Raw genomic sequence first — 144,179 nt, forward strand, 5'->3', positions numbered from 1 at the left:
TTGATAGATCTGCTATGCTAGGGAGGAATAATGAAGGAAAGAAGCCAACAGATCAGGATGTTCCTTTGTTGATCACAAATGCTGATACTTCAAATACTGATGATCAAGTTCTGACAATTACTTCTGATGTAATATTCCAAGCTGGAAGCCAAGAGTCACAGAAGTTTTTGCAGACTTTGAAATTCAAAGGAAAGAAAGCAACATTCTTCTACAAAGATCCCAAAATTCAATATGTTGATGAAGAATTGGCCAAGAGACTATTCCTTAAGGATAATCCAGGGCTGGATTTAGAGGAATTAAGAGAAGAAGCAGCTAAATTTACTGCTGAGAAGAGCAAACCCAAGTCAAAAGCTTCTGATGCTAAAAAGCCACCAAGGACAAAAGAAAAGGGGATTGTGATAAGAGAAAGATCTGTCACAGAGATTCCTAGATCAAGGACTAGATCTCAAACTACTACTGATCCCAAAGACAAGGGAAAAGGAAAAGTTGGGGAGACAGTCAAGAAACAGAAGATGAAGATTCCTCAAATTTTGATGGATCTTGTGTGCAAGATGATTCAAGTCTTTGATGATGCTGCTGCTGAAGATGAAACAATTGAAACTCTGAAGAGAAAGAGGATGATAGAAGAATCTAAGACAACCTCTGATATAGCTCAAGTTGTTCAGAGTGAAGAAGTTCAGAACTTAATAAATCCTGAAGATATTTCAGAACAGCAAGCTACAGATGAAACTGCAAATCCTGACCAATTCATCAAGACATCAACCTCTGACACTGCTCAAGTTGACATAGACGGCTTAACATTAGAAGACAAGAAGAAGCTGCTATGGAATAAGTCTATTCCAGTTCGGCCTAAGACAAATCAGATGTTGAATCAACTTGCAGCATTTGGGGTAAAAGCCAAGCAAGCTAGAGACACTTCTGGATTATGTTCTGACAGAGAGAAATTCTAGACTGGGATATAAGTTGATATTAGAGATCCATTCACATTGACTGACAAGCCATTTGAAGAGATCACACAGAAGCACCTTGACAAAGTGTTTTCTGCTCAAGTAGTGATGGATACTCATGATGATTATGAAGTAAAAGAGATATTGATCTTATTTCTGATTGATGACAAAACTTATAGATTATCTGAATCTGATGTGCTGAAGAAATCTGTTAAAGAGCTCCAATATATTCATTATCTACTGGAGGTAAATTCTGATGTTACCAGGAAATGGTCAGAATATATTCTGAAGACAATAAGAGATTTACTCAGAATTTCTAGTGCAAGAATGATAGAGTATACTCCAATGATGACTGAGGATGATGGACGAGAAATTCCTATGTGGAAGAATTCTGCTAAGGTAGAAGTAATTCTGAAAGGAATATGCTTATGCTATAATGAAGATTCTACACATCCAAGGGTAATCAGACTGGGAGATGGACTTGAAAGAACTCCAATTTCTGCACTCAGAGCTGCTATATATCAGATTGGTGATACTGAAGATGAAGAATTGCAGCAAGTCAAAGCTCAGTTACTTGAAGTTAAAAGAAATGCAGAGACCAAGCTGGTATCAGACTTTGTAAGGAATCATTATGGATTCAGGCTGATTCAGTGAATTTGGTAAAAGCTGCATGGACTGTAAGTTGTATTAGTTGTGCATATAAACTCTCATTGCATTTGTACTTAAATGTTTTTGACATCATCAAATCTATAAAATTGTATATTTTTATAATTTACAAGTTGGGGGAGATTGTTAGATATATTTGTGATATCATGTGTAATCTGATTTGTTTAGTTTCAGAACTTAATATCACAACTTAACTGGAAATCAGAACTTACTGAAGACAGGAAGTTATCAGAACTTAAGCCATCAGGACTTACATCAGTACTTAAGTGCGGATACACTTTAGGGATGAAAAGCGGCTGATTTACAGGAGAGGATCTGGATTAAACAAAAGAAGATATGCTTGGAGAGTTATACAGCTAAAGGACTACAGTAGATAATCACTGATTGATATATTTTAGGAAACAGAACATATCATATCAATTAGGAGATATCTTGTAACTGTTTAGTATATAAAAACAGATTAGGGTTTACACTATATGTGTTATCATTCACGAGAATATTTTTCATTGTAACCCTAGCAGTTCTTAGTGATATCATACATCACTGAGAAAGTAGATTAAACCTACTGTAACAGAGTTTGATATATTGAATAAACTTGTATTCTGTTACATACTTGTGTTTATAATCGAATTGATTGTAGATACTATATATAGTATCATTGAGGCCTAACATGGTAATATTTTTCGTTAAAGCTTATATCTGGGAAATACTATAATAGTTCACTAATTAAGGTGTTATATTGGGCATTTTAAGGGCTACAGTTCGTGGTTCCTTTATTCAATGTAGCAAACGAGAAAGTGAGGGCGACCTAAGATTTTTCTGACAAGGTAAAGGATGGAGGAGCGGAGACTGTTGAAGCATTCTTTGTAAAAATTCTTTACGGAACTTGCAAGGTATATCTTGTGGGAAATGTAGATTTGATTGTGTGCATAATATTCTTATCTAATACTTAGCGCGTTTCCCAGTGTTAGATATTCTACATTATAGGCGTGTCGATGGAGAGGGCGCGTCGAGGGATGAGCACGATAGAGATATTTAATACGGATATTAGTTTGCCTTGGGCTGACCAGTATCGGATTTAAAGTTAAACTATGATGGCCTAGCACTTACCCTCCAACTCCCTACTCTCTGCTTAGCAACGAATAAACACTACTCGCTTCTAATACTATTTTGGGTTGTAAAAGAAGAGTTTCCCCATGAGCCGAATGATGCCTCTGCTCCGGATGAAAATAACATGAATAGTTCATCCGATGAGAATCGTAGGACTTCTGATGTTGGGGAACAAATCCTACAGGTATATTTCAGCTTTCCCGACTATTTTAAACATCATTATTACTCTCTGTAGTTTGTAATGACTCAGGATCAATTAAACACAGTGGAAAAGGAATGAGCTTTGTATTTTGTAGTGACTCAATATCAATTAAACACAGTGGAAGAGGAATGAGCGGCAGATAATTTTTTTCACGTTCTTGGAGGAGATCTAATGTTTCAGATTCTAAAATAATTCACCTTTGAAATATTAAAAAAAGTTCACTCTATTCACTTCCAGTGCTATGCAGTTCTGCTTAGATTCTTGAATGACAACATCAAAACATTTATATTATGAAAATAAGATCATTGTATGTTATTGTATATTGCGGACTACATGTTTTTAAATGCAACTTGGTGAGGTTTTCATAGAGAATATACTTCTGTTTTTCCTCATAGTTATCTCCAACTTCGAGAAATGGCAGGATATAGAAAACAATTTAGTGTCCAATATATCATACTCAAACTTACAATTAATCAAGTTTTAGAGATATATATTAATATGTATATATCTATTATTATATGATGAAGATTTAAAAAATAGGGTCTCATTTAATATTTACTTATAATACAACTTCGGGTTGAAGCAGGAGGTTCGCCCCATGAGGAGACAGATCTGGTGCTTTGGATGAAAATAGTGGAAATAGTGCTTCGGATGACAATCTTGGAACTTCTTATGCTGTGCGATCAAATCCCAGAGGTGTGTACTTTTATATACCTTGCTCTTTTATAATTTCATCAGTTTAAAAACATGCAAGGAAGCTCTACAGTTTGTATTGGCCGGGGTATCAGGAAAACCATAAATCAGAGGGAAGGAAATAGGAGATATATAAAATTACCCTTTATATTTTTAAATAAATGGGCTTTGAGATGTAAAGAATTGATAGAGATTTTTAAAAGTAAGTTGAAGGAAAAACTTACTTTAATCACTTCCACCTCCATGTGGTGAAGCTTCATTCTTGGATAATAGCATGTGAATGTTTATGTGATTGAAATAAGATCACTCTGTAATTGTATCTTTTTGGCAAGGTATATATAATCGTAACTTAATATAATATTTTCATAAGGGATTTATCTTAGTTTTATCTCGTGCTAACTGATTTCTGGATTTGAGTAATGGAACGCCAAAAGATACAAATTAGTCAAACACAAGAACAATTAATCAATTTTTTAAAACATGTTAATATATAAGATAAAATTTGTAATAGTAGTGGTCTCACTGGAGTTGGTGCTTCTCCGTTCGAAAGTTCGGTCTATGTGGCATTAGTGGACCTATATATTTAACTTATACTAAACGGATTAGGGAGAGAATTTATGGTAGGGAGATACCATATCCCCCTTCCAGAAAATGAGAGCCCAAGTCCTTGGGGGTAAAACCAATTTTTCTAAGTCATGGGACTAAAAACCTCTAGATTCGGAAGTGCGTGGTTTGAATTTATAAGTTGAAATGGTTTTATATTGCGTCTTACTCTGTTTGTTGCTAATGGAGCTAGGACCTTGGCCATTTAGGTCATAAGAGAGTGGAACTGTCCATTACATCGTGTATGCGCATTCTAAATCCTAGAGATATATGTACATGTAGACTGTAAAACTCGCCAAACTCTTCGCCTCTAGATTTGAGGAAAGTAGTCGAAGATATCCTTGAATGTATGTTCAATTGCTGAATAGACATAATCACATATTAAATTAGTAATTCGGATTACAATATTGCTCTATGCATTTGATCTAAAATGTTGAATATTACTTGTCACTGACTTGACTATATCTAACAGGTATCCATTTAATAGACCAAATTCACTTATAACTACTTACGACATGCTATTGGATTAAGAGCATCTTCAACACACTTTATTCAAGCTCTTAACTCAAAAATTAAGGAGGGAAAATCAAAATATTGCTCCATTAGACTCTTTAAACTCACTCTTAACTTTAAGAGTTGAATCTCCCTCCTCAATTTTAAGAACCCCATTTCACTCTTAACTATTATTTTATTAAATATTTTTAACAACACTATCTTTCTCTTTCCACTTTTGTTTTTTGTGGATTCAAGATATTTTTACTAATAAAAAAATAGATTAAGGAGTCAATTTAAAAAGCATTCTTAGAGATGAGGACATATTAAATCACTAAGAGCCAATAATTTATATTATTTATAAGAGTTAGCTAGGAGCCTGTTGAAGATGCTCTAAGGACTACTTAGTAACGAAACAACTGCTTCACGAGCAACCTAAAACAGGAGAAAAATGAAACTAATTCGTCAATAATTATAATTACTCTGAATTATTAATCAAAAAGTCAAAAATAAAGGATTGAATAGCCTATATTGCTTCTTGTCTCGGGAAAAAGAACAGGCCATGGCATATGACTTGGCCACTCCCATGCAAGTCTTTTTTGGACTCGGTGCTTTGTACTTATTGAGGTTGCTGAGAAAATTCTTGTGTTGTGGATGATGCACGAGCTAGATACTTACGAGCTTACTCTTCGAATTACATTCACAGATGATAATTATGAAAAAACAGCAAGCCTATGCACCGTGATCAGATGTAAAATAGGACTCCATGATGTGTATTGTACTTGAAACTTAATACAGAATTAAGCTTATAGAAGATATTTTCCTTGAATCCCTGATCTAATAACTAAATTGTTGTTAATATTTCAAGTCATGATATGCAAACACACTTCTTTTGGATTCTTATGTGATATGAGGCATTTATTGTATTTGCGTATGGTTTTGTACATGTCACACCCCCTTCTTAAAATAGAAGGGAAATATTACTTAAAATCCATAAACCTGCAAACAGACACTAATATATTTCTAACAATAATTAAACAGTCTAAAATCTCCAAAATGTCTAAACCAAATATATAAATGCTGAAATCTCTAATAAGTAATTATGTCTAAATAATGATAGAAGTCTGAAATCCTAAGAACGAAATAAAGGGAGCTCTCCATTCACACAGTCCCAGATCCCCCTAAGCACCTGCCAGAAAAAGAATACGGCATGAGCCAAACGCCCAGTACGGATTTGGAATACAATTTATAAAACAAAAGATCAGAAATAAATAATCAGCAATTTATAATAAAACAATAATTTTTAAAATAAGTAAGGCTGAAGCAACGAAGGGTTAGGATATTTCATACCGAGATCAGAACATATACAAATACACACATCATAGGGTACCTAATGCGTGCAACAGAATGGATAACGTGTACGGCATATACAACGTCACCATAAATCAAATCACAAATCAAACTCTGGGTGCACCCACGTATCCTGAACAAATATCAAATGCGCAAAAGCTCCTCCCAAGAGCTAACAGAAGGATACGCCGTGACCAATCACACTATCACGGAAGTGTCATGTCACTGGTGCCGCAATGACATGGCTGTAGTACCCCTACAGCTGGTTAACTCGGTATACCCTAAATCACACTAAGGGTTCAAAATAAATATTCTCGCAAAATTTAAAACTCACCTGAGACAAATGATACAAATTTCCAAAGCAGGTGGGTGTCATAAATAATTTTTAAAACCCGCGTAAACAGATATCTAAATTTTTCAAAATCAAATTTTAAAACAATTTTCGGAAGTTAAAACGGTCAAAGCAAATATTAACGGAATGAACAGAAAGTAAAACGGAATGAATCAAATAAATATAATGGACAAGAGAAGGAGCGCTGAATAAAAGGGGACAGAATCCGTACCTTAAATATAGAAAACTCTAATACTAACGAAATTCGTAAATAATCCGCTATACTCCCGGCCCGCGATCTGATTACAAAAATATAATTTTTATTAATAGAGTTCCTTCTTAAATTAATTAACCGTTAATCAAAAGTAAAATTTGCATCAATATTTTTATTTCACGGTTCTTAAATTCACATCATGTTATTGACACTAAAAACCAGAAACTATATTGTTATTATATTTATAACATAAGCATTATACAAAGCTAACCTGATAAGTACCACCAAGCTATCCAATTTAATAATATATACACCGGTTGACAAATTAGTTATTATTGTTCATCTTTTAAAATCATTAAATAAGTAAAGAATAATTATGAAACTAATAGTACAGTTGAGCAGGTACATGTACACCAATGGCAATTAACATATATAAGATCAACTTAAATTATAACTAATATTTAATAGTACAGAAGTAGTGAACATAACTCACAGAAATCATAATTCTATAAAAATAATTTGATTAACTCTAATCGCCAACAACTTAAACTAATATACTTTAATCATTCTAATTGTAATTAAATAATAGCTCACATATAATTTAAATTATTAAATTAACATGAAAAGCATCAACTCAGTTGGCAAAACATATGTATAAATTATTAGTATAAATGGTGGTTAACGCCAATTAACACTATAATAAAATAATAAATAATTAAATAAATTACATAATCAAGTACATCCAAATTGATTATAATAAAAAAATTACCGGAGTATGTCTTTACCAGTTAGACACCAACAAGACTTGATCTAATAACAAGGTCATAGTGATCACAGGCCTAGCAATCATTGGATCAATAAAATAATTATTGTCTTAACTAATAAAGTATACATGAATTTGAATACCTGTTTTGCTTTCTCTGTTTTGCTTCACCTCCCTCTGTTTCGCCTCACCTCTCTCTCTCTTTCTATGCAGCCGTACCTTTGTTTAGGGTTTTTTTTTATTAGCCTCCGTGTATGTAAACAATAACCGAGTATGCCAATATATATATAGTGCACTAAATATCCCAGCCTTATATAATTAGAATTTTAATAACCAACTAAACAACTTCTTTTTCTTTTCTAATTAGTAAATATTAAAATCACTTATTCTAATTCTAATCTCATTATTATTATTATTATTATTATTATTATTATTATTACTATAAAATTCACGTATATCACATACATACCCGCTTAAAAAGGATTCCGTCCCCGGAAATAAACGAAACTAAATAGTCGTACCTGAATCAAATAAATGCGGATATTTTTCACGAATAGATTCTTCTAATTCCCAAGTAGCCTCTCTCTCCGAATGATTTTTCCACAAAACTTTCACAAACGGAATAGTGTTCTTTCTCAAAACTCGTTCCTCTCGAGCTAAGATAGCCTCAGCTTCTTCCTCGCACGAAAGGTCCTCTCTAATCTTATGCAATGGATAATGAACTACGTGTAGTGGATGATATTTGTAGCCCCTCAAAACTGACACATGAAACACATTATGTACATGAGATAGTTGTGGTGGCAACGCAACTCTATAAGATACTTCCCCTACTTTCTCTATAACGTCAAAAGGGCCAACATATCTCGGACTAAGCTTTCCCTTCATACCAAAACGCTTCACACCCTTACAAGGAGACACCTTCAAGAACACATGATCACCTGGCTCAAATCCACCAAACTTCCGATGTTGATCCGCATAACTCTTTTGACGAGATCGAGCTTCCTTTAAACTTTCTTTAACTTTCTCCACCTTCTCATTAGTGATTCTAACTAGCTCTGGTCCTTCAATGACTCTCTCTCCAACCTCATCCCAACAAGATGGTGCTCTACACCTCCTACCATATAAAGCCTCAAATGGTGGCATACCAATACTCGCGTGCCAGCTATTATTGTACGCAAACTCAACAAGATACAAATATTTATCCCAATCACCTGTCCACTCTAACGCGCAAGCCCTCAACATATCCTCCAATGTCTGAATCGTCCTCTCTGACTGTCCATCGGTCTGCGGATAATAAGCTGTACTGAAATTAAGCCTCGTACCCCAAGCTTGCTGGAATCCCTTCCAAAAACGCGATGTAAACCTCGTATCTCTGTCAGAAACTATCGACACAGGCACACCATGAAGCCTAACAATATCTCGCTGAAAAATCTCTGCCAACTCATGAATAGGAGTAGTCTCTCTAATAGGCAAGAAGTGAGCGGACTTAGTAAGTCTATCAACCACCACCCATATGACATCGTTCTTCTTGAAAGTCCTCGGCAAATGAGTCACAAAATCCATAGTAATGTTTTCCCACTTCCAAACTGGAATATCTAGCTGCTGCAACAATCCACTAGGCCTCTGATGGTCTATCTTCACTTGTTGACATGTAAGACATTTTCCCACAAATTCTGCTATATCTCCCTTCATTCCACTCCACCAAAAGTGCTTCTTCAAATCCCTATACATCTTGGTGGAACCTGGATGAATAGAAAATGAAGAACTATGAGCCTCCTTCAAAATTTCCTCACGAATCGTCGGGTCTGCGGGCACGCACAATTTTCCACCCAACCATATCACGCCCTCATCATCAACACGAAAGTGTTTTTGCTTTCCACCTGCCACCTCGGATCTAATAGCTTCCAAACCTGTATCACTCTTCTGAGCTTCTTTAACCCTTGAAACAAGATTCGGTTCCACTTTCAAATTTGCAATGCTACCACTTGATCCTCTAACATACAACTCAACACCCAAGCGCTCCAAATCTGAAATAAGGTGCGGCTGAGTAATGAGAGATGCAACACTCCCCAAGTTCTTCCTACTAAGAGCATCTGCCACTACATTCGCCTTCCCCGGATGGTACTGAATATTTGCATCATAATCCTTAAGAAGTTCAAGCCACCTCCGCTGCCTCATGTTAAGCTCCTTCTGAGTAAAGATGTCACAAGTCTCTCCATAAAGATAGTGTCTCCAGATTTTCAAAGCAAAGACCACTGCTGCTAACTCCAAGTCATGGGTGGGATAATTCACCTCATTTGGTTTAAGCTGCCTAGAAGCGTAAGAAATCACTTTCCCATGTTACATAAGAACACACCCCAATCCTCTCTTAGAAGCATCACTATACACCTGAAAATCTCCACTCCCTGATGGCAACACAAGTATTGGAGCTGACACCAACCTCTTCTTTAACTCTTGAAAGCTCTTCTCACGATCATCATTCCACTCGAACTTAATTCCCTTCCTCATTAGCTGAGTCAATGGTAAAGCTATGGAAGAGAAACCTTCCACAAAACGCCTGTAGTAGCCTGCCAAACCCAAGAAACTCCTTACCTCCGTCACATTGCTAGGTCTGGGCCAATTAGTAATAGCCTCGACTTTCGCAGGATCCAACTCAATGCCCCTACCAGATACAACATGCCCCAAGAATGCCACTTCCTCCAACCAGAATTCACACTTGGAAAATTTCGCAAACAACTTCCTCTCCCTCAAAATTTCAAGTACAGTACGTAAATGCTCCTCATGCTCCTCTCTGCTCCTAGAGTATATCAAGATATCATCGATGAAGACCACCACGAATTTATCCAGATAATCATAAAAGACCTGATTCATCAAATCCATAAATACCGCTGGTGCATTCGTCAACCCAAAGGACATCACGAGAAACTCATAATGACCATAACGAGTGCGAAATGCAGTCTTCGGAATGTCTTCCTCCCTAACTCGTAACTGATGGTAAGCAGATCTCAAATCTATCTTCGAAAAGTACTTCGCCCCTTGTAACTGATCAAACAAGTCATCAATGTGTGGCAAAGGATACCTGTTTCTGACAGTCACCTTATTCAACTCCCTGTAGTCAATGCACAACCTCATGGAACCATCCTTCTTCTTTACAAACAGCACAGGAGCGCCCCAAGGAGACACACTTGGCCTAATAAATCCTCTATCCAACAACTCTTGCAACTGCTCCTTCAATTCTTGCAACCCAAGTGGTGCCATTCGATAAGGCGCCTTAGAAATAGGCTCGGCACCTGGAACAAGTTCAATAGTAAACTCCACCTCTCTATGTGGTGGCAAACCTGGTAGCTCGTCGGGGAACACATCTTCATACTCCTTCACAACTGGATAATTCTCGATGCGAGGTTCATCCTTCGATGTATCCTTCACGAAAGCAAGGTAGCCATCACAGCCCTTAGACAACAATTTACTCGCCTTTAGAGCAGAAATTAACTTAACATCCCCCTTCGGCTGAGACCCTTGGTATACAAATTCTGGTTTATCTGCATCCCCAAAGATCACCCTTTTTCCTTGACAATCAATTGTGGCACGATGTTCACTCAACCAATCCATACCCAAGATAACATCAAAGTCATGCATCTCCATCGGAAGCAAGTTAACCTTATACAGCTAAACCTCTTTAAAGTAATAGGGTCGGGACCAAGAAAAAATATTACTTTAGCGAATTTATTACTTTACCGGGAGTAAAAATACATTGTGTCCATTATATTGGAACCGGAGAAAAATATTATTTTAGCGAGGTTATTACTTTATCGATTATTACTTCATTGAGGTTTAAGTGTAATTTCTATCTCCAACAGCTATCGGACACTCTCGATACACATCAGAAATAACAACAGAATTCCCCATCGGGGTAGAAATAGACATATGAGGATATAATAATGAAGGTGCAACGTCAAGATGACGAACAAACGATAAAGACACAACATAATGGGTTGAACCAGTATCAAATAACACATAAGCATCACGTCTACCAACAAGAAGTGTTCCTGAAACGGTACCTGAATTAGCTGCTGCCTGATTTGCCGTCAATGCAAACACTCTGGCTGTAGGATTCTGCTGACTGCCATTGCCACTACCACCGCCAGTTCCTCCTCCACCAGGGTTGCGTGACACTGTACAATCCTTTGCCCTATGGGACATGCTACCACACAAGAAACAAGCCCCAGTCTGTCTATAACAAGCTCTACCCGGATGATGTCTACCACATGTAGCACAAGGAGCCACTGGAATCATATTGGGGTTTCCCCCATACACTGAGTAACGGCTCTGTCCCTGCTGACGATTCTGCCACTGTCTAGGCTGCTTCTGTCGCTGAAACTGCTGATTCTGATTCTGACCAACATACTGATTCCGGCCATGGAATGACTGACCACCCCTATTCTGATTCTGTCCGCGCCACTGTCCCTGCGGACCATTCTGACCTCCATACCACTGTCTACCCTGTGCAAAACCCTGATCATCCCTAGTCCTCTTACTACCACTGTTAGACCTGGAAGTCCTGAAATCTATGCGCTCCTTCTCAACATCCTTTGTTGCATCAGCCGCCTCTGCCACATTATCAAATTTAAAAGAAATTATGGAACCCCTCAGATGAGACTTCAACCCCCATTTAAATTTATCAGCCTGCTGCGCAGCAGTCCCTGCAATTGTCCCAGCAAATCCAGCCAGCCTTATAAACCTCGCCATATAATCAGTAATGCTCTCATCCTGGTGCTGCATAATAGAATGAAACTCCCTCAAATAAGCCTCCCTATCAGCATTAGAGAAGTACTGCTCATAGAATACTTCCTTGAATCCCTGCCATTCCAAAGCCTCTGCATACTGCTCCCCTCTAGTAGCTTTCACTCCTCTCCACCATCTTTGAGCATCACCCTCCAACTTATACACAGCTAACCTGACCTTCTGAATCTCATCACAACCTAGTGCATCAAAAATCTTTTCGAGATGAACAATCCAATTTTCAGCATCAATAGGAGTCGGTGCTGCACTAAAAGAGTCTGGTTTCTGCTTCACAAACCTCTCCAACCATACAAACGGCTCCAGCTGATGGCCCTGACCATTCTGATTCTGATTCCCATTGCCATTCTGATTTCTGTGTCCATTTTGATTTCCCTCTCCATTCTGATTTCCTTCTCCATTATGATTTCCCTCTCCATTCTGATTTCCTTGGTTTGCCAAAGCCTGCTGTACAGCCTGAGCCACTGCTTGCCCTATCATCTCAGTAAGCTGAGCGGGGTCAATATGAAAAGGATCACGTCTAGGAGGCATCTACAATATAAGATAGCGAACGAATGAAGATTACGAGAATAAATATGATGAAGTAGTTATAAACAGATTTTAGAATGATGAAGCAGAATTAAATGATAAGGAGCAGAATGAACTAAAATTAAATTAAGCAACCAATCCTATCGTCTATCCAAACTCACAGGTTAACCTAAGTAGGCTTTCTACAAGAAAGAACCTAAGCTCTGATGCCATCTCTGTCACACCCCCTTCTTAAAATAGAAGGGAAATATTACTTAAAATCCATAAACCTGCAAACAGAGCACTAATATATTTCTAACAATAATTAAACAGTCTAAAATCTCCAAAATGTCTAAACCAAATATATAAATGCTGAAATCTCTAATAAGTAATTATGTCTAAATAATGATAGAAGTCTGAAATCCTAAGAACGAAAGAAAGGGAGCTCCCATTCACACAGTCCCAGATCCCCCTAAGCACCTGCCAGAAAAAGAATACGGCATGAGCCAAACGCCCAGTACGGATTTGGAATACAATTTATAAAACAAAAGATCAGAAATAAATAATCAGCAATTTATAATAAAACAATAATTTTTAAAATAAGTAAGGCTGAAGCAACGAAGGGTTAGGATATTTCATACCGAGATCAGAACATATACAAATACACACATCATAGGGTACCTAATGCGTGCAACAGAATGGATAACGTGTACGGCATATACAACGTCACCATAAATCAAATCACAAATCAAACTCTGGGTGCACCCACGTATCCTGAACAAATATCAAATGCGCAAAAGCTCCTCCCAAGAGCTAACAGAAGGATACGCCGTGACCAATCACACTATCACGGAAGTGTCATGTCACTGGTGCCGCAATGACATGGCTGTAGTACCCCTACAGCTGGTTAACTCGGTATACCCTAAATCACACTAAGGGTTCAAAATAAATATTCTCGCAAAATTTAAAACTCACCTGAGACAAATGATACAAATTTCCAAAGCAGGTGGGTGTCATAAATAATTTTTAAAACCCGCGTAAACAGATATCTAAATTTTTCAAAATCAAATTTTAAAACAATTTTCGGAAGTTAAAACGGTCAAAGCAAATATTAACGGAATGAACAGAAAGTAAAACGGAATGAATCAAATAAATATAATGGACAAGAGAAGGAGCGTTGAATAAAAGGGGACAGAATCCGTACCTTAAATATAGAAAACTCTAATACTAACGAAATTCGTAAATAATCCGCTATACTCCCGGCCCGCGATCTGATTACAAAAATATAATTTTTATTAATAGAGTTCCTTCTTAAATTAATTAACCGTTAATCAAAAGTAAAATTTGCATCAATATTTTTATTTCACGGTTCTTAAATTCACATCATGTTATTGACACTAAAAACCAGAAACTATATTGTTATTATATTTATAACATAAGCATTATACAAAGCTAACCTGATAAGTACCACCAAGCTATCCAATTTAATAATATATACACCGGTTGACACATCAGACAACAAATTAGTTATTATTGTTCATCTTTTAAAATCATTAAATAAGTAAAGAATAATTATGAAACTAATAGTACAGTTGAGCAGGTACATGTACACCAATGGCAATTAACATATATAAGATCAACTTAAATTATAACTAATATTTAATAGTACAGAAGTAGTGAACATAACTCACAGAAATCATAATTCTATAAAAATAATTTGATTAACTCTAATCGCCAACAACTTAAACTAATATACTTTAATCATTCTAATTGTAATTAAATAATAGCTCACATATAATTTAAATTATTAAATTAACATGAAAAGCATCAACTCAGTTGGCAAAACATATGTATAAATTATTAGTATAAATGGTGGTTAACGCCAATTAACACTATAATAAAATAATAAATAATTAAATAAATTACATAATCAAGTACATCCAAATTGATTATAATAAAAAAATTACCGGAGTATGTCTTTACCAGTTAGACACCAACAAGACTTGATCTAATAACAAGGTCATAGTGATCACAGGCCTAGCAATCATTGGATCAATAAAATAATTATTGTCTTAACTAATAAAGTATACATGAATTTGAATACCTGTTTTGCTTTCTCTGTTTTGCTTCACCTCCCTCTGTTTCGCCTCACCTCTCTCTCTCTTTCTATGCAGCCGTACCTTTGTTTAGGGTTTTTTTTTATTAGCCTCCGTGTATGTAAACAATAACCGAGTATGCCAATATATATATAGTGCACTAAATATCCCAGCCTTATATAATTAGAATTTTAATAACCAACTAAACAACTTCTTTTTCTTTTCTAATTAGTAAATATTAAAATCACTTATTCTAATTCTAATCTCATTATTATTATTATTATTATTATTATTATTACTATAAAATTCACGTATATCACATACATACCCGCTTAAAAAGGATTCCGTCCCCGGAAATAAACGAAACTAAATAGTCGTACCTGAATCAAATAAATGCGGATATTTTTCACGAATAGATTCTTCTAATTCCCAAGTAGCCTCTCTCTCCGAATGATTTTTCCACAAAACTTTCACAAACGGAATAGTGTTCTTTCTCAAAACTCGTTCCTCTCGAGCTAAGATAGCCTCAGCTTCTTCCTCGCACGAAAGGTCCTCTCTAATCTTATGCAATGGATAATGAACTACGTGTAGTGGATGATATTTGTAGCCCCTCAAAACTGACACATGAAACACATTATGTACATGAGATAGTTGTGGTGGCAACGCAACTCTATAAGATACTTCCCCTACTTTCTCTATAACGTCAAAAGGGCCAACATATCTCGGACTAAGCTTTCCCTTCATACCAAAACGCTTCACACCCTTACAAGGAGACACCTTCAAGAACACATGATCACCTGGCTCAAATCCACCAAACTTCCGATGTTGATCCGCATAACTCTTTTGACGAGATCGAGCTTCCTTTAAACTTTCTTTAACTTTCTCCACCTTCTCATTAGTGATTCTAACTAGCTCTGGTCCTTCAATGACTCTCTCTCCAACCTCATCCCAACAAGATGGTGCTCTACACCTCCTACCATATAAAGCCTCAAATGGTGGCATACCAATACTCGCGTGCCAGCTATTATTGTACGCAAACTCAACAAGATACAAATATTTATCCCAATCACCTGTCCACTCTAACGCGCAAGCCCTCAACATATCCTCCAATGTCTGAATCGTCCTCTCTGACTGTCCATCGGTCTGCGGATGATAAGCTGTACTGAAATTAAGCCTCGTACCCCAAGCTTGCTGGAATCCCTTCCAAAAACGCGATGTAAACCTCGTATCTCTGTCAGAAACTATCGACACAGGCACACCATGAAGCCTAACAATATCTCGCTGAAAAATCTCTGCCAACTCATGAATAGGAGTAGTCTCTCTAATAGGCAAGAAGTGAGCGGACTTAGTAAGTCTATCAACCACCACCCATATGACATCGTTCTTCTTGAAAGTCCTCGGCAAATGAGTCACAAAATTCATAGTAATGTTTTCCCACTTTCAAACTGGAATATCTAGCTGCTGCAACAATCCACTAGGCCTCTGATGGTCTATCTTCACTTGTTGACATGTAAGACATTTTCCCACAAATTCTGCTATATCTCCCTTCATTCCACTCCACCAAAAGTGCTTCTTCAAATCCCTATACATCTTGGTGGAACCTGGATGAATAGAAAATGAAGAACTATGAGCCTCCTTCAAAATTTCCTCACGAATCGTCGGGTCTGCGGGCACGCACAATTTTCCACCCAACCATATCACGCCCTCATCATCAACACGAAAGTGTTTTTGCTTTCCACCTGCCACCTCGGATCTAATAGCTTCCAAACCTGTATCACTCTTCTGAGCTTCTTTAACCCTTGAAACAAGATTCGGTTCCACTTTCAAATTTGCAATGCTACCACTTGATCCTCTAACATACAACTCAACACCCAAGCGCTCCAAATCTGAAATAAGGTGCGGCTGAGTAATGATAGATGCAACACTCCCCAAGTTCTTCCTACTAAGAGCATCTGCCACTACATTCGCCTTCCCCGGATGGTACTGAATATTTGCATCATAATCCTTAAGAAGTTCAAGCCACCTCCGCTGCCTCATGTTAAGCTCCTTCTGAGTAAAGATGTCACAAGTCTCTCCATAAAGATAGTGTCTCCAGATTTTCAAAGCAAAGACCACTGCTGCTAACTCCAAGTCATGGGTAGGATAATTCACCTCATTTGGTTTAAGCTGCCTAGAAGCGTAAGAAATCACTTTCCCATGTTGCATAAGAACACACCCCAATCCTCTCTTAGAAGCATCACTATACACCTGAAAACCTCCACTCCCTGATGGCAACACAAGTATTGGAGCTGACACCAACCTCTTCTTTAACTCTTGAAAGCTCTTCTCACGATCATCATTCCACTCGAACTTAATTCCCTTCCTCATTAGCTGAGTCAATGGTAAAGCTATGGAAGAGAAACCTTCCACAAAACGCCTGTAGTAGCCTGCCAAACCCAAGAAACTCCTTACCTCCGTCACATTGCTAGGTCTGGGCCAATTAGTAATAGCCTCGACTTTCGCAGGATCCAACTCAATGCCCCTACCAGATACAACATGCCCTAAGAATGCCACTTCCTCCAACCAGAATTCACACTTGGAAAATTTCGCAAACAACTTCCTCTCCCTCAAAATTTCAAGTACAGTACGTAAATGCTCCTCATGCTCCTCTCTGCTCCTAGAGTATATCAAGATATCATCGATGAAGACCACCACGAATTTATCCAGATAATCATGAAAGACCCGATTCATCAAATCCATAAATACCGCTGGTGCATTCGTCAACCCAAAGGACATCACGAGAAACTCATAATGACCATAACGAGTGCGAAATGCAGTCTTCGGAATGTCTTCCTCCCTAACTCGTAACTGATGGTAACCAGATCTCAAATCTATCTTCGAAAAGTACTTCGCCCCTTGTAACTGATCAAACAAGTCATCAATGCGTGGCAAAGGATACCTGTTTCTGACAGTCACCTTATTCAACTCCCTGTAGTCAATGCACAACCTCATGGAACCATCCTTCTTCTTTACAAACAGCACATGAGCGCCCCAAGGAGACACACTTGGCCTAATAAATCCTCTATCCAACAACTCTTGCAACTGCTCCTTCAATTCTTGCAACTCAAGTGGTGCCATTCGATAAGGCGCCTTAGAAATAGGCTCGGCACCTGGAACAAGTTCAATAGTAAACTCCACCTCTCTATGTGGTGGCAAACCTGGTAGCTCGTCGGGGAACACATCTTCATACTCCTTCACAACTGGATAATTCTCGATGCGAGGTTCATCCTTCGATGTATCCTTCACGAAAGCAAGGTAGCCATCACAGCCCTTAGACAACAATTTACTCGCCTTTAGAGCAGAAATTAACTTAACATCCCCCTTCGGCTGAGACCCTTGGTATACAAATTCTGGTTTATCTGCATCCCCAAAGATCACCCTTTTTCCTTGACAATCAATTGTGGCACGATGTTCACTCAACCAATCCATACCCAAGATAACATCAAAGTCATGCATCTCCATCGGAAGCAAGTTAACCTTATAATTTCTATCTCCAACAGCTATCGGACACTCTCGATACACATCAGAAATAACAACAGAATTCCCCATCGGGGTAGAAATAGACATGTGAGGATATAATAATGAAGGTGCAACGTCAAGATGACGAACAAACGATAAAGACACAACATAATGGGTTGAACCAGTATCAAATAACACATAAGCATCACGTCTACCAACAAGAAGTGTTCCTGAAACGGTACCTGAATTAGCTGCTGCCTGATTTGCCGTCAATGCAAACACTCTGGCTGTAGGATTCTGCTGACTGCCATTGCCACTACCACCGCCAGTTCCTCCTCCACCAGGGTTGCGTGACACTGTACAATCCTTTGCCCTATGGGACATGCTACCACACAAGAAACAAGCCCCAGTCTGTCTATAACAAGCTCTACCCGGATGATGTCTACCACATGTAGCACAAGGAGCCACTGGAATCATATTGGGGTTTCCCCCATACACTGAGTAACGGCTCTGTCCCTGCTGACGATTCTGCCACTGTCTAGGCTGCTTCTGTCGCTGAAACTGCTGATTCTGATTCTGACCAACATACTGATTCCGGCCATGGAATGACTGACCACCCCTATTCTGATTCTGTCCGCGCCACTGTCCCTGCGGACCATTCTGACCTCCATACCACTGTCTACCCTGTGCAAAACCCTGATCATCCCTAGTCCTCTTACTACCACTGTTAGACCTGGAAGTCCTGAAATCTATGCGCTCCTTCTCAACATCCTTTGTTGCATCAGCCGCCTCTGCCACATTATCAAATTTAAAAGAAATTATGGAACCCCTCAGATGAGACTTCAACCCCCATTTAAATTTATCAGCCTGCTGCGCAGCAGTCCCTGCAACTGTCCCAGCAAATCCAGCCAGCCTTATAAACCTCGCCATATAATCAGTAATGCTCTCATCCTGGTGCTGCATAATAGAATGAAACTCCCTCAAATAAGCCTCCCTATCAGCATTAGAGAAGTACTGCTCATAGAATACTTCCTTGAATCCCTGCCATTCCAAAGCCTCTGCATACTGCTCCCCTCTAGTAGCTTTCACTCCTCTCCACCATCTTTGAGCATCACCCTCCAACTTATACACAGCTAACCTGACCTTCTGAATCTCATCACAACCTAGTGCATCAAAAATCTTTTCGAGATGAACAATCCAATTTTCAGCATCAATAGGAGTCGGTGCTGCACTAAAAGAGTTTGGTTTCTGCTTCACAAACCTCTCCAACCATACAAACGGCTCCAGCTGATGGCCCTGACCATTCTGATTCTGATTCCCATTGCCATTCTGATTTCTGTGTCCATTTTGATTTCCCTCTCCATTCTGATTTCCTTCTCCATTATGATTTCCCTCTCCATTCTGATTTCCTTGGTTTGCCAAAGCCTGCTGTACAGCCTGAGCCACTGCTTGCCCTATCATCTCAGTAAGCTGAGCGGGGTCAATATGAAAAGGATCACGTCTAGGAGGCATCTACAATATAAGATAGCGAACGAATGAAGATTACGAGAATAAATATGATGAAGTAGTTATAAACAGATTTTAGAATGATGAAGCAGAATTAAATGATAAGGAGCAGAATGAACTAAAATTAAATAGAACACCCATCCTATCGTCTATCCAAACTCACAGGTTAACCTAAGTAGGCTTTCTACAAGAAAGAACCTAAGCTCTGATGCCATCTCTGTCACACCCCCTTCTTAAAATAGAAGGGAAATATTACTTAAAATCCATAAACCTGCAAACAGAGCACTAATATATTTCTAACAATAATTAAACAGTCTAAAATCTCCAAAATGTCTAAACCAAATATATAAATGCTGAAATCTCTAATAAGTAATTATGTCTAAATAATGATAAAAGTCTGAAATCCTAAGAACGAAATAAAGGGAGCTCCCATTCACACAGTCCCAGATCCCCCTAAGCACCTGCCAGAAAAAGAATACGGCATGAGCCAAACGCCCAGTACGGATTTGGAATACAATTTATAAAACAAAAGATCAGAAATAAATAATCAGCAATTTATAATAAAACAATAATTTTTAAAATAAGTAAGGTTGAAGCAACGAAGGGTTAGGATATTTCATACCGAGATCAGAACATATACAAATACACACATCATAGGGTACCTAATGCGTGCAACAGAATTGATAACGTGTACGGCATATACAACGTCACCATAAATCAAATCACAAATCAAACTCTGGGTGCACCCACGTATCCTGAACAAATATCAAATGCGCAAAAGCTCCTCCCAAGAGCTAACAGAAGGATACGCCGTGACCAATCACACTATCACGGAAGTGTCATGTCACTGGTGCCGCAATGACATGGCTGTAGTACCCCTACAGCTGGTTAACTCGGTATACCCTAAATCACACTAAGGGTTCAAAATAAATATTCTCGCAAAATTTAAAACTCACCTGAGACAAATGATACAAATTTCCAAAGCAGGTGGGTGTCATAAATAATTTTTGAAAACCGCGTAAACAGATATCTAAATTTTTCAAAATCAAATTTTAAAACAATTTTCGGAAGTTAAAACGGTCAAAGCAAATATTAACGGAATGAACAGAAAGTAAAACGGAATGAATCAAATAAATATAATGGACAAGAGAAGGAGCGCTGAATAAAAGGGGACAGAATCCGTACCTTAAATATAGAAAACTCTAATACTAACGAAATTCGTAAATAATCCGCTATACTCCCGGCCCGCGATCTGATTACAAAAATATAATTTTTATTAATAGAGTTCCTTCTTAAATTAATTAACCGTTAATCAAAAGTAAAATTTGCATCAATATTTTTATTTCACGGTTCTTAAATTCACATCATGTTATTGACACTAAAAACCAGAAACTATATTGTTATTATATTTATAACATAAGCATTATACAAAGCTAACCTGATAAGTACCACCAAGCTATCCAATTTAATAATATATACACCGGTTGACACATCAGACAACAAATTAGTTATTATTGTTCATCTTTTAAAATCATTAAATAAGTAAAGAATAATTATGAAACTAATAGTACAGTTGAGCAGGTACATGTACACCAATAGCAATTAACATATATAAGATCAACTTAAATTATAACTAATATTTAATAGTACAGAAGTAGTGAACATAACTCACAGAAATCATAATTCTATAAAAATAATTTGATTAACTCTAATCGCCAACAACTTAAACTAATATACTTTAATCATTCTAATTGTAATTAAATAATAGCTCACATATAATTTAAATTATTAAATTAACATGAAAAGCATCAACTCAGTTGGCAAAACATATGTATAAATTATTAGTATAAATGGTGGTTAACGCCAATTAACACTATAATAAAATAATAAATAATTAAATAAATTACATAATCAAGTACATCCAAATTGATTATAATAAAAAAATTACCGGAGTATGTCTTTACCAGTTAGACACCAACAAGACTTGATCTAATAACAAGGTCATAGTGATCACAGGCCTAGCAATCATTGGATCAATAAAATAATTATTGTCTTAACTAATAAAGTATACATGAATTTGAATACCTGTTTTGCTTTCTCTGTTTTGCTTCACCTCCCTCTGTTTCGCCTCACCTCTCTCTCTCTTTCTATGCAGCCGTACCTTTGTTTAGGGTTTTTTTTTATTAGCCTCCGTGTATGTAAACAATAACCGAGTATGCCAATATATATATAGTGCACTAAATATCCCAGCCTTATATAATTAGAATTTTAATAACCAACTAAACAACTTCTTTTTCTTTTCTAATTAGTAAATATTAAAATCACTTATTCTAATTCTAATCTCATTATTATTATTATTATTATTATTATTATTATTATTACTATAAAATTCACGTATATCACATACATACCCGCTTAAAAAGGATTCCGTCCCCGTAAATAAACGAAACTAAATAGTCGTACCTGAATCAAATAAATGCGGATATTTTTCACGAATAGATTCTTCTAATTCCCAAGTAGCCTCTCTCTCCGAATGATTTTTCCACAAAACTTTCACAAACGGAATAGTGTTCTTTCTCAAAACTCGTTCCTCTAGAGCTAAGATAGCCTCAGCTTCTTCCTCGCACGAAAGGTCCTCTCTAATCTTATGCAATGGATAATGAACTACGTGTAGTGGATGATATTTGTAGCCCCTCAAAACTGACACATGAAACACATTATGTACATGAGATAGTTGTGGTGGCAACGCAACTCTATAAGATACTTCCCCTACTTTCTCTATAACGTCAAAAGGGCCAACATATCTCGGACTAAGCTTTCCCTTCATACCAAAACGCTTCACACCCTTACAAGGAGACACCTTCAAGAACACATGATCACCTGGCTCAAATCCACCAAACTTCCGATGTTGATCCGCATAACTCTTTTGACGAGATCGAGCTTCCTTTAAACTTTCTTTAACTTTCTCCACCTTCTCATTAGTGATTCTAACTAGCTCTGGTCCTTCAATGACTCTCTCTCCAACCTCATCCCAACAAGATGGTGCTCTACACCTCCTACCATATAAAGCCTCAAATGGTGGCATACCAATACTCGCGTGCCAGCTATTATTGTACGCAAACTCAACAAGATACAAATATTTATCCCAATCACCTGTCCACTCTAACGCGCAAGCCCTCAACATATCCTCCAATGTCTGAATCGTCCTCTCTGACTGTCCATCGGTCTGCGGATGATAAGCTGTACTGAAATTAAGCCTCGTACCCCAAGCTTGCTGGAATCCCTTCCAAAAACGCGATGTAAACCTCGTATCTCTGTCAGAAACTATCGACACAGGCACACCATGAAGCCTAACAATATCTCGCTGAAAAATCTCTGCCAACTCATGAATAGGAGTAGTCTCTCTAATAGGCAAGAAGTGAGCGGACTTAGTAAGTCTATCAACCACCACCCATATGACATCGTTCTTCTTGAAAGTCCTCGGCAAATGAGTCACAAAATCCATAGTAATGTTTTCCCACTTCCAAACTGGAATATCTAGCTGCTGCAACAATCCACTAGGCCTCTGATGGTCTATCTTCACTTGTTGACATGTAAGACATTTTCCCACAAATTCTGCTATATCTCCCTTCATTCCACTCCACCAAAAGTGCTTCTTCAAATCCCTATACATCTTGGTGGAACCTGGATGAATAGAAAATGAAGAACTATGAGCCTCCTTCAAAATTTCCTCACGAATCGTCGGGTCTGCGGGCACGCACAATTTTCCACCCAACCATATCACGCCCTCATCATCAACACGAAAGTGTTTTTGCTTTCCACCTGCCACCTCGGATCTAATAGCTTCCAAACCTGTATCACTCTTCTGAGCTTCTTTAACCCTTGAAACAAGATTCGGTTCCACTTTCAAATTTGCAATGCTACCACTTGATCCTCTAACATACAACTCAACACCCAAGCGCTCCAAATCTGAAATAAGGTGCGGCTGAGTAATGAGAGATGCAACACTCCCCAAGTTCTTCCTACTAAGAGCATCTGCCACTACATTCGCCTTCCCCGGATGGTACTGAATATTTGCATCATAATCCTTAAGAAGTTCAAGCCACCTCCGCTGCCTCATGTTAAGCTCCTTCTGAGTAAAGATGTCACAAGTCTCTCCATAAAGATAGTGTCTCCAGATTTTCAAAGCAAAGACCACTGCTGCTAACTCCAAGTCATGGGTAGGATAATTCACCTCATTTGGTTTAAGCTGCCTAGAAGCGTAAGAAATCACTTTCCCATGTTGCATAAGAACACACCCCAATCCTCTCTTAGAAGCATCACTATACACCTGAAAACCTCCACTCCCTGATGGCAACACAAGTATTGGAGCTGACACCAACCTCTTCTTTAACTCTTGAAAGCTCTTCTCACGATCATCATTCCACTCGAACTTAATTCCCTTCCTCATTAGCTGAGTCAATGGTAAAGCTATGGAAGAGAAACCTTCCACAAAACGCCTGTAGTAGCCTGCCAAACCCAAGAAACTCCTTACCTCCGTCACATTGCTAGGTCTGGGCCAATTAGTAATAGCCTCGACTTTCGCAGGATCCAACTCAATGCCCCTACCAGATACAACATGCCCCAAGAATGCCACTTCCTCCAACCAGAATTCACACTTGGAAAATTTCGCAAACAACTTCCTCTCCCTCAAAATTTCAAGTACAGTACGTAAATGCTCCTCATGCTCCTCTCTGCTCCTAGAGTATATCAAGATATCATCGATGAAGACCACCACGAATTTATCCAGATAATCATGAAAGACCCGATTCATCAAATCCATAAATACCGCTGGTGCATTCGTCAACCCAAAGGACATCACGAGAAACTCATAATGACCATAACGAGTGCGAAATGCAGTCTTCGGAATGTCTTCCTCCCTAACTCGTAACTGATGGTAACCAGATCTCAAATCTATCTTCGAAAAGTACTTCGCCCCTTGTAACTGATCAAACAAGTCATCAATGCGTGGCAAAGGATACCTGTTTCTGACAGTCACCTTATTCAACTCCCTGTAGTCAATGCACAACCTCATGGAACCATCCTTCTTCTTTACAAACAGCACAGGAGCGCCCCAAGGAGACACACTTGGCCTAATAAATCCTCTATCCAACAACTCTTGCAACTGCTCCTTCAATTCTTGCAACTCAAGTGGTGCCATTCGATAAGGCGCCTTAGAAATAGGCTCGGCACCTGGAACAAGTTCAATAGTAAACTCCACCTCTCTATGTGGTGGCAAACCTGGTAGCTCGTCGGGGAACACATCTTCATACTCCTTCACAACTGGATAATTCTCGATGCGAGGTTCATCCTTCGATGTATCCTTCACGAAAGCAAGGTAGCCATCACAGCCCTTAGACAACAATTTACTCGCCTTTAGAGCAGAAATTAACTTAACATCCCCCTTCGGCTGAGACCCTTGGTATACAAATTCTGGTTTATCTGCATCCCCAAAGATCACCCTTTTTCCTTGACAATCAATTGTGGCACGATGTTCACTCAACCAATCCATACCCAAGATAACATCAAAGTCATGCATCTCCATCGGAAGCAAGTTAACCTTATAATTTCTATCTCCAACAGCTATCGGACACTCTCGATACACATCAGAAATAACAACAGAATTCCCCATCGGGGTAGAAATAGACATATGAGGATATAATAATGAAGGTGCAACGTCAAGATGACGAACAAACGATAAAGACACAACACAATGGGTTGAACCAGTATCAAATAACACATAAGCATCACGTCTACCAACAAGAAGTGTTCCTGAAACGGTACCTGAATTAGCTGCTGCCTGATTTGCCGTCAATGCAAACACTCTGGCTGTAGGATTCTGCTGACTGCCATTGCCACTACCACCGCCAGTTCCTCCTCCACCAGGGTTGCGTGACACTGTACAATCCTTTGCCCTATGGGACATGCTACCACACAAGAAACAAGCCCCAGTCTGTCTATAACAAGCTCTACCCGGATGATGTCTACCACATGTAGCACAAGGAGCCACTGGAATCATATTGGGGTTTCCCCCATACACTGAGTAACGGCTCTGTCCCTGCTGACGATTCTGCCACTGTCTAGGCTGCTTCTGTCGCTGAAACTGCTGATTCTGATTCTGACCAACATACTGATTCCGGCCATGGAATGACTGACCACCCCTATTCTGATTCTGTCCGCGCCACTGTCCCTGCGGACCATTCTGACCTCCATACCACTGTCTACCCTGTGCAAAACCCTGATCATCCCTAGTCCTCTTACTACCACTGTTAGACCTGGAAGTCCTGAAATCTATGCGCTCCTTCTCAACATCCTTTGTTGCATCAGCCGCCTCTGCCACATTATCAAATTTAAAAGAAATTATGGAACCCCTCAGATGAGACTTCAACCCCCATTTAAATTTATCAGCCTGCTGCGCAGCAGTCCCTGCAACTGTCCCAGCAAATCCAGCCAGCCTTATAAACCTCGCCATATAATCAGTAATGCTCTCATCCTGGTGCTGCATAATAGAATGAAACTCCCTCAAATAAGCCTCCCTATCAGCATTAGAGAAGTACTGCTCATAGAATACTTCCTTGAATCCCTACCATTCCAAAGCCTCTACATACTGCTCCCCTCTAGTAGCTTTCACTCCTCTCCACCATCTTTGAGCATCACCCTCCAACTTATACACAGCTAACCTGACCTTCTGAATCTCATCACAACCTAGTGCATCAAAAATCTTTTCGAGATGAACAATCCAATTTTCAGCATCAATAGGAGTCGGTGCTGCACTAAAAGAGTCTGGTTTCTGCTTCACAAACCTCTCCAACCATACAAACGGCTCCAGCTGATGGCCCTGACCATTCTGATTCTGATTCCCATTGCCATTCTGATTTCTGTGTCCATTTTGATTTCCCTCTCCATTCTGATTTCCTTCTCCATTATGATTTCCCTCTCCATTCTGATTTCCTTGGTTTGCCAAAGCCTGCTGTACAGCCTGAGCCACTGCTTGCCCTATCATCTCAGTAAGCTGAGCAGGGTCAATATGAAAAGGATCACGTCTAGGAGGCATCTACAATATAAGATAGCGAACGAATGAAGATTACGAGAATAAATATGATGAAGTAGTTATAAACAGATTTTAGAATGATGAAGCAGAATTAAATGATAAGGAGCAGAATGAACTAAAATTAAATAGAACACCCATCCTATCGTCTATCCAAACTCACAGGTTAACCTAAGTAGGCTTTCTACAAGAAAGAACCTAAGCTCTGATGCCATCTCTGTCACACCCCCTTCTTAAAATAGAAGGGAAATATTACTTAAAATCCATAAACCTGCAAACAGAGCACTAATATATTTCTAACAATAATTAAACAGTCTAAAATCTCCAAAATGTCTAAACCAAATATATAAATGCTGAAATCTCTAATAAGTAATTATGTCTAAATAATGACAGAAGTCTGAAATCCTAAGAACGAAATAAAGGGAGCTCTCCATTCACACAGTCCCAGATCCCCCTAAGCAGCTGCCAGAAAAAGAATACGGCATGAGCCAAACGCCCAGTACGGATTTGGAATACAATTTATAAAACAAAAGATCAGAAATAAATAATCAGCAATTTATAATAAAACAATAATTTTTAAAATAAGTAAGGCTGAAGCAACGAAGGGTTAGGATATTTCATACCGAGATCAGAACATATACAAATACACACATCATAGGGTACCTAATGCGTGCAACAGAATGGATAACGTGTACGGCATATACAACGTCACCATAAATCAAATCACAAATCAAACTCTGGGTGCACCCACGTATCCTGAACAAATATCAAATGCGCAAAAGCTCCTCCCAAGAGCTAACAGAAGGATACGCCGTGACCAATCACACTATCACGGAAGTGTCATGTCACTGGTGCCGCAATGACATGGCTGTAGTACCCCTACAGCTGGTTATCTCGGTATACCCTAAATCACACTAAGGGTTCAAAATAAATATTCTCGCAAAATTTAAAACTCACCTGAGACAAATGACACAAATTTCCAAAGCAGGTGGGTGTCATAAATAATTTTTGAAAACCGCGTAAACAGATATCTAAATTTTTCAAAATCAAATTTTAAAACAATTTTCGGAAGTTAAAACGGTCAAAGCAAATATTAACGGAATGAACAGAAAGTAAAACGGAATGAATCAAATAAATATAATGGACAAGAGAAGGAGCGCTGAATAAAAGGGGACAGAATCCGTACCTTAAATATAGAAAACTCTAATACTAACGAAATTCGTAAATAATCCGCTATACTCCCGGCCCGCGATCTGATTACAAAAATATAATTTTTATTAATAGAGTTCCTTCTTAAATTAATTAACCGTTAATCAAAAGTAAAATTTGCATCAATATTTTTATTTCACGGTTCTTAAATTCACATCATGTTATTGACACTAAAAACCAGAAACTATATTGTTATTATATTTATAACATAAGCATTATACAAAGCTAACCTGATAAGTACCACCAAGCTATCCAATTTAATAATATATACACCGGTTGACAAATTAGTTATTATTGTTCATCTTTTAAAATCATTAAATAAGTAAAGAATAATTATGAAACTAATAGTACAGTTGAGCAGGTACATGTACACCAATGGCAATTAACATATATAAGATCAACTTAAATTATAATTAATATTTAATAGTACAGAAGTAGTGAACATAACTCACAGAAATCATAATTCTATAAAAATAATTTGATTAACTCTAATCGCCAACAACTTAAACTAATATACTTTAATCATTCTAATTGTAATTAAATAATAGCTCACATATAATTTAAATTATTAAATTAACATGAAAAGCATCAACTCAGTTGGCAAAACATATGTATAAATTATTAGTATAAATGGTGGTTAACGCCAATTAACACTATAATAAAATAATAAATAATTAAATAAATTACATAATCAAGTACATCCAAATTGATTATAATAAAAAAATTACCTGAGTATGTCTTTACCAGTTAGACACCAACAAGACTTGATCTAATAACAAGGTCATAGTGATCACAGGCCTAGCAATCATTGGATCAATAAAATAATTATTGTCTTAACTAATAAAGTATACATGAATTTGAATATCTGTTTTGCTTTCTCTGTTTTGCTTCACCTCCCTCTGTTTCGCCTCACCTCTCTCTCTCTTTCTATGCAGCAGTACCTTTGTTTAGGGTTTTTTTTTTATTAACCTCCGTGTATGTAAACAATAACCGAGTACGCCAATATATATATAGTGCACTAAATATCCCAGCCTTATATAATTAGAATTTTAATAACCAACTAAACAACTTCTTTTTCTTTTCTAATTAGTAAATATTAAAATTACTTATTCTAATTCTAATCTCATTATTATTATTATTATTATTATTATTATTATTATTATTATTATTATTATTATTACTATAAAATTCACGTATATCACAGTACAATAATATCATAATTACTAATTTGGATTTCTCTATATAAACACATACAATTAATTATAGTGTAATTCCAATACTTTTCTGCATTTTCTTCTGCTGCTTGAATGTGAGTTTTAATATGATTGTACCCATACATGCTTCATGTAACTTGTTTTTTGGTGACATGTACAACTACTGGACTACCCAGGATCGCGTTGTCTACGTCAAAGCATTGACATAAAGAAGAGGGGTTACGTGAGTTGCTTAATTTATTTGTATTTCAGATTTAGATATGTGCCCTTGCGCATAGATTTTCAGTACTCTTGTATCATAACAATCATTGATGCAGAATAAATTTTACTTGATAAACGTTTTTCCTTTTGTGGAAATAGTTTAGCTTGATAAACACAACTCAAGAGTGTTTGATTCACCAAACATTATATATGAGTTCGTCTTTCTTATAATTTACTGCTGCCTTCACATTATTATCAAGCTTGGTCCCTTTAAAAGTGCATGATAGATCTCCTATACCTTAACACATAAAATGCAAACCTTTGAATGAGTTTCCTGAAAAAATGATATCGCTACCATGATTACCCATTTACAGCATAAATTAACAATAACTGACATTTATTAATTACAGCACTAAAGTTCCAGTATTTGTGAGGGACTGTACTTGTACTACTACAACGACCATTTAGGGAAGAGAACGCTGGAAAATAGACCGGCTTCCAAGTTACTGACTTCTTGCAGTATTAGAAAAAAGTTAGAAAACTTGTGATATTTATCACACAAAACAAATCTCATCTGAAAGGACCAATTGATGCACCTTTAACCAATACTTGTACTGCTTCCAGGAAGGAAGGAATAACTCTGGGACGTTTGAAAAGGCTTAAAGGGAGCCGCTGCACGTTTGAAATGCAGTTGAAAGCATCTACTAACTCTAATGTAAAAAACAACATTCACATTACAAAGATTAACCAATACACAAATCTAAGAGGCGCTCGACCCAATGTGTACACACAAAAATGGACAAGTTTGATATGGAGGTTGCCACACTGGAGTGCATGTTCACCTTTTACATATTGAATTCTTCAAACTGACCACACATCAACCTCATTGACACCACTTTTACAAACAAAACAAAAACTCTTTTCATATTTGCGGGCCCGTGCTTTGCACGGGTTGTTACGCTAGTATAATATTGAAATTTTGAAAAATCAACCTTTAATAAATATAATACATATATCGGAACTAGCCGAAAATTGGGAAATTGTACTCGTGAATTTGACATCATCAATTGGGAAAACCCCAAACACGAGCTTACTTTATGGTCAAATTCACCATTGACAACTAAAAAGTTGGAGATATAAGGATATATCTCAAAGAATACAAGAAAAAAAAAACTTTTCAAGAAATATTGGATATTCTATTTTGATGAAACATCAAAAGTAAAAATTAGTAAAGTTGTCATAGTTTTAGAAAGTTATGAAGGATTTAATATCGAGTATGATCATAAGTCAGAGTTTCTAACAAAAAAATGAAGCTAAGTATAAGGCCTTAATGGCTGGACTTGGATTAACAAGAGCCCTAAGGGTAAAAAACTTCAAAATTTTCGAAGATTCAGGGCTATTAATTTCACAAGCAAACAGAGAATTTGAAGTAAAAGATGAAACTATGACAAAGTACTTTAAGTTGGCGAAAAAAATAATGACTCAATTCAAGGAATGTTATGTTGAACGCATTCAAAGATAAAAATATCGATTTGGGGTGTTTACGGTATGGTTTGCTTTGTTTCATTTTTCTTTAATCAAACCAGTTTAAACATTTTTTTACAAGTAAAAATCAAATCAGACAATCTGTATGCCAAAAACATGCCAAACTGGATCATAGAAAAACGAATTAGTTCGGTTCAAAATCACAGTTTAAACTTTACATTTATTGTTAAACTTACAACGAACTATGATATAAATAATGTAAAGTGAAATATAATACATGCCAATATTATATATTACATATTGATTTATATATTTTTAAACATATCATTTACATATTACGTTCATATACTTTAATTTAAATAAATATGAAGTAAATTAACTTAACATAAAATTAAAACATACGATAAATTAACTCAATATTTATTTATAAATTAATTTAATATTTTTATATTATAATAGAATAAATATTAAAAATCCGGTCAGGTGGTCTGATACTTGTTGATTTTACTTTTTACCATTACTTAATAATACATGTTGTCTTCACTTAATTACTCTTACTTAATTATTTACCCTTTTTTAACTAAAACAAGTTACCTATTAATAATTTTCAACTAAAACATCTCCCTTTCGGCCAATTCTATTCATTAAATAATTTAATAACATTATAATTAATAAAAATTAATCAACTAACTTTTTCGGTTAACACATTACCTTTTTCTTTTCTTTTTTTTTAAAAAAACTTCACCCCTTTCAAAAAATAACACAGTCAATTCTACTTAATAAAATAAAATAGTAATATATTATGGGAAATGTTAACGACAGCCTTTAAGGCTGTGTTTAAGCATTAAAACACTTTTAACTTTTAATATGTTAGAGGATTATAGCTGGACGAATGAACTTATCAATTAAATAAATGGCTACTAAATACATTTACTGCCCTATTAAAATGCATGTACTACTTATTTGAATCATCAATATCAATTGTTTTTATTAATTAAGTTTATATATCAAAATTTGGAAAATGTTAGATGTAAAAAATTGGTTTCCAATTTATTTACTAAATGCCATTGTCAAACTCTAATTTGATATATACATATATAATGAACTATTTTATACTGTCAACATTATAAAATATTATTTTATAATTAACTATTTTATATTGTCACGTTAACCATGACATGTCATTTACAAATAATTTTTTATACTCATTTTTGTAACTCTAGCACTACTCATCAAATTTTATGATTTTTTATATCGAAATTATGTTCAAAAATTAAGAAAATTTTAAATCATATTTTGGCTATGTATAAATATTGCTCAAAGTTAAGATTTAAGATATTCAGTTTGATTAAATATATAAAATTATTTTTTTGATAAAATATGTTAAAAACATTTAACTACCTAAGGCGGGTCATTAGGGATGAACTCGTTACGTGTGTGTATACAAGAGAGAATGCATACATTTATTTTGCAAATACAGTTGAAAAGGTTCAGATAACAAGGAAATTATTAATTGCTTAAACACAGCCCTTAGGGCTATAGTTAACATTACCCATATATTATTACTAACAACCAACCACTTATTTTTTGCAATTAAAAGACATTATCTTTTTTACATTTTTTGACAAATTATCTCATTTTCGGAAAACGTCATGAACATACACATGTATCTATTATATGTATATAATTATTATCTAATTATATTATTTATAAATTATAAACCAACGAATTTTATTTCTTAAATTTTTTAATTTAATTTAAATTAATATATATAAGAAAATCCGTGCATGCACGGATTATAAGCTTGTGTGTGTGTATATACAAGAACTTATTATGTATAAACCATTTACTTGTATCGAATTTCTTGAACATCCTTAAGGCCGATGCCTCTTCAAAATTTGCATCAACAAGTAGATAGCTATGCATGGAGTTTTACTTCGAAATCTTGAAGGCCTCGAGCATTAACTCAAAATTGATAGCATCGATAAATGTAGGGAGCTATTCGATAGTCATAAAACTTATCTTGAAATAGATAGACAATGTCACAGAGGTACGAAATTTATTTATTCAATTATTAAGGTACACTCTAATTGAAAGGATTTTATATAGAAAGGTACTTGTGATTCCATATTTAAAGTATTAAGGTCCTATGGGCACGATTTTCTTTGAAAAAAGTTCATGGATGAATTTATAGCCTACACCTCTATCTCGCTTAGAATTTTAGTGGTCATACTTGTTAACTGATACATTATTAGAGGTGTTAAATATCCGTAAAATATGTTATTATTTCTTGTTAGAATATCAATATAATATCATAGAAAAGGTCTTTCTCCAACAACTTTATGTTTTAGAGCTCATGCTAGCGGGAGAGTCAGATTCGACTCCCTACCACCTCCAACAATCTCAAAATTTATTATGATCATGAAGAAGAAATAATGCCCCAAAAATGAGCATTGTGATCCACTCGTCGACCTATAAATGGGTTTTGAAGTTAGGGGGAGTGTTAGAATACTGATATAAGAAAAATGCCTTACTCTAACACATTTAGATTTTAGAGTGAATGGTTTTTTGATATGATATCATAGCTCAGACTGGCGGGAGGACTCAGATTGACTCATTGCCACTCGCAATATTCTCATAATTTATCATGGAAACGAAAGGTAATTTAGTGTCCCAAAAATAGGTACATGTGATCCACTCTTCAACTTATAAATGAACTTTTGAGTGAGGGGGATTGCTAATATAAATTCCAATTCTTTATTATTTTTTATTTGTTGGCTATATAAAGGCGAATTCTTTTGTAATCGATTATAACTTATATTATAATAAATCCCCTACTTTTCCCTGTTTTCTCTATATTTTATCATGGTATGAAGAGTTCTGATTTGATATGGGATATGTTGATTTAGAGTCGATTGTTACGGCTTCCACATATTGGGTTTAAAATATGTGTTTCACTAATTGTTTATTCTCGTTTTCTTCTCCAAATTGGTTCTACTTTTTCTTTAATGATTTTGAATTTTAATCATGATTACTATTTTTTTCTTCAAATTGGTTGGATTTATCTGGGGTAAACAAAATTGATTTTGGTTGAAGGATTTTTTGTTAATTTTGATCGGAACTCTCATGCATATTCTTTGTCTCTCTTTGATGATATTGCCTCATTGTCTCATTGATAATATTGTTGTTTTTCCTTTTTTTCCTATCATCTTCCTTTCCTTTCCTCGTGTTGACGATAAGAGTAGGCCTAGGCACATATGTATACCCTCTTCGTCGTTTTTTAATTATTCGGTATTCTAGGCATATTAGACCTACGAGAGATTGTGTTAGTTTATTTGGTGTTCTAGGCACATTGGTCCATCGAGTGATTGATTTAGTTTATTTGGTACTCTAGGCGCATTCACCCTTTGTGGGATTAGTTAAGTTTATTTGGCGTTATAAGTACGTTGGCTCATTTAGGGATTGCTTTAGTTTATTTGGTGCTCTAGGCACATTGTTCATTCGAGGGATTGGTTTAGTTTATCTGGTGCTCTAGGAACATTGGCCCTTTACGTGATTTGTTTAATTTATTTGGCGTTGTAGGCATATTGGCCCTTCATGGGATTTATTTAGTTTATTTGGTACTCTAGGAATATTGGCCCGTCACGGGATTGATTTAGTTTATTTGGTGCTCTAGGCACATTGATTTAGTTTATCTGGTGCTCTAGGCACACTGACTCTTTGCAAAATTTGATCAGATTTGGATACAGTTTGAATTTGGTTGAAGTTTGGATACAGTATGTCAATTTGAATTCGATTTTGTGGAGTTTGTTTAGATTAGTTATTGGGTTTAATTTTTGATTTGAACTCGGTTTTGGTGGTTGCAAATTTGTTCTGGTTGATTATTGGGTGACATGAAATTACTCAGTTTTCTCTTGTATTGTCGCGTCTTTGGACGTTTTCTCCTGCATTTTGCTGCTTTTTCGGATACACGACTAGGATTTTTCTTGTGTTACTGCAACTTTAGACGATTCCTCTTATGGACTGAGTTTTAGATTTTCTTGGAAGTTTTTGGTTCTTTGTATATATGACTCTGTTTCTAAATTTGTTTGGATGTTCTTGTTTCCGGTGTTGCAACTTTGGATTTATTTGACTGTGTGACTTGTTTTTCTATTTAGTAAACTCAAAATTTACCATAGTGAGTTTGGGGTGAATATTAACATATATATAATTTCATTATTATAACCTTGTTTCCTCGTGTGTGTATTAAACATTTATAACCAACCCTTTCTGTATAAGTAGAAACAATAATATCGTGATTAGTTTTATGACTGTGATTATAAGAAATCAAAAAATACAATAAAGATGAAATATGGTTCTTGATATGGGTTAAAATAACCTTAAATATATTATTAATGTTTCATGACTAAACCTAGTATATGGTCTAATAAATAACCCCGAAACCAAAATTATTTATTATTAATTTGGTTATTAACAAATGGGCTTACTAAATAGTCTAATAAATATAGAGTTTACTTTTATGATAAATAGCCTAAGACATATAAATCATACAATTTATAAAAAACTGATTTAGAATTTCTCAAACGAGATAATTTATCCATCAGGTTTCCTAAACTTATTCTAATTCTTAGACCACTAGGGACTATGTGCTAAAGTCGTCACAAAATTACATTTTGTGATTCATCCTCGACCGACTTACAAGTCATAACGAACCGATCTGGTGGTCATAAAAACCCTATTTCTTGTAGTGTTTTTACTGTAACTTACTTTTTTCCCCTTAATTCTCAGTAATAATTGAAATACGTCTTAATATGACATATTTTAGTTCCAACCAATCAAAATTGCCATTAAATTTTTCGAAAAGTATAAATCGTAACTTTAGATACACCCTGGTATTTTATTCATAACAGTTTTGTTTTGAGATCTTTTTAGTAGCAATCCAACGAAAACATTGGTTCGAGGCCTCTAGGATATAATTGAAAAAAATTATTTTATTATATAATATATAATTTCAGGTTATATCTGAATTTTAATTTAATTAAACTTGTTTGATCTCACCTCGGTTTGATCTCTGTACTTACATAAATAAATAATATAAATTTATTATATAATAATAATATCATCCTAATTTGAGGTTACAATTACATTGATGTTATATACTCGGATGGTAACAAGTCATATTAAAATAATACTACTATTAGAGTTATTCTTAGTTATTTAATAAAATGAATTTTTTTAATATTACTATTTTATTTTTTGAGCCATACAACTAGTAAGTTATAATAATATTAATTTGTATGAAGTATAAAAAAAATTAGACCATGCATTGAGAAAACATTACGTGAGTTGCAAATGAAAGACAACATGCAAATGGAAGTAAGCTATGTTTTGAAAATATCATATAGCAAAAATAAATAAATCAAGAACTAATAATACGAGTGCAATGCTGCTCACATTCGAATACGGAGGTCAGAAAAAAGCAGTTTGATCTTTGTTAGTCGCTAAACACCCGCTAATAATTCACGCAAGTATACAGAATCGCAAGTAGTATAGAATTATTTCTAATTCGTTCCCACAGAGACTAATTTAGATTAACTTTGTGATTTATGCACTTATGCAACAATAATATGGCTATTATTCAATGCTAAGACGAATAACAATTTGGGTTTTGATTATACTACGATAAACTATTGAGAATTATACTAAAGAACATTAACTAAAAGATTAAAGAGAGTTGAATAATATATAACACAAACATGGGATTCCCACTTCATTAAATACTTCATTCAATAGTCTTTTCGTTCTTAACCTTAGCATGTAATGGTGATGACACTAACCAGATAACACGAAACTGATAAACGCCAACTTTCGTTGCACGAATACCATACTACCAGACATCCACAAAAGAGATGGAAGCTGAATAAACATCAATTATATTGAGACCCTATATGTCTATAGAATTTGACAATATAACGGTTTAATGCACAAGTTATCTATCAAGATTACATAGGATAAGTAAGATGATTAAAATTACCTACGCATCATGCATATCAAATACATGAACCTATGCTAGTATGGCAAGTTCTAAACCCTTAAATTCACTTTTGCTTCATTAAAGATTAACACGTTATCTTATAAGTTCGCGACGCTCACAAGACGAATAAGCACAACCAACACTAGGTTATCATACAATCACCACACACTAAGGCATCAAAACAAGTTAACTAAAGAAATCCATAAATAAATCCGTTAGAACCCCACGATAACGATTAGCCATAATCGGACTCATCATCAACGTGGGTTCCAATGAAAGCATTGTATAATAAACGTAGTCTTTATAAAACAAATAATAAACAAAGTACGCAATCCAGAGTATTAGGTTCAACAAAACAAGAAACGAGCATCCAAGATTACAACTTAGAATAAAGATTCACAAGAATAAACTAGATCTTCTTCGCCTTCGTTGAATTGTCCGTCTTCTCCTTAAACTCCGTTATGAAAAACGTCTTTTTGTTGTCTTTAAATAGCAACCCAATTAATCCCAAAGTCCAGAAAAACAGTCTTCTAATTGAAACAGGAATCTGGAATCTCGACCTGACGCGGCCGCGCGCTTCATCAGCGCGAGCGCGCTGACATTCTGCTTCTCTGGCGCAGGCGCGCGCTAGCACAGCGCGGGCGCGCCGTTCTTCTGGAAAAACTGAAATTGCCTTCTTTTTTTGCTGCAATGAGTTGGTCTTCACGAACCTTTATTCCTTGGACACCATCCTAACACCATATTAATATCAAATCAATGTTAATTCACCTGAACTCCGTATTAACGCCTGAAATGCAAAAACACTAGAAAACACATTAAAATACCAACAACTTGAGTACAAAAATACCAATTCAGAATTTTATGGAGCGTTATAAAGTATCATAAATGCCACTCAACAATCTTATAATGAAATAGAAGCAGAGAAAACAAAATAACAGTACAGATGGAATGAAATTTGGAGATATTCCCACGAGATGATTTACGTGGGTATAGCCATAGGTGGTGATTTGGTGAAAGGAAACAATTACAAATTTAGTACTATAAATCAAAACTTTCATTTACACAAATACTGGTTATGTTTGTGTTGGTTCTCATTTGAAGTTGGTTCTCATTGGAGCTAGACTTGTTTATACAATTCAAACGTTGGTATACGTTTGTACGTTAAACCATTTCCCTTCTGAGCCATTTTGAGAGGCAGTCCGGCTAAATTTATTACATTTTGTAATCTTTCAATCAGTACACGGTGAATGTCTTTCTAGAGATTCTTCAAAAGAACTTCAAGCACGTAATATCTGAGAATATACAAGTCATGCGTTTTTACATAGATCATATCAAAGGCAACCTATCAATTTATTATGCAATATATTAAGTAACCAGTTCATCCAAAGTAAGACCCTTTTCAATTCCACGATCTTGTATTAGTATTTTAACACAATCTTTACATACATTTTACCCTTTTGTTCAGAGGCTTGTTTGGGAGAAGGATTCACCTAGCAGTTCCATAATCATAGCGATTAACTTTTCCAATGTACACAACAAAAATTGTCATCATTTGTTCTCAACAACATTTGGTAGCCATTCAGTTATTCTTGAACTGCTTTCAGCTTCATTTTCCTCATATATAAGTCGCACTCCACATTCCTTCACCTTACAGTATATCCCATATATTTCAAATTCAACTACAATGTAATCCTTTGCCTTCTCCCATCTGAATTCCCACCCTGGTCTGGGTACCATATAACTTAACCATACTTGATCTGACTCGTAACATCTTGTTTCATTAGGAAAGATTCGAGTTTCAATGGCTGTTCCACATAGGAAAGCCTCGTTTAAGCTATGCACCATGTAAGAAACTTCAATCATTCTTCCTTTGCTACCCTTCGGATTTTGAGGAGAAAATACAGCACAAGTAGCAAAACCTTTGAACTTGCTGTAAGACCAAGGTTGAGGCAACTCTATGCGTAAAGAATCTCCATCATTTCGATTGGTGAACCACTCTGGAACTCTTGTTCCTGGAAGAAATAAATTCACTGCCCTGAATGGATCAACACGTCGCTGCAAATCAAATCATTGAGTACAGGTTAGACATATAATATCAAATCATCTTCAATTACATGAAAAGAGAATTAATGTATATTTTATAAGATATCATTTAGTTTATTCTGGATGGCACAGTTTTTTTACAAGCCTGTCGGGAGAGAAATAAAGCAAGTAATTTGATAGTAAATCTTTATCAGTCCAGAACAGACCTGGAATAATACGTGATAGTATGGGCAAAAGATGACATCTAGAAATTTATGAGAAGTCACTGTATTTTGATGAATCTTTTAGAGTGAAGTAGAGAGAAGCAAACCTGTGGCAACAACATGCTAGCCAAGCTTTCGATGGTTTGATTTTCAGCCAGTTTCGAGCAATTGCTAAAATCAAATCTTAAAGACTTGCTCTCATACATGATTGAGGGCAATTTTTTCAAGGCCGTACAATCTTGTGCATCGATGATATCTAGCATAGATGGAAGAACTGGTAATATTTCAAGATTCTTGCAGCCCACCAAACCTAGTCTTTTAAGTCCGGAAAGTTGGGAAAAGTTTGAAGGTAAGCTTACAAAATCATTACCACTTAGATTTAACTTCTCCAATGACAGTAGAGAGCTTATGTCATTCAGGTTTGCTTCTGAAAGCTTGCAGTGACTAACATCTAGATTTTTTATTAGACGCAAACCTGACAAAGGAGGCAAAACCAAAGCGGAGCTAATTGATCTTGGCGGGATCTTTATACGTCCTCCTATTAATAGTTCTCGTATGTTATTAAGATACTTGGTGGATGAAGGGAACTGTCTGATGTTAGTTCCGTCAGCACGTAGCTCCAGCAGAGCTTCGCTTTTCTCAAGGTCCTGGGGCAAGCTATCCAACATGGAGCAGCCTGAGAGAATGAGAGTCTGAAGGGATTCTAGTTCCAGATCACGAGGAAAAAACTTGAGCTTCTTACAGTTATTGCAGTTCAATATAATAAGTTTCTTAAGAAGTCCAACAGATGGGTGAAGCTCAATCAAGTTTGTACAATATTCAAGATACAGCTCTTCAAGATTCGGAATCAGAGTGAAGTCTGGAGTACTAATCAGATGATGACAAAATCTAAGCTCCATGATTGTCAACTTTTCAAAACTCTGTTAGTAGAAGTAAAGAGTGTCGGTAATCTTAACAACTGAAAGAGTTGATTTGAAATTTTAGTTTTGACACATACCTTGGTTCCTGTCCACAGCTGTTTTATGTTTCCGTAAGACAAATTAAGAGCTACAAGATACTTTGGCAAAAAAGTTGTTGGTAGGAACTCAAAGGGGTAACCATGCCAGCAGAGCCACCTTAGCTCATTGGACAAATACTCAAGATTTTTCGAGTGGTTGACCTTGGTGCCTTCATATATAATGTTCCTGTGGTAAATTCCGTTGGGCAAAGTTGATTCCAGAGGTTTATAATGAATCTTTAGGAAACGAAGTTCTTTCATTCTTGAAAAGCTTTCGCTATCAATATAAACTTTTTGGCAGCTTGTAAGGCGTAATCTAAATCCTTTAACTGATTCGGAGCCCTGAAATAAAAACAAGAAGCATTAAAAACCATTAGGAAGTTACTGACAGATGAGCAACAACTTTAAGTGAATTTTATGAATTATAAACGACTACCATGCTTTGATTCAGTACACTGTAACTATCCTTTTGACTCCACAATCTGCTCCGCTTGCCTCTGTTCTCAGATTCTTCGCGAACAACTTGTTTACCCATTTTCTTAATCAACTCATGCAGTATCAGTTGACCTCTTGAGATTGTTAAAAATGACTTATCGACTAGAACTCTGAGATCTGAATCTGGAAACATATCACAAGTTTCTAGTATTTTCCTGACCAAATCACGTTTTTTGTTATGAAAAAAACATGCAATATCGAGAAATATGTCTTTCTGATTTGAGTCCAGTCCCTCATAACTCAATTTGAGAACTTGTTGTATCTCAAAGGTATTATAGCTTTTGAGTTTGTTCACTTCACTTGTCCATATATGTACATTTTTTCCAAATAAAAAACAACCTAAAACTTTAAGAGCTAAAGGGTGTCCATCGACATAATTTACTACACCATAGGAGAGATCGATAAACTCTTCCTTGGGTTGTCTTTCTTTAAAGGCATACAAACAAAAGAGCTCAAGAGATTCAGCTTGATTTAAAAGCTCAATCTCGAATATCTCTTTCACGCCGTGAGCACTTAATAACTGTTTATCTTTACCTGTCACAATGATTAAACTTCCCAGGCCAAACCAACTAGGACTTCCAGCTAAAGCCTTCAGTTGCTCGATGCAGCTTACATCATCAAGAACTATGAGGACACTTTTAGAATTCAATAGTTGTTTAGTCACACTGATTCCTTGACCAATACTAGTTATGTACTCATCTCCAGCTTTTGTAATGTCATCAATGAGTTGGTTCTGCAAATATGGCAGTCCATGCAGTTTTGCAGTTCCTTTAACATCTTCACAAAAGCTGCTGCCTTCAAAGTGGATATGCAATAGATTATAAATGGCTCTAGCTGTGGTTGTCTTTCCTACACCGCTGATGCCACAAATTCCTACCATATGAACTTTACTTGGGTCGACAAACTGCAACAAATTCATTTTTGCTGCACGAGAATCCAATCCGACTAAGTTCTCGCCAAGATCTAAGGAGCCATCGTTGCTCAACAACTGAAAGATGTCTTTTCATACACCATCAATAAAGGCTGACTCGTTGGAACTGCAATAAGTAAAAAGATTGTTAATGACCGCAAATATCAGTACAGGATACGTGTCCAAATGTTGAAGTCTGCAATTTTTTTTTGAAATTTAACATGTTTTTTGGCCTGAAGTGAGTGTCCGACTATCCATATCCATATCCAGGTGTTGAACGTTCACCAATGGTACTCAAAGCAAAATTAAGAGTTTGGGGTATCAGAACGTGTAAAGCCGCACAAGGCAAGAGTCTGTATTCAAATAAATTTAAGCTTGTTCTATATAAGATATTTCATGTTCTGACTAAAAATTGAACTTAGTGGAATTGTAAAATATGGCCCAAATAATCTACTCCTGATAATCTCAGGTTATCTAAGGCTCTAATAGTACAGTATATATAGAAAAAACATGGTGCATACAACAAGAAAAAGAGAGTTTGAGTAGCGGGATGCATGGTTGCGGATTTTGGAAATTAAACTAAAACATGAACTGCAATTATACAGTGTAGTGATGAAATCAAGCTCTATTTTTCCATTTAGTACAAATAGAGAATGAAATATTCAGAAATGTAAGGAAAAATATTATGCAACAAAAAACACTCAGAAGTCGGTACTGGTACTTACTCATGGGCAATATTGTTCCAATCCCATCCAGGCAAGTGTGCGCCCTTGGCTAAAGCTTTCTTCCAGTTGCTGACCTCTTGACTTCCTCTTTTTTCATGCTTGTCCAGATCTTCTTGGTAGTTACCACCACAATTTTCGACCACTGATGGTTCCACATCATAGAAAAGGCCGCGAACATGGTATAGTTCTTTCGCAGTCTCATTGTACCTAATGATCTGCACAAGTTCATCCAAGCACCAGGTGGATGAAGCATAGTTTTTTGTGAAGACAACTACTAGAATTCTCGACTTTGTAATTGCATTATCGAGTCCGCCATCTATCTTGTCTCCAAACTTCAACTCCCTGTCATCTCGAAAAGGAAAAATTCCTTTGCGCTTCAGATTACTAAACAGATGATCCATGAAACTTTTACGGACATCTCCACCTCTGAAGCTCAAGAACACATCAAAGGTATATCGGTGATCAACAGAAGAAGAAGAAGAAGCCATCAGAATTCAGAAAGTAAGAAAAGCTTAGCTACTTTATTCTAAGAGAAAGAAGGGGTTGCACTTGCACAACTTTGTAGTAAAAAAACACAAGTTGAGGTTGCCTTGATAAAAAAACATTGATTTTGGACAGTCTTATCAATTTTTTGTTCGAGTAATTTGCATATTTCGTACCTCAAGTTTAACATATACTCAACTTATTTATATATAATTTTAACATGATATCATTATTTTAAAATTTATGGCTAAAAATACCTGTTTAATATCCACTTGTAAAATACCTATTAATATACTCAACTTAGAAATGTAGATTGATATTTTTAACCAAAATTATCAAATGTTATTTTTGTCACAAACTCTAAAAATGAAATATTTTTATCATTTTTTTTACTTGAACATATACTTTATTAATTAAATTAGTAAGATAAAATGAGTACGTAATTGTTTTATAACAAAATGAGAGTGTAACGTGTATAGACATGTTCAAGTAAATAGATTTTGGCTTAATAACCTTTTCCACCTTAAAATTTGTATCAGTGTATTGTATCCTCAAGTTTAAAAGCATACATTTTTAGCTTTCGGTTATCTAAAATATATTTTTTTATCGACTGATCTAAGGATAAAAGATTACGTTTTTGATATTTTGAGAGATAAAAAGGTACGGTAATGAATTATAGGGCTTGATTGGTATATTGATACAAAGTTTAAGGTTTCAAAGATCATTAAGTCATAGATTTTAAATAAATAATTTTGTAGACCAACCGAAGCATACATAGCTTTTGTTAAAATAAAAAATTTGTATACAATTTCAAATATAAAGATGTTTAAAAATTCAACTTTTAGATAATTAATTTACTTAGTAATATCTATATTTAATGTTTACATATTTTATGAGAAAAAGTTAATTTAAATATTAAATTAACTAAACAATATTTATATATAAATTTAAATAAGCTTGCCTATGATTTAGTTTGATTTAATTTTTTTATTATATCTTTTAAGTACGTACTTGTAATTTCTTTTATTTTTCTAATGTATTATAATTTTGTTAATAAATATATTATATCGTTATATTTTGTTCCAATATTTTTATTTCTAGTGAGTCATGAAGTGCAAACTGCAAAAATACAAACACTTACACTGGAAAAACACGGGCACCAGGGGAAAAAAAACAATAATGCCCTGCATTTCTTCCTGCAAAAACAACTTAAATCAACGGAGTTTACAATAGTTTAACGGAAGTATGCATATTACAGGTTATAAAAATATAGCATGCTTTTTAATAGGTAGTAAACTTCAGGTGTACTATCGTGAAACTTTATATATACAAATTGTATATATAAAGTTTCTTAACCTGAGAAATATTGTCTGTAATTGGTTTCTTGGTAAAAAAAATTTGAGATATCACAAGTACGCTACCTTTTTATTCCGTTAACAATAAAGCAAGCCCAACTAGGAATTAATAACGCAACAAAAACTGATAGTACTATATCCAACAAATATTCACAAAAATTGATAGTACTATATCCAACAAATATTCACTGTGACATTTTATCGAACACCTTGCAGTCTCTATTTTTTCTTTTTCAAATTGCAATATCTAAAAAATTTGAAACTATGAGTATAATAGAAGAGAATTTTGGAGATGAATCATATCAAGAAGTTGAAAATTTAGGGTGAAAAAAATCAATCGATGGAAAAGTCCGATAGTAGAGAAGAAAAATATATTATGTAATAAATATTAATCCACAAGTAGTTTAGTACACATGTGACATATGGAAAAAAAAATAAAAATAAAAATGATAGGTCAGTTTACCTGCCTTTAGCAATGATCTATCCGCGACTGTATACAAATTAGGGTAGAGCATGGGCCGGTTCGGTCCGGTTTTAGGGTAAAACCGGAACCGGAACCATAAATCCCCGGTTTCTAAAATCAAAAACCATAACCACCGGTTCGGGTTCGGTTTCGGTTTCGGTTTCAAAACCCCGGTTCGGTTTGTAACGGTTCGGTTTCGGTTTTAAAACCGGATGAAAATAAAAAATAAACCTCATCACGGGAAAGGGAAGCGGAAAGAACCTTCCAATAACATGAATGAAGCTGGTAAATATGTTGTAGTGCTCTTAGTCACTGGAATATGCAGTTTTGTCTATTAATAATTCTCATTATCATTCTCGCTTTACTGGGACATTGCATTGATTTGATAAATAGTTTAACTTAAACGTCAATATAAATCATGGTCATATGTGGTTTATTTTAATTTTATCTCTTATGCGTATATAGTCTTTCTGCCTCTTCTCTTGTAAATTGTAATTTTCGTATATAGTATTATAATATTATGTTACAGTATAATCACTTTTTAAATACCTCTAGGTACCGACACTGCATCACTCACTAGCTTGCAACTTACAACAACAATAATAATAATAATAATAATAATAATAATAAAAACAACAACAAGTATTAATTTTAAGAATACATATAAATTATATAAATTATATATTTATTTATTTATTTATTTTAATAATCGGTTCGGTTCGATTTTAGTCGGTTCGGTTTTAACCTATAACCGGAACCGAAAGTCTTGGTTTTTAAAAATTAAAAACCGCAACCGCCGGTTTGGTTTCGGTTTCGGTTTTTTCAGTTCAATTTTGGCCGGTTTCGGTTCGGTTTCGGTTTCAATTCGGTTTTTTCTCACCCCTAATACAAATTACTCATTTTTGTTTCCCCGAGTGTGAACGGGGGACCTGTTGAGTATTCTAGTCTTACTAATGCAATCTCGTTTGAAAGATATCCCTGATATTAAATATGTGCTGGTACATCTAAACAAAGACTTGTGTTTGAAGACTGATACATTGGGCCTGTTTGGCACGCTACTTATAAGCGGCTTATAAGCTCTTAACAGCTTATCGACGAGTGTTTGTCGACCCAACTTATAAGCTGAATTTACAACTTATAAGCTGATAAGTTGAAAGTTGGCAGTGACGTACTTTTTTCCAACTTATTTTCATTTTTTCACTTTTTTCTAAAGTTTTGATTTTAAAATATAAATTTTTAAATATTTTCTAATTTAAGATTCATGAACTAAGATAATTATATTTAATAATTATTTGTTTTAATTCATTTAAGTAAAAAAAATTCTGACTTATAAGTAAATTTATCCAAACACTTATAGAACTTATAAGTATTTATCAACTTATCACTTATTTCGCACTTAATCATTTTAAGTCATAAGTTACTTATTTTAAGATTTCCCAAACGGGCACATTAATTTGAAGACCGATACATTAACAGGGAGTTTTAAGAGTTGTAAATTAACGACATCAACATGTTTAGGAAAGAAAAAACATCAACCATCTTTGTATATTTACTGCAAAGCAAATTCCCATATTTGAAGGGTAGTTTTTACTTATTCCAAACTCTTATATGATATTTGATTAAAATTTCTTTATCCCTTAATCACCTTAAATCCACAACCAATGAAATTTTAATATCCAAACCCCATATCTTAAATCAAGGGGAGGTAGGCATGAAACACGATGAGTAATTGATTATATTTTTCTTCTTCTATACGGTCTAAATGTTTAATATAAAATTAATTTAATGACTAAAAAATATATAAATAAATTAAATAAATAATCATCTAAATTACTTAAAATTAATGCTATCAAATATTTTTAATTATCCATATCCCTTAACACGCAATCAAAATATATAATGTATGATAACAAAAATCATGTGCGCCCGTTTAACCCCATTCCAATCTCTTACCACTTCGTCAATCAAATGATTCTACAATTCCCTAATCATGATTGGTTGGAGATTATTTCATAGTTATCCAACCCCTCCGCAAATAAATCATTGTGTAAGTACCTTCTGCAATGAATTATTGCGGAAAACAAAAACTGATATATTTTATTTTCCAGTAGTTAACTATTTTTATTCGATTAAAACTCAAAAATAGGTATAACCGAGATAATTTCAAACAATTAAGACGATAGCAGAGTAATTTCTTGTTCTTTTCATTTCACAAGTAAATTTATATTATTTTCAATTTTTTATGATTTTTTAAGTAATTAAATTTGAAAATTCGAATTAAGTGATAAAAAAGAAAAAATAATTTTTTTTTTAAAAATTCCGTAAAAAAATGTAGGAAAATAAAAACTTTTAAAAAAATATTGTAATTTTTTTTACTAAATTTATGTTAAATTTAATTTTTTTATAATTTTTGAAGTAATTTAAATATGAAAAATAGAATTAAGTAATAAAAAAGGAAAAATAAAAAATATTTTCAATTTTTTGACCAAATTTATATTATTTTTAATTTTTTATAATTTTTTAAAGTAATTTATATTTAAAAATTCGACAAAAAAGGTTATTGAAAATGCATTTAATGATCATTGCGGAAGGAGGTTGATGAAGGTGCATTTAATGCTTCCAAAATGAATTATTGTGGAAGGAGTATTCAATTCTCTAATCAACCAACGCCGCGGGCGAATTATAAAAAGTTTCTTCTCCTTCCGAATGATTCGCGGAAGTATATGCTTTATTGCGGAAGCAGTGATTTTTTTTAAAATAATTTTTTTCTGTCACAAAAAGAACAATAAAATTTTTTAAAATTCATAATAAATTTGATACCCCTTGTTGATTTTATAAAATAATTTGATATCATTGTTTTAAAATTTTTGAACATAAATATTATTTATTTTACCTTCTATATTGGTAAAATAAGTACAATAAAAAATAAAAGTAATAATAATTTAACAAATATAATATTAATTTAGAATAATTTATTTATGATATAAAATCCGGTTTGAAAAGATTAATATATAATTTTATATCAAACTATTTTAACGCATCATAACCACTAATGAAGTACTTTGAGTATAAATTCTATCATTTTTTTTCGAAATGAAGAATTTTGTACATTTAAATTTGATATATATATATATATTCAAGTATAATAAATAAACTATTTTAAAAGTGGGTTTCTTATGTTCACATTTATATCTTTCAAAAAGTATTTTATAAATTTAGTAAAAATATATTTTATTAACACTACAAGAATTATTAATAATGCCAACAAAATTTAATAACAGATAACATTCCGTTTGTAAGTTAGCAACGAATTGCCCACCGAACTCATATTTTTGAAAAGTCAAAACAAAAATAACATAAACCCAATGGAACAGCGACGGATATTTACCAACCAAATTCTTTGTTGGCAAAATAGGCGCCAAAAATTCCCGCCCTAATCTACCAACGAAAATGCTAATAAAATGGTAATGAATTGGAATCAAATTTTTGTTAACGGAATAGCAAAATAATAGCAACTAATTAGTGACGAATATGCCAACGCTTTACCAATGGAATTGATAAATTATTTTCGTTAGTACCCCGTTACTAATTCGTTATAAACATAGATCGGTTAGAACTTATCCGTTGTTGTTCCCTTAGTAAATACAGTAAATAAATTTAATACTGCCACCTACCTTCTAATCAACTTCCGTCTCAACCTACACTGTACTTCCAAATTTTGTATGCATTGTTACTTCTCCCTTCTTTTTCTTCTTCCTTTCTTGTCTTAGAATACAAACTGCAATTTCCCTTACTTATCAACATTTCTAACAAATTAAAGGATCGCAGCCGATTTAATTACTATATTTTAAGGTTAGTTTTTATTAATTTTCATTAATTAACTCGTGGTACATTAATTTTAGTTACCTTTTTACATGATGTATTTAGCTTGCAATTTTTTATTGATAATATTGTTACATTATATATCTTTTTTAATTTTAGTGAAATGATGAGACTCAATATATAATCCAGTATGAGTTTGAATAAAATGGTGACAGGTGATAAATTTCAAAAAACGAAAAGTTTGCTAGATGCATTGTTACCTAAATTGCAAATTTCATGGCATTCTGTTAGTATTCTTGTTTTACTAACCAATTTCCAGACTTGCCAACAGAACAGTCGTTGACAACAATAAAATTTCTTTCTGTATGTGTCATGAGTAAAGTTGACACCTCTTTCTTGATATAATTGTTGAATATGTAGCGAAAAATCATCATAAAATTAAACCTTAATGTAGACATCTGTTGTTGTCATTCTGTTAGTAATCTTTCTTGCTAACCGATTTGTTTCTATTCTGCAAGTTAAAATATTATGTACGATATTAGCTCATCACGAGGTATTTTAGTTACAATATTTTATTTTCTTTGCAGGTTACTAAAAAACTCAAAATGAACAATGATCGAACTTGGATGTATCAAAGGGTGCATACTAGAGGATTCTTAACTTCACAGTATATAAATGGATTGAAATTTTTTATGCAATATGTTATATATCGAGAAGAATCCATGAGTGGGAGAAATATTCAATGTCCATGTCTCAAGTGTGCGAATCATAAATTCTGGAATGCGGAAATTATGAAATTGCATTTATTGAAAAAAAGGTTTGTAAGAGATTATTATGTGTGTGATCGGCATGGAGAGCCATATGTTGCTAGACAACGTGGTGAAGAATTATCCACACATTACTCCAATACCCAAGGTGAAAAAAATGATGACAACTTAATGTACAACATGGTTTGTTGTGTATCAAAATGTATCAACTGATTAAGGCTCTCTTTTTTAGTTACAAATTACAGTAGTCTAAATTTTTTCATGAAGCTATCTGATAATATAAAAGCATGACTTTTGTATTAAAATATTATACTTAATTAAAAGAACAGAGAACGTACTTAGAATCTAAATATTGCAAGTACTTGAAATAAAGAAACCTGAAGATAGGTACATAACTATAACTTTATAGTATCTGAGGCATATGTAATACATAGTTTGATACTAAAATATTAACCATTTCAGATTGTGAGGATTCACACGTCTAGAACCTTTAGGTGAATTGTAATACTAAAATATTAGTATATGGATAGCTTTTTTATGAATTAAGGGTTTGTCTATGAAATTGCACAATTGGAGTACCTGGCTAGGGAGAGTTTATTAGCCCTATCTATTTAAGAAGATTAATTAGTTTGTGATTTGGATAAGTTGGTTGCTGTCTTTGTGATATCAGCTGATGACTTGTGATGCTCAAGTGTGTCCATATTATTAAATATTATTGATTTAGGCTAATATTACTGATTTTGGCTGGAATATTATTGTTGGGTGTAAGGAAACATTTCTCAAACTTTGTGAGCTGCATGAGAAAGCCGGGGAGCCTGTTGATAAAAATGCTATATTTCTTGAGGCCGCAGGAGGGATTGACAAGAAAAAGAGAGTGTGTGGAGTTGGTTCATAGCAAAGTCTATTTTATAAGTCGAAGAATCATATTCCTTGTAGCTCAACCTTTGCTGATGCTGAAAACTAAAAGCTGCAGGAGGAAATAAAAGTGATGAAGGATAAGATGAAAGAAATGGAGAATCAAATAGCCAAAAATCTCGAGGGTACTTCTGCACAAGCTCAGTCCCCTACCACCTTTAACTTGGATTCAGATAGCGAGAATGTTAACGAGTAATTAGTTCAGTATGTTTGGTGTTTTTAGTATGTTCAGGTTGCACTTGACTATATTTTGTTGTAGGACACTAATATAATATTTTAAGAACACTAACCTATGATCATATAATGACTAGTTCAAGCCTCAGTACTAATTGAAGACTGTATTTGGATATTTTATCTGGGCTTACAACTTGATAATTTAGCTCTTACCCTATTTTTGATTGGTTTGTAAGGAAATGTTATTTATATGAAAAAATGAATTTGTTACGTTTTATTGTATTTGCATTTGAATAGATATAGAAAATATGTCATCTCAAAAAATGAAAATATTGCACAATATTTGAGCAAGCGGACACCAGTTCTTTGTTAGTAAATTTAACAACCGAATAGTCTGTTAGTATCAAAAATTGAAAGTTCCGATAGTTTTCTGTTACTAAATTTAGCAATAGATTTTTCGTTAGGAATTCGTTGATAGAATTACTAACTACATTTTTGGTTAGGAATTTGTTGTTAGAATTACTAACCAGAATTTTCGTAAGGAATTTGTTGATAGAATTACTAACCAAATATTATGTTAGCATGTGGTGTTTTTTTGGTTAATGTGGTGTGTTATTAATTTGTTACTATTTTGTTGTTAACTTAGTAACAGAACACTCAATTCGGTTAGCAAGGTACTTCCCAACAACGTTTTCTCTAACCGTTGGGTTCAGTTGGCATTCGGTTGGAAACCTATTTTACCAACGGATTTCCTTAACTTGCCAACGAAATATGCCGTTGGCAATAACAAAATTTCTTGTAGTGTAAATAATACAATATTAATATTTTTTTAAAAATATTACTCGTTTAATTATACTACTGTTACATTATTTTGAGAATTATGTACCTGGGATGGTTTTTGATTCATAAACTCATGGTGTCATGAGTTTACGAATCAAAAACCTTCTCCGATAAACGTTTCTCGAAATAATCTAATAGTTATAAATATAAAATGAGTATTATTATATTTGAATTATAATTTTATTATTTAGTGATACAATTTTTTAGAAAAACTTAATTTATAATAGTTGAATTATTTAATATTAACAACATAATTTAAAAAAATGCAACGATGCTATATTTATTTTATTTTAAAATAATTAAAGAAAGAAATAGCCTTCTCCAATGATTGATTGGCTGATTGCGGATATATATGACTTTTGTAATAAATCATTGCAAAAGTAGAAGTGACTTTCAGGATAAATCATTTGACTCCAGCTATAAATCATTGCAGATTTCTTTTTGGAAGTTTTGATACAGAAGTGCACTATTGAAAATGCCACCCTACTGTGAAATGTGAAAACAAGACTAGTGCACAGAACTATGTTTGTTGTGATTAGCACTGAGTAGATGCATTCAGATTAAACTAAAAAGCATTGTTATATACTTAATTACATGTGAATGCGCGTATACGGCCGAAAGTGATGCCACTGATTGAGGGTTTACAATAAAATACAAGTGATTGCATGTTCGTGAGTCCAAGTGACAGATAAATTAAGTTAATTAGCTGAATGAAATGAGCCCAAGGTTGAAAACTGAGCCATTAAACAAGTCCAAGTAGAAATTATTATTACGTTAATTAAATATTAACAATTTGATAGGTAGGAAGGATTGTCCGTTAGTGGATCATGTTCAATGTTTCTCCCCTGGTAAAGAGAATCTCATTGCTATGGACGGTGAACTAGCAGACGGGCGCCAGAGTATTTAAGTACGTTGCTGTTAAATTATTTCGAAAAAGATATATAACTTCAAATTAGTTAAGAAGATTATCGGACATGATTAAAAATTCAGAGATATTTGAGTTACTTAAAAAGAACTTCAACACATTCGTATGTTATTTTTTTGTAACTATTTTTTTTTGCATTTTATATCAAATTGCCCACCGAACTTGTTAAAATGTATTAAGTAGCTACTCAATCTCCATGACTACTCATTTAAACCACTAAAATACTAGTATATATCACTCCGTTAGATTTTTTAAAATTTTTTAAAAAATTTGTAGTCGTATATTTTTGTTAAACTGCCAACACATAAAATTGAGATAAATAACGAGAGTACTAATTGAAAGGAAATATTCTTTTCATCTCTACGTTGTATTTTCAAATTAATGCTGCAATTGCAAAATACCCAGCTTTTATTTTACTTGTGAAGATAACGATTATTTTAGGACCAATTAAACAGATATACAGATATACAGATGAGAGAGAAACACCCAAGTTTGCTGATAAACCATAATAATAAAAAAATACACGGAAAATACAGCACTTCTGTTAAAGAATTTTAAAAAATCTAACGGAGTGATATATACTAATATTTTAATGATTTAAATGAGTCATCGTAAAGATTGAGCAGGTACTTGATACATTTTAACGAGTTCGGTGAACAATTTAATATAAATCCCATTTTTTTGTTACTATGATGACTTATAATTTTAAAAATAAGTATCTGTTATAAAACATCTTCTGGATAAGTCGGTATCAAAACGGGACAACACAGAATAAGATTTTAACCACTCTGGGATATCAGTTCGTGCTTTTCTACGTGGCTTTTGATAGATGGGCTTCTTGCATAAGCTCTTTTAAAGGAATGAATCAGATTTATAAATGTTTAGTTTGGTTTACATGCAACATGTGTTCTAAACTGAATAGCCGGAGGAACTTAAGAGTAACACAAAGCTGCACCTGACGAAGCACAAAAAAAAAAAAAAAGTTGAAGGCTATTTCAGAACTACTTTCTTATGTATCTTCATCGCACAAAAAAAATTACCCCGCACTGCAATACCTCATAATCTATGCAACACGACTCAAAGGACAACTCAATAAATTCTTTTGTATCTGCAAAAACTCCACTTGATTTACAAATACTGAACCATATCTGATCTGACCGACCATGTCTGACCTCGTTGGGAAAGATATTGGTCTTAATGTCAAAGACAGCGGGTGAAATGCAATCAAAGCTTCGCATATGGCAACGAATCCCAATTTCTTTTCCTACGTAAGAATTCTTAGATTTGGGACTAAACACCGAAGCAATAGCGAATCCATTCAACTTGAAGGAAGACCAGAGTGGAGCACTTGGCTTCCTTCAAGCAAATACTCCGATTTCCATATAAATCAAAATTTGCCTGCCCAAGGAGTTGTGATATTTTGCTAGCGCCTATAATAAAAAAAATAACTAACTTCTGATAAAAAAAAAAGAAACGAATAATTTGAGAGAGAGAGCTTGTGGTAGCAGCATGTTGAACAAGCCTTCCAACTTTTAAAACTCTAGTAGTTTTGTGCAATTTGCAAATGCAAAGAACAAATCAGTGTTTTTGTTCCTAATTAGTGGTTTCACGCAATTCATGGCATCAATCAACTCAATGGTAGATGGAAGTTGTGGCAACGCTTGAAGGTACTTGCAGCCCACCAGTCCTAGCCTTCTAAGATGAGAAAGTTGACCCACGTTTGTAGGTAAAATAGCAATATCTGTCCCACTTCAATTCAAATCCTCCAGTAATGGTAACTGCACAATGTCGTTTAAGGATGGACCAGATATATTGCAGTGGCTAACACCTATAGTTTTTAACATATGTAAACATGACAGTGAAGGTACTACTAAAGCCATGGGACACTGCTTGATTCTCAAGAATGATAAAGGCCAGATATTACAACTCCATGAACTAAATGGGACGCCGGCACATCATCCCAAGGACAGCTCTCTGAGGTTGGTGAGGGACATTCCGGAGGATGGTAATTTGTATAAAGCAGTTCCATCAACGTGAAGCTCCAGTGTAGTTTGGACTCTGTACAGCTCCTCAGGCAGATTATCTAGTTTTGAGCAGCCTGAGAGATTTAGAATCTGAAGAGAGTCCAATTCAATGAAACTTGGAAAATGCAAGAGGTTTCTGCAGTTCTTCAAATTGAGGAGAGTGAGCCTTTTCAGAATCCCAACCGACATGTGAACCTCAACCAAACTGGTGCATCCTTCAAGATCCAGTTCTTTCAGATTCGGAATATTTGTAAAGTCTACAGTAGTGGTAAGGTTATGACAATGCCTGAGCTTCATATGTATCAAGCTCTCTAAACACTGCTTCCAAGAATGAAGAAATTGCATTTACCAAAATTATGCATGAAGAAAAGTTATGTATAAAAATGATTAAATAACATACATACCTTAGTTCCTGACCAGAGTTCTTTAACATGGCTATATGACATGTCAAGTGTAACAAGGCATTCCGGGAAAAATGTTGATGGCAAGTACTCAAAAGGATAACCATGCCAACAAAGCAATCTTAATTCACTTGACAAATATTCAGGACTTCCAGAATAAATCGTCTTAGAATCTTCCCTCACCATGAGATTTTGTTCAACATCATATACATCCTGGCACCCATAATATAGTTTTAGTATTCGAAGAATCTTCATTTTTGTAAAGGTCGAACTACCAATGCAAAGTCTTGAACTTGACAAGTTGAGGACGATGCCTTCAATTGCATCAGTTCCCTGCAAAATGACAACAATGGATATATATAAAAAAATTCAACATAAATCAAACTGGTGTGTAATCTCATGAGAAGAAATATTTTTAGTGTGTATTTTTATGTCATTCATATGCAGGTAATTGACTGAGATTAGAATATTATACCAGAGGAATAGAGTACCTCATTATTGTTCAATACTTTGCAAACATCATCAGGAATCCACAATCTGCTATGCAATGCAGGCTCTCTAAATTTTTCACGAACAATCTCCATGCCCATTCTTTGAATCAATCCTAGCATCTGTAGCTTCTCATCTGCCGATATAGTTATTAACAGTTTATCAACTAGAGCGCTCATGTTGGTATCTGAAAATAAATCACAACCATCTACTATTCGTGTTACAAAATCTCTGTCTTCCCCTCTGAAGAAACAAGCAATATCGAGAAAGATTTTTTGTTGAATCGCGTCTAGGCAATCATAACTTGTTTTGAGCTTTTCATGTATCTCAGCGTGAGGAAATTTTTGGAGTTTTCTCAGTTTATCTTCCCACTCACAAACGTCCTTACCAAATAGAAACCGGCCCAATTCTTCAAGTGCAAAAGGGTGTCCTTCAGTATACTGAACTACAGCGTGGGAAAGAATTTTGAATTTGTCTTTTGGATATTTTTGTTTGAAAGCGTGCAAGCTAAAAAGCTCTACAGCTTCATCATACTTTAAACAATCAACCTCATAAATTTCTTTCACTTGGTGAGCTAGCAACTGTTTATCTTTACTAGTCACGATAATCAGACTACCTGGACAAAACCAGTCATCATTCCCAGCTAAGGCTTCTAATTGCCTCCGATGATCCACATTATCGAGGAAAATTAGTACCTTTTTAGATCGCAGTTGCTTCTTGATTTCACTAATTCCTTGACCAACACTACGAATCTTAAGATCCCTTGTCATAGTAACGTCATTAATAAGCTGTTTCTGCAAATGAGGTAGACCATATCGTTTTTCAAACCAACTAACATCTTCGCAAAAGCTGCAGCCATGAAAGTGGATATACAATTTGTTATATATGGCTCTAGCAACAGTTGTCTTTCCTACACCACCGATGCCACATATCCCTATCATGTGAACCTTACTCGACTGAATAAATTGATGCAACTTCAGTTTTTCTGCCCAAAAATATAGGCCAACTAGATTTTCAGCAACATCCAAGGGACCGTGACACAAAGCCTTGAAAATGTTCTTTGAGATGATATCAATAAGAGCTGACTCATACCTGTCAATACCAAGATATCAGCTTCTAATGATAATCAGATATGCATATGAAGAAATATGAACAAGTACAAATCTTGTACCTCCTACTTGGGATATTTGAGTAGACTTAGCAAGTGGGCAATCTATTATTAATTAGTAACACATCACTTGGACAACATCAAACATGTAAAAACACTCTTAACATGTCATTGTAATAAGCTAGAACAAATAAAATTGTAATGCCTTTGTCCATTTGTAAATTCTAACATGCCATTAAGCTGAAATGCTTACCCATTAGGCTCAGATTGAAGACTCTTTCCAGAAAAATCAGCAGAATCAGCTAAAGCTTTCCTCCAATCAGGAACTTCTTTCCTTAAAGAATCTTCATGAACCTTGAATGCCTCTCTATAGCTATCAAGTTGATACCTCACCACAGCTGGCTTCACATCATAAAACACAGTCCTGATTTCATACTTCTCCTTCTCCATAGTCTTCAACTGTATTATTTTAAGAACTTCATTTAAACACTTGGTTGATGAAGCAAAGTTTTTCGAGAAAACTATAACTAAAAATCTTGAAACTTCCATTGCTTCACTCGAAGACATCTCTTCTTTCCCATCATGAAAACAATGTATGCCTTTGCGCTTGAAATCACTAAAAAGATGACTCATGAAGCCCTTGAGAATATCTTCATGGAAACTTACAAAAACATCATATTTCCATCTTTGAGTAGAAGGTGAAGTATCTGAAGATGCCATTTAGTATGAGTTCTTGATGTGACAAAACAGGTTTTAGATCTAGCATATGAATGACTATACTGTATTATACTCCTACGTGATAATGTATATGTACACAAAGTTACAAACTACAAAGTTAACATCATATATAGGATTTGATTTTAGGCTTTTTAGCAAACCTTTGTTGACTTAACTGTAATGGAACTCTACAGGTCACTTTCAAATTTATCCTTAACTTTTTACTGCGTTCACTAGAATCTATAATTGTCCATAAGTACATATAAATTATCCCCACTTTCCAAACCTAATTTAACTATTAAGAAGTTACGCAGAAAATACTTGAAATAGAAAGTATAGTCATCTTACACAATTTTTGAATTGATAACAAATTTTAAATTGCTACAATAGCTATGAATTAGATTTAGTGATACCGAAGCTATCTGAATGATTTATGAATTGGGACTGATTTTTTAACATGAAATCAGAACACAGGACAGAAGATTCATGTTCAACTCCCCGCCCAAAGATAGGCGATAGTCTTATGATCTTCGGGTTATAATCTTATGATATTTTTGTTTGTCAAAGTAAGAAACTCCTCGACTGTCATTAAATATTTTAAAATAAAGATGAAGATAAATTAATTCAGTTCAATATTCTTCCTCTCCTCAAGCAACAATCAATTTAGAATATTGATCTTCAACCGTCTAATCTTCACTATCTATCCTCTAACCGTTTTTTCACTACTTTTTTTTATAATATTAATATGCAAACATAGGATTTTCAATGATACCACTGGTACCTTACCGTGTTGAGAAGCCGACACTATTGAGAAATGGTGACAATTAGAGAAGTCAAAACAACAATGATCGATAGAACCATCAGGGATATCCCTTTTAACTACAATAAGATACTGATAACTAGTTTGGGCGAAAAAATACTGATAACATATGACAGCATGTCACCAAAACGACTTCGTTGGCTGACCATTCCATACGGTCCAGGTATTCAAAATGCAGCAATATTTCAAAATTTGCAAAACAGAACAGTCAGCATATGTAAAGCTGCTAGCCCTCGCATATGTACACTGTATGGTGAAATATATTGGAGCAATGGAGCGAGACACACGAATCTGGATGATCTTCTAATCCCCTATATCCATCACATAAGCATTATGCTTCAGGTGATCCACAAATAACAGTTCAGGTGGAGTTGTGGTGATCTACTATCAACAGTTCTGCAGGATAACAAGTTAAAGTGTTAGGAGTGAGCATAATGATGCATCATTCATTTTGTATACAATCTTTACAACTATACCCTTTCTGTTGATTGTGCACAAGGAATCCTGGCTATACTGCCTCGGTATCTTTATCTTTGCGAACAATATGGACAACACTACTACTTTTATCATTATTTTCATCAGAATGAGGTAGCCATTCAGTTATTCTCGAACTGCTTTCAACTTCATCCTCATCATATACAAGTCTTACCACACACTCCTTCCGGTCACAGCAAATTCCCCATATTTCGAATTCAACTTCAATACTATCCTTTGCCATTTCCCATCTCTTTTCCCAGTCTAGTGTAGGTACTATATAACTTAACCAGACTTGATCTGACTCCATCAGCAAAAAAAAAAAGACTTGATCCGACTCATAGCATCTTGTTTCATTGGGAAAAAACTCAGTTTCAACACCCGTCCCACATAGGCAAACATCATTTAAGCTCTGCAAACTGTAAGAAATTTCAATCAATGTACCTTTGCTGCCGTTAGGATTTAGAGGAGTAAATACAGCACAAGTAGCAAATCTTTTGAACTTGCGGAAAGACCATGGTTGAGGTAGATCTAAACTTAAACGAGCTCCTGCATTTTTACGGGTAAACCACTCTGGAACTCTTTCTTCTGGAAGAAACAAATCCATGGATCTGTGTGGATCAACACGAAGCTGCATAGTGAAAAAAGAGTACACATTACAGGAATGTAATATTTACAGATCACTCTAGAGTGAATTCTGCCTGAAAGCTTAAACAGTTAAGGTACCAGGTGGATGAAGGTTTGCAACTTGAAAGTGTAGCAATTATGGTACTCCTTTTAACCTCGGTAAAGAGAAAAGAGCATAGTTTTGGAATATTTTTTTTTTGATTTTTGCAGTGTACAGTTTCTTTAAAGTGAGTGGCTTAATTGTTTTCTTTAGCTGTCCTGGAATGCATCTTGTCCTGCGATAGTTCTGGTTCAGTTTTCGACATATTTGTTTGAAGAAAGAAAAATTATCAATGATCACCTTGTGTGGAAATTAATTATTCAGATTGAAATAGATAGAAGCAAACCTGTGGCAACAACATACTGGCCAGGCGTTCCATGGTTTGATTTTCAGCCAGTTTTAAGCAATTACTGAGATCATATAAAAAAGACTTGCTCTCATACATAAATGATGGAAATTTAAGGCTGTGCAATCCTGTGCATCGAGGATATCTAATGTAGATGGAAGTAGTGGTAATACATCAAGATTCTTGCAGCCTACCAGACCTAGTCTTTTAAGTCCAGAAAGTTGGGAAAGCTCGAAGGTAAAGTTGCAAAATCATTACCACTTAGATTCAAGTTCTCCAACGATACTTAACAGCTAATGTCTATAAGGTCTGCTTCTGAGAGCTTGCAGTGGCCAACATCTAGATCTTTAATCAGACGCAGACCTGAGAAAGGAGGCAATATCAAAGCTGATGAATTGTGTTTCCATGGTAAGAAGGAAAGCGAGAATATTAATTTCACTGATTTAGAAGGGATAGTGTTACGTCCTCCTATTGATAGTGCTTGAAGGTTAATAAGATACTTGATGGAAGAAGGGAACTCTTTGATGATAGTTCCTCAACCATGTAGCTCCACTAGACATTTGCTTTTTCCCGGGCCCTCAGCCAAGCTGTCCAAATTGGAGCAGCCTGTGAGAATGAGAGTCGGAAGGGATTCTAATTCTAGATGAGCAGGAAAACTCTCAAGTTTCTTGCAGTTTAGTGTAATAAGATTTTTGAGGTATGCAATAGACGGGTGAAGCTCAATCAAATTTATACAATATTCGAGATGTAGCTCTTCAAGTTTGGAACTAGAGTGAAGTCATTGGTAACAATGATAAGGCTTCCCAGGCCAAACCAACTAGGACTTCCAGCTAAAGCCTTCAGTTGCTCGATGCAGCTTACATCATCAAGAACTATGAGGACACTTTTAGAACTTAATAGTTGTTTAGTCACACTGATTCCTTGACCAATACTAGTTATGTACTCATCTCCAGCTTTTGTAATGTCATCAATGAGTTGGTTCTGCAAATATGGCAGTCAATGCAGTTTTGCAGTTCCTTTAACATCTTCACAAAAGCTGCTGCCTTCAAAGTGGATATGCAATAGATTATAAATGGCTCTAGCTGTGGTTGTCTTTCCTACACCGCTGATGCCACAAATTCCTACCATATGAACTTTAATTGGGTCGACAAACTGCAACAAATTCATTTTTGCTGCGCGAGAATCCATCCAACTAAGTTCTCGCCAAGATCCAAGGGGCCATCGTTGGTCAACAACTGAAAGATGTGTTTTGATACACCATCAATAAATGCTGACTCGTTGGAACTGCAATAAATAAATAAATTATTATTAATAACTGCAAAGGTTAGTATTGATTGCAATCAGTATAAAATCCTTGGTTCTACCATGGATATGTGTTTAGTGCTGCAACATCTCGGCTTCATACATACATGTATTTATACGGTGATACATTTGTAGTGAACAAATGAATTACTGCTACTCCAATTTATAATTCGAGGGTGAAATTGTAAATGTTTTTCTAGAAAAGAGCAAAATCAGTTATGTACAGAAAATATCTGCTTAAGGTGTTGTTCTTTCTCTTCTTCCTCAAATTTGGGTATCTAATATTCAGATTTAATGTGAATCTACCCAGCAGTAAAAATTAGATTTTCTAAAATCAACCATCATCAAATGCAAGAAAAAGAAATCCGACAAGAAAGCATTAGGATTGTTTATCTCTGTATTTAGAAGCCAAAAAGAGCGTTAATTAGCATAGAGCCGGAGAAAAGATAATTTGCAAAGGCATCTTCACTTAAGGAACTTTGCATTGTCAGGAAAAAATATTCAGTAGTCAGTACTGGTACTTACTCATCAGCAATATTGTTCCAATCCCATCCAGGCAAGTGTGCACCCTTGTTTAAAGCTCTTCCGGTTGTTAACCTCTCTAATGCCTCTCTTTTCATGCTTGTCCAGATCTTTCTGGTAGTTACCACCACAACGTTTGTCGAACATCTGCACCTCTAAAACTCAAGAACACATCATATCTGTATCGATGATCAACAGAAGAAGAAGAAGAAGAAGCCATTAGAAAGTAAGGAAAAGCTAATGTATCCGTTTAGCTACAGTGTCCAAAGAGAAACAAGGAGTTGCACAACTTGGTAGTTAAAAACAAAAGTTGTGGTTACGCCTGTAAAACAATTTGAAAAATCTGATATTTCTCCGAAAAATCCGCATCCTTATTCGAGAAAAAACGGATTTTATTCGTATTCGAGAAAAAACGGATATTATTCGTATTCGAGAAAAAACGGATATCCGTATCCAAATTCGGGATATTCGAATCTGAAACTAAATACATATATGATATTTAAAATATATAAATATATAATTGTACATAATTTAAAATTAATTTTTTAGTTTATAGTGGGTAAATGTATTAAATAATACGTTTATACAAATTTTATATAATTGTACACATACTTTATATATATAAATATATTATTTGTATTTAATCATAGAAAATGTTCTATAATCATCATCAAAACGGTAGGGCTAACAAAAAAATTCAAAAAATCTGATATTCGTCCCAAATATCCGCATTCGTATCCGAAATAAAGTGGATATTATCTGTATCCGAAATAAAGCGGATATTATATGTATCCGAAATAAAATGGATATTATCCGTATTTGAAAATTGCGGATATCCATATCCGCATTATTCGTTTGACAGTTCTGGTTGTAGTTGCCCAGCTAAACAAATAAATTTGGACAATCGATCAACAAAATTATATTTATCATTTCATTGAAGTGTGAAAGTAGGACTTGAGGAGGACTTATATATGTTTGTCTAATTGAACAGAGTAGGTAATTGCATGTACTGTATATCTGTGGATAAGATTAATTAGTATTTGATGCACTTTCCATGTACTCGATTAGGCCCTCGATCCTCGATGTAGCGAAAATCCGATCCAACCCGATCCGATCCGAGGTCATTTTAGCGGATATGGATTGACCTATTAAAAATCCGATTCGAGATCCGATCCGATTAGAAAAATCCGATTATAAATGGGGCGGATATGGATTTAGGCTGATCCGATCCGATTTATATATAAATATATAATGTACTAAAAATAATTTTTATAATTTTAATTTTAAATGTATAATTCTCGAGTCAAGTCTCATTATTTATATTTCGTTTGGTTTGATCTCTCTAGTTCAGTCCACTTCTATAACCCTAGTTATTTTATCTTTTATAGTCGCATAACCAAGTCTCAATTCATATAACACTTTCATTTCGCAACATCAATTTTTTTCATTGTTAAAATTAAAATAGTGTACAACCCAATAGTATGTTTGTTTCATCAAAAGCGAATTGTAGTTCATAATTTATCTTGGGACTTTATTGTATTTTACTTGTTTATTAATATTTTTCGGAATTGTCAATTTTATAAAGATATTGTAATAATTTAGTTAAAAAATAAATATACATAAATGGAGCAGATATTCGATCCGAAATCCGTGATCCGATTGGATCCGGATATAGGTCGGCCTATAAAAAATCCGGAACTGATCCGATCCGAATTCAAAAAAATAAATAAATATGGATATAATTTAGGCCGATCCGATCCAAACCCGATCCATTAATAGCCCATACTCGATGGAAGAAAACAACACAACAGCAGCAGGGGTAACTAAATATTAAAAAAACTGGCTAATTCTCCAGACGATAGATCAAAAAGCAAAAGTTTTGGACCTTTTGGTTCTTTAAATACATGTACACACGATTACAGGCTCCGTCCCTTTTATGGTACAACTGAACAAGAAATTCATTTTTTTGGTATAGATATTCAAAAAATTCCAAAAATGGTACAGAACGCCTGTACTAGGGGGGATTTTCATTTGACACCCAGAACAAGTGGCGTTCTAGGGTCCTTTATATTTTTTTTTGCGAGAAATAATGACTTTGTTTGTTTTGTTTTGAAGGGAATAAAATTAGATAAAGGGCTATTTTTGGACTCTCATATTAAAAAATGGAAAATGTTTTTAGTAAACTTTTTTTTTGTTGGCTTGTAATGTAAACCTATTTTATGTGTGTATTTTTTATTTTAAATAAAATCCCGTACAAATAAGATTTTTCTAGAACCGAAAAGGGTGTCGTGCAATGTGAGATTAAAATTTTTAGGTGAGGGCATGTTTTGACATGGGCGTATGTAAATAACCGTAGATTTATTGGTTTCCAAATTTTTTTGTTGTGTTGTAATGTAAACCTATATTTTGGGAAAATTTTAATTTGGAATTAAAAAGTAATATCACTAACATTTATATAGCTTCGAAAATGGTGTATTGAGCGGCGAGTGCGTAATTGTCAATCGAGGGCATGTTTGTGCGTAATTGGCAGAAAATTTGTTGGGTCCATTTTTCTATTATTTGGTAGGTATGTAAAATATATTTGTACTGTATATGTTACACTTTAGTTTTTAATTTGAAACTCGAGAAAGGGTGTCATGAGGGATAAAGAATTTAAAAGTACGTTGTAACGGAAAGTGGGATAATGAAAATGATAAAGTAGGAAGTGCATTGCAACTGAAAAAGGGATAATGAAAGAACTCTCAAATTCTTTAGTCATCGGCAAGATTAACAACATAATGATCAAATTCTTGATCTTCAATCTCGTTAGCTTTCTCTTCATTTTCTTCCTCATCCCCTTGAATGTGAGGGGATGTATGCTTATGACCTCCCTCCCCATTTTTGTGGGTTGATGCGTGCCTACTCGACCGAGTTTGACGCGGTGGCCACGGGTCGGGGCCGTGAGTGCTATAATAGATGTTTGTAGCCATACCAGCATCATCGTGGCCTTGAGAAAAATCCCCAAGTTTGACAATATACTTAGCATATTTCTTATCCCACTACTGTTCCTCTTCACATATCTTTTCACTCCTACACCTTGCGACTACATCCTCGGCCTCCCTTTTCCTCATCTCAAGCTCGTCCTCCATGAAGTGGTAGTATCGACACATTTCTTTTAATTCATAATCATGTTCTTCCTTTGAAATGTTACCATCGTTGAAATTCTTATTAATGTTATCTTCGTACCGGATCGATGATTTCATAAACTCGAAGTGAATTTCCCCGTACCCAATAAACTGTTCATTGTCACGGATGGCGAATCCTTATGCAGCCCGTATAGCTTGCATTCTTCGGATAAATTGTTTGACCTCACTGATTTTTGCTCTGTGAGATTCAGTAGGTGCCTGAGATTCGGTCCATTTATACCAATTAACTTTCCCGTTGTTACGCATTTCCGAGCTTGCGTGTCCCTTGCCCTTGTCCATGACCTCAGTGTATGAATCTAAAAATGTGGAGAATGTTAAACTAGAGAGGGGTGAAATTGAGATGATGACTTATAGGTCCGCAGATATTTATAGGGCAAAAAATGAACTGGTAAAACTTTAAACTTTGAACTGGGGCAATAATGATGAAGGTGAATTTAATAGTTTAAGTTTTCAAATCATTTAAAACATTTGCACGTGACTAAAGTTCTGAATTATTACATGTGCATTACCTTTGAAAACACACAATACTTGTTTCAACTTATCTTATTTTCGAGGAGATTCACACATGAGGTGTTTAATGCAGTGATGGAAAAGAAGAATATATTTAAGGGAAAAAACTATTACAATGAGGCAAAGAAATTACATTATTAGCTAAAAATCAGCAAGGTTAACAACATATTCATCAGAATCTTCACCAGACTCTTCATCCTCAGCCTCTATCTGTAGGTGTTGCTGATGATTCACAACGTACCTTGCTATTAAGTTATCGTCTTGTTCGATAAGGTTGATTTCCATTATGTCATATTTTTTGTAAACCTCATCCACCTGACGTATACGTTCCTCCTCCGTTTGGGACATATCGTTATAGGCCCTTTCAATCTTCATTTTATCAGCTTTTATTTCATCCAATATTTTCTGATTAACCTTACCATATGATTTCTTCGCGGTTTTGGATTCTTTCTTTTTCCTTCCACGTTCAACGGATTCAGCTAAACTTAGTTGACGCATACCTCTCTTAACATTTGTAGGCGTTGCATGCCCTTTGCCCTTATCCATTTTATGTGTAATAAGATGCCTACAGTTTGAACATATTGTTTAAAGTTATGAAGTATGATGTATTTATAGGGAAAAATGAGCCTTATAGTGGTACAGCGTAACGGTTATTTTGCATTCTTACCGTATACTCAATGACAAATATAATATTAATATGTCATCCAACAACCACTGAAATCTTATCAGCAACAGCAACAATTAATTTGCAAATATGTGATTTGAGTTGTCATTGATGTTTTCCGTACTGCCTTTAATAAAGACTTTGAGTTGTCATATTTTCACATGCTATTATCTTCAATTATTTTGAAATGACTACTCGTTGTAGTGAAAGTAAGAAAAATGAAATGTCATTATGTAACAACTGTAGAGCGTGAATAAAGATTGAAAGCAAAATAAGATTGTCCTTAATAGTCCATTGCGTGTTTGAATTACTTTTATCAGTGGGTTGTATAGTTTATTACTGTCATTCGAAGTAGCTTTACAGTTGTTAGAACAAATGAAAATGCGAGTAGATGAGTATGGAGTTTATTGTCTCATGTTGGCAATGTGTTGCAATATCATATTTCCCGTTATCATTGATGTATCATTTTATTTTTCCAATGGTTCCCTTGTAACATTATTTTCATTTGGATCAAGTTTTAAATTGTTTAAGTATGCACCATTTGGAGCTAGTTTAGAAAGCATTTTGAATACTAATATCGGGAACGAAAATGAGTTGATCGTGACATAATAAAATACAACAAGTCCGAAAGTGACCATAACTAATAAAGTAAAGTCTAAACTGCATATAAACTGAAAACATGGCATAAATAAAGATGAGAAGGCTGGGAACATGAGCAACAGTACTGATCAAGTACTGATCAGCCACAGAACCTACCGCCGGTGAGGCATAGCCTCCCTTTCCCTTTTACTGCTCTAGGGGGCTGCTGCTGACATGCACAGGAGTATCGGCTTCCTCATTAGCGTCATCCTGCTCATCACTGTCATCCCCCATATCTTCCTCCTGCATCTGATGGGGTGTATGCATCTGACGCCCCTGCTCGAAGCTCTGTGCGGAGGTGTCATTTACCAACCAAGGGTCGAACCCCCTAGCCGGGGTCTGAAAAGAAAATCCCGAACCACTAGTCTCGGGTGGAAAACTGTAGGTAGGCTGTGGAAAAGCCTGAACCACATGACCATAATCACTCTGAGTAGAATGGCCCCAAGTGGATCCAGCAGCCCAAGCACTAGGAACAGCATAAGGGCTCTCAGAACTGTGGCCCATAGTAGATGTGCCGAAATAAGGGCTCTGAGTACTGTGGCCAAAAGTAGATATAGCAGCAGCATGGCTCTGAGATATCTGCCCCTACGAGGAGCCCGCAACATCATAGACTTGGGAACTACGACCCCAAGTAGACATATGAGAGGATCCCTCTCCCTGAACGTAGTGGTCCCAGGTAGGCTCAGTATGTCCATGCCCCGGGGAACTTTGCTCCCAACCTGATGCAGACGAGGTGTATAGAGAAGAACCCTCACCAACTGATGAGCGAGGCCAATGCTCCCAACCATCCAAAGGAGCTACCGGAACATGAAGAGAAGCGGTACGTGGCCTACGTGCATGAGCACCGCTAGTACGTGGGGTAGCAGGAGGTGGATACGGGGGCCTCTGTGAAAGAGAAGTGAATCCTATGACATCTAATGTGCCATGTAAACCTTGAAGTGCCTCATCCACAGAAGTATCATCCTCAGCCACGCCCGAACCCCGATTCTGGTGGTAGGCAGCAAACAAGCCCTCAGCCTGCATTGACAACATGTAAAAGTGTGAACATAAAGTCATATAAGGAAAAAAACGGAGGTAGTTTACTTAAGAATATAAATCTTACAGCCACGGGTAGGTATCCCTGCGACCCCTGGAAGCCTTGTTGGCCCCTTCACATCCTAGGGTTGATCATGAAACGCCTTGTGACTCTATCGAACCACTGAGGATACTGAACTGCGCACATAGGTCTCCGAGTGCGCCTGTAAGCTGGTAGCTGAAGCACTGCACTGTGGCGTGAGTCCCACAGCTCACGCACCCTATCTAACTGCAAAGGCCATCCTCTCTGACCCCTATAAAAAGAATCATGGCCTCCGAGCGGAGAGTCGGTAGGGACCTGCTGCAAGTAGCCAAATTGTCTAGTGACCCTATCATTGTAGCACCACTCCATCCATGTCAAGTAAAAAAGGGGCGAAGGTGCACTCATAAGTGATAGCTCAAACGCAGGGATGTCTCGTGCCTCATCTACGCAATCCTCGTAGGGCCTCCACATGAAGGAATCCTCGGACATGGTATCTAGGTCATAGCGAATCTCGCGCAATGAATGTGTCTGCACAGTCGTAGCATTCAATGGGACCATCCACCTAGAGAAAAATGTAGTGTGTTAACGACATGCTTGCAACATTTGTCAAAGTATGAGTCTCCGGGCGCTAGCGATCAAGAAAAGCGGATATGAGCCCAGCATCATGTCTCATACTCCCGGTTAGCAGAACACCCATGAAACCAGCTTCTCTTACGGCATCGTGGATACATTGTGGTAGGGGGTTCGCCTCAATACAATCCCAGTATGTTTTGAAATTCGAACGTAGCCGTAAATGATCATCATTACCCTGCAAGTAAATATGTAATTATGTATTTAAAATACGCATCAAGACTTTTGTAAATTATAACGGATATTGGGAAAAGAATGTGTACCGTGCCATCCCACACAAATTGTGAACGATGTCTGTTCTGTTGATTAAGTAAATCACCTTCAATTGGTCCCGGGTTGATAAGTTGTCATCCAGCCATTTAATCCTGTAAAAGAAAGGAACTTGCTATAAGACATTGTAAAATCTAAAAAAAAACGGGTAGCATTTCCTCTATATTATCACATTCCCAATCCAAAAAGCCAACCAACAAACTCAGTATAACAAGCCTGTCATCCAATGAATGTACGAACTAATTTTTTTGGTGATAGCAATTAATATAAGCAAATAATTATTAATTATATTTAAGTATTTTATATATAACTGATTAACTATATTTTTGCAATTTATATAATTTAACGGTAGGCATAAACATAAGCAAATAATTATTAATTATTTGTAAACAGGTAATTAAATTTTAATCTTAAATTACAACAATTTCTAAAAATTAACATAATTGTACAGACTATAAGACATAAAATTTCTAAAAATCGATCTAACCAATCATGCGTTTTTAATTAACAAACCATATGTAGGCATAATTATAACATAATTATAACATAATTAATAAACCATATGTAGGCAGAAATTCGAAATTGACGAACTAACTATAAGGCAGAATTTTGATGCAATTATTGAAATAAACACAAAAAATCGATTTACTTATTGAAATAAACAGGATAAATTCGCACTGTAATGAGAGAGAGAGAGAGATAGAGGAAGAACGCCTATAGGCGCTGCGGGATCCGGGAGAACGCCTGTTGCCGCGGGGAGCTCGTGATTTCTGCCTTTGACCCCCTCCACCTGAACGCGCTTCCCCGGGGATTCTTCCGGCGGCTTATTTTTCTCTCTCCTGTTCTCTTTCTTTTTCCCTTCTTCTTTCTTATCTGAATATCCTCTTCTTCCTAATATTTTTTTAAATTGCCTAATACAAAACATTCTTCTCCTAATACTTAGTATTTATATTTTTAGTAAGTTAAAAAAATTAAGTAAACTTAGTAAAATATTTTACCTAGTAAAATTTATTTGGTGTCCCAATTTTTCTCAAATTACGTTTCTATTACTTTTTTCCAAAAATAGTAATTAAATTAGTTGGAACTAATATTATATTACTTTGTATTTATATTATTACTAAGTTAAAAAATTTATTTAATATTACTTAGTAAAATATTTTACCTAGTAAAATATATTTCAATTTTTTTTATTAATAATATAGCTATTAAAATCTATATTTTATTTTAAAAATATATTAAGTTAGTTGGAACTAATAAGGTAATATTCGAAGTGTCAAAATGTGGTAGAGGGCTATTTTGAGCCTTAATATGAAATTGCTAAAAATATAATTTGGTGTCAATTTTTCTCAAATTACGTTTCTATTACTTTGTTCCAAAAATAGTAATTAAATTAGTTGGAACTAATATTATATTACTTTGTATTTATATTATTACTAAGTTAAAAAATTTATGTAATATTACTTAGTAAAATATTTTACCTAGTAAAATATATTTTTTTTATTAATAATATAGTTATTAAAATCTATATTTTATTTTAAAAATATATTAAGTTAGTTGGAACTAATAAGGTAATATTCGAAGTGTCAAAATGTGGTAGAGGGCTATTTTGAGCCTTAATATGAAATTGCTAAAAATATAATTTGGTGTCAATTTTTCTCAAATTACGTTTCTATTACTTTGTTCCAAAAATAGTAATTAAATTAGTTGGAACTAATATTATATTACTTTGTATTTATTTTATTACTAAGTTAAAAAATTTATGTAATATTACTTAGTAAAATATTTTACCTAGTAAAATATATTTTAATTTTTTTATTAATAATATAGTTATTAAAATATATATTTTATTTTAAAAATATATTAAGTTAGTTGGAACTAATAAGGTAATATTCGAAGTGTCAAAATGTGGTAGAGGGCTATTTTGAGCCTTAATATGAAATTGTTAAAAATATAATTTGGTGTCAATTTTTCTCAAATTACGTTTCTATTACTTTGTTCCAAAAATAGTAATTAAATTAGTTGGAACTAATATTATATTACTTTGTATTTATATTATTACTAAGTTAAAATTTTTATGTAATATTACTTAGTAAAATATTTTACCTAGTAAAATATTTTTTTTTTAATAATAATATAGTTATTAAAATCTATATTTCATTTTAAAAATATATTAAGTTAGTTGGAACTAATAAGGTAATATTCGAAGTGTCAAAATGTGGTAGAGGACTATTTTGAGCCTTAATATGAAATTGCTAAAAATATAATTTGGTGTCAATTTTTCTCAAATTACGTTTCTATTAATTTGTTCCAAAAATAGTAATTAAATTAGTTGGAACTAATATTATATTACTTTGTATTTATATTATTACTAAGTTAAAAAATTTATGTAATATTACTTAGTAAAATATTTTACCTAGTAAAATATATTTTATTTTTTTTAATAATAATATAGTTATTAAAATCTCTATTTCATTTTAAAAATATATTATGTTAGTTGGAACTAATAAGGTAATATTCGAAGTGTCAAAATGTGGTAGAGGGCTATTTTGAGCCTTAATATGAAATTGCTAAAAATATAATTTAATAATAACACGATATAGGAATAGAAAGGATACGATGCAGAAATACAAATATTAGGAGCAGAAAATATATGAACTGGATCATTCATCTGTATCATCGGAGTCATCATCATCCTCATTGAAGTTCCAAGTATGGGACTCGATGAACGCCTTCATTCTCTGCAATTCCATTTTTGACTCCTCAATTTCGCGCTGCAGCTGACAAATTTTTGCAGAGTGGGCTACATTCTCTATCGTAATTTCTTCCCTAAGGACTTCAATGAGAACTACTGCACGGGGATCAAGTGGCTCTTCGATCCAACGTTCGTAAATACAAGCACGGTCGGGACATTTGATAAACCGCCTCCCGAGTCAATACCCTTCCAGTAGTGCCCTACAACAACTATTTTTCTGCAAAAACATAAATCCAAGTTTGGGATTGAAGACATAATTACTTTATAGGAGTGTGACTTCATGAGTTTGTGACCTTGTATTTATAAGTGAATTGGTTAGGAAGACATAAGCTACTGTGAATGACGTTTTAGGTCAAGTAATTATGCCTTCATAAGTGTATGTATAATTGCAGGATTCATAAAATACATTTTTTAATTCTCATAAGTAAACAAAATTTAATATATAAGAAGGGAGAAAATAAGATAGCACATAATTCAAAGTCAATCATCGGACATATAATCATCGGAAAGGTAGTTCTCATTTTGTAATAGTCTGTGTTGCTCATCTTCTGTAAGCTCTCTCCCAATGCCACGGACAGAATCTCGCGCCAGTTCATACATGTACTGACGACTCCTACGCAACAACATTCGGTTATTTTTCATTCTAATACTTGTCACGGCCCTAATAACTTTTTTCTTAAATCCTGCCCAAGTTGGACTATCCCCCGCTTGAGAATATATGCCAATAGAATGTCGAGTTGGGACTCTTAGACCCATAAAAAGCAGGGCATCTCTCAACCGGTCAGATTCTTCACGCCGATAAGCCCATTCGCGACGTACACCAGCAAAGTACTCTTTAGCATCAATAACTCTAAGACTACGGTAATCATCATCTCTTTCTATGAGCAACCAGTTGCGATTTGTGTTAGAAGACATGCTATTGATAGTAATAATTTATTTCACATCTTGATTAATAGGTTATATAGAAAAATCCTAATTTTGTAGTCATCCTTTTTCATTCCGTATTCCTATCAGAAGTAACATGCATTCAGCATCAATTATTTAGAATTGACTTATCACTGTACAAAATACACTGCAGCATGTGAATGATACATTATTAGCAATTTGAAAGTGTCATGAATAGTCTAATACTTGGCTGCATTACTTTCATCAATTACAGTTACTGTACCAAGAAGATAAGGTATGGTGGATAGCTTGCAAAAAAAAGCAGTGAAACAGTATTTGACATGACATAAAATTATGCAACACTGCATCTCATTACTGAGAAGCGTAAATATAGCTATATCGTTGCACCTACTTTTATGTTATAAATAGAGTGTGTTATACCCCTTGTGATATTTAAATTCCACGATATAGTAACAACAACATAATGAGTTATACCCCTGGTGATATTAACCGAGCAATTGGTAGGAAATGGTTTTGTGATGACAATTTTAGGTACTCAATGGATCCGAATGAACGTTACGCAGGAAGTTCAATAATCACGATGCAGAGGGAATGAGAATGGCGTGTTGGGTGTCTCAATAGTTGTATGGGCCAATGTGTCCAGGAAGGAGTGCGAATACCAAAACAACGCGCCATACACATGCAGCGAGACACGCCTCATGAGCTGGAATTAGCATTATTTCGTGCTAGAGAGGAAGAGAATCGAATGAGGATGCGCTTAAACCGTAAAGAACTACAAAGAAGAAGTCAGGAGTATGCTGAAGACGGCGACCTCCACACTGCAATGATGTATCATCATTTCGCTATAGGTCCTAATTATGTTTCTGATTATTTTTTGTCTGACGATGAGTAAGACAATTACTTATGCCAAGTAATTTTGTAAGACATAATTACTAATCACGGACTCAAATAAGATTAAACACAAAAAACATAGACAACATAATACATTATTTGCTTCTGTTGTAAATTTCAAGAATCTTATCTTCTCTTTCATATCTTCCAAATGGGACAAAAATAGTAGATTTCTCTTTAACAAAAATCCTATTGGAAATCTCCATTGGATTCTATCAATAATGCATTCATATCCGAATTCTCAAAATGTTTAGCTATCTCTAGCCTACAGCTTATATTCTTATATATATGTGTCCTCCAACATTGAATGTATTCAAAATATACTGCAATTCTAAGTTCCTAAATCTTTAGGAAAATAATATCGTTCATACTTGTTGAACACTCCTCTGTCCAAAAAGGTATGTCAGCATTACATGTATGTTTGTTTACATGTATAATCTTGACTTTGCTTTCCTAACTGTTAATGTTGTCTTCAACGCAGGAAGATGGAAGGCCACGTGAACGTCAATTTTTTTTGGGGTGGAGTAGTTATTCGAGATGGTAGTAATATCAATTACTCTATCGATCCAAAAAATGATGTTTATTAGGTTTGGTACCACTTACAATGACCTTAAAAGTGTCGTGTATAATTTAATGAATATTAGTTCATATCAGTGGAATTTAAAATTGAGTTAAAGTATCCATATCTTGGTCAGTACAACCTAGTTGAAGGTTTTTATCAAATGGATATTTTATGTGATGATGATGTTACACGCATGTTAAATGTTCCTTCCATGTTGCTAAACATTCAAGGAGATGTTTCTTTGTTCATCAAAACAGAAGAAATTATTGTTGATGACCCGTACTCATTCCAGCATAATTTCGGGTCACAACCAACAACAACAACATACGGTGGTGATGTACAGCCACTGTGGTCAAATGTACTTTTTGATCAAGGTGTAGGGTATGGAGGGAGGACTATTCAACATGGTGGAGGGTCTGGTAGGGGGGCTAGTGAACATGGTGGACGGTATGAAGGGGGTATTAGTCAATATGTTGGAGGGTATGGAGGGGAGAGTATACAATATGATGGAGGCTATGGAGGGGGAGTAGTCAATATGGTACAGGGTATGGAGGGGGGAGTAGTCAACATGGTAAGGGGTATAGAAGGGGGACTATTGAACATGGTGGGGGTAATGGAGGGTGGAGTAGTCAATATGGTGGAGGCTATGGAGAGAGGACTACTGAACATGGTAGAGGGTATGGAGGGGAAAGCAGTCAATACAGTGGCGGGTTTCAAGGGGGGCTAGTTATGAAAGTGATGTGGTGGGAAGAGGTTCAGGTCAGCGGTTAGCCCTGCTGGCAGATGGAGTTGTAGCCAATTCATCAAGTGAGGAGAATTTTCACCTTCACGATGATGACGACGAGGAATCTTCTGCCACCGAAGATGGTGAAGGAAATTCAGAGAGAAATGAAGAAATTTCCAATACATTTCCGGTAGTTCGAGAACAACATCATGTTCCAAGGGTTCCATGGTTTCGCACAGAGCAACACACTCCACCAATCATAGATAGCCCTAATGATATATATCCTGATGAAGACCTCGACAAGGGGGAACTGAGTGAGGGAATGTGTTACCGTGACAAAGCAACGCTCTTGGGAGCAGTGAGGCATGCACATATTAACACTGATCGTACATATAAAACTACAAGGAGTAAAAAAGAACAACTGATTATACAGTGCCGGGCTGAGGGGTGTAACTGGAGGATGAGGGCTGCTTTCATGCATAATTCCGGGTACTGGCGGATTAATGTTAATAGAGAGGAACACAAATACATGGTCGATCAGCCGTTACAAGATCACAAGAAGTTATCTGCAAGGATGATTGCGCAGATTGTAAAACCACTTGTAAGTAAATCTTTAACAAACGCCACTTATTAAGGCCGAATTTTTTTTGACATTTACTATTTTATGTGAAACAGGTAATAGATACACCAGAAATTCCCATTAAAACCATTATCCCGCTGATCAACAACGAGCACAACCACATAGTGGGGTACAAGAAAGCGTGGAGAGGGAAGCAAATAGCAATTGAGGAAGGGTATGGAAGTTGGGCTACAACATACCAAGCTCTACCCATGTTCCTGGCAGCCATTATGAAGACAAATCCTGGAACCATTGCTGAGATCGATGCTGTCCCTCATGCTAAGGAGCGGGGCACGTCCGTCTGCAAGCGGATTTTTTGGTCTTTAAAGGCAATGATGGACGGGTGGCAACATGCACGTCCTGTGATTTCAATAGATGGGACGTTCTTGAAAGGAAGATATAGGGGCAAGCTGCTTATTGCTATGGGTATTGATTCGAACAACCACCCGTTCCCTCTCTGTGATGGCTTGGTTGATGAGGAGACGTACGGGAACTGGTCTTGGTTTTTACAGCGTCTTCGAAGACATGTCTGTCGGCAACGGACCGACGTCTACATCATTTCTGACCGTGCTTCCAGCATTATCTCCGCCCTACGAGACCCTCAAAACGGTTTTACTGAGCCACTCGGCATCCATAGGTTCTGTCTCCTCCATGTAAAAAGTAACTTTTGTAGTCATCACCCAGGTGGTGAACTAAAAAAATTAATGTGGAAAGCTAGAAGAACCACACAAGTCTCAAAGCACGACACATATATGTCATGGATTGGTGAAATTTTCCCCACCGCCCTACAATATCTTGCTACAATACCCGTGGAGAGGTGGACACTTTCCCACTATAGTGGTGCTCGCTACGGTCAAACAACCACAAACATGCTTGAGGGATTCAACGACAACATAAGGAGGGCTCGTTTTCTTCCAGTAACAGTAATGATGGAGTACCTCTTCTACAAAGTGGTCACAATTGTAGATAAACATCGAAACATAGTGGATGACGGTCTACAAGAGGGGCAACAGTTATTTGCACGTTCCGCCGCTATGTTAGCAAAAATTCGGAGAAAGGCAACTGGACATAAGGTTATTACTTTCCATCGTCTCCGCATGATTATGAAAATACTAACACATCAGTACACAACTGCTAAGGGGACGGTAAAGGGAGGTAAAACAACTAAACAACTATTTGTTAAAATTTATTAATTTTACATGAATAGTATACACATATACATATTCATATATATACATATATACATAGATACACACACCCACACATGTATATGTACTTATTCGAACCAGACTAGCATTTTAAAAGCGAATACTCGAATTGAATACTTGATCGGGCTACTAATTTTTACTCATCAATCACATTTTTGACACAAAAAATAATCTAACCGCAATTATAATATAAACACATTAAATAATCTAAAAAAATCAACGAATTATACATATTTTCATGTTCGTTCATAATTTAATGATATTTATTTCACACTTATTCTTTTAATTAATGCACCATTAATATTTATATTTTTAAATATCAATGAAATATATATCAAAAACTACTTATTTTGATTTAGATTTATGTTTGAGTAATAAGTCCATATATACATATATTTTGTCAATAATATTATTCATAATAATATATCATCCAATACTTATACGTGAGAAACATATCAAACATAAACCTAATTTAAATTAAGTACTTTTTGATATTTTAGTGAAATTTAAAATTATAAATATTAACATTTATAATTCACATATTCATATTATAAATTTGATAATTAATAACATATGAGTTAGATGTCAACTGAAAAAACGACGTATCGAGCATACATATGTGCATTGAACTATTTATGCATCTAATTAGATAAATTATATATACTATTGTCACTTTAACTATTATATTTTTATGGTACAAATAAATTCGAATTTAGACAAAGATTAAGGAACTTTTATATATATATATATGTATATATAACTACAATTCAAACTTGTATTGACACTATGTGTTGTATCACTAATCAATCACATTTTTAACACATCAAATACATAAAATATTTTCAATCACATTTTTAACATACAAACAAATTGAATAATTATGAACAAATCAATATTTTATACTCCCTCAGTCCCTTCCAATTATTTACATTTCTGGGGAAGTGTTCGACACGCATTTTTAAGGTGCATAAAAATTATAGTTATGTAACTTATTTTTACAATTTTCTTTTTCTGCATAAAAGTTGAATATTTTAATTTTTATTCAGAAAAAAAATTGTAAAAAAAAAATTACAGAACTATACTTTATATGCACCTTAAAATGCGTGTCGGACACTCTCTAAAAAATATAAACAATTGAAAGGGACGGAGGGAGTACATATTTAGAGAATGCCCGTTCATCACACTGATTAAAGATTGTGTTATGTATAAGTAATCGACCTCCAAGATATCTTGTTATTATTTTCTTTAATCGTCCAAAGTGAGTTATATACCATTCTATTTCTCATGTGTTATTTTCTTTGAAATTTATGGTAGAAAATGAATACAGACACACATATAATTTCTAGCTTATAGACTTCATTAAACATATAATCGTATTGGTTTATATTGATGTTTAGTTGCGACCTTACACGTCACAACTTGAAAGAATGACATCGACTGAAGCAGATAATCTTAGTAATATTTTTGTATCAAATGAAAGCAGAAGAAGCCTAACATGTTCAAAACTATGTATTTGTTAATATTGAATGAGAGACGTGAAAATTTATTGAGGTCGAGAATAAGTATTCAAATAACAATCAAAAATAAAATTATAAATGTACAAACTACTATATTTTGCATTATTCTCAAATAAGCACAAACACTTTTACAGCAAACCCCATGGATCACCTTTAGTATTGGACAACAAGAAATACCACAAATATTTTTAAAACAACCCACATGGATCACCATTAGTAATGGACAACAAGAAATACCACTTCTGACCAATATTGTTTCAGTCAAATTTTTAAGAATACGTTCAACCCAAATATCACCACATCCAAAAAATAACTCATATATATTCAAGCAAATACGTACTCAATCCACCGGGCAACGACATGCATATACTGTCAATAATTGTAATTAAAACAAATAATTGTAACAATATTGTAATCATACCACAAATACTCATGATCACATACACAAATAAATATATCATTTATCCATCGTAAAATAACATAAATACACCGTTATCAATTACAATTATAAAATAAAATTGAATTAACACAATATAGAGCATGCCCGTGCATTGCACGGGCTATAGAGCTAGTTTTTCATAATAATATGATACCCCACGTGTATTCGTATAAATCCACGAATTAAATTTCGACATGTGTCATGCCAACTCATTTTATAACTCTTTTTGTACAAGTTTGGGTTACCTAGAATTACTAGTATATAATTGTGTTTTTTTTTTAATAATTGGACTTATATGATATGTTCTAAAAAATCTCGAGAAGAGCGAAGATCGAAGCCTAGACAACTAGAGATAAGCCTAGACAACTAGAGATAAGACCTTAAACATTTGATTTATATAAGTTATTTCATCGACTTCACATATATAGTTTAAGTTACTATATAGGAAAAAGAAAGGGTTAAATATCAAGTAGGTGAGTGACTGCATCCAAAAAACTCAAATAGGACACTCATTGCAAATTTGACTCAAAATGATCATCAATTAACTTTGATCATTCCGATAAAAAAATTGAAAACATCTAAAACTGAAAAATGGTAACATATGATGGTAGAGCTCGTTTTGAGTTTCAATATGGTTACTGAAACTTTCTATTTATCTCACGAAATCATGATGAAATATGGTTTTGATTCTCCTTACATGAGTTATTTTTGAGATTTTGAAGATTAAAAACGAGATTTTATTATGATTTCGTGAGTCAAATAACAAGTTTTATTTGCTATATTGAAACCATGAACAAGCACTACCCTCCACTGTTAACATTTCTCGATTTTGGCTAATTTTAGTTTTTGACCTTAACAATATAATCAAATTAAGTTAATTGATGATCATTTTGAGTCAAATTTGTAATAAATGATCTACTTGAGTTTTTTGGATGCAATCAATCACCTACTTGATATTTAATCCGAAAAAGAAAGGGCGGAGGTTGAAAAATTAACCGGTTCAATGTACAACATATGTGAAGTTCTAATCTCAAATCAAAATATACTACTTAATTTTATTTGAAGTGAATGCTATAACTCTACCGATCTTATAAAAACTAATATTTTAAATATATAATAAGTTCCTATCCCCTAATCTTCAGGCTTAAATTGGCAAAAAAAAACATATAGGAAAAGTAAGTAAACTAGCAAAAAATCTTATAGTAATTTTTAGAAATAACAAAATTTAGAACAAAAAATGAATCATAATTTTCAGAAACAGAGAGAACCTGTGGCAGGAAGGAGCATGGTCACCAAGCCTTTGAAACTCTACTAGTTTTGTGGAATAAGCAAATGCTAAGAGCTGGTCAGTGCTATTGTTCCCAAAATGTGATTTTTTTACTTTTTGTATGAAAACGCAATTCATGGCATAAACTAACTCGATGTTAAATGCAAGTTGTGGACTTGTGACAATGCTTCAAGGCACTTGCAGCCCCCCCCAATCCTAGCCTTTTAAGGTGACAAAGTTCAACAAATCTGTAGGTAACATAGTGATATCGGTTCTATTTGCATTTGAATTTTCCAGTAATTGTAACTGCAGAATGTCGTTTAAGCGTGAACCAGACACCGTAACATTGACAGTTCTTGACATATCTATCGACGATAATGAAGATAGCACTAAATCCATGAGGCTCTGCATTATTCATAAGAATGATAAAGGCCAGAGATTAGATCTCCATAAACTAAATTGGATACCTGCATATCGTCCTAAAGACAGCTTAGGGGTGAGCGCGGTGCGGGCGGTACGATTTTTTCCTCAAATCGCAAACCAAACCGCGCACCAAACCGCACATGCGGTTTGATCAAATTTCCAAACCGCACTCGCACCGCATACCATCAAAAACCGCCTAAACCACACCACGAAAATGCGGTGCGGTGCGGTGTGGTGCGATTCACTGTGGTTTACACTTTACAAGTTCAAAAATTTTAATAAAATACAAAACTTAAATTTAATCAAATTCCCGAACAATATAACACAAAGTCGCCAATATTCTTCAATAATACAAATTAAAAACTACACGTTGGAAAGTTTAATTTTTTTAGGAATTTAATTACAAAACAAAAATAACTTATAAATTATAAGTTATAATTATTCTAATCAAAAATCTAAGTTTTGATTTTTACAACTGGTTAAAAAATAAATAGTGCACAACAGTGGTTAATTACAATTCTATATGTTTTATATTTTTGGTAGCTAATGCAGCAGAGTAGTCATTTTCCCAAGCCACCGATCTCCTTGTACGAGAGCAAGTAACCAAAGGTAGAAAAATACCTTAAGTCTATCATAGCTCATAAGTTCTATTAAATGAGTTCACTATTTATAACATATTAAATATTGCAGTGCGGTGCGATTTGAACCATATTTCAGAAATTTAAAACCACAACCCGCACCGCACCACGAAAATTAAAAACCGCATTTTGCGGTGCGGATTGGTGCGGTGTGGTTGATTTTTGCAATTTGTGTAGTTTTCTGCTCACCCATAAGACAGCTCTTTAAGGTTGGTGACAGACATTTGAAGGATGATAGTTTATATTGAAAGTGTTTGTCCTAAATCCAATCATGTATGATGAGTTAGGAAGAACTTTCTTGTATTCCTATTTGATTTCATTGAAATTAATACAAGACTTGTTTTGGTTTTATTATGGGCTTTATCTATTTAAAGTGTTTTAAATAAGGTGCTCCATAGTTTAGAGTAAAGCTTCTAGAATTATAATGAGATTATAATAGTGAGATCTAGAAGATGATAACTCCAGACTTAAATAGTTCCTGATCATAGGATAACTAATCGGATGTTAGTGGATCCGCAAAGATTGGTACATACTATGCTTGCTCCCTTCAGGAGGATGTCTGTTCTCATAGGCATTTGTGTGGTGACACTATAGCTAGTATGTAGGTGCTTATTAGGGAATAAGTTCACTGAACATGACTCGATAAGTTGAACAACTAATGGAGATTACTCACGTGTCAATAGTTATTCACTGAGTGATAGTTGTACAAGTATCCTTAGACTTGAGATCGTTAAAGTTATCTTGTATATAATGAACTGTGCTTTGGTTTAGTCCTTAGTCTCAAGGATATCCATTAGGTCTATTCTGGGCATAGGGATTTGTGTATAGAGATAGTTAACGTCAATAGAGGATCTACCCCTTTCAGTATAGGAAGAGAATATCCTCTGTTATTCTTAGTATGCGAGTTCTGGAATCTCTGGCCAGAGTGTATAAAATTAGAAAGAAGTTTCTAATTTGCATTAATATGAACTTTGCATTATGAACAAGAAATCATATGATTAAATTTGATAAGCCTGACACGAGATCCATGCCTTGTATTTAATCGGGATTTTGTAAGGGTAGAAGGAATTCATTGTACGGTAACTAGTCATTGACAGGTTCTTGGTATTCTAAGCAGTGAATTCATATTATCCGGATAGTCGCGATATGTTGAGAAGCATCACTCACGATGTAGAATAAATATAATTATTCAGTTAATAATATTTAGTGAATTTTAGTATTCATGTAAATAATTAATAAAAGTTTATTATTATTTATTTCTACTACCGGCATAATATTAAACCTACAGGGTCACACCATAAAAGAATATTTTCTTTGATTAAATGATGAGAGAGAGAATTATTTTCTAAATAGTTTAGAAAAAGAAATAATGATTAAAATAGTTTTAATTATTATTAAAGTATTTTATAAAGATAAAATGTGCGGCTAATATATATATATAGATATATTATAAAAACCCTAGGAGAACCTTATAAATAGAATGAGATGGCTCATTTTAAAGGTACACTTGTTTTTATGAAAAACCTAAGAAGAAGCTAGCCTCCATCTTCTTCCTCTCTCTCTCTCTCCCAAAACTCCATTTTTATAAATGTTTGGTTTTATAAAAGCTTCATCGAAGAGGATTATTCTTGGTGGATACCGGTAGAGTGCTTCACATACTGAGAAGCAACTGCTAGCAACCATTTTATAAAGCTTCAATTTTTAAGGTATGGTTACGATTCCTCCACTTCTTCTTTTTTTGATTTATACATTTTTCAATATGTGCGATACATAATTTTTACGGAATAATTGTTATATCACGCTTCCGCTCATCCGTAAATTCCTTCACATATTCCATCAATATGAAGTTCCACCAGATCGGTTGAACTATGTACAACTCCTCATGTAGATTGTCTAGTTCTGAGCATCCTGAGAGAATAAGAATTTGAAGATTATCAGCTTAAATGACACTTAGAAAATGCAAAAACAATTGAGGACAATAATCATTTTGCAAATCCCAATCCATGAACCTCAACCAAACTGGTGTATCCTTCAAGAACTGTTTGTACCGGAATTTGTTGGGCAATAACTAAATCTAATATGATTTTTATTTCTTAAGATTATGTGGAATACAATAATAAAAATACTAGACAAAGTAGACACGAGATTGTTGACGCGGAAAACCCAAATGGGTGAAAAACCGCAGGAGGATTTATAACCCTACCAAATAAATTTCACTATATATGTTGCTTGATACAAGATTGTATAATAGTCTAAGTCATGTGTAATGTAATTTGTTTTGTGTGTTTTTCTCTACTACAAGATGTCTATATATACTACATAAGCTCTCATTCAAAACTAACATTATCTCCTATTTTCTCTCCATAATCTTGTTAGTGGCTTGGACTTGGTTATTCACTTATCCCTTATTTGTTGCTTTAACTGTTGACTCCTTCCCACGTCACTTGCTTCAATCTCGTCATGACAGCTGCTCTTCCCGTCCTGCCATCTCGTCATGATCCCGTCCAGTTGACACGTCCGTGCGTCAATGAAGTTGACACCTAACATTAGTCCCTGATATTATCTTTTTATGTAATAAATTGATAAAATCAATCATATCTATCTTCCAATTGATAAGTCATAGTTACAACAAAGAGACTCCTCGTATGTTGTGTCATATATCCCTTAATTGTCCCGCTTCCTCACGTTACTTTATTATTACTTCTTATCAACTCCCCATAAAACTCTTCACACCAATCAAGCTCTCATTTCTTTCTCTCTCAAAAACCCTAACGTTTCGCCTTGTAAGTGTTAAGTGGCATTTATGACACTTATTTATGCTCTAATAAGCTTTGAGTTGGTGTATTTGTACTCAAGTTATTTGTGTTTTAACGTGTTTTCAAGTGTTTTTGCATTTCAGGCTTTACTTAGTGAATCAGGTGAATTAGCATTATTTTGATACTAATATGGTGTTTAGGATGTGTTGGAATAAAAGCTTGAAAGATTGGCTCAAAGCTGCAAGGAATAAAGAAGAAGGAAAATATTTTTTGGCTGAAGGCAGGCGCACCCGCGCTGGTGTTGTGCGCGGCCGTGCCGGGAGAACAGGAAGTCAGACAAATCCTGATTCTTTTATAATTCGATTTGCTGGACTCCTGGGATGCATGGACTGCTATATAAACATAACTTAGGTCGTTTTTAGGGGATATTCAGAGATATCAAGACGTCAAGCAAGGAGAAGACGGCAAGAGACCTTTTGGGCACAATTAAACAAAGGCGAAGACGATCTAGTTTATTCTTGTGAATCTTTGTTTTGAGTTGTAATTTGGATGCTTGTTTCTTATTTTGCTGAACCTATATTCTTGATTATACTTTGGTTTATTTATTCGTATAAAGACTACGTTTGCTATATCATGTTTTCATTGGAACACACGTTGGCGATGAGTTGAATTATGGGCTAATTCTTTATCGTGGGGTTCTAGCGGATTTATTTATGAATTTCTTTAGTTAATTTGTTTCAATGCTTTAGTGTGTGGTGATTGTATAATATCCTAGTTATGGTTGTACGTATTCATCTTGTGAGCGTCGCGAACTTATAAGATAGTGTGTTAATTCTTAATGAAGCGAAAGTGAATTTAAGGATTTAGAACTTGCCATGCTAGCATAGGTTCATGTATTATTATGCATGATTTGTAGGTAATTTTAACCATCTTACTTGCCCTATGTAATCAAGATAGATAACTTGTACTTAAACCATTATGTTGTCAAATTCTATAGACATATAGGGTCTCAATATAATTGGTGCCTATTCAGCTTCTATCTCTTTTGTGGATGTCTGGTAGAATGCTACTCATGCAACGAAAGTTGGCGTTTATCAGTTTCGTGTTATCTGATTAGTGTCATCACCATTGCATGCTAAGGTTAAGAACAATAAGGCTATTGAATGAAGTACTTAATGAAGTTAGAATCCCATGTTTGTCATAAATATTAACTCAGTCTATCTTATTCTCATAGTTTTAATAATTAGTTTAATTCTTACTTATAAACAACCTCACTTTGTTATCGTCTTAGCATTGAATAATAACCATACATTGTTGCTTAAGTGCATGAGTTGATTAGTTAACCAATACAGTCTCTGTGGGATCGAATCTGATTTATATCTTATACTACTTGCGAACTCGTATACTTGCTTGTAATATTAGCGCGTGTTTAGCGACTAACAAGTTTTTGGCGCCGCTGCCGGGGACTGCAATATTAATTATTAGTTTATGTGCTTTCCATCAGTGGTCGTTAAAGTTTATTGACTCGGATATTGTTACTTATTTGTTTCTCTGTTTTATTTCAGGTGATCTAGCGAGGGTGTATGCATACACGTTCGCGTACTCATAAGAGAACACTGGATAATGCCGAGGAAGAACTTGTGGTAGTTCGTAGGGAAGTTTTTGAGGAAGAAAAGAAGGTAGAAGAAGAAGAGAAAGTTGAATAACCAATTGTAGTAGCTATTGGTGATCAAGCAGAAAATCCGAAGGCTTTGATGGACTATTCTAAGCCTAAGATTAATGACATTCAGTCTAGCATCATTAGACCAGCCATCAGGGCTAACCCTTTTGAGATCAAGTCAAGCACGATCCAGATAATACATAACTCAGTTCAGTTTGGGGGTTCTCCTACCGAAGACCCCAACATGCACATCAGGGATTTCATCGAGATCTGTGACACTTTCAAGTTTAATGATGTGACTGAAGATGCTATCAAGCTACGTCTCTTTCCATTCTATCTGAGGGACAAAGCTAAGTGATGGTTACATTCTCTACCAGCAGGGTCTATCACCACATGGGAAGATCTTGCACAAAAGTTTCTCACTAAATTCTTCCCCATGGCAAAAACTGCAGCAATCAGGAATGCTCTTACCCAGTTCGCGCAACAAACTGGAGAATCTCTGTGTGAGGCTTGGGATCGATATAAGGAGATGTTAAGGAAGTGCCCACACCATGGCATGCCTGATTGGATGATTATCAACTGTTTCTATAATGGATTGGGTGCTACTTCTAGACCCATGCTTGATGCAGCATTAGGAGGAGCCTTGTGGGCTAAGAGCTACGATGAAGCTTATGAACTTATTGAACTGATGGCTGCTATTGAGTACCAGAATACTTCCCAGAGACTGACTCAGGGAAAAGTAACAGGAATTCTGGAGTTGGATGCAACAACTGCTATAGCTACCCAACTTAAGGCTTTGACAATGAAGGTGGACACTTTGGCTAATTATGGAGTTAATCAAATCACTAGTGTCTGTGAGCTTTGTGCTGGTGCCCATGAGACTGATAAGTGCGCAATTTCTAGTAAATCAGCACAGTTCGTGAGCAACTTTCAGCGATCACAGCAACCTGTGCCAACCACCTATCATCCTAACAACCGCAATCATCCTAATTTCAGTTGGAGCAATGCTCAGAATGCGGTTCAACGACCTTATCAATAGTATCCAGCTAAGCAGTACAACCCCCTGGTTTTCAGCAACCGCAGTATGCACCAAAACAATAACTCCAGCTGTAACAAGCTAATGAAAAATATGAATTAGAGGAGTTGAAGCTCATGTACAAGAGTCAAGCTGTTTCTATCAAGACCTTGGAAAATCAGATTGGGAAAATTGCCAATGCCTTGCTAAATCGTCAACCTGGTACATTGCCTAGTGACACTGAAGTGCCAGGAAAGAAGGAATCCAAGGAGCAGGTAAAGGCAATCACTTTGAGGTCTGGGAAGGTTACGAATCCCGAACAAACTCAAGAGTTGACTGAAGAAGCCGGGGCTGAGAAAAAAGCAAAGCAACAGGATGAAGAAGTGGACCCAAGGAAGACTACTGTTGAGCATACTCTACCTGAGGGTAATACAGGGGAGAAACAGATCTATCCTCCACTGCCATTTCCTAAGAGGCTGTAGAAGAAAAAGCTGGACAAGCAATTCGAGAAGTTTCTGGAGGTGTTCAAGAAACTTCATATCAACATACCTTTCGCTGAGGCTCTCGAGCAGATGCCTAGTTATGCAAAGTTTATGAAAGGTATTCTCTCTCGAAAAGTGAAGCTAGATGATTTAGAGATTGTCGCTCTCACGGAGGAATGCAGTATTGTGCTACAACAAAAGTTTCCTCCAAAGCTTAAAGATCCAGGAAGCTTCACTATTCCATGTACTATTGGAAAAGTGTCTTTTGACAGATGCTTATATGACTTGGGGGCTAGCATCAATCTGATGCCTTTGTCAATCTTCAAGTAATTAGACTTACCTGATCCCAAACCAACTTATATGACCTTGTAGTTGGCCGACCGTTCTATTACATATCCTAGAGGTATTGTGGAGGATGTCTTGGTCAAGGTGGATAAACTCATCTTCCCTGTTGATTTCATCATTCTTGATTTCGAGGAGGATAAGAAGATTCCCATAATCTTGGGAAGGTCTTTCTTGGCAACTGGCCGAACCTTGATTGATGTGCAGAAGGGTGAGCTTACAATGCGAGTGCTGGATCGGGATGTGACTTTCAATGTGTTCAATGCTATGAAATTTCCTACTAATAATGAGGAATGCTTAAAAGTGGAGTTGGTCGATTCGGTGGTCACATCGGAACTTGATAAAATGCTAAGGTCTAACGCCTTAGAAAAAGCCTTATTGGGAAATTCGGACAGTGAAAATGACGAAGGTGATGAGCAATTGCAATATTTGAATGCTTCTCCCTAGAAGAGGAAGATTGATATGCCTTTTGAATCTCTTGGAATGGAAGAATTGAGCAAGGCTCCTAAACGCCTCAAGCCTTCTATTGAGGAAGCTCCTACTCTTGAGCTTAAGCCTTTACCTGAACATTTGAGGTATGCTTTTTTAGGTGATGCATCTACTCTGCCTATTATTATTGCATCTGACCTTTCAGGTAGCGATGAGGAAAAGCTTTTGAGAATTCTGAGAGAGTTCAAATCAGCAATTGGATGGACTATAGAAGATATTAAGGGAATCAGCCCTTCTTACTGCATGCATAAAATTCTGCTAGAAGAAGGTAGCAAGCCTACAGTTGAGCAGCAAAGAAGACTTAATCCAATCATGAAGGAAGTAGTGAAGAAGGAAATTCTGAAGTGGCTAGATGCATGGATCATCTATCCTATCTCTGATAGTTTATGGGTAAGCCCGGTTCAATGTGTGCCAAGAAAGGTGGAATTACTGTGGTGGCAAATGAGAAGAATGAGCTTATCCCTACACGGACAGTCATGGGGTGGAGAGTCTGCATGGACTATAGGAAGCTGAACAAAGCCACTAGGAAGGACCACTTTCCATTGCTCTTTATTGATCAGATGCTTGATAGGTTAGCTGTTCATGAGTATTACTGTCTTCTGGATGGCTATTCGGGTTACAATCAGATTTGTATCGCCCCAGAAGATCAGGAGAAGACTACCTTCACTTGTCCATTTGGTACTTTCGCCTTCAGATGAGTTTCTTTTGGTCTGTGTGATGCACCAGCCATATTTCAGAGATTTATGATGGCCATCTTTTTCGACATGATTGGACAGAATGTGGAGGTGTTCATGGACGACTTCTCAGTCTTTGGCGATTCTTTTGATGAATGCTTGCAAAATCTTGGACATGTTCTCAAGAGGTGTGTTGAGACCAATCTGGTTCTCAATTGGGAGAAATGTCATTTATGGTGCGTCAGGGCATTATTCTCGGGCACAAGGTTTCTAATAAAGGTCTAGAGGTGGACAAGGCCAAGGTGGGGGTCATTGAGAATCTTCCTCTACCTATTTTTGTTAAGGGAATTCACAGTTTTCTGGGTCATGCGGATTTCTACAGGCGTTTCATCAAGGACTTCTCGAAAATTTCAAAGATTTGTGCAGTCTGTTAGAGAAAGATGTTCCTTTTAAATTTGATGACGAGTGCCTTGCAATGTTTGAGACATTGAAGAAGAGTTTAATCATGACACATGTCATAACCGCACTTGATTTGAATGAGCCTTTTGAGATGATGTGCGATGCAAGTGATAATGCAGTTGGAGCAGTTCTTGGGCAGAGGAAGAACAACATATTTCATGTGGTCTACTATACGAGTAAGAAACTTAATGATGCTCAACTGAATTATACTACTACGGAGAAAGAACTTTTGGCTATTTTCTACGGTTTTGAGAAATTTTGATCTTTTCTACTTGGGACTAAGGTGACATTTTTCACTGACCACGCCGCCATTCGATATCTCATCTCGAAGAAGGATTCGAAGCCTAGATTGATTAGATGGGTTCTTTTGCTCCAAGAATTTGAACTAGAGATCAAGGATAGAAAAGGAACTAAAAATCAAGTTGTTGATCATTTCTCGCGTTTATAGAATCCTAATGCTACTTCATTGGATAAGACCTTGATAAATGAGTCTTTTCCCGATGAGCAGCTGTTTGGAGTGCAAGAAGAAGAGCCGTGGTTTACAGACATTGTGAACTACCTTGTGAGTAACATCATACCTCCCGACTTATCTTATACTCAAAGAAAGAAGTTTCTTCATGAAGTGAAGTGGTATATGTGGGATGAGCCATTTCTTTTTCACCAATGAGCTGACCAAATCATCAGAAGATGTATTCCTTACAGCGAAACAGGGGGGATCTTGCGAGATTGCCACTCAACGGCTTATGGAGGACATTATGGTGGAGAAAAGACAACAGCTCGTGTTCTTCAAGCAGGTTTCTTTTGGCCAACATTATTTAAAGATGCTCATCTGTTCGTGTTAAAATATGATCGATGTCAACGTGTGGGTAATATGTTAAAAAGGATGAGATGCCTCTTTATGTGCTTCTCGAGGTTGAGGTCTTCGATGTTTGGGGAATTGACTTCATGGGGCCATTTGTCTCATCTTGCAACAATCAGTATATCCTGTTGGCGGTTGATTACGTGTCAAAATGGGTTGAAGTTAAGGTGTTGCCAATAAACGATGCGAAAGTCGTACTTAATTTTCTTCACAAGCAAATATTTACAAGATTTGGGACTCCAAGAGTCATAATCACTGATGAGGGGTCGTATTTTTGCAACTGCAAGTTCACTGCCATGATGAAAAGGTATAATGTGAATTATCGCATTGCTATGACTTATCATCCTCAGATAAATGGTCTAGCTGAGGTGTCTAACAGGGAGATCAAGCGCATTTTGGAGAAAGTGGTATGTCCATCAAGGAAAGAATGGTCTTTGAAGCTTGATGAAGCTGTTTGGGCGTATAGGACAACATATAAGACTCAATTGGGAATATCGCCGTTTCAATTGGTTTATGGTAAGGGGTGTCATTTGTCGGTGGAGTTCAAGCATAAAGCTTATTAGGCTTTGAAGAAATTAAATCTAGATTTGGATGCGGCTAGAAAGAAGAGGATGCTTCAATTGAATGAACTTGACGAGTTTCGACTTCAAGCTTATGAGAATAACAAGATGTATAAGGAGAAAGTCAAGAGGTGGCATGATCGGGGTCTAGTGCTCAAGAAATTTGTGCCAGGGCAACAAGTTCTTTTATTCAACTCTCGTCTCCGTCTTTCACCTGGAAAGTTGAAGTCAAGATGGTCAGGGCCCTTCATAATCAAAACTGTGTTTCCATATGGAGCGGTAGAAATTTTTGAGAATGATCCAGGTGAAGCATTCAAGGTAAATGGTCAACGATTGAAGCATTATTATGGTGACACGGCAAACCGCGAGGTGATTAGTGTCGTTTTATTGTCAACTTGATCTCTAGATTCTACGTCGAGCCAGTGACATAAAAGAAGCGCTTCTTGGGAGGCAACCCAAGCATGTTGTACATTAGTAGGTAGAGGAAGCAAAAAGAAAATAGAAAAACACAAAAAAATCAGAAAAAGAAAAAAAATTCGGGGCCAAGTACAGAAGCTGGGCGCGCCCACGCTGGCCAAGCGCGCGGCCGCACCGTTTTTCCACTAACCAAGCACGCCCGCCGTCTCAGCGCGCGCCCACGCCGGTTTTCCAAGAAAGTGAGCGCGCCCGCGCTGTCCTAGCGTGTGCCCGCGCCGAGTCCCTGTTCAGAAAAAAAGAAAAAAAACAACAGTTTTATTAGAGTAAATCGGGATTCTAATTCCAAAATCAATTATAACCCGATTTTTACTCTTCCACATCCCATAATTCCCTCTCTTAATCAATTCCATTATTCCCTCGATTCCCATAATCAATTCCCACTTCTATTCCTTATCAAATTCACACCCCTCCACTTATAAATACATACACTTACATACATCTTCTCCACCAATTCACAAACTCTCAAACACAAATTCTCTCTAAACACTTAAACTTTTATTCTTTCTTTTTCAATCCCGATGCACCCAAAAGACAGAGAACTCAAGTTGGAAGCAGCGCCACCGATTCTTCTACTGCGAGTGGTGTGAGGCCCAGGTTCTCTACTCCTAAGGCTGATGAGGAGTACATGAGGCTTCTCTCGAAGCCTATTCCTAAGGAGAGAGGATTTCTGCCATCAAGAAAAGATGGCAAGCTGTTGGAGATGATTTTAGAGATGGGATGGGTTCCTTTTTGTGAGGCTCCCGCTGCTATGCCCATGAGTATTATGCGGGAGTTCTACGCCAACGCCAACGCGGAGATGAATGGTTTCACGGTGGTGAGGGGGAGGACTGTTGAGTACAGTGCTGAGGCTATCAGGACGGTGATTGAGCAGCCTGCGAGGAAGATGGGCCAGGACACTTGGAACGATAAGACTCCTGAGGACTTCAATTTGGATCTCATCATTGCTACTCTCTGTGTGCCTGAGACTCATTGGAAGTTCAAGAGGGGCACTACTGATTACTCCACGTTCCCTGTTTCATGCATGAACAGGTATGCATGGGCTTGGAACTCGTTTATTTATGCTAATATCATGCCATCTTCGCATGTGCATGAGATTACGGTGGAGCATGCTCGTCTGCTTTGGGGTATTCTGCATGGTGATTATATTGATTTGGGGATGGTGATATATCAGGAAATCCTGAGGTTTTTGCGAGGAGGTACTACTAGGGCGATTCCGTATGCGTCCATCGTGACGAAGTTGTGTGTGGTAGTTGGTGTTCATTGGGCCACACATGAGCATCTTCAGATTCCCAGTGCTCCTATTGACAGTTCTACGCTGCACAACATGGTAGAGTGGTATGGAGGGAAGCCCGATCCTAAAGGGCTTGGTTATTCATATGATCATCTACCAAGAGGACCAGCCCCTCAGTCATATATGCCGGTGGTACACAACAGGCTAGCAAGGCGGCTTGGAGAGCCGAGTTGGGAGAGGAAGCCGGTCCGTCGCAGCAACAGCAGCAGGAGGTAGCAAGAGCAGAGATGGGAGCTGGTTTGAGTTCGACGCAGTATAGGCATCTTGCGAGGAGGATGGATGTGATGCACGACATCCATAGTCATTTTGCACGCGATCTCACCCAGGCACTTGGGACTGCATTTAGAGCCACCGGAGTTGACATTCAGTGGCCAGTTTTTGGTGAGAATTCTGTGTATCCACCTCCGGACATGCCTGACACTCCACCCTTTGAGGGTGAGGATTCTGATTCGCAGTAGGTATGCCTGATTCCTTATTATTACCTTCACTGATGACAGTGAATATTTTAAGTTTGGGGGTAGTAGTTGAAGGAATATGTTTGTGTCAGTCTCATATAGTTTGCATGTTCATGATAGTTTTATTTCATATAGTTGCATTGTTAGGTCACACACACTGTAGAAGGGGATTGAATACAGTGTTTACTACAATCAAATCGAATATTAGAACTTAAGTAACAGAACACAGATTTTATTGAACACAATAAACTCTGTTACAAAGAACTGTTCTTTCAGTGATGAACAAATTATCACGAGAGCTGCTAGGGTTACAATGAATAATAATCTCGATTAAGATAACACATATAGTGTAAACCCTATGTCTGTGTTTATATACACACAGTTACAAGATAATCTTCTAATTGATATCGAATATAATTCTGCTTCCTAATATATATCAACTAGTTATCTTTTCTTCCAAGTATTCTATTCTTCAAAGAATTCTTCTCCATGCATATCTCTTCTTATGTTTGTCTCGATCTTGTTTTCTTCAATAAGCCGCCTTCCTTATCTGAAAGTCTCCTTAAGTCCTGATATTATCTCCTGATAAATATCTCCTGATAACTAAAGTTCTGACACCTTAAGTTCTGATATCTTAAGTCCTGACTTCAGTATAAGTACTGATTTCCAGTTAAGTCCTGATTTGTCCTGTTAAGTAAGATCTAAAAACTAAACACAAATCATATTAGACACGACATCACAAATATACCTAACAATCTCCCCCAACTTGTAAATTAGCATAATATACAAGTTTAACAGATATTTGATGATATCAAAAACATTAAGTACAAATGCATGAGAATTTAACTAGATAACTACAACTTACAGTCCTTATAGCTTTACCATCCTTAAAGTCTGATATCAGCTTCAGTCTGTATACACTTTAGAATTTAAGCAGTCGTAGATCTTTGACTTGGCTTGATCTTTTTGATATCAGGAGTTGTTCTGAGATAATTCTTCAACAGACATCTCTCAGCATATTCAAGTTCATTGACCATCCTCCTTTTAGCATTTTTCAACTCAACTGTATCTTCACCAGTTTGAAAGATAGCAGCCCTGAAATCATTTATCTTAGCTTTCCTTATATCCTGATCTAGTCTGATGATATAGGCTTTATCAGACTCTAGATTGAATTCAAGTCCCTTAATACCAGAAAATATAGTGATGATTTTTGCAGTATTAGGCTTCATTTCAACAATTTCTCCACTGTGAGATCTGTACTTAGGACTGTATGGGCTGGCAGACTTTACAGAGTAAAGCTTCTTCTGTCTTTGAATATTTGATTTTAAATAACCTGCAGCACCATCTGTTAATCTGTTTTTCACTTGAAGTAGAAATAGAACATGTTCCAGTTCTTCAAAATACTTCAATGGAATAGCATTCTCCCTGATCTGGAATACCCTCCCATCTGTCATAAAGTATAGCATGATATTTTCTTTCAAAACAGAGTGGTAAACCATTTGTACAGATTCAAGTTGATTCAATCTCTCAGGAGTTGCTCCTACACCTGGTTCACTTAAGGAAGTTTGATCATTGGTAGTATTGTTTACTCTCTTCTCTTTAGAACTACCCAATCCTGATTTGTCTCTTACTCCCTTTCCTGTAACAACTCTTGCTTCAAAACCACTTGATGTAGTCTTCAAAGGTTGAGTCTGTTGAGCTTTTGTGAATCCTGGTAGTAGAATCTTTGAAGGTTTAACATGAGCAATGTCAGAGGTTTCCTTTTCCTTATCTTCTGATATCAAGCCAACTTGAGCTATGTCAGAGGTTTCTTGCTTCACTGTAATATCAGATTTTACTAAGTCCTGATCTTGAACAACATGAGCTATGTCAGAGGTTGTTTGAATATCCTTTTTCTTCAAAATCAGACTAGCATCTTCATCAGATTTTTCTTCCAGATCCATGACTGGCATATATACCTTTACAGGTTCACCAATGTTTTCTTTGCCTTTGGATCTTGGATCTACCTCCACTTGTGATTTGGCTTTGGTTGTCTCAGAATTTGTCCTCTCCTTAATTACAATACCCTTAGGTTTTGGAAGTTTCTTTTCAACAACAGAAGCTTTAGACTTGGAGTTGATATTTTCTGCTTTAAGTCTAGCTTCTTCTTCCTTTAGACTTTTAAAGTCCATTCCTGGATTTTCTTTGAGAAATAATCTCTTTGAAATTTCTTCATCAAGCTCCAGATGTCCAGTAGAACTTATCCTTTTACCAGTATCAGAACTTATTCTTCTCCCAGCATCAGAACTTGTTCTTTGTGTAGAAATTTCAGTTGTCCTTGATGAAGAACCTTTACCTTGACCATGACCTCTACCCTTTTCAGAGTTTCCCTGGTCATCATTTCCATCATCCTTACCCTTCAGTGGTTGAGTAGATTTGCATTTGGACTTAATCACTTTCTCCCCCTTTTTGGCATCAGCAGGTAAAAGAAGAGAGACAAGCAATTCCACTGAGGATTGGATCTCATTGAGTTGAGTTTGCTGAGAAGCTTGATCCTTTAGAATTTCAGAAATTTGATCTTGTTGCTTCTCCTGAGTCTTTTTAATATACCCAATTCGGTCAAAGGCTGGCTTGAAAAATCTGTTCTTTTCCAATTTTATATTCATATCTTGCTGGATCATAGATTCTTGAATTTTATTCACCTTGTCATGAGTTATTGAGTGTTGACCTTGAAGGTGCCTAGTACTCATTGCAGTAACTCCTAGCTGTGCCTTGAAATCATCATTTATCAGCATTTCATCAGCCTTAATCAGGTGCTCAGCAAGAATTTTTTCAGTAGGAACAAAACTGACTGAGTTCCATTCCTTAGTCCACTCCTTTCCTCTAGGAGTTTCATTCCAAGGTACTGGTGCATCCTCTCTAACAAACTTCTTGATCAAATCAGCTTTATTAACTGTTTGTTGAGGTGCATGTCCTGAAGGACCAGCTGCATCAGCATCTACATTTGTAGCAGCTTCACCAGTAATTTCAGCATTGTCAGCATCAAAACTTACAGAGCCTGTAGTATCAGCATCCTCTGATAAAATAACAGTATGTGAGGCTATAGAGGCTTCAACATCATCCTCTAAATTATGATCTGCAACTAAGTTCTGATCAACATCCAAATTTTGATGCCCACCTAAAATCTGATCTTCATCATCTAGATTCAGAACCGGTGTTGATGGAATATCTGCATTGAAATCAACATCCAAAAGTGGTGTTGTTGGTGGAGTGAGTTGAGTTGGTGGAGCTTCCAAGTACAGAACCTCAGGCACAATCAAGTTATGAATATCAATTTCAGCACTTGTACCTAGGTCTTCAACATGTACTGGATTAATGATAGGAGACACATGAGGTGTAGACACTTGCTCTGGAATATCCTCTTGCTCTTGAATAAGAGACTTTTGAGCTTGAGTAAAGTCTGATTCAGCTGTGGGAAGTAATTCAATGACTATAGGTTCTGTTGGGATCAAAGATTCCTGACCCCCTTCCTTAGCTGCTTCTTCCAGAACTTCTTCAGAGTGTGATGATTCACTTACATCCCTCCTGGATCTTTGCTTTTTAAGTCTCTTTGCAGAATTAGAGACTTTGGGAGCTTCATCATCAGAATTTAGCTTTCTAAGCCTTTTGAGGGGCCTAGAACTCCCAGTTTCAGTATCTTTCTGAGAAGAGATCTTCTCAGCTTCTACAATAACAGGTTCTGATAGGGGAACCCATTCCTCATTATCTGACTCATCTCTCAGAACTATCCTCCTTCTTTTATGTTGAGACTGAGGTACTATCTTAGTCCTCTTGGGTTTTGAAGATGAAGGCTTCACCGGATGTGCGGAAGGTTGAGGTTGAGATGACTGTGTTGGTTTGTAATATGTCCTGATGGAGGGTTGAGTTGGTTGAGGTTGGTGAGAGATGGTATGTTCTAATGGCTGTTGTGGTGGCTGTGATGTGTTGGTGGGTTGGACATCAGGGTAAACAGATGTGTATGTTTGTGGATCAGCATTTACCAAGATTTTTTTACTGACTGAGGAATCTGTAAGGGTCTCAGCTCTTGTTTCTTATTATCAGCATTTAACAAATCATTAAAAGCCCTTTTTGCAAGCTTAAAGGGTGGAATTAAATCACTGGCAGGTTGGGGTTCATCAGCACAACATAAAGTATATATAAGCTGATAGAATCTAGCAAAGTATACTACATTCCTATCCTCTGTCATCCTATCCCCTATGAAACCTAGCACAGCACTTGCAAAAATGAGTTTGATGAATAAGGGCATACCTGATTTGCTGACTCATGATGGGAATATCATCAAAGTTGGAGCATTTATTGGCGAATGCCTTGGTGATACAATCAAAGAAAAAGCTCCATTCCTTTCTGATATTAGATCTTTTCAGTTGACCTAGCTTTCCCAAACTTTTCTCATAGCCCAGACTGGCCATAAGCTGTGTAAAACAGGATCCTCCACTGTTGAGAATGTACAACCTCCAGGTAAGTGGAGAGCTTTACGAACTGCTCCAGGAGTAACAACATGCTCAACATCATTTGCTGTAAATACGATGCTTGGAGTCCCATGAGCACCACCATTATCAAAAAGCCCAGTATGCCAAAATGTCAGCACTTGTTGGTTTGAAATAGTTTGAGGTTGGGTCAAAGCATACCCAATTTCACTATTAGCTAATAAATCTTGCACAAAGTGCAGATCTGATGGAGCTTCAGCCTTATTCAAGATTGCAGCATAGTTATTTGGTACAAACTTGGCTTTATCAACAATTAAATCCTTGGGCACCATCAGAAATAAGTGAGAAATTTGTTTGCCTGAAAAGTGTTTGATGAAATGTCTGTATAGAAAACCGTCAGAAAATGTGAGAGAATAAGAAAAGAGAGAGAGTGAGTAGAATAAAAATGAAAATAAAAGATTTAAAAATCTTTTATCTCTTTTACTTAGACACCCCACGTGACAGCAGTTAATGAAAAGTGGAACAGACCTTTACACCTGTCAGCCATGCAGCAGTTAAGGCAAAAGTTAATGGGCACGGTAAATAAGTAATGATTACATTGCACGTTCAGTTTTTAAAAAAAACTGTTCCCACTAAACAAATGATTATTACTGCTTTATCTCACATAAACCAATATTCTGAAAAATATAACCGTTCAAGTATGACTTAAAAATAAATCAAGTAAATAAATACTGCCACGTCAGCATCAGAACTTGATTATTATCAGAATTTAAAAGTCATCATAATATGGCTTCTTAACTAAAAAAGTGAATGTTTATTTTCGTAATTCTTCACATAAATACTGATATGAGTACATCAGAGCTTAATCATCAGAACTTCCATCAGAAATTGTCCTCATAATTTATGCAACTGACACTTAGACTGTTCATCTAAAATAATATTTATCACCACAGTAATTTTCATTATTCATATGGAGTGTAAGTGTGTGCATTAAGCTAAATATCAGACAAAGAATAAAGTCTGATTCACTTCAGTACATCTTAGAAATAAGGCATAACTAAGAACTTTGCTCAAAATCTGTCATTATTCTGAAGTCTACTATAGAATGAGTTCATGCATGAGTCCACCTCAACTGTTTTGTGCTCATTTTATGCATCTATTGAAATTCCTTTTTACAGTGGCTTCTCAGTGTAAGTGAATCACGACTGCTTATCAGAATTTATGTTGTTATCAGAGTATTTCTCCAGTAATCAGAGAATATGAAAAGTCACCAAGAAAAATTTATTTTGCTTTTTTAATGCATATTACTTAATACCAGCAATGCACATGGGTTTTCCCTTCTATATTTTTACTCTAGATCTCAAAGGAGTACCTGCTTTTTATTTCTTTTCTTTTATTAAGTGAGGCTTATCAGCACTTAGTACATCCATCAGATTTACTAACATCAGAACTTAACAGATAAGAAGCACTATTCTAGTTTTTGACATAGTAATAACATACACAAAGTAAACTTCAACCAAGCTCAATATCAGAATTGGCTTGTGTTAAAAGATTTCCACATAAACAATTACTTCAAACATGGGATTATTAGTGTATTAAAGACTACTAGGTCAGCATCTAACACAGTTATCCTTATTGGATTGAATAGTCACAAAAACATTCATTTCACTATCAGAGTTTAGACATTCACATCAGACAACAATCAGCACTTAGAAAATTTCAAATTAAGCACTTAGATAGTAATATCTGTAAATACTGATCATAAAGTCTGATATATCAGAATATAAACTAAGCAGATTTAGAGAAAGAACCTGAAACCATTCCAGGTTCATTTACCAATCTTGTAAAAGTAGCTTCACATAGTGGTTTTGTGAAGATATCTGCTAGTTGTTGATCTGTTGGAACAAAATGCAATTCCACTGTACCTTCATCCACATGTTCCCTTATGAAGTGGTACCTTATGCTGATGTGCTTTGTCATTGAGTGTTGAACTGGATTTCCTGTCATAGCAATAGCACTTTGATTATCACAGTAAATAGGGATTTTAGAATATGTTAACCCATAATCCAGTAACTCATTCTTCATCCAAAGAATCTGTGCACAATAGCTTCCTGCAGCAATGTACTCTGCTTCTGCAGTTGATGTGGAAATTGACTTCCGTTTCTTGCAAAATCAAGAAACCAATCTGCCTCCAAGAAATTGGCAGCTTCCACTTGTGCTTTTCTTGTCAATTTTGCATCCTGCAAAATCTGCATCTGAGTAACCTATTAGCTTAAAGTCTGATTCCCTAGGATACCATAATCCTAGATCAGCTGTACCCTTAAGGTACTTGAAAATTCTTTTTACAGCTGTTAAGTGAGGTTCTCTTGGATCTGCTTGAAATCTTGCACAAAGATATGTAGCATACATGATATCAGGTCTACTTGCAGTTAGATAGAGAGCCAATCATACCTCTGTAATCAGTAATATCTACTGATGTACCAGTATCCTTATCCAATTTTGTTGCAATGGACATAGGAGTGGATGCACTTGAACAGTCTTGCATTCCAAATTTCTTCAACAAATTTCTGGTGTACTTAGATTGACAAATAAAAGTTCCTTCTTCATTGTACTTGACTTGAAGGCCCAGAAATTAACTAAGTTCTCCCATCATACTCATTTGATATCTTGACTGCATTAGCTTGGCAAACCTTTTACAAAGTCTGTCATTTGTGGAACCAAAAATGATATCATCAAAATATATTTGCACAAAAAGTAAGTCCTTTCCATGGTTGAGATAAAATAATGTTTTGTCAATAGTCCCTCTGTTAAATCCACTTTCTAGAAGAAACTGAGCTAACGTCTCATACCATGCTCTTGGAGCTTGCTTAAGGCCATAAAGTGCTTTATCAAGTCTGTAGACATGATGAGGAAATTTTGAATCTACAAAACCTGAAGGTTGTTCAACATATACTTCTTCTTCCAATTCTCCATTAAGAAAAGCACTTTTTACATCCATTTGAAAGACTGTAAACTTTTTGTGAGCAGCATAAGCCAAAAATATCCTTATGGCTTCCAATCTAGCAACTGGTTCAAATGTTTCATCATAATCAATTCCCTCCTATTGAGAATATCCTTTTACAACCAGCCTTGATTTATCCCTTGTAATTATACCATCACTATCAGTTTTGTTTCTGAACACCCACTTTGTACCAACAACAGATCTGTTCTTTGGTCTTGGCACCAGGATCCATACTTTATTTCTTTCAAATTTATTTAACTCTTCCTGCATTGCTTGCACCCAATCAGCATCTTGAAGAGCTTCTTCCACTTTCTTTGGTTCAGCTGAGAAAGAAAAGAGTGATAGAGACATTCATTTGATGTTGTTGTTCTAGTTCTTATACCTGCTTCAGGATCTCCAATAATCAAGTCAAATGTATGTGCTTTAGTCCACTTCCTTGCAGATGGAAGGTTATCTCTAGAACTGGATGCTCCCCCTTGATCCATGATGTCTCCATCAACATTTTCTGATGATCCCCCTGAAATTATGCTCTTTGAGTTGGATCCTTCAGAATTTGAGTTTCCAGAATTATCAGAATTTGTCCCATCAGAACTTGATGAATCAGAATTTGAGTTTCCAGAATTATCAGAACTTGGCCCATCAGATCTTGATGAATCAGAACTTGAAGAGCCTATTCTAGGTTCTGATGTTTTTTGAGATGTGGTTATATCTTCAATATGCTCCCCCTGCACAGGTGTATTTTCCTTTGGCATAGTCATCACAGTTTCAATAACATCAGAGTTTAACCCATCAGAGTTTGCAATATCAGGATTTAGACTGTTAGGATTTAGAGAATCAGGATTTACAGAATCAGAATTTAAAACTTCATTCTCAAATCTCAGCTGATCATGATCATTGAAATCTTCAAGTCCTGAAATCTTCAAGTCCTGTAATCTTCTTATCATCAAAAGAGACATTGATAGATTCCATGACAACCCTTGTTCTTAAATTGTAGACTCTGAAGGCTTTTGTGAAAAGTGGATATCCAACAAAAATTCCTTCATCAGCTTTTAGATTAAATTTGGATAGCTGTTCAGGATGAGTCTTAAGAACAAAACACTTGCATCCAAATACATGAAAATACTTCAGATTTGGCTTCTTTTTCTTCACCATCTCATATGGTGTCTTTCCATGCTTGTTGATATGTGTTGCATTCTGAGTAAAACAAGCAGTTTGCACAGCTTCAGCCCAAAAGTAGGTTGGTAACTTTGCTTCATCAAGCATAGTTCGTGCAGCTTCAATAAGAGTTCTATTCTTTCTTTCAACAACTCCATTTTGCTGTGGAGTTCCAGGAGCAGAAAATTCCTGCTTGATTCCATGTTCTTTGCAGAACTCTTCCATAATCAAATTCTTGAACTCAGTGCCATTATCACTTCTTATGATTTTCACAGAGTCTTTAACCAATTTATCCAGTTGTTTGACATAATCAATCAAGATAGATGCAATTTCACTTTTTGTGTGCAAGAAATACATCCATGTGTATCTGGTGAACTCATCCACTATGACCATAGCATATTTCTTTTTTGCAATAGACATGACATTCACTGGACCAAATAGATCAACATGTAGTAGGTGATAAGGCTCAAGAATTGAAGATTCAGTCTTGCTCTTGAATGAAGATTTTCTTTGTTTTGCCTTTTGACATGAATCACAAAGGCCATCAGGAGCAAATACTGATTTTGGCAGTCCTCTCACAAGATCTTTCTTGACAAGTTCATTTATATTGTTAAAATTTAAATGAGAGAGTTTTTTGTGCCAATCCCAGCTTTCTTCAATTGATGCTCTGCTTAACAGACAGATTGCAGAACCATCAGAACTTGTTGAAAGCTTGGCTTCATAAATGTTACCATGCCTGTATCCTTTCAGAACAAGTTTGCCTGTAGAATTTCTTACAACTTTATAGTGTTCTTCAAAGAAATCCACATGATGACCTCTGTCACAGATTTGACTAACATTCAGCAAATTGTGTTTAAGTCCTAAGACTAGAGCTACTTTTTCAATGATGACATTCCCAAGATTGATATTGATATATCCCAGAGTTTTTTCCATGTTGCCATCTCAATAAGAAACACCTGGGCCAGCTTTCTCCACAAAGTCTGATAGCAGGGCTTTATTTCCAGTTATATGTCCTGAACATCCACTGTCCAGAACTAGGATGTTTTTCCTGTTGCCCTGCAATCACAAAGACCACTGATGATTAGTTTTAAGGACCCAGACTTGCTTGGATCCTTTGGCCTAATTAAGTTTGTTAACATTTGCAGCGGATTTAACATCAGAGTCTATGTTAACATTTTTCTTATCAGAATTTACAGTATCAGACTTTGCATCAGAACTTACACTAGATGGAATAATGCTAACTTTCTTTAAAGAAGGTTTTATTTGGTAATAATCATAGTACAAACTATGATATTCCTTACAAGTATAAATGGAATGCCATAAACTACCACAATGAAAACAAGGATTTTGTGGCCTATATCTAACAGACTGACTGTTAACTCCTGATTTTGAAGGTAAGGAGTTTATGTTCTTATTCTTCCTGCAAAAAGAAGCCAGATGGTTAGAATTTCCACAGTTATAACATTTTTTTCTAGGAGCATTAGGAACAGGCTTATAATCATTGCTTTTATTCACACCTTCCTTTCCATTCCTATTTTTCTTAGTTGGCTTTACCTTGTTTACATTCTTAACTTCTTTCAGCTTATGCTTAAGCTGCTTCTTTGCCATTAAGCCTATGTTAACTTCAGTTGGCTTATCCTGTTTTGGTTTGTCAGAAGTTAATTTCTCTTTAACTTCTGATTTATCAATATCATACTTTACAGCTACAAACTTAGCAGGATTTACCTTTGGCTTTTGTTTAACAACTATAGGCTCAATTTCTACAGTTCCTTTATTATTCTTATCATCTCCATAACCTAAGCCCTCTTTCCAATTTCCACTACTTAACAAATTCTGAGTTGTTTTGCCAGAGTTAGTCCAAGTCCTAATAATCTCTCTTTCCTTTTCTAACTCAGTTTTTAGAGATTCATTCATTTTAAGCACTTCATCTCTAACATAGAAAACATCATCTCTATCTTTCTGAGTTTGATGGAACATAACTACCTCTTTTTCTAAATAATCATTCCTCTTTTTATAAGCAAGATTTTCAGAAGTTAATCTTTCACATGTTAAAGTTTGATCTCTATAACTAATGAACATGGTTTTAAGATATCTTCTCAACTCAGTAATATCATCAGTATGAAAAGCATAAGTTGTTTGAGGTACCTTTAACTCAGCAGCATCAGAACTGCTATCAGCATTTGCCATCAAAGCATAGTTCACCTCACTTTCAGAATCTGAAGTGTCTGTCTAGCTTTTCTTCTTTGTGACAAGAGCCTTGTCTTTGTCACTCTTTCCTTTCTTGCAATCAGGAGATATGTGGCCTTTCTCACCACAGTTGTAGCATTTGATATTTGAGTAATCTCCTCTATCAGACTTTCCTCCTTTTCCTTTAGATTTTTTGAAACCTTTCTTATCAGAACTTGCACCTTTCCTGGAAAACTTATTTCCCCTTCTGAATTTCCTGTATGTAATCTTTGTGATTCTTTTCACCATAAGAGCACACAGCTTCATCATCTCTTCATCAGGGTCCATCTCAGATAGATTTTCAGTTTCTGAATCCTCATCACTATCAGGACTTGATGACTCAGTATCAGACTTTGTGATGAGAGCCTTTCCTTTGCCTTTCTTTGAGACAGCCACTTTAGGGGATTCCTCCTCAGCCTTAAGAGCAACTTTTCTTGATTTTCTCCCATGCTTCTTACTTCTTTGATCCATCTCAAGTTCATGAGTTTTGAGCATACCATAAATTTCATCAAGAGTAGTTTCATCAAGAGCATAGTTGTCTCTTATAGTAGTTGCCTTCAAATCCCAACTTTCAGGAAGAGCTAAAAGGAATTTAAGATTAGTATCTTCAAAATCATATTCCTTATCCACCAGTGATAGATCATTCAAGAGTTTGACAAATCTGTCATATAAACCAGTTAATGACCCATCAGGTTTTGAGTCAAAGTGCTCATACTCTTGAGTGAGTATAGTCCTCCTGTTCTTCTTAATTGAATCAGTTCCCTGACATCGTCTCCAAGGCATCCCATATCTCCTTTGCAGTCTTGCAGTTAATTACCCTGTTTGACATGACATTATTAATGGCACTGTGCAGCAAATGTCTTACCTTTGCATCCTTTACAATAGATGAGATATCTTCAGCTGTATATTCACTTTTCTCCTTTGGTACATTCTGTGCTGGCTGATCTGCAACTACAACAGAGGGCTTGGTTGACTTATGTGGTCCTTCATTAATTCTGTCAAGATATTCTGGATCTGTAGCTTCTAGAAACATAGACATCCTCACCTTCCATATGGGATATTCAGAAGGTTTCAGTATGGGAACCCTAATAGTCTCATATCGATTATGGATTTGAGTCTTTGGAGTTTCTTCAGTTTTGGTGGGCTTGGTTGGAGTTTGTGCTTCTTCAGACATGATTGTTTTTGGATCTTTACTGTATGTATGTTAACAAATTGCTCTGATACCACTTGTTAGGTCACACACACTGTAGAAGGGGGTTGAATACAGTGTTTACTACAATCAAATCGAATATAAAAACTCAAGTAACAGAACACAAATTTTATTCAAAACAATAAACTCTGTTACAAAGAACTGTTCTCTCTCAGTAATGAACAAATTATCACGAGAGCTACTAGGGTTACTATGATTAATAATCTCGATTAAGATAACACATATAGTGTAAACCCTATGTTTGTGTTTATATACTACACAGTTACAAGATAATCTTCTAATTGATATCGAATATAATTCTGTTTCCTAATATATATCAACTAGTTATCTTTTCTTCCAAGTATTCTATTCTTCATAGAATTCTTCTCCATGCATATCTTTTCTTATGTTTGTCTCGATCTTCTTTCCTTCAATCAGCCGCCTTCCTTATCTGAAAGTCTCCTTAAGTCCTGATATTATCTCATGATAAATATCTCCTGATAACTTAAGTTCTGACAACTTAAGTTCTGATATCTTAAGTCCTGACTTCAGTATAAGTACTGATTTCCAGTTAAGTCCTGATTTGTCCTGTTAAGTAAGATCTGAAAACTAAACATAAATCATATTATACATGACATCACAAATATATCTAACATGCATATATTTTGCCATGTAGTTCTTTTTTTAATTTGGTAGTTTTTATGATAGTTTGTTCATGTAGTTTCATGCATTTGCATTATATCATGATTCCATTAGATAATTTTCCGATTAATTGGTGATATTGATGCTAGTGTAGTGATGTCATATTTAGTAATGTTAAGTCTTATTGGATTGATTTGCATGCTAGAGACACTTGTTTTTCACCAAGTCTTATAGGTTGCTAGAGTGCTAGATCATAGTCATGATTTGTTTGATTGTCGAGGTTTAATCGCTTGTTTATATTTAGAATCTACGATATGCTCTTAATAATAAAAGACATGGATATTTAAAAATTGGTTGGATTTCATTGCTAGTTGTGTGGCTAGGTCTCAAATGGCTAGTAGCCGACTCATATTTTTATGAGTAGTCTAGGGTTGAATGAGATGGAGCGAAACGCACTCATTCAGAAATTGAGACAAAAAAATAGAAAAAATAGAAAAAAAAGAAAAAGAATAAGTGTTATGTATAATTGATCACGAGTGGGCTCTTTAGTACTCGAGTTATTAAGTTCTTAGGGGACTTTGTGCCTAGTGACCTAAGGCTTCTATAGTCTGAGATCCGCTAACCTAATGTTCGCTACATGGGTGCTATTGTATAAGTCTTTTGTGGACCTCACTCATTGCACGATCAAATAAGCATATTTGTGTTGTTTTGTTGTGAATAAAAGCATGAACCCATGTTAAATTTGATATTAGAATTAAAGTGTTATAAGTTATTTTGAGTCTAGCTTTTATTCTATTTATAAACTTGCGATTATTTTGATAAGTAGTGAGTTACGATTGTCGATCTAGTTGCGATAGTATATCTATAAGCATTGGCACACACACACGTTTCTGGTGTGTAGATTGATTTGTGAGATTTTATGGATCTTTATGCGAATAATTGCATTTGCTGAGGTGTTGCTGGTTGATTGGTTTAGTTATTCTTTGGGGATCGTTGCATTCATATTAGTTGCATTCATGCATTTTTATTTCTTGTTCTTTGAGTCTGTTTATGCTTGAGGACAAGCATAGATTCAAGTTTGGGGGTGTGTTAAGTGGCATTTATGACACTTATTTATGCTCTAATAAGCTTTGAGTTGGTGTATTTGTACTCAAGTTATTTGTGTTTTAACGTGTTTTCAAGTGTTTTTGCATTTCAGGCTTTACTTAGTGAATCAGGTGAATTAGCATTGTTTTGATGCAAATATGGTGTGTTGGAATAAAAGCTTGAAAGATTGGCTCGAAGCTGCAAGGAATAAAGAAGAAGGAAAATATTTTTTGGCAGAAGGCAGGCGCGCCCGCGCTGGTGTTGCGCGTGGCCGCGCCGAGAGAACATAAGTCAGCGCGGCTCCTGATTCTTTTATAGTTCGATTTGCTGGACTCCTGGGATACATGGACTGCTATATAAACATAACTTAGGTCATTTTTTAGGGGATATTCAGAGATATCAAGACGTCAAGAAAGGAGAAGACGACAAGAGACCTTTTGGGCACAATTAAACATAGGCGAAGACGATCTAGTTTATTCTTGTGAATCTTTGTTTTGAGTTGTAATTTGGATGCTTGTTTCTTGTTTTGCTGAACCAGTATTCTTGATTGTACTTTGGTTTATTTATTCGTATAAAGACTACATTTGCTATATCATATTTTCATTGGAACCCACGTTGGCAATTAGTTCGATTATGGGCTAATCATTATCGTGGGGTTCTAGCGGATTTATTTATGGATTTCTTTAGTAAATTTGTTTCGATGCCTTAGTGTGTGGTGATTGTATAATATCCTAGTTATGGTTGTGCGTATTCGTCTTGTGAGCGTCGCGAACTTATAAGATAGTGTGTTAATTCTTAATGAAGCGAAAGTGAATTTAAGGATTTAGAACTTGCCATGCTAGCATAGGTTCATGTATTGTTATGCATGATTTGTAGGTAATTTTAACCATCTTACTTTCCCTATGTAATCAAGATAGATAACTTGTGCTTAAACCGTTATATTTTCAAATTCTATAGACATTTAGGGTCTCAATATAATTGGTGCATATTCAGCTTCTATCTCTTTTGTGGATGTCTGGTAGAATGGTACTCGTGCAACGAAAGTTGGCGTTTATCAGTTTCGTGTTATCTGATTAGTGTCATCATCATTTCATGCTAAAATTAAGAACAATAAGGCTATTGAATGAAGTACTTAATAAAGTTAGAATCCCATGTTTGTCATATATATTAACTCAGTCTATCTTATTCTCGTAGTTTTAATAATTAGTTTAATTCTTAGTTATAAACAACCTCACTTTGTTATCGTCTTAGCATTAAATAATAACCAGACATTATTGCTTAAGTGCATGAGTTGATTAGTTAACCAATACAGTCTCTGTGGGATCGAATCTGATTTATATCTTATACTACTTGCGAACTCGTATACTTGCGTGTAATACTGAATCCATGGGCTCTCCATCAGACTTGAACAAGTGGGTTCCTACTAATCTCTGAGTCTCTCGTGACAGCAATGCTAGTTCAATAAAAAAGGAGAAACATGAAGATGCGAAGCTGCTGTTTAGTGAAACTATTGAAGCTGTGATTCCTAATGTTGCTGAATGTGCTGACTGGGACCGGAAGGGCTGGGTCTGCTTCTACTAATATCCTTTTGATGTCGGTATGATCTTTCCTTTTTAGCGTTTGGTGAAAGATATTTTAATTACCATGCATGTCACTCTTGGCCAACTAATACCTCTCGCCTGGAGAGCATTAGCTTGTCTTGATGCTATAAAGGCTAAGTATGACTTGAAAATTGACGCCAATGTTTTGAAATACTCGTATACCCTTAAGAAATTTAGCGGGTGTCGATTTGGCTTCGTAAATAAGAATAAGGACGATCCTCTCATCTCACTTGTGATGTTGTGAACAATAGAAAGTGGAAGTTTGATTACTTCTTTGCCAACAAAACTACTATGGGAGATGATGTCTCTTACTTGCTTGACCGTTGGTCTTCCGACGGTAATTCTCATGACCTTCAAATTCAGTTTATCAAGAATTTCTTTTTTAATTTGTCACACCTCCTTGCTTTGACCGTATTTTCCTTCCTTTTCCTTTTTTTACCCCTTCTTCTTATCTTCACATGTATTATTTCTTGATTTTCAGAACCGAAATTCGAGTTTGATGATAGTGACATTACTTCAAAGGAGATTGTTGACAAGATCATGACACTTCCTGTTCGGGACAGGTTGTGGCCCAACTGTCTCAATCGTCTTATCAAGAACCCTGGGACCGTTGATGTTGAAGATTTTGTGAATAAAATGAAGAAGGCTAAGACCACTGGTATTGTTGAGAGGCCTTTACTCAAAACTGCTGCTAATAGGACCAGGAGCAAACTGGTCATCCATGCTCCAATGTCAAAGTCTTCTCATTCTGTGCAAAGCTTGTCATCTGAGACACTTGAAAGTCCCAAAGACGACAAAGGTGTCGAGATGAGTTCCAGCCGGATTTATGCTAGATGTATTCGTCACTTGTGTTCTCTTCTCATGTTTCTTTTCTTAACATGTGTCTTTCACTTGTTTTATTAACTAGTATTGAGCCATTCTATTTAATTGTAGAGTTTAAGCCTCCTGTCATCAAACCTTTGATTATATCTAGTAAGGAATTATTTGCTAAGAGGGCTCGTGATGAAAAATCAACGGAAATCGAGTCCTCTAAGACCCCTTTTTTTCTTTCACCCAACTTTAGCCCTGATGTCAAGAAGTTGAAGACTACTATTCCTAGTTCTTGCAAGGCTGAGACCTATACCCCCTTTGTGACTCACGGGTACACCACTCATTCCAAACCTTTTGAATTTGCATTCTTGATGGGAGACTTGTTATTGCCTCAAACTGTTAAAGCTCGCTCTTCTAAGACTCTGAACACCATACTGGATGATACTGCTGGTCACACTTTTCATGTAAGTCATGTTTCTTGTCACCATTCTTATAATGAAATGTTGATTGTGTTATCTGAATAAGTGGCACTTCACATGTTATCTGATTTTTTGTAGGCTCTTCAAGCTAGCCTCATGGATCGTGAGGTCGTTGAGAATGAATGTAAGAAGCTTAAAGCTTTGGAGGTTGCTCATAATGGTTGCGCTCAAAGTTACGAGCTGCTCAAGATCTTGCTTCCTCCAACTTGAAGGCTAGCATGGATATCCAGAAAGAGTTTGATGAATTTACTGCCAAGGTGCAGTCCCTGGAAGCTAGAATGCACGAAGAGGCTCAGAAAGCCATCACCCAACATGCTATATATGCCAGAGTGGAGGTGATATTGGAGCATCAACGTGGTGAATGGATGTCAGGGGACATGAATGGGACTGTTCGCATATATAATGAAGCTTATCCTGAAGATGTCTTTCCTCTCTATATTACTCAGGGCAAAGATGTTGAGCTTATTTCAACTAAGGACCCCATGTCTGAAGACAAATGAGCTTTGTTACTTCCTATTTTTTCAACTTTCATATGAACTTTTCATTTCATATTTGCTTTGTCGTACTTTGATAATTCAGCCTTTGTGGCTTTTAAGACTAAGCCCTTACTTCACTATGTAAGTGGAGTATTGTTGGGCATTTCCTTTTGTTTGTGATGATGTTGATGCGACTTCTTTATGATCATTCATGTTTTCTTCAATTTCTTAGTTTACATGTTGATGATTACATGTGTTTAAATATTTTGTCTTATGTAATCATGTCAAATTCTCCTTCTCACGTACACATCACATGTTGATGTCATATAGTTTTTAGCATTTCTTAATTGTTTGTAGATGCATGTACTTGTTATGTGGTTAAGAGGCCCTTCCCTCTTGAAACACGCTACATTATATTTTCCACATTCATAAAAATATGTAAAGTCATTCTTGACTTATGGCATTCAAAGTAGTTGGGTGATCAACCCTTCGTGATTTGCTTGTCATAATTAGTTATTTCGTGATGAATTTGTACTTGGCGAATTTTATTCTAATTCTAAAAGCACCATCTACTCTGCATTGAATCTAGCCTTACGTGTAGAATGCGTATGCAAATGGGATTCATAATACACTTATTTGTAAGTATGACAATCATTTCAAGTAACATTTATATTGAAATCAAATCACACTAGAAAGTCAAATTGCAAAACATAACTGAACAAAATCTACTGCTCGTGCAACTATGTCCTATTGACTTATTTCATACAATGTAAAAGGAAATAGCACATCTAGATAAGGCTAGTGGACTTTACATATGATAGAGCTTTAGGTGGAGAGAGTATTCCAGCTCCTGGGGATTTGAACACCATCCATAGTTGACAACTGATATGCACCACGTCCTACCACAACTACTATCAAGTAGGGTCCTTCCCATTTTTCTATGAATTTTCCTACTGACATGTCCATCGTGTTTTGAAACACTTTCCTCAACACCATGTCACCTACTTGGAATGTTCTAACATGAACATTTTTTGTGTAACTTTTGGTTACTTTCTGTTGATATATGGCCATACGTATTTTTGTCATTTCTCTTGACTCATCAATGGTGTCAATGTCATGTATCATCTTATGTTTATTAGCATCATATGTTGACAGTCGATATCTGATTGTTGGCATCACGACCTCGTTTGAAAGCACTGCTTTCGTGCCATAAACCAAGCTGTATGGAGTCTGCCATGTGGATGTTTTGGGTGTTGTTCTATCTGCCCATAACACCCAAGATAACTCCTCAGCCCATTTTCCCTTATGCAAAGCCAACCTCGTCTTCAAGCTATTGATGATAACCTTGTTACTTGCTTCGGCTTGACCATTTGCTTGTGGATAACGTGGTGTTGACTTTACCAAGTTTATGTTGTATTTTCTACAGAAAGCTTCTATTTTGTCACTAATAAACTGAGAGCCATTGTCACACATAATTTCAGATGGAATGCCGAATTACAAATGACATGTCTTTTTATGAAGGATATCACTTCCTTACTTGTCACTTGTCTAAATGCTTCGGCTTCAATCCATTTGGAGAAGTAGTCCGTCATTTCCAGCATTAACACTTTTTAACCTGGTGCTGGGGGCATTTTTCCAATAATATCCATCCCCCATTTCATGAATGGCCAAGACAGTATTGTGGCATGGAGTAGTTCATAGGGTTGATGTATAATGGGAGCATGTCGTTGGCAGACATCACACTTCTTGACATATTCCATGGCGTCTTGTCTAAGAGTAGGCCAATAGTAACCCATTCGTAATATCTTCAAAGAGAGATTCCTCCCTCCTGTATGATTACCATATTCCCCTTCGTGGACATCTTGCAAAACCATCTCAGCTTTATTATCGTCTAGACATCTCTGAAGTAGTCCAGTGCTTGACTTTTTGAATAATACACAACCAACGATAGTGAAACTGAAGCTTTCATTCACAATATTCTTGCCTCATTGCGGCCTTCTGGTTGTGCGCCGTGTAACAGATAATCCTTGTCCTTATGCATCCAATTGATTGACTCTCCATCTTCATGTAAATGCATCATGCTCGTATTCTCTTTCATTCTTTCAGTTGCTGGCTTCAATATGTGAATGATTGGTATGTTAGCCAAGTTGGTGTCCTTCATAACAGCTCTTATCCCTGCCAAAGCATCAGCCTGCACATTTTATTCTCTTGGTACTTGTTGGATGCTGAATGTGTCAAAAAATTTCTGCAAATTCTTGACGACGTCCAGATACACAATCATTTTATGATCCTTTGATTCATACGTTCTAGTAATGTGGTTAACAATCAAAAGTGAATCACATCTTATGTCGATATTCTTGATCTTCATGTCTTTTTCTGTTAAGAGTCCCATGATCAAAGCTTCATATTCGGCCTCGTTGTTAGTTTCCTTGAAGTTGCAACATATAGAATGTGCCACTATTTCCCCTTGTGGAGATTTTAGTACAAGTCCTAAGCCTGATCCATTCACATTCGATGCACCGCCAGTATACAGAGTCCAAGGGAGTAAGTCTGTAGTTGAGAATATTTGCTGCAACTCTTTCTCAGCTTGTGTCATCTGGTTTGGACTAAAATTAACCACAAAATCCGCCAATACTTGTGATTTTATTGTTGTTCTTGAGTCGTAAACAATGTCATATGTACTTAACCGTATGGACCATTATGCTAATCTTCTTGTCATTTCTGGCTTACTCAGGACCATATGTAAATGGAAATTAGTCATAACATGTATTCTATGTGACTCAAAATTATGTCTTAATTTTGTGGACATCATGGCCAATGCAAGTACGAGTTTTTTCAAGGATGTGTATCTGGATTCAGCGTCTATCAGGCTCTTACTGAAGTAATAAACTGGTGACTGTACTCCTCCATCTTCCTTTACTAGCAACCCCACTTACAGCATGCTCTGTGACTAACAAATATACATAGAGATCTTCTTCTTGACTTGGTTTCATTAGCAATGGCGGGTTCTTCAAGTATTCCTTCAATTCATTCAGGACAGCTTCATGTTGTTCTGTCCAACTAAAGCCTTTATTTCTCCTTAGAATGTCATAGAATAATCTGCATCTGTCTGAAGAACGCAAGATGAACCTATTTAGGGCTGCTACACGTCTAGTCAGCTTCTACACATATTTGACACTTTTCGGACTTGTGAGTTCTTGTACAGTCTTGATCTATTCTGGACTTGCCTCTATACCTTTTCTTATCACCATGTGTCCTAAGAACTTTCCTGAAGAGACAGCAAAATTGCATTTTGATTGGTTTAGCTTCATGTTAAAAGCTTTCAATATGTCGAATGCTTCTCGTAGATCTCGAACATGGTCTTCCGCCTTCTCCGATTTTACCACCATGTCATCAATGTACACTTCTATTGTTTTGCCAATTTGGTTTTTGAACATCTTATTGATTAGACGTTGAAATATTGCACTTGCGTTTCTTAACCCAAAGGGCATGGCTATGTAACAGTATATTCCTTTCTCCGTGATGAATGTTGTTTTCTCTGCATCAGATGGTTCCATTTGAATTTGATTGAAGCCACTGGATGCGTCAAGGAAGGTTAGCAACTCATGTCCGGCTGTCGCGTCCACCATCGTGTCGATATGCGGCAAATGATATTGATCTTTTGGATAGGCTTTATTTAAATCCATGTAATCCACACATACTCTCCACTTGCCATTCTTCTTCTGTACTATCACCACATTAGCTAGCCATGCCGGATAGTCTACTTCCCTTATCATGCCTACCTTCAAGAGCCTGTTTACTTCCTCATTTATGATTTTGTTCCTCTCCGTCGTGAACTTTCTGCGCTTTTGTTGAACAGGTGCATATGTTGGTTCTACTTTCAATTTGTGTGTGATGACTTCTGGGCTTATTCCCGTGATGTCTTCGTGTTCCCAAGCAAAAGCGTCTAGACGTGATGTCAGGAAATCCACTAGGTTGGATTTGATGGTTGGTGAAAGATCTTCACCTATTAAAACCCTTTTATCTCCTGTAGACAAGTTCACTTCAACTAGCTTCTCTGGTCCCGACACTGCAATCACGGGCTTTTTTGGCTCTTCTCTAATGATACTCGGCTTTAAACAAGTCTTGTAGCATTCCCTAGTTGTCGCTTAGTCCCCATGGATCTCTTGCATTCCCCATGGTGTCGGGAATTTAATCACTTGTTGATATGTTGATGGTATAGCTTTTAAATCATGGATCCATGGTCTATCAATAATGATGTTGTATGTTGAGTTGCAGTCAATTATCACAAATTTCTGTAGTAGATTAACGCCTAGGGCATATGTTGGTAAGGCAATTTCTCCCATGGTTCTTTTTATTTCTCCACTGAACCCAACAAGTATGGTGGTTCTTTTTAACATGTCACTTTCATCCAGTCCCATTTCCTTCAGTGTCGTGAGCATCATGATGTTTGCCGCACTCCCGTTATCAACCAAGACTCTTTTGATCAGACAATTTCCTATGGGTATGGAGATTACCAAGCTGTCATATTGAGGTTCTCTTTAAGTGCCCTTGTCCTGCTCATCAAAATACACTCTAGGTATGTGGCTAACTTGGACATCAGCATGTGCCACTTGCATATTTCTGTCCCGATCAATTCTCTTTGCATGTGAGTACGTAGCTCCACAGACATCTGATCCTCCTGCTATGAAGTTGATTACCTTGTGATGAAGAGGTGGGGGTGGTTGACATGCTGGTGACCGTTCCGTTCTGTCATGTGTGGAGTGTTTCATGAAACTAACTGGTACCCTTTCTTGATGAGGGTTTGAATTTCCCTTCATCACGCCACACAATCATGAGCTCTATTTCCGTAGTCTCCATGGAAGTCACACCATAATTTCGAATCAGGATTCGCCTTGGGTTTGTTAGACTTGACGGGCCATTTCACCATGTTCCCTAGCTTGTGGAATTCTCTCATCATTGCTGATGGTGTTATGTTGAAACCATAATTGTCATACGTAGGGGGCAAACTTGGATCTTTCCTCCAATCAGCACGTTCGTTTGTTGAATAGACGTGTGGCTCCTCTCATCCATTCCTTGAGTACGGCTTGTAATCTCTTGACCTTGTTGTTGCTATTTTGCGGTTAGGTCGGTAATACTTGTCGTCCTCTTCTCTCCTGTCCTCCTCCAATCTTACCTGGGCCATGGCTTTGGCCTATACATTTTCCATTGTGCTGCATGGATATTTAGTAAGTTCTTCATAGAGTGGAGAATCTCTCTCTAGTCCCATTCTAAATGCCTCAATAGCTGTTTGTATATCACAATTCGTAATCGTGACCTTTTCCTTATTGAAACGCGTCAGGTAGTCCCTCAACGGCTCTCTATGTCGTTGTACTATCTTGTATAGATCGCTCGCTGTCTTCTCAAATATTCTACTTCTTGCAAATTGTGCATTGAAAGCATCTACTAGATTTGCGAAGGTGCCTATACTTCCATTTGAAAACCCAACAACAAACCACTATAAGGCCGACCCAGTGAGCGTGGAATCAAAACCCTTGCACATGCATGGTTCTTTTAAATCCATCGTGATTGGTACCGTAAACATTCGTTGTTTGTATTGAGCAATGTGCTCCAATGGGTCACTGGATCCGTCATAAGGTTTCATGTAAGGGATTGTAAATCTTTTTTGGATCTCTATCTTTGCAATGTCATTTGTGAATGGTGAGTCCGCGTAGCTAGTTGGACTCTCTTTCTTTAAAGGTTTCAGAACTCCTGGAATGCGTTGAATCATATCCCTTACTTATTGAAGCTCCTTCTTCACTGATTCTGGGACGTAGCTTTTTGACCTAGATCTACGTCTAGATCTTCTCCTTTCGTCGTCCGTATTTCTCTTGTCATAATCGTCATCATGCTGCATATCATGTAATTCTTCTTCAACATTTTTGTCCTGCATTGAGCCGTCCTCGTTTTCTTTGATCACGATCGTATCTTCTCCTTCGCCTTCTCTGTTTCCCCATCCTATATCTTCATCCATATCTATGCGTCGTATTACACTCGGAATGTGCTTCTTGCCTGTTGTTCTCGTCTTGGATTCCCAAGAATAATGCCTTCACGCACCATAAAGTGACATTTTTCCCAATTGAGCACCAAATTAGTTTCCACACACCTTTTGAGTACTGCACGAAGATTATTCAAACATTCATCATAAGAATGTCAAAAGACGGAGAAGTCGTCCATTAACACCTCGACATTATTTCCAATCATATCAGAGAATATAGCCATTATACATCTCTGAAAAGTGGCCGGTGCGCCACATAAGCCAAACGAAACTCTGCGAAAAGCAAACGTGCCAAATGGACAAGTGAAGGTAGTCTTTTCTTGATCCTCTGGTGCAATACATATCTGATTATACCCCGAATACCCATCCAGAAGACAATAATACTCGTGACCGGCCAACCTGTCAAGCATCTGATCAATAAACGGAAGAGGGAAGTGATCCTTCCTCGTGGCCTTGTTCAACTTTCTGTAGTCCATGCATACCCTCCGTCCTGTGACTGTTCGAGTGGGGATGAGGTCGTTCTTCTCATTTGCTACCACAGTAATACCTCATTTCTTAGGTACACATTGCACGGGGCTCACCCAAGAACTGTCAGAAATAGGATAAATGATTCCTGCATCCAGCCACTTCAGAATTTCTTTCTTCACCACTTCTTTCATGATAGGTTTAAGTCTGCATTGTTGCTCAACAGTCGGCTTACTACCCTCCTCTAGCAGAATTTTATGCATGCAATATGAAGGGCTGATCCCATTGATGTCTGCTATAGTCCATCCGATAGCCGGTTTGAATTCTCTCAAGATCCTTAAGAGCTTGTCCTCCTCACTACCTGAAAAGTCAGATGCAATAATAACAGGTAAAGTAGATGCATCACCTAAAAAAGCATACCTTAAGTGTTCAGGCAATGGTTTAAGCTCCAAGATAGGTGCTTCCTCAGTAGATGGTTTGAGCCTTCCTTCAGCATTTTTGAGGTCAGAAGTACCAAGAGATTCAAATGGCATGTCTAGCTTTTGCCTTCAAGGAGAAGCATTTAGATATTGTAGTTGCTCATTGGCCTCCTCATCATCACTGTCAAAATCCCCCACTAACGCCTTCTCTAATGCATCAGATATTAGTATATGATCAAGTTCTGAACTAACCGCAGAATCAATCAAATCCACTTTTAAGCACTCCTCATCTTCTGTAGGAAATTTCATCGCTTTGAATACATTGAATATCACATCCGGATCGCGCACCTGCATAGTAAGTTCACCTTTCTACACATCTATCAAGGTACGACCTGTAGCCAAGAAAGGTCTCCCCAAGATTATGGGAATCTTCTTATCTTCCTCGAAATCCAAAATAACAAAGTCTGCAGGAAAGAAGAACTTATCCACCTTTACTAGCACATCCTCCACTATGCCTCGTGGGTATGTAATAGAACGATCAGCCAATTGTAGAGACATGTAGGTGGGCTTTGGATCAGGCAAATTCAACTTTTTAAAGATCGACAACGGCATCAGATTGATGCTTGCTCCCAAATCACAAAGGCACTTGTCAAAAGACAACTTGCCAATGGTGCAAGGAATGGTGAAGCTACCTGAATCTTTAAGCTTTGGAGGTAACTTTTGTTGCAGCACAACACTGCATTCTTCCGTTAAAGCAACGGTCTCAAGGTCATCCAGTTTCACCTTCCTTGAAAGAATACTCTTCATAAACTTCGCATAACTAGGCATCTGCTCCAGAGCCTCAGCGAAAGGTATGTTGATGTGAAGTTTCTTGAACACCTCCAAAAACTTACCGAACTGCTTATCCAGCTTTTGTTGTTGCAATCTCTTAGGGAAAGGTGGTGGAGGATAGAGCTGTTTCTCTCCTGTATTACCCTCAGGCAGAGTGTGTTCAACAGTAGCCTTCCTTGGTTCCGCCACTTTCTCCTTTTGCTTAGCTTCTTCATCACCAGCTTCAACTTCTTCTTCTTTTGCTTTTTCAGCATTAGCAACTTTTCCAGACCTTAAGATAATAGCCTTGACTTGCTCTTTAGCTTCTTTCCTGCCTGTCATTTCAGTATCACTGGGAAGTGTGCCAGGTTGACGATTGAGCACTGCATTGGCTATTTGACCGATTTCATTTTCCAAGGTCTTAATAGAAACCGCCTGACTCTTGCACAACAGCTTAAGTTCCTCAAAATCAGCACTAGAGGGTGGAGCTTCACCTCCTTGTTGAAGATATGATTGCCTTTGAGCATAATGTTGTGGTTGCTGGAATCCAGGTGGATTGAACTGTTTACTTACGCCTTGCTGATATGGTTGCTGAACAACATTCTGACTATTACTCCAGCTGAAATTTGGATGATTTCTGTTGTTAGGATTATAAGTAGCTGGCACAGGCTGCTGCGGTCGCTGATAATTGTTCACATACTGAACAGATTTATTAACCAAAGAACACTGATCCGTAGCATGAGAACCTGCACAAAGCTCACAGACCATAGCTATCTGATTGACTCCATAGGTGGCTAGAGAATCGACCTTCATAGACAGCGCTTGGAGCTGCGCTGCAATAGCTGTAGCTGCATCGACTTCCAAAATACCTGCTACCTTCCCGGGCATCATCCTTTGAGTTGGGTTTTGATGCTCATTTACAGCCATAGTCTCAATAAGATTATAAGCCTCAGTATAGCTTTTGGCCCACAAGGCGCCTCCAGCTGCTGCATCGAGCATGGGCCGAGATTGGGCCCCCAAACCATTATAGAAACCAGTGATCACCATCCAATCAGGCATTCTATGATGTGGACACTTTCTCAACATCTCCTTGTAGCGCTCCCAAGCTTCACACATAGATTCTGTAGGTTGCTGCGCAAACTGAGGAAGAGCACTCCTCATAGCAGCAGCCTCTGCCATTGGATAAAACTTCACCAGAAACTTTTGCGCAAGATCTTGCCAAGTAGTGATAGACCCAGCTGGTTCAGAATGTAACCAGTCCTTAGCTTTATCCCTCAGTGAGAATGGGAAAAGCCTCAGCTTGATAGCCTCATCAGTCACACAATTATATTTGAAAGTACTGCAGATCTCGACAAAATTCCTTATGTGCATGTTGGGGTCTTCAGTCGCAGCACCTCCAAAAGAAGCAGAATTCTGCACCATTTGAATAGTGTCCGACTTGATTTTAAAGTTATTGGCCTCAATAGCCGGGTGCATGATGCTAGACTGAATGTCATCAATTTTAGGCCGAGAAAAGTCCATAAGAGCTGGATCTGCCGGAACAATACGATCACCCATGATTACTGACTCTTTCTGCTCATTTCCTGAATCTGAATCAAAATCTATCTTCTCCGGAATATCAAGAATTTCGTCTGTCTCCTCAGCCGTATCTAAAGTCCTCTTGCGAGTACAAGAACGTGTTTGCATAAACGCTCGCTAAAGTACCTGAAACACAACCGGAAACAATAAGTAACACGTCTTAATCACTGAGTCCTAATGACCAATGATGGTAAGTACATAAACTAAACAAATACGCCGAGTCCCCGGCAGCGGCGCCAAAAACTTGTTAAGGCGAAAACACGCGCTAATAACACACGCAAGTATACACATTCGCAAGTAATATAGAATACTTTCTAGTTCGTTCCCACAGAGACTCAGACTAATTATGTTCAATTAAACTTACTCACCAATGTATGATTACTTCTCAATGTTATGATAATAACACTTATATTTGATTAACTAATTATTAACTACAATTAACTACGAGAATTAAGCACTTAATTAACACTTGAATTAACAATATTAAAACACTCATGAGATCACAACTTCATTACTACTTCCTTCAATAGTCATTATTATTACCCTTAGCATGCAACCGTGATGATATTAATCGAATAACACGAAACTGATAAAAACCAACTTTCATTGTACTAATACAATTCTACCAAACATCCACAAATAAGATAGAAGTTGAATAGACATCAATTATGTTGAGTCCCTATATGTCTACAGAAATTGACAACATAACGATTTAAGTACAAGTTATTTCTTTTGATTACACAGGGCGAATAAAACTGTTAGAGTTACCCACTAATCATGCATACTCCTACATGAACCTGTGCTAGCATGGCAAGTTCTAAATCTCAAGATCCACCGTCGCTTCACAAGAGATTAACACCCTATCTTATATGTTCGTGACGCACATAAGACGATTAAGCACAACCAATACTAGATATCATACAATCATCACACACTAAGGTATTAAACAACTAACTAAAGAATTCCATAGTAAATCCGTTACGATTCCATGATCACGATTAGCCCATGATAGCACTCATCGTCATCATGGGTTCATATGAAAACATGGTAATAACACACAAGAATAATAACTAAAACTACTTATATTAAACTAGAGTACGTCACAAGAGTAAATAGGTTCAAAGTAAAGAAAACTAGCATCCAACGTTACAACGAAATAAAGAATCACAAGAAAATATGCTTCCTCTTCGTTGCGGTGTGCTAAAACGGTCTTCTTCCTTATCTCCTCGCTCTTCGATAAATACTACGATCCAACCTCTGTGAAACGTTTCTGAAATCTACTTATATAGGAGTCCCATAAAGCCCAGTTAACTCAAAAGTTGGAAGTTAAACAGAATCAGGAGTCTAAAATAATAAATCTGATTTTCCGTCCCTGCGCCGCCGCTCAGCATTCCTGAGCGGGCGCTCAGCTTCCTGAGCGGTCGCTCAGCAGAGCTGAGCGGGCGCTCAGACCCCTTCTGAAATCTGCACTGTTTTTCTCCCGTTTCTTCGCTGCAATCTGCTCCTATCTTCCCGCTTACAATGCTAAACACATGCCAAGGCTTATTATCGATGAAATCTCTCCCGAAATGCAATTAATAACCTGAAATGCACAAACACTAGAAAAAACGCATCAAATACACAAAATACTGGATTTCAAGACATCAATTCAAGCCATTATAAGACGTTCTAAGTGGTATAAAATGCCACTTATCATGAGCATCAAAGTTCGTATTAATATCTAATTTGATAGGACATCAAAATTAATATTAATATCAAGAGTTGAGTTTTGAATAAAGTTTATGATTCAATCCATAATCATTGTTTCATGTTATTGTTGTTTACGATATTTCCGTAAACACTGTTTTACGAGTTTTATTCTCGTCAAGATTCAAAATATTGCTGAAGCATTTCGCGCGAAAATATCGAAAAGAGTTTTGAATACAGTGAGAAATAATTATTCGATTCTTTAATAAATTTTATGTTTCAGCAATTATGATTTTAAAATGATCTGCGCTATTGCAGATGTCGATTTTATATCAAAACGACCATATATTTGTTATAATGATTTTGCTGAGCATTTCTTCCGCTCATACGTGCCTGTTTTCAAATGTAACCTCTAGTGAGGATTAACTTGCGCTGTTTAGCCGCGTAATTCAAGGAAGCAAAGAAGAAGTTTTTGGAAGGTGATTGGTCCAGGGTTTGCGAACTAGTGTAAGTTTTATTGTGTAAAGTTGTTTATATTATATAATATTATAATTGTGTTATTTTATAGTTGGGCCTAGTATACTTCTTTTCGAAGTTATACTAGCGGGTTAAGTTTTGAGTTTGAGAATTATTGAAAAGAGTTTTAAAAGAAAGAGGTTAAATATCAAAGTGGTCACTCAACTGAACGCTATATATCAGTTTAATTATCAAAGTTAACGGGATATCATATGAATCACTAAAGTCATAATAAATATCATATAGATACCTCAAAATATGTGCTCGAGAATTAAAATTTATTTTATGGAGTTCTATATATTTTTCTTGAATCCTATTACAACCAAATGAAAATGTATGAATTCTCGTATTTTCTATAATATAGTAAGATTTTTTAAAATTTATGTACTATTTATTTTTAATTTTGTAGTCATTTGCTTAATTTAAATAAAAATAATTAGTAGATAACTATATTGCTGTACTGCATGGTAGGGACTTAAACAGGTAATGTAGTTATCATTTTTCGATCGGAAGTGATAACTATAACTCTACTAGTAGAGAATTGAAAAAACTTTGTCTGTTTAAGTGCAGAGTACTTTTTCAGTTGTTTGATGAGTAACCATTAGCAAGGGCATACTTGAGTACCTTTTAAGTTGTTTAATGATGTAACTATTAGCAAGGGCATACCTGATCCTGAAAAGGTTCACGTACACAGTAATTGTGGCTATGAATTTATTTCCTAGGCCATGTATCTAGACCTGGTTCATTACATGTCTGTGTTATTCCAGGAGATCAAGTGATTTTTCTAGTTTAGGAGTGTACTAGGACGCCTTTCAGAAAATAAAATCAAGTTTATACAATAAAGAGTAATCAGATTATAAAAGAGAACTCATAAAACTAAAACTGCACATATAATAAGACCATAAACACATATTTTTAGGGATGGCAACGGGTCGGATCGGATCGGGTCTTTGAAGATCCAAATCCGATCCATTATATTCGGGTTCGATTCGGGTTCAGATCTGGATATCTAAAATGAAGATCCAGATCCGATCCGTCGGGTTTTTTCGGGTTTCGGTTCGGGTTCGGATCTAATTCAGATACTTAAAAAATAAAAAATTAAATAAAAATAAAAAATTATCTTCCTATAAAAAACATGAATTTTGATTTTTTTAAATTTAGGAATGTAAAAGGGCTTCACATGTTTTATTTAACATAATAAACGTGTGAAGCATTCCTAATTTAATTGTTTACAATCACTCGTTTTGATTATTTAATGAGCAATATTTAAGAAAAATACAATATCGATAACATGAATGTAAATTATGTATCACATATATAAAATTAAGTAAAATGTTAATATACATATTTAATAATTCAAAATATTTCAATATATATATACATATATATTGTATGTTATATTTAAATAATATACAATATAACATATATATCTATATAATATGTTATATATATAATATGTATATATATACATACTTCATATATATATATATATATTATATCGGGTCTAAATCGGGTTTCGGGTTTCGGGTCGGGTCTCGGTTCAGAACACCTAAGATCCAGATCCAGATCCAAACTTTTTCGGGTCTAAATATAAGATCCAGATCCAGATTTAGATCCAAAAAATCGGGTTTAGGTAGACCCAATCGGGTCGGAACGGGTCGGGTATCCGTCGAGTCGGTTAAAACCACCATCCCTACATATTTTATTAGAGTGATGTCAGCAAGCCTAGCACCAAATACAACATTTATTATGAAAGACTAAAACAGTTTTAATAAAATCACTACATTTGCTTATAATTTAGCACTAGAATATGTTTGCATTTCAGGAACAAAGTACATGGGAGCACAAGGGCCACAGTTAAACATAGTAGTGAAATTTATTAATACTAATAGTGCATTCTCACACTAAAAAGTGATAATTATAAGATAATTAATAATTTAAAGAATAATGATATATGGGATTGTATACCCAGGGCATTATTATCCCCCACAAGGAATATGGCCTTAAAGTTGCTACAAATATCTTCAATACAAACTCAATATGAAATTATCGATAGACAGAACTTGTAAATTATTTCTTTGCAATTTTAGTAGCCTAGCTAACCACACATTCTCCCTAGAACTGTAGTAGTCAATATGGATAATTAATTAGAAGGTTGGCCAAAGAAACTTTAAATTTTCAGTTTATTTATATATGTACTTGATTCCTTCCCTCATTCTACTTAGGGTTTGCCAAATTAAGCCGATATTAGTTCTTAGAGCATTAAAATCATAGAGAAACCACATTAAGTTCGAATTAAAAAAACTAAAAAAAAAAATTAGAAGGCTAACAAGTTGTGTAATAGAATCATTATAATGACAACCGTAATACCTCAGTTCCATATCAAGAAGAGTGGAACATTTTGTTCAGTACATAAACAAGAGTTTTGCTATTAATGCACTTCAAATATGATGATTTTTTGGGGGCCGGTGACGGGTTTAGTGACAACCCAAGTCGTCATATTTGGGCTTATTTTGAGATCGGAATCGGGGCTTCAACGACTCAGATGGGTTATCACATATGATATTAAAACAGACTCTCAAAAGCTACAATGTAGGCCTATAAGCTTATCGTTTAATCCTAATGTCATATGTATTAGATCTGATTCTCGAAAGCTACAGTGTGGGCATATGGGATATTCATTTGAGATACACTGGACAACTTATTCGAATTTGGAGATTTGACTTGATTACTAAAAAAAATTGAATTTTGAGCCAGGCGGATTGTCATGTGGTATTAAAGCAGAGTATCATAAGCTATGATCTGGGCGTATGTACTAGTGTATCATATGTATATGTATGGATATGGTATTAAAGCAAATTGTCAAAAGCTACGATTTGGTTATATGAGCTATACATTCAGTCCCAACTTATATGTATCATAGCCGATTCTTGAAAACAACAATATGGGCATACATTCTATTCGTTTGAGCTAAACTCTACAACTTATTTCGAGATTCGAAGAACTTACCTAATTATTAAAAAAAAACTTGAGATTTAACCCAGATGGGCAATCAAATATTCACAATATTCACGTGTGTTATTAAAATCGAGTCTCGAAAGCTATGATCCGGGCATAGTGGCTATATGTCAGTCCTAACGTCATATATATTAGTGCCCCACTCTTCCAAGCAGCAATATGTTACTCCCTTTATTATATGTCCCATTCAATTCTATACATTTTCTTTTTTATATGTCTCATTCAATTCTATACATTTCAACCTTATCAAAAATAGTAAGAATTTAATAATATAAAAATCAATCACATCCACTACTTTCTCGCACTACACTTACTTTTTTTTTAAACCCCACTACACTTACTTAATTCATCAAATACTTAATTCATCAAATATTGATTGGTCCCATCACTTTACCCAACTTTATACTTTTTCTCACTAAATTACAATTTTTTTTCCTCTCTCATCCCACTACTTTACCAAAACTAATATTATTTTAATAAATTTCTTGTCCTCCGTGCCCAAACCATTTGTATAGAAATGGTTGGGACGGAGGGAGTATGTATTAGTGCCTACCGGTATTCTAAAAAGTCGGCGATCAAACCGATTAAACGAAAATTGGGTCAAAATTGTTTTTGCGAAAATTGGTTAAAATTTGGGAAAAATTGGATTAATCGGTCAAAAATCAGGTTAATAGGGCAAAAATCGACCTCACTGATAAAAAATTGAAAAATATTTAGAAAATAAAAAATTAAAAATATATATAAATTTCTAAAAAAATTAAGAAAAATAATAATCTCATATACATATTTACTATTTTATACGGTTAAATAATAAAATTTCTTATTTTTCATCTAAAATTAACCTCGAGTCATAAGTTAGATCTTAAGAATTACATTTACTTTAATAATATTCAATAATTTAAATTTATTTATATAAATATTTATAAAGAATGATATATGTATTTAAAAAGCAAAATAATTATAAGTATTATTATTTATAAATAAAAATAATATTAAATTAGTTCCAATTAATGACCCCATTAATTATTCCGATTAATCCTCGATTACCCGATTAATCCTAGATATCATAGTACCTACACCGACTAAGTCCGATTCCCGCCTTTTACGACACCGGTATCTATTGAAAGCAACAATATGGGCCAACTATTCATCTGAGATACACTGAAATGCACAGGTGTAATTTTATTTGAAAAAAAATTAAAAACTTGGAGCCAAAATCATTTTCATTATAAATATTTAATACAGTAATAATCCAGGATATCCATAATATTCTGACTCTGATAAATATATAAAATTTTAGATGAGAAAGTACCTTTCACCGCAGCCAACCGCGGTACAGTGTGATGACCATTACAAACCACCACAGCCTCAAAAACATCCCCCTCACTCAACTCGCCCCTCCTCGACTCAACAATCCACTCACCAAACCCCGAGTCAACCACCGGTTCAACTCGGACAACTTCGGTACTCAACCGAGTCAACTCAGTGAGTCCAAACTCAACACAAAACTCGTTAAGAAACTTCAACACCTCTTCATGACCCGGAAAAATCCTCTGGTCACCGTACGATCTCGAAAATTGGTAGTCCGAAAAACTCATAAGATGTCGAGGGTGATTAGTCCGAAGTGAAGAGTAGAGGCTATTGTTTTCGCGAGCCGAATAACGATCGTGCCGAGTCAAACCGTTTGTTTGGCCACCTCTAACTGTGGATAATTTCTCTGTTCGGGTCGAGACCTAGTGGGTCGGACTCGGTTCGTGGATCGTAGGCTCATGTTCCACCGATATGACCCGAATTTTCGAAAATGGTAACTTGGTGGCCCGATCTTTTAAGCTCCCGGCCGGCGACTCCGGCTCCGACCACCGCAATATTTAAAGATGAACTCATTATGAGTTTGTTTTTTAAATAAACAAATTTGTATTTCCCATCCTAACTTATCAGTGGGCTGTACCATAATTTTAACCATTTTGTGTTGAGGACAATTTTAACCATTTTAAATTTGTAGGAATTGGCCACCAATTTTGATAAATAAGCATGATTGCGAGCATTTCTCCTTTTGTCTCGACCACTTTTTTTTATACGCATCTCAATGCTGTCTCAAAATAAGAAAATGCTAAATACCCCAAATATTTTCCCCAAATTTTCCCCATGTCAAGCTTGTAACTTGTAAGTTTCCTAATAAAAATATGGACCACGCGCGCCCCTAAATCAAAACCCGCCAACGTGTATGTCAAATCATTTGATATAAAATTTGGGTTATAAATTTGGGGCACCTAGCACTACTCCTCAAATAAGCAGGATTGTCTGCGTTTCAAATGTAAAAATATATCAAATATTATATAGTTCCATAATATTGGTGACATGAACATGATGTTTGTATCACATTAAGAATGACATCCGAACAACATAATTTGTTGTATGTAAATGTTAAATGATTGAATCTATCCAGCTATTGATATCCCAATCTCTCAAATTACTTCCTTCTGAGCTAAAAATGATCTTAAGAAAATGCTCTTGTATCTTCTTTACGAGTTCATCGATAGGTGGCACTCCCAACTCATCAGCTAACCAATCCGGGTAATCAAACTGCAATAGTCATACAAAACGTAGTCAGTACATGGATATGCGATATCTCGACTCTCCGTTATGTACTCATGTTATATAAATATATAGTACTAGGAAGCTAACAGGTCACACAACACTCATATCTACACATTTGTAAAGTGAACATGATTGAGGGGAAAAAACCTTCAGGTGAAGAGAATGAGTGTGACGAAGTGGGATCCCATGTAGCTCCAGTGATTTGTAAAAGCTCTCTGTATCAGCCATCATTGTCTCTTTTGATGGTAGTACCAACTGGCCTGATAATACAAGCGATATCCACTTGGCTTGTAGTTCCATCAAAGGAAACCCCGATGTCTGTACAATGAGTCACAAGAAAATGTCTCATTTTAGTCTTGGATGGCTACTTATTGTTTCCAAGACTACTAAATCAAGCTTGTTTAGAGATAATATGAGCCAAGCTACATCACAATTTTATCATCAATTTGTTACAAGATGGACATTAATTATTTTGCTTCAAACAGATCATCATCAAAACAGTAACACTTATAAAACAAGGTTTTAAACTTTAAATGACCGGAGTTATGTTAAAACCTGACCCCGTATGGAATCCCAATGAAGGAGAGCCTAGGGGCAAGCTCCGGAGGGAACACATGTTTGTACAATGGTCCAACCCGATTATCCTCCACAGTTACAACATTATTTGATTTAAGAAATGGAAATTTGTATCTGTACCTGTAGAAAGAAACATGGAGACACATAATTAATCATATGCTGATAATAGTATACTATAAATGTACATTAGCATGACGACATTGCTCAGTTACAGAAGAAAAAGGATCTGGTTTCTGGACAATATATTACCCAGTGCAGTGAAATAATATATCTGCCTGAACAGAGGATCCATCCTGAAAAACCACTCTACCACTTTCGTCCACATAATCTATCTGTAAGAACACTACCAACAAATATAATTTGTCCAGAAGATATCACTTGATATTAACATATTATTGGCATTGATTTATGCATAATTAAAAGTCTAATATAAAATTAATTCAATTACAAACTTCGCGTTAGTAATATAATTAATAGTTTTAAGACTTGAACATCAGTAATATGGTTGAAAAGTTTATGCGTGACACATCGTACATACCTCCGAGTGATTATTCAACTTTGCAAAAATAGCCAATTTCGATAATACAGAAGACGATCTCGTGGAAACATGAACTTCTTTGGCAACTTCTGCGATTTCTGCTGATATATCCATAGCACTAGGTCCAGTTCCAATTACAACAACAATCTATAAAGAGAATCCATTACTAAATTCTCAAAAGCACCAACTAAGAAGTAATTAATGTTCTTAATTATGTAAAAGCAATAAATACAGGGGGGTTTTCAGCAAAAAGATGTGTTTATCGAACTTAAAACCAGAAATTAGAATATACCTGATCGCGAAATGGCTCTGGAACACGGTAGTTGTGGCTATGGATTTGCTTTCCTGGCCATTTCTCAATGCCTGCTCTGAATAAGATGGATCAATTAACTAACAGTGTATTCAATTAGCAATTTAAAGAATCATTTTGATCTTTGAAAATCCAAGGTGTTCAACTTGGATGTTAGATGACCATTAAAATCTCATGTTATTCAATAAATTTTTATTTTGATACATTGTTAGATTGGTATTGAAATCTTATACAAAATAATGCATTTTGATAGATTTGTTGGTGTTTTTAACATGTTTTGAAATCAAGTCAAATTAGATGAGATTTTTAAGAAATCTTCTAAAATTAGCAAAATTCTACCTAGATTAAAATTAAAATCAACAACAATTTTTAAAATCTAAATTGAATAAATCCCCTTATTACGTTTAACAAAATTATCACAGATAATACACAAATGATTTAAAATCATAAATGAACACATCCTCTCGTCATATTCAACAAAATGATCTCAAACAACACACAAATGAAAATGACGGCTTCTCCTTTTGGAATGCTAGTCTCAGGTTGTAGGAAAATCATCGATAGTCTAAACAATGTATTCATGCCAATTTAATGGTTGAATTCAGAGCTTTTCCAGAAGAAAAAAAAAGGAACAGATAAATTAGTCAAATGCGTTATTAAAATGAACTCTAAGATGCACAGGCCAATACTTCTTTAGAAAAAAATACTAGTAGTTAGAAATAAATTAAATTTTTATGTATGAACTCCAAGATGCCTGCCCCGGTCAATAGTTATTTAGGAAAAATACTAGTAGACGTAAAAAATGAATTAATTTTTATGAACGAAACATAAATAAAACATACCTGGAAAATTAGGCACCCGGGGCTCAGTATGGTGACCGACACAAACCACAACAGCATCAAAAACTTCCTCTAGACTCAACTCTCCCGTTCTTGACTCAACAATCCATTCATCATTCCTCGCCTCAACTCGGACAACTTCCGCATTTAATCGAGTCAACTCAACAAGTCCAAACTGCTGTGCAAAGTCGTTCAAAAACTGGAGCACCTCCTCATGTGATGGAAAAGTCCTAGAATCTTCGTAAATTTTCGTAAACGAAAAATCAGAAAAGCCCATAACATGTCTTGGAAAATTTGTTCGAAGCGAAGAGTAAAGACTGCTGTGAATGATGTCTCTGTCGGGGTCAAGGCTTAAAAGATCTGATTCGACTCGTGGATCATAAACCCATGTTCCACCGACTTGGTTTTGTTTTTCGAAGATTGTGACTCTGTGGCCAGCTCGTTGCAGCTCACGGCCTGCGAGTAGGCCAGCGACACCGGCTCCGATCACCGCCACATTTAGAGAAGGCATGCTAAAATTTTAAGGTCTGTTGAAATGTTGTGAAGTGGGAGTTTACGAAAGTTGAACTTTTGATTCAACCACCGGGTCTTTAATAAAGTATTGTTTTTGTACTACTAAGATAAGGAGTTTGTTGGCTGAATATTAGCTATACTAGCTTACAAGCAAGCCTGCCATGCCCCGGTTCTTATTAATATTTGTATATTTATAGTTATTTTATGAATAATTTAGCGAAAATTTTATATAATTAATTAATTACTAAAGTAACAATTATATAATATTTAAATAAAATTTGTTATTGGATGGATTCAAATATTAGAACTTATTTGTATCTTTATAATTAATAATATATAATTTTCGTTATTAGAACAGTTCCGATCATTTAATCAAGAAGATCTAATGGTCGTCATGATAATGAATAACCAAAATGAAGGTTGAACCAAATTATAACATATTTCAATTATTATAGTTTAGTATAAATTCAAAGCATAAGGTAAACCTTATTTTATTTTTAAATAATGCTAGATCCACAACAATTTTCCCGAAATGGACATGTGATTGGTATTGTTTGGAATGGCCCCATCTAATTAAAAAATCCCAACTCATATGTCACGTCATTTTGTAAGTTTTCTGTATATCAAATTTTGTGCATGTAAGTAGTCTTTATTTTTAGCATTACTAGATCGGGTGAATGTTTAGTTATGCTTTTCGGAATTAATCGTTTAAGGTACCGGTAGGTGATTTATGAGGGGATTTATAAAGAAATAGATAATTTTATTTGTATTTTTTTCTGATTAATTATATTGATCAAATATTTTTTACCAATATATAGGTAATTTTTGAAAAATTGGCTGATTATTTCTACAATATATGTTATATTTATATATTTTATTAGTAATTTATTTAAATTTACTAATATTTTTGTAGATATTATAATAAATTTTTAATTACTTTTTAAAATTTGTATTAATTATTTGTTTATTATATGTAATTATAGAATGTGGTATGAACTTTTTTACTTTAAACATTTAATAATATTATTACAAAAATCATGAATCTTTTGATCACAAAATTCTATTTAGTATGAAATATAAATTAAATAAATACATATTGAAAAAATGATCAAAATACACGATTTTTAATCTCAAATTATCCAAAATACTCCTAAACCGAACAGGTGCCCAAACACCCACATAATATGCATAAGGTGATGCATATGTGTGTTTTTATTTTTTTTGCACAAAATACACATGCATGACATGTACATCCCATTTTTTATTGGAAAAATAAAAAAAATGAAATATGCATATGTTTTGTTAATTTTTAAAAGGAAAAATTAAATTATAAGTCCCTAAATTATTGACATTATATTATTTCGGTACTTAAATTAAAAAATTTTGTTGTGCGGATCATTTAATTTTTGAAATTTCTAATATGAGTCCTTTTGTTAAAAGATTCTAACGACGTTAGAATGAGAAGAATATGTCAAATCTAAATTTCATACAGTTAAATTGAAATTTGAATCACCAATAAACAATATCATATCATATGACGCCAATTTGAATCACCAATAAACAATATCATATCATATGACGCCAATTTTCACAAATCAGGTCTGATTCAAAATATCATAAGTTTTAGGTCCCCAAATTTGATAAGAACCCAAAATTCAGGGTCCAATTTGAGATTTTTGAATAGGAACTAATTTGATAAAATTGGTGTTATTGTTGCTAATTCAATTTTCAATGTAACTATTTTAATTTTAAATTTGGATATCACTAATATTTTCAAAATTATTTTAATCCGTATGAACATGAAGAACACTAATTTTCTGATTCTAACATTAGAGTTTTTTGATAGAAGGTTTTAGATAAAAAACGAAGAAGTCAAATGACGAGAAATATAAATTCTTTAGTTCAGGACCTAAATTAATATTAATAGTTATGAGACCTATAATTTATTTTTTCCTTTTTTAAAAACATGACTATATTTGATGAGTATTTTATCGGTCAATAATTATTTTGTGCATTTTGATGAGTCCTATAAAAAAGGAATAACATTTTTTTTTCGGTGAAAGGAATAAAAATCCAACAACAGAGTTTCCCAGCTACAAATTTAGGGCACTGTATCAACCCATCTATCAACATCCCATTCTCTGAACCGAGCTGCTTCTGAACTGAAAATGTTTATAAAAACTTGTGCAAATATCTTTCTACTCAGTTCATCAATCTGTGGTACTCCCACTTGATCAGCTAACCAGTCCAGGTACTCAAACTGCCAATACTCAGAAATCATGGTCAGTAAATGTATGAGCCTGCAATGTCTCTGTTTATGGATATATTTGTGCATACTAGAAAACTAACAAGTTATACTACAGACACACATGTGGAAACATAACACCATAAGGGAAAAAAAACCTTGGTCGAAAAAAGAAAATGGGTGAGACGAATTGGGAGGCCTTGTTGCTCCATTGATTTGTAATAGGCTTTTGTATCTGCCAACATTGATTCTTCTGATGGCAGAAGTAGATGGCCTGATAGAACAAGCGATATCCACTTGGCTTGTAGTTCCATCATAGGAAATACCGTAACCTGTGTCATTATTCGCGAATCAGTACTTCAATCTTGGAAAAAGCTAATTATCAATTTCATTATACAAGACTGCTGAGTTACGCTTATTACAATGCCACTTTGTAGTGTTAATATGCATTTAAACAACTCAATTTGCATTTGACATAGGGAAAGGGGTGGTAATTAGTCTTTGCCACTAGATTATCATTAAGTTAGAGTCCTTTAATCACTGAACTAGAGATAAGACCTTACAGCAGTAGGAATTCCAATGAAGGATAGACTAGGAGCAAGCACGGGAGGGAAGATATGTTTGTACAATGGTCCAACTCTGTTATCGTCCACAGTTACGGTATGATTTGTTTTAAGAAATGGAAAATTGTACCTGTACCTGTAAATGCATTAACAAACATATAACTTATCATATGCTGATGTGGTATACAAGTCCATCAGCTCATCGTAGATTCTCTCAATACAGATAATAACAAAGTAAATCACCTGCAGATGAAAAAATATCTAGTTTCTGTGAAATATGTTACCCGGTGCAATGAAATATTATATCTGCGTGAACAGAAGACCCATCCGCAAAAGCCACTTTACCACTTTCATCCACATAGTCGATCTGTAATCAAAAACCATAGTTCGTCCAGAAGATATTATTTGCGTTAAAAATAAATCAAGAAAGTAACAAAATTTATTTATAAAATGATTGTAAATAATGTATTGTTATATATAAACAAACCAAAGCTATAAATTACTAAAAAGAGTTCGAGTGATCTTAGTCTCAGCTAAAAGTATAAATATCTAAATTTTGCCGTTACACATTTTCTACAAAAAGTTTAACACTTTAGGGTACTCCACCGCACCTTGTTGGCCCATCAATAAGGCAATATAGAAGACTACCATCAACTCCAGAGGCTAGAAAGAAAAGAATTATATTTTTTTTCAGGGTACTCGGTGAGTTACCTCTCCAAGGAGTGCCTCCACTTTACATACATACATACCTCAGAATGCTGCTTCAATCTTTCAAAAATGTTCGACTTCGACAAGAGAGAAGACGATCTTATTGAAATATGGACTTCTTTGGCAACTTCTGCAATTTCTCCTGATATATCCATAGAACTCGGTCCAGCTCCAATTACAACTACAGTCTGTGAAAGGACTCCATTTACAAATTATTCCTAAATCTACTAACATATAATACATGTTTATTTTGTTATCTTAGGTCAGAATGTACCTGATCACGAAATGGCTCTGGAACACGGTAGTTGTGGCTATGGATTTGTTTTCCTGGCCATTTCTCCATGCCTGCTTGATTCAAGATGGATAAAATTATTTTGTTCCATAAAGTTAATCTGAACATAATTTCTATATACGTATATCAAAGTTTCCTTTCTTCCACAACATTCAAAATCAATTCTTACTGAGCATGTAAATTCTTACACAAGGGTTAAAAAAATGAGAGTAAAGGGGGCATGAGATCGATTCAACCAGCGATGGGATATCGAGATCACAGAAAAGCTTATAGGCCCCTCACGCTAATACATCCTAGGCCGATAAGGTAAGCATCAGAACAGTTATTTTTCCTCTTCTGAAAAAAAATTGAAGAAAATATCGATAAAAGAAAACACATAATCTTGTTTGAATTATCTTTCCTCTTATACCATTTTCCACAACTTTCCACTTGTCAGTAAGTAAGAACTATCACCAACATTCTCCAGCTAGAAATTAAAACCGAAGTAAATTAATCCAAAACATGTAATGTAGATGATGATATGAATGATCTGTCAGGCTTAAAATTAGCATCCACTCAGTTTGTTGTAGCGTAAAATAACACTAATAACACAAAAGAAGTACTTGTAGACTAATGTACACCGAAAAAGGGGATTTGGTCTTTAACGGAAGCTCAATTAACCAACTCATCACTACTTCTGAAAACCAGAGGAAGTTGATAGATGGATCAATTTAGAGAACTTTCCATAATGTGTTCACAACTTGACTTACAGTAAAGTGAATAAGCTATTATTGCTCCTTTCTTCACTCGGATTATTTGAATAACAGGAAATATTTAGCAAAGTAATAATAAAAATAAGAACAGGAAAAGTTTTTTTGGTTCCCCTGCCTCTTTCCCGTGGAGACGATACCTTAACCTATACTGCTTGACTGATCGAGTCATCCAAGGACTGAATTCTGCATGAGTAATCGTTATACATGCAATATAAATAGCTCTGAACATGTGATCTATTGTAAACTGTGATATAACAGGCTTGCATTCCATGTTGGGGTTAAACCCAATAGGTAATATGGTCTTGGTGATAGAAAACATAATTGAATTGGGTAATAATTGTATGGGTAGACAATTATTATCATAATTGAGTTGGGTAATAATTGTATGTGTTGACAATTATTATTATAATGGGAATGGGTAATAATTGTATGTGTTGACAATTATTATTATAATCAGATTAGGTATGTCTTGTTGGCTAAGTTTTGTGATGGCTATATATACATAGTCATGTTATTGTTTTGATGTATGCTTGAGTATTGTTTGACTTAAGTATCGCTTGAGTGAATACCGTTTGGTAAGATTGATTGTATTATTGATAAATGTTTTGATTAATAATACAAGTTGGGACGTGGATTTTTCCGCGTCATATATTGAGTGTGTGTTTTGCATTGTTTGTCTGGTTCTATACTTGTGTGTGTTCCCCCTAACAATTGGTATCAAGAGCCAAGGTTCATGATGGAGAAGGTTGGGAGATTTGAAATTGAATTGTTTAATGGAAGAAACAATTTTACCTTATGGCAAAGTACGGTAAAAGATCTGTTAATTCAACGAGGGTTATATGCGACTCTCGAAGGGAAGAAGCCTACTGAAGTTGATAATACAAAGTGGGGAGACATGAAGTTACGTGCGGCATCAACGATCCGGTTGGCCCTTGCACCGGAAATCAAGTATGATGTTCTTGAAGAGGACAATCCCAAGAATTTGTGGGAGAAGTTAACGAAGACTTATCACTCAAAGTCTTTGGCCAACAAGCTGTTTCTCAAGAAAGATTTGTTTGGGCTCAAGATGGAAGAAGACGGAGATTTAAGAGATCATCTGAATCGTTTTAATGGCTTAATCAACCAGCTAAATAATTTGGATGGAAAATTAAAGGATGAGGACAAAGCTGTTCTACTACTAGTGTCTCTACCGAAGAAGTATAATACTGTTATGACTTCTTTATTGGTTGGGAAAACGAAGTTAGATTTGGATGAGACTATTGTTGTTCTTCTGGAGGCCGAAAGATTGATGAAACAAGAATCGAGTGACACATCTGATGGAAGTGCATTTGTGGTACGTGCGCGTGACACGGAAAAGAAGTATGCTAAGAAACATAACCCTAATATCAGGTGTTTTTATTGTGAGGAATTGGGTCATATACAATTTATGTGTCCAAAGGCAAGAGAAGACTTGAGAGAGTTGAAGAAAAATCGAGGGGGTAGTTTTTCGCTTGTAGAAGCTGATGAAGATGTTCTTTTGGTTCAAGAAGAGAAGGGATCAAAAGAAGAATGGGTGCTTGACTCGGGATGTTCTCATCACATATGTGGTAGGAGGGAGTGGTTCTCGTCCTATAAAAAGTGTGACGGAAAGATTGTAACTTTACCGAACGGTAAAACGGTAAAGGTTGCTGGCATTGGTGAGGTAACAATGAAACGTCACAACGGTCGTGTTCAGAAGTTAACTCAAGTAAGATACATACCGGAGTTCAATCGAAATCTGATTTCGTTGGGTAAATTAGTTGATTTGGGATATACTGTTATGATGAAGAACAGTATGTTGAAAGTCATTAAAGGAGATTTAGAGATACTCAAAGGTCGAAAAGATAAGAGAAATCTTTTTGTACTAGAAGGAGGGGTTATTGTTCGAGGGGAGGTATTGGGCGATCGACGTCGATGGCTTGATGGTGACCGTTAATTCGGTTGTGCATGAAATCATATTGGGTTGAAGGGGAGGATTGTTGGGGTTAAACCCAATAGGTAATATGGTCTTGGTGATAGAAAACATAATTGAATTGTGTAATAATTGTATGGGTAGACAATTATTATCATAATTGAGTTGGGTAATAATTGTATGTGTTGACAATTATTATTATAATGGGAATGGGTAATAATTGTATGTGTTGACAATTATTATTGTAATCAGATTAGGTATGTCTTGTTGGCTAAGTTTGTGATGGTTATATATACATAGTCATGTTATTATTTTGATGTATGCTTGAGTATTGTTTGACTTAAGTATCGCTTGAGTGAATACCGTTTGGTAAGATTGATTGTATTATTGATAATTGTTTTGATTAATAATACAAGTTGGGACGTGGGTTTTTCCGCGTCATATATTGAGTGTGTGTTTTGCATTGTTTGTTTGGTTCTATACTTGTGTGTGTTCCCCCTAACATTCCATATAATTCTTACACATGCCATTCAACTACAATCTGAAATGGCTTCTATACCTTTATAGTTGATTCACGTCCCTTCTCGTCATAAACTTCGAGATCATTGTGTAATATGAGATTCTCTGTCTAACAAACTTTGCAGAGAATAGGATAAAATGATAAGGTAATTCTAATATCATTATTAGCACCTAATAAAACTAATTAAGGTAAAATGATAATAGGAAATAGGCAAAATGATAATTTCCACAGCTTGAACGTGGAAATTCAGAATCCCTTTATTCCGGATTCAATTGGCTCAAGTTTTTTTATTGTTTTCCAGTTTTAAAAACACTCGACTTTGAGCGGAAATCGAATCAAGAAACCGGGACGACAATATATAAACTTTAGGGCTCATCTCATCGCTCTCAAGTTTTGCCAAGTTAAACTACTTATAAACTATTTAAATTTATTTCTTATGCATAAATCGAAATAATATTTGAACTCCATGGGCAAAACATCACGCCCCGTACCCTCATAAATAAATCTAAAAAAGAAAGAACACCCACCAAATTTATATAATTAAAAAAAAAAACCAAAGAAAAACAATACCTGGAAAATGGGCCACCCGGGGTTGAGTAAACATACCATTACAAACCACAACAGCATTAAAAACTTCCTCCTGAGTCTGCTCGCCATTTCTTGACTCGACAATCCACTCATCATTCCTTGCCTCAACTCGAACAACTTCCGTACTCAAACGAATCAACTCACTAACTCCAAAATGAAGTGCAAAATCATTCAAGAACTTGAGCACCTCCTCGTGTGATGGAAAAATTCTAGAATCATCGTAAATTTTTGTGAACGGGAAATCAGAAAATCCCATGAGATGTCTTGGAAGGTTTGTACGTAGTGAAGAGTAAAGACTGTTGTGAATGATCTCTCGATCAGGGTCAAGGCTTAAAAGGTCTGATTCGACTCGTGGATCATAAACCCATGTTCCCCCAAGTTGGTTTTGTTTTTCAAAGATTGTGACTCTATGACCAACTCGTTGGAGCTCACGGCCAGCAAGTAGGCCCCCTACACCGGCTCCGATCACTGACACATTTAAAGAAGAAGGCATGTTGAAAGTTTGCAACAGAACTATACAACAACAATGGTAAAAGAGTTGTACAAAGTTAGTGCTTTAAAAACACTAACCTGACCTGGTCCTTTCGTTTACCTTGAACAAATTTACGAATTAGTCAAATTGCAAGTATCTTATTATTATCTCTTCCTTTCAAGAGTTATTTTTTTTCTTTTTAAGATAAAATGTTGATAAAAAAAATTGTTGCGTGGTTGTATTGATAAACTTGTAGGTTGGACAGTGACTTTAATAATTTTCGTTCTCATATGAATGGGTGGTCCCGTGATACATGACACTACAAGAGACCAAGAAAAAGTATTTTGTTTTGGTTCGACTGCCTATTTTTCTATCAAAAAAAAATATGGCGGACTAACCTCATTAATAATAGTCGAATCAACGGCGCAGAAAAAAAGAATATAAAATAGAATTTATTTTTGTATTCCAACGAAATTTAATAACGGATAACATTTCATTTGTAAGTTAGCAACAAATTGTCCACCGAACTCATTTTTTCGAAAAATCAAAACAAAAACAACAGAAACTCAATGGAACAATAACATATATTTACTAACGAAATTCTTTGTTGGCAAAATAGGCGCCAAAACTTCCCGCCCTAACCTACCAACGAAAATGCTAATGAAATGGTAATGGATTGTAATCAACTTTTTCTTAACGGAATAGCAACTAATTAGTATCCAATATGTTAACGCTTTACCAACGGAAATGATAAACTATTTTTGTTAGTACCCCGTTACTAATTCGTTATAAATACAGATCGGTTAGAACATATCCGTTATTGTTCCCTTAGTAAATGTAGTAAATAAATTTAATGTTACCACCTACCTTCTCAACCTCCGTCTCAACCTAAACTCTACTTTGTATTCATCGTTACTTCTCAGTTCATTTTCTTCTTCTCTTCTTGTCTTCGAATACAAACAGGAGCTTTTCTTGCTCATCAACATTTGTAACAAATTGAAGGATCACAACCGATTTAATTGCAATATTTTAAGGTTAGTTTTTCTTGATTTTTACTAATTACCTCGTGGCATGTTAACCTTAATTACTTTTTTTACATGAATTATTTACCTTGTAATTTTTTATTGATGATATTGTTATATTATATATGTTTTTTAATTCTAGTGAAATGATGAGACACAATATGTAATTTGAGTTCGAATAAAATGATAACATGTGATAAATTTCAAAGAAAAAGTTTGCTAGATGTGCATTGTTACCTAACTTCAAATTTCAGTGGCCATTCTATTATGTCATTATCCTTGTCTTCCTAACCAAATTCCTGATTTGCGAACAGAATAGTTGTTGGCAACAATGAAACTTTTTATGTTCGTGTATGAGTAAGGTAATGTAGACATATGTTGTTACCATTTAGTTAGTAATCTCTCTTACTAACCGATTTGTTTATTTTCTGCAAGTTAAAATATTATATATGACATTAGCTCATCACGAGGTATTTTAGTTATGATATTTTACTTTTTTTGCAGGTTAATAAAAACTCAAAATGAACAATGATCGAATTTGGGTGTATCAAAGGGTGGATAATAGAGGATTCTTAACTTCACAATTCATAAATGGATTGAAATTTTGTATGAAATATGTTATATCTCGAGAAGAATCCATGAGTGGGAGAAATATTCAATGTCCATGTTTCAAGTGTGAGAATCGTAAATTCTGGAATGCGAAAACGGTGAAATTACACTTATTGAAAAAGGGTTTATAAGAGATTATTATGTGTGGGATCGACATGGAGAGCCATATGTTGCTAGACAACGTGGTGAAGAGTCATCCACACATTACTCCAATACCCAAGGTGGAAAAGATGATGACAACTTAATGTACAACATGGTGATGGATGCTGCTGGTCCAAGTTTTGATCCGGAGATTCCAAACGCGGAGGCACAGAAGTTGTATAGTATTTTAAAGTCATCCGAGAGTGAGTTATATGAAGGTTGTGAAACTTCTCAGTTGTCTGCGATGGCCCAGATGTTGAGTTTGAAATCTGACCATCATTGGTCAGAGGCATGTTATGATCAAACATCACAGTTCTTTAAAAGCATCTTGCCTCAAGATAATGCACTTCTTGATAGTTTTTATAGCACAAAGAAGTATATGGAAGAATTGGGGCTTCCTTCTGAGCATATTGATTGTTGTATTAATGGATGTATGCTATATTGGGGTGAAGATATCAACATGGAGTCGTGTAAATTTTGTTCACATGCGAGATATAAAACAAGACTTAACATATCCAAGAAGGAGAGAAAGAAAGTTCCATTTAGAAGGATGATCTATTTTCCATTGGCGCCGAGATTGCAAAGGTTGTATGCTTCACCGACGACAGCAACCCATATGAGATGACATGCTGAACATGATAAAGAAGAAGGTATAATGCATCATTATTCATATTCTGAAGAGTGGAAACAATTTGATAGAGCACATCCCTCGTTTTCATCAGAGACGAGAAATGTTACACTGGGACTTTCTGCTGATGGGTTTCAACCATTTGGTGCAACAGGTAGACAATATTCTTCTTGGCCAATTATAGTGACTCCATACAATTTGCCTCCGTGAATGTGTCTAAAGAACAGTACTTGTTTTTGTCTGTACTTGTACCCGGACCAAAAAATCCAAAACAGAAGATATATGTTTTTCTTCAACCATTGATCGCAAGGAGGGGCATGAGTTTGGTAGGACTTCCAGAAGCATACCAGCCTAATCTATAGAACACATACCACAAAAATCTGGACAACATAATTCTACTCAATCAGGACAGCTCATCTCAGCCCAATCTGGAGATCGCCGACCACAAAAATCTGGACGGGGTAATTCAACTCAATTAGGACAACAACCAGCTCGATCAGATAATCAGGTAAGTTAAAATCCTTGCTTGTATATTGACTAGCACAAGACGATATTAAGATCAGGAAAATAATCAAATGCCTTGATTCTCAACATTAATTCTAGGAATATTATAGCAGATGAGTGCCATGCGATATTAAACAGTGGTTCATGTAGTATCTTAGGATTTAGGAGTATTATACAATTATGAGTTCCTTTGTGTTTCAGAGTATGTAACATTTCCAATTATCATTCAGAGTATGTTTTTTTGGAGTCTCATGTCTGTTCTGCTGCTTGATCCTATGATTCATTTTAACTACTTTAGTTTAGTGTTGGTGTGGCCACATATATTAATTCCTACTACATAGATTATAGAATGTTCCTGACTTTTTAGAAATTAACAAGAAGACCTTTCTATAAGTCAATGTAGTGGCTAAGCAGTATAAGATGTTGAATTTATCTGGTAGACAGGGTAATATCAGTTTGCCTCTGAGCATTGGTATGTGTAAAATCAGTTTTCCTCCGTGCATTGGTAATATAGCATTGTCCCTACTGAGTTGTATAGATGCCAGCGAACAGCTGCCCTAAATTCTTTGTTTCTTAAACAGCATTATAAGGTTAAAAGCTACTGTACATAATTAATCTATGATGGACTACAAAAATGCTGTGCATGTCAGCAGAGCAGCACCGAAAAGTGATGATTATTTTGGCTGCTCCAGCTAAGGCTAGCCAAACAGCTATATGAATAAATCTATTGGTGTCAATAGAAGCCCCCAACACATCTTTTTTTTTCTTTTTCAATTGCACTAGGCCACTAGCACCTAAATGCTCTTGTAACCTGTAGGCGACCTATTTTTATATTTAATAAGCTCAGATCTGCTTAATTGATGATCTAGTTTATGTAGATGTAGCAAGTCAATTGATTCTTTGTCGTGGTCTGCTAGTTACAAGTACACACTGCAAAGCAAATAAACATGTTGTATTGTTACTAAATTATATATTTATAAATGAATCAAACTTTAAGTTTGCATTCTGTGGTAAATCTCATTATATTCTCCTTTTTTTTTAGGAGAGTGCTCATTATATTAATCCAGTATGATATGTCTGTGATAATTGATTTCAGAAAAGCAAGGAGGGGAATGAGTTTGGAAGGACTTCCAGAAGAATACCATCCCAATCTGCAGAGAATGTACCGCAAAAATCTGGACAACACAATTCTACTCAATCAGTAAAGCGGGTAAAGCGCATCTCAGCCAAATCTGGAAATCGGCGACCACAAAAATCTGGACATCACAATTCAACTTTAGGATAGGGGATTCCTCAATCAGAACATTGCTACACCAAGCAAGTAAGTAATGTGTTCATTCAAAATCTTAACATAAATCTGTTTTTTTTCGTCTATCTCAAGTAATGACATTGCAATATACAGAATTTGGTGAAACACTGTTGGAAATCTGCATTGTAATTAAAAATTACATATTTAATTATCTTCTTGACTAGGCTAGGACTGATATTGAAATAATTCATCTCACAATTTATTAATAATTTATATACTTGAAAATTTTTGTAATAGCGAATTATGTAGTATTATGGATTATACTGGTGCATTATAGTTATATACAGTATTATAAGTTTGTGCATAAAAATAACATGGGACTTGAGTTTATATTACAATTAATTTCAGAAAAACAAGGAGGTGCTTGAGTTTGGGAGCCCTACAGGAAGCAGAGCAGCCCAATCACAACAGGAGTCACTTGTTCAATCAAGATATACCACATCCCATTCAGAACCAAGCACCCCGGATCTTTCACAACAATCACAGCATCTTACTGCTCAATCGCGTCAGCTCACACCAAATACAGTAAATGTATTTTCTGCCGCTGGAAATGATTTTGCTTATTGGTCCATTGGCTCCACACATATGGACGGACGGATTAGAGTAGCAGTTGTTGATAATGTGTAAGTTTTAAGTTATTAATTTTGTTAGTCGCCAAACTGGTTCTATATTACAAACTGAAGCAGAGTTATTAATATGCCTTGCATAATTTCTGTTTTCTTAAGGTTGGAACCTTCAAATCAGTGTTCATCTCAGATCAGAAAAACCTTGTATGAGAGACTTGAGCCCACAGGATATAATTGGAATTCAGTTTCAAAAGAAACTAAAGATTTTTATTTTGAAGAATTTAAGGTAAATACATAACTTATAATTCCATTTCTTCTTATACTTGCACTTTATTTGTAAACTGTGTCGTAACAAGTGTTCATTTATTATTGTAGAAATATTTTGTGTGGAATCAATTGGATACAACATTATACCGGGGTTGGTTAGGAAGTGCACGGAGGAAGTATTCAGAAATTTGTAGTGTAGCTCGTGCAGGCTGGGAAAATGGTGAAGATGATGATATAAGAATTGGCGAGCAGGTTTACGAGAAATGGATTGAAAATTGGCAAACTCCAGAATTTCAAAAGAAGTCCATGACTCAAAAAAGTAATCGTTCCAGCGGGGTTGATGGCCACCATTCAACACACACGAGTGGTTCTGCTTCTCATAGAACAGTTGCAGCTCGTTGGGTAATCTTGTAATGATGCATTTTTTTAGTTTTTTATTTAAATTGTTCTCCCATGCTTTAAGGTTTGCAATAAATATAACTTTGTAGAAAATGAAGTACAATCAGGAGCCAACTGCAGATCTGGTATTTTTATTGACACACACTAAATGTGTGAAGAAAAAGAAGAATTTACTTGGTGTGGGTGACGCGGATGATGAGGATGACCTTGGCCCCGGTGTTGAAAGGATTTGGGTTGACAAAAAAAGCCAACAAACATATGTGAGTTAATAATCCTCTGTTTGTTTTACTGTTTTCTTTTAGGTTTTCAATTAATTAAACCTAGCTTAACAATCCCCTTTTGCTTCCTTTTTTAAAAATGTCATATATTAGGTGTTATTACTTTTCATTCAAAAAAAGCTATAAATTTGGTATATTATGCATTGCACACTTTGATATATTTCATTGGTTTTTGATAAATTTGGAATATGCTTTTCTTTTTCTAAATTTTTAATTTAGTAGGCTGTTAAATTTTTGAAGTTCGACAGCAGACTAATTGAGTTGTCTAGTAATAGTTGTTGGCACTACTGCACTTAATTGTTTAACTTTGGACAGTGTGCATGATTTATTTTAGTCATCGTGATATCTGAATTAAGGGTTTGCCTATAAAACTGCACAATTGGATTACCTGGTTAGGGTGAGCTTATTAGCCTTTCTATTTAAGAATATTAATTAGTTTGTGATTTGGATAAATGATTAAAGGTTGGTTGTTGTCTTTGTGATATCTGCTCATGACTTGTCATGATGCTCAAGTGTGTCTATATTATTAAATATTACTGATTTTGGGTAATATTATTGATTTTGGCTAATGTTGCTGATTTTGGCGTGTAATATTGTTGGTGGGTGCAGGAAATATTCCTTTAACTTTGTGAGCTGCATGAGAAAGCTGGAGATTCGATTGATAAAAATGCTATATTTCTTGAGGCGGTAGGAGGGGTTGATAGGAAAAAGAGAGTGTATGGAGTTGGTTCATCGCAAAGTCTCTTTTATAAGTCGAAGAATCATATTCCGTACAGTTCAACTTCTGCTGATGCTGAAAACCAAAAGTTGCAGGAGGAAATAAAAGGGATGAAAGAAAAGATGAAAGAAATGGATAATTAAATAGCCAAAATTCTCGAGGCTACTTCTGCACAAGCTCATGCCCCTACCTCCCCTAACTCGGATTCAGATAGCGAGAATGTTAACGAGTAATTAGTTCAGTATGTTTGGTATTTTTAGTATGTTCAGTGTGCACTTGACTATATTTTGTTGGACACCAGTATATAATGTTGCAAGGTAACATTAACCTATGGTTATGTAATGACCAGTTCAAGCCTTAGTACTAATTAAAGGCTACTTTTGGATATTTTATCTCGGCTTACTACTGCATAGGGTTAGAGTAATTTAGCTCTTACCCCATTTTGGATTAATTTGTAAGGAAATGTTATTTATATGAAAACAATGATTTTGTTACGTTTTATTGTATTTGTATTTTAATAGATATAGAAAATCTTTCATCTCAAAAAATGAAAATATTGCACAATGTTTGAGCAGGCAGTACCATCCTTTTAATAAGAAAGAAACTTTTCAAACTAACCATAATTCCGTTGAAATACCAGTTCTTTATTAGTAAACTTAACAACAGAATAGTCTTTTAGTATTAAAAATTGAAAGTTTCGATAGTTTTCTGTTACTAAATTTAGCAATAGATTTGTCGTTAGGAATTTGTTGCTAGAATTACTAACCACATTTTTCGTTAGGAATTTGTTGCTAGAATTACTAACCAAATATTCTGTTAGCATGTGGTGTTTTTTTGGTTACTTTACTGAACATGTGATGTGTTTGTTACTATTCTGTTGTAAACTTAGTAACGGAACACTCAATTCGGTTAGTAAGGTACTTCCCGAACTACGTTTCCTCTAACCGTAGGGTTCAGTTGGCATTCGGTTGAGAACCTATTTTGCCAACGGATTTCCTTAACTTGCCAACAAAATATGTCGTTAGTAATAACAAAATTTCTTGTAGTGATGATTATATTAGATTTGAAGTTTTTTCGTAATTTATGAAAATAATTTTCTGTGTTTAGATAGTTCAATTGATACTCCATGAAAATTACTATAGAGAAAAAGAAAAAGAATTAATAAGAGAATATGGTAATGTTATTTTTATCATCAAAATACAAAATTCAAAATAAATAATTT

At 35.5% G+C, this 144,179-nt stretch overlaps 7 protein-coding genes, 2 long non-coding RNA genes and 2 other non-coding genes across 12 annotated transcripts; 2 read left to right on the top strand and 9 right to left on the bottom strand.

Annotated features, from left to right (window-relative positions):
- The first annotated feature begins 2,358 nt into the window (after positions 1 to 2,358).
- On the top strand, positions 2,359 to 29,710 carry LOC141724175 (uncharacterized). Its single transcript, XR_012576521.1, has 4 exons — positions 2,359 to 2,506; positions 2,579 to 2,907; positions 3,512 to 3,621; positions 29,462 to 29,710. It is a non-coding gene; the product is annotated as an uncharacterized LOC141724175 (long non-coding RNA).
- Positions 29,711 to 37,964: 8,254 nt separating this feature from the next.
- Positions 37,965 to 43,661, bottom strand: LOC141660173 (TMV resistance protein N-like). Its single transcript, XM_074467136.1, has 5 exons — positions 42,379 to 43,661; positions 40,685 to 41,747; positions 40,249 to 40,590; positions 39,359 to 40,171; positions 37,965 to 39,060 (listed from the first exon to the last, which is right to left on the bottom strand). Exons 1-5 carry the CDS (start codon positions 42,864 to 42,866, stop codon positions 38,554 to 38,556), a joined length of 3,213 nt encoding a protein of 1,070 aa, XP_074323237.1. The 5' UTR covers positions 42,867 to 43,661; the 3' UTR covers positions 37,965 to 38,553.
- A 9,366-nt stretch (positions 43,662 to 53,027) lies between these two features.
- Positions 53,028 to 56,945, bottom strand: LOC141724176 (disease resistance protein RPV1-like). Its single transcript, XM_074526198.1, has 4 exons — positions 56,398 to 56,945; positions 55,039 to 56,128; positions 54,551 to 54,880; positions 53,028 to 54,464 (listed from the first exon to the last, which is right to left on the bottom strand). Exons 1-4 carry the CDS (start codon positions 56,862 to 56,864, stop codon positions 54,078 to 54,080), a joined length of 2,274 nt encoding a protein of 757 aa, XP_074382299.1. The 5' UTR covers positions 56,865 to 56,945; the 3' UTR covers positions 53,028 to 54,077.
- A 749-nt stretch (positions 56,946 to 57,694) lies between these two features.
- LOC141724177 (uncharacterized) lies at positions 57,695 to 61,271 on the bottom strand. The gene is made up of 4 exons (XM_074526199.1): positions 60,996 to 61,271; positions 59,169 to 60,452; positions 58,158 to 58,786; positions 57,695 to 58,077 (listed from the first exon to the last, which is right to left on the bottom strand). The coding sequence occupies exons 2-3, from the start codon at positions 59,265 to 59,267 to the stop codon at positions 58,190 to 58,192; spliced, it is 696 nt and encodes a 231-aa protein (XP_074382300.1). The 5' UTR covers positions 59,268 to 60,452; positions 60,996 to 61,271; the 3' UTR covers positions 57,695 to 58,077; positions 58,158 to 58,189.
- On the bottom strand, positions 59,898 to 61,090 carry LOC141660174 (putative disease resistance protein At4g11170). Its single transcript, XM_074467137.1, has 3 exons — positions 60,996 to 61,090; positions 60,362 to 60,452; positions 59,898 to 60,149 (listed from the first exon to the last, which is right to left on the bottom strand). The coding sequence occupies exons 1-3, from the start codon at positions 61,088 to 61,090 to the stop codon at positions 59,898 to 59,900; spliced, it is 438 nt and encodes a 145-aa protein (XP_074323238.1).
- Positions 61,272 to 84,760: 23,489 nt separating the features above from the next.
- LOC141663250 (small nucleolar RNA R71) lies at positions 84,761 to 84,867 on the bottom strand. The gene has a single exon (XR_012551328.1). It is a non-coding gene; the product is annotated as a small nucleolar RNA R71 (small nucleolar RNA).
- A 24,501-nt stretch (positions 84,868 to 109,368) lies between these two features.
- LOC141660175 (uncharacterized) lies at positions 109,369 to 110,016 on the bottom strand. The gene has a single exon (XM_074467138.1). It carries the CDS (start codon positions 110,014 to 110,016, stop codon positions 109,369 to 109,371), a length of 648 nt encoding a protein of 215 aa, XP_074323239.1.
- A 7,315-nt stretch (positions 110,017 to 117,331) lies between these two features.
- LOC141662285 (small nucleolar RNA R71) lies at positions 117,332 to 117,438 on the top strand. Its single transcript, XR_012550406.1, has one exon. It is a non-coding gene; the product is annotated as a small nucleolar RNA R71 (small nucleolar RNA).
- Positions 117,439 to 118,903: 1,465 nt separating this feature from the next.
- LOC141724179 (uncharacterized) lies at positions 118,904 to 125,108 on the bottom strand. The gene is made up of 2 exons (XR_012576523.1): positions 124,385 to 125,108; positions 118,904 to 119,450 (listed from the first exon to the last, which is right to left on the bottom strand). It is a non-coding gene; the product is annotated as an uncharacterized LOC141724179 (long non-coding RNA).
- A 277-nt stretch (positions 125,109 to 125,385) lies between these two features.
- On the bottom strand, positions 125,386 to 128,576 carry LOC141724180 (flavin-containing monooxygenase FMO GS-OX5-like). The gene is made up of 7 exons (XM_074526200.1): positions 127,937 to 128,576; positions 127,077 to 127,147; positions 126,785 to 126,931; positions 126,496 to 126,578; positions 126,231 to 126,366; positions 125,818 to 125,988; positions 125,386 to 125,655 (listed from the first exon to the last, which is right to left on the bottom strand). The coding sequence occupies exons 1-7, from the start codon at positions 128,442 to 128,444 to the stop codon at positions 125,497 to 125,499; spliced, it is 1,275 nt and encodes a 424-aa protein (XP_074382301.1). The 5' UTR covers positions 128,445 to 128,576; the 3' UTR covers positions 125,386 to 125,496.
- Positions 128,577 to 130,470: 1,894 nt separating this feature from the next.
- Positions 130,471 to 136,734, bottom strand: LOC141724182 (flavin-containing monooxygenase FMO GS-OX-like 2). Of its 2 annotated transcripts, XM_074526202.1 has the most exons (8): positions 136,615 to 136,734; positions 136,027 to 136,512; positions 132,237 to 132,307; positions 132,004 to 132,150; positions 131,539 to 131,621; positions 131,255 to 131,390; positions 130,850 to 131,023; positions 130,471 to 130,706 (listed from the first exon to the last, which is right to left on the bottom strand). In XM_074526202.1, the coding sequence occupies exons 2-8, from the start codon at positions 136,298 to 136,300 to the stop codon at positions 130,548 to 130,550; spliced, it is 1,044 nt and encodes a 347-aa protein (XP_074382303.1). In that variant the 5' UTR covers positions 136,301 to 136,512; positions 136,615 to 136,734; the 3' UTR covers positions 130,471 to 130,547. The 2 variants fall into 2 exon arrangements, with proteins under 2 accessions (XP_074382303.1, XP_074382302.1); XM_074526201.1 differs by lacking the exon at positions 136,615 to 136,734 and having other exon boundaries at positions 136,027 to 136,606.
- Between the last annotated feature and the right edge of the window lie 7,445 nt (positions 136,735 to 144,179).

This window comes from Apium graveolens, chromosome 5, assembly GCF_009905375.1.
Source record: "Apium graveolens cultivar Ventura chromosome 5, ASM990537v1, whole genome shotgun sequence".
Taxonomy (NCBI): domain Eukaryota; kingdom Viridiplantae; phylum Streptophyta; class Magnoliopsida; order Apiales; family Apiaceae; genus Apium; species Apium graveolens.

What these genes read in the sequence shown, in the direction of transcription:
- LOC141660173 (XM_074467136.1), bottom strand. Translation starts at nt 42,866, where the DNA reads ATGGCTTCTTCTTCTTCTTCTGTTGATCACCGATATACCTTTGATGTG. An exon ending in TGGAACAATATTGCCCATGA is followed by an intron (nt 41,748 to 42,378) that starts GTAAGTACCAGT and finishes TGATGGTGTATG; the next exon opens with AAAAGACATCTTTCAGTTGT. An exon ending in GTGTACTGAATCAAAGCATG is followed by an intron (nt 40,591 to 40,684) that starts GTAGTCGTTTAT and finishes TTTTTATTTCAG; the next exon opens with GGCTCCGAATCAGTTAAAGG.
- LOC141724176 (XM_074526198.1), bottom strand. Translation starts at nt 56,864, where the DNA reads ATGGCATCTTCAGATACTTCACCTTCTACTCAAAGATGGAAATATGAT. An exon ending in CTTCAATCTGAGCCTAATGG is followed by an intron (nt 56,129 to 56,397) that starts GTAAGCATTTCA and finishes TGGTATTGACAG; the next exon opens with GTATGAGTCAGCTCTTATTG. An exon ending in AACTCTGGTCAGGAACTAAG is followed by an intron (nt 54,465 to 54,550) that starts GTATGTATGTTA and finishes TCTTGGAAGCAG; the next exon opens with TGTTTAGAGAGCTTGATACA.
- LOC141724177 (XM_074526199.1), bottom strand. Translation starts at nt 59,267, where the DNA reads ATGTATGAGAGCAAGTCTTTTTTATATGATCTCAGTAATTGCTTAAAA. An exon ending in CCAGTATGTTGTTGCCACAG is followed by an intron (nt 58,787 to 59,168) that starts GTTTGCTTCTAT and finishes TTCACTATGCAG; the next exon opens with CTTCGTGTTGATCCACACAG.
- LOC141660174 (XM_074467137.1), bottom strand. Translation starts at nt 61,090, where the DNA reads ATGAAAAGAGAGGCATTAGAGAGGTTAACAACCGGAAGAGCTTTAAAC. An exon ending in TGGAACAATATTGCTGATGA is followed by an intron (nt 60,453 to 60,995) that starts GTAAGTACCAGT and finishes TATTTATTGCAG; the next exon opens with TTCCAACGAGTCAGCATTTA. An exon ending in TGGATCTTGGCGAGAACTTA is followed by an intron (nt 60,150 to 60,361) that starts GTTGGATGGATT and finishes CCATATTTGCAG; the next exon opens with AACCAACTCATTGATGACAT.
- LOC141660175 (XM_074467138.1), bottom strand. Translation starts at nt 110,016, where the DNA reads ATGTGTGACAATGGCTCTCAGTTTATTAGTGACAAAATAGAAGCTTTC.
- LOC141724180 (XM_074526200.1), bottom strand. Translation starts at nt 128,444, where the DNA reads ATGCCTTCTCTAAATGTGGCGGTGATCGGAGCCGGTGTCGCTGGCCTA. An exon ending in CCGGGTGCCTAATTTTCCAG is followed by an intron (nt 127,148 to 127,936) that starts GTATGTTTTATT and finishes TATTCAGAGCAG; the next exon opens with GCATTGAGAAATGGCCAGGA. An exon ending in CAGAGCCATTTCGCGATCAG is followed by an intron (nt 126,932 to 127,076) that starts GTATATTCTAAT and finishes TTCTCTTTATAG; the next exon opens with ATTGTTGTTGTAATTGGAAC.
- LOC141724182 (XM_074526201.1), bottom strand. Translation starts at nt 136,537, where the DNA reads ATGCCTTCTTCTTTAAATGTGTCAGTGATCGGAGCCGGTGTAGGGGGC. An exon ending in GATTGAAGCAGCATTCTGAG is followed by an intron (nt 131,622 to 132,003) that starts GTATGTATGTAT and finishes TTTTGATTACAG; the next exon opens with ATCGACTATGTGGATGAAAG. An exon ending in ATAATATTTCATTGCACCGG is followed by an intron (nt 131,391 to 131,538) that starts GTAACATATTTC and finishes ATGCATTTACAG; the next exon opens with GTACAGGTACAATTTTCCAT.